At 43.1% G+C, this 142,971-nt stretch overlaps 5 protein-coding genes and 1 long non-coding RNA gene across 10 annotated transcripts; 4 read left to right on the top strand and 2 right to left on the bottom strand.

The window, feature by feature from the left end:
- Positions 1-13,764: 13,764 nt before the first annotated feature.
- SLC1A4 (solute carrier family 1 member 4) lies at positions 13,765-49,528 on the top strand. 2 transcript variants are annotated; one of them, XM_088667141.1, is made up of 10 exons: positions 13,765-14,300; positions 23,443-23,485; positions 28,838-28,900; positions 29,554-29,622; positions 34,711-34,877; positions 39,478-39,711; positions 40,828-41,022; positions 42,817-42,951; positions 46,042-46,207; positions 49,268-49,528. In XM_088667141.1, exons 1-10 carry the CDS (start codon positions 13,765-13,767, stop codon positions 49,277-49,279), a joined length of 1,620 nt encoding a protein of 539 aa, XP_088523267.1. In that variant the 3' UTR covers positions 49,280-49,528. The 2 variants fall into 2 exon arrangements, with proteins under 2 accessions (XP_088523267.1, XP_034966154.2); XM_035110263.3 differs by lacking the exon at positions 49,268-49,528 and having other exon boundaries at positions 46,042-46,436.
- An 8,634-nt stretch (positions 49,529-58,162) lies between these two features.
- On the top strand, positions 58,163-73,074 carry CEP68 (centrosomal protein 68). 3 transcript variants are annotated; one of them, XR_015949287.1, is made up of 7 exons: positions 58,163-58,678; positions 64,293-64,683; positions 66,021-67,442; positions 68,660-68,782; positions 70,016-70,112; positions 70,652-70,955; positions 72,637-73,074. XR_015949287.1 is itself a non-coding variant. In XM_035110266.3 (7 exons), the coding sequence occupies exons 2-7, from the start codon at positions 64,546-64,548 to the stop codon at positions 72,678-72,680; spliced, it is 1,962 nt and encodes a 653-aa protein (XP_034966157.3). In that variant the 5' UTR covers positions 58,163-58,678; positions 64,293-64,545; the 3' UTR covers positions 72,681-73,074. The 3 variants fall into 3 exon arrangements, 2 of the variants coding, with proteins under 2 accessions (XP_034966157.3, XP_034966158.3); XM_035110266.3 differs by having other exon boundaries at positions 70,793-70,955; positions 72,662-73,074; XM_035110267.3 differs by having other exon boundaries at positions 70,793-70,955.
- A 2,155-nt stretch (positions 73,075-75,229) lies between these two features.
- RAB1A (RAB1A, member RAS oncogene family) lies at positions 75,230-98,214 on the bottom strand. The gene is made up of 6 exons (XM_035110269.3): positions 97,920-98,214; positions 87,631-87,703; positions 85,758-85,853; positions 80,468-80,563; positions 78,747-78,878; positions 75,230-77,248 (listed from the first exon to the last, which is right to left on the bottom strand). The coding sequence occupies exons 1-6, from the start codon at positions 97,940-97,942 to the stop codon at positions 77,051-77,053; spliced, it is 618 nt and encodes a 205-aa protein (XP_034966160.1). The 5' UTR covers positions 97,943-98,214; the 3' UTR covers positions 75,230-77,050.
- Positions 98,215-98,388: 174 nt separating this feature from the next.
- On the top strand, positions 98,389-114,824 carry LOC118082572 (uncharacterized). 2 transcript variants are annotated; one of them, XR_009557287.2, is made up of 4 exons: positions 98,473-98,761; positions 110,189-110,303; positions 111,402-111,492; positions 114,132-114,824. It is a non-coding gene; the product is annotated as an uncharacterized LOC118082572 (long non-coding RNA). The 2 variants fall into 2 exon arrangements; XR_004692279.3 differs by lacking the exon at positions 111,402-111,492 and having other exon boundaries at positions 98,389-98,761.
- Positions 102,167-117,023, bottom strand: LOC118082571 (uncharacterized). Its single transcript, XM_035110271.3, has 10 exons — positions 116,881-117,023; positions 115,062-115,200; positions 114,079-114,235; positions 113,205-113,250; positions 110,026-110,064; positions 109,462-109,550; positions 107,381-107,396; positions 105,195-105,262; positions 104,191-104,295; positions 102,167-103,943 (listed from the first exon to the last, which is right to left on the bottom strand). The coding sequence occupies exons 1-10, from the start codon at positions 116,990-116,992 to the stop codon at positions 103,851-103,853; spliced, it is 864 nt and encodes a 287-aa protein (XP_034966162.3). The 5' UTR covers positions 116,993-117,023; the 3' UTR covers positions 102,167-103,850.
- Positions 117,024-117,144: 121 nt separating this feature from the next.
- Positions 117,145-141,291, top strand: ACTR2 (actin related protein 2). Its single transcript, XM_035110270.3, has 9 exons — positions 117,145-117,305; positions 122,934-123,044; positions 128,921-129,136; positions 130,124-130,196; positions 134,236-134,372; positions 135,913-136,062; positions 137,159-137,304; positions 137,651-137,783; positions 139,913-141,291. The coding sequence occupies exons 1-9, from the start codon at positions 117,258-117,260 to the stop codon at positions 140,081-140,083; spliced, it is 1,185 nt and encodes a 394-aa protein (XP_034966161.1). The 5' UTR covers positions 117,145-117,257; the 3' UTR covers positions 140,084-141,291.
- Positions 141,292-142,971: the final 1,680 nt, after the last annotated feature.

Here is a 142,971-nt window from a genome sequence, read left to right as displayed (position 1 = left end):
GAAACTCTGTGAGACAGGCTAAGGCAGAGCCAAGGAAAGCAGTGGAATGAAAGCAGAGAATTTGGACTGGATATGAAAAGAGACGAGAACTAGTGGGGGGGTGAGGGGGGGATTTGAGGACTGTTTCACACCAAGGAGTGGTGAGGCTTTCTTAGGGAATCTGGGACACTGGGTATATGGTATACCCTGCCTTAGGGTGGGATTAGGCAGGCAGGCAGGCAGGCAGGGGAGCCAACTTGAATAAAATATTGGGGTTGGGGGAGGTAAGTCCTGCCCCACCCCACATAATCAATCACATGACATGGTGCACACACACCATTTGAATGGCAATGCCCCCCTCAAATATTTTTGGGGGGTGGAGGGAGAAGGAACCTCACCCCTAGGAGATGGCTCCTATGCAGGGAGACATAGGTAGCCCATTTTGTCCTTTCCAACAGGAAAGGAAGAAGGACCTAAGTTCTGGCACTGTCAACTCCAGGCTGCCCATTTGTGTTTTGCCCCAAACCAAGGCCGACATTCTGTGTAGGAGAGATAACAGGATGCTGCTGCAAGGAAGAAACAGATTAAAGTGTGAAGGACTCATATAAGTATGATACAACATGTTTGGAAAGTACAGGAGGAGGGAGAGGGGAAAGGAGCACGACTCCTTTGTAAGTGTATTGTAGTAGAAATGTTTTTCCTAAGCATCCTTATGACTGAAAGGAAAGGATGCAATAATGCAGGGCTTCTGGGAGACAAAAGACAGTGTATTATGGAGAGGGGTGTAAACTGTACTTTTTAAACAAAGTTTGGTGACCAAATCAATCACACATTGGGTAGGAGAAAAAGTCCTCCTCAGCTTTTGATCTATAAAGCCTTCAGTGGCTCAGGACCGCAATACTTGAAGGACCACCTCTCTTCATATAAACTGTCCTGGACTCTGTGTTCATCATCTGAGGCCATTCTTCATGTGCCTCCTCCATGTGCAGCCCAAAGGGTGGCAACATGAGAATGGGGCCTTCTCTGCAGTGGCTCCCTGTTTGTGGAATGCTCTTGCCAGGGACGTTTGCCATTATATATTTTTAGGCACCAGGCAAAAACTTTCCTCTTCAACCAGGCCTTTGGCTGATTAATATTCTACAGTTTTAAATGTGTATGTGGGAAGGGGGGGTTTGTTTTGCTGTTTTGTTTTTATCCTGCATTTTATTCTATGAACCGCCCTGAGATCTTATGAAAAATAAATCTAATAAATAAATAAAACAAATAAAGTTACGGTATTTTTGTTTTAAAGGGGGACTCGAAACAGTTTTTAACTTTTCAATTGCAGGATAATTTTTCACTTTTTCAAAATGTGTCCTGTCTTTATTGGAGTCTGCCTCTCTGTCATATGACACAAAAAGATACTGAGGCTGGAAGCAAATGCTGGAATGGGAGGATAATTCAGTGGGCAAAGCATGAAACACTTATGGTAATCTCAAAGGTCGTGGGTTCAAGTCCCATGTTGGGCAAAAGATTCCTGCATTGTAGGGAAGTTGAACTAGATTTCTCTCATGGTACCTTCCAACTCTACAATTCTATGATTTAAGCATGACATTAAGGGGGGAAGCGACAGCCAGCTCTTTCATGGGGCTCCCAGTGGCAGGGCCAGCTCAAGACATATTGGTGCCTGAGGTGAACCACAAAATGGTGCCCCCTTTCCCATCAGGGAGGAAAAAGAGAGTGAAGACCTACTTCAGGAACAAGGGGTGAATAAAGGGCTACATTGGGATCTTCTGTCCCTGTGGATCCTGCTGCCTGAGGCAGCGGTCGTACCTTGCCTGAGGGGTGGGCCAGCCCTGCTCAGTGGTCTTCCTTCCAAGTCAGTAATTAGGTTCATACCTGCAACACTTCAGCCATTCTGCAATATCTGCTACTCCCAGGCATAGCTGCCAAGTACCCCGTATTCCCCGGGAAACCCCCGTTTTTCCTTACCATTTCCCAGCGGTCTCCCGTTTGAGCTCCTCTCCCGTAAATCTGCCTTAAATCCGCTCCTGCCAGCAGCCATTTTTCTGGTGCCAGTTTGCCCATCTATGGCGCTGGATATAGCTTCTAGGCATGCCCGACGGCCATCTTAGGGGTGGCCACATGGCGGTGGCCATCTTGGAGGTGGGCGCATGGCCACCCCTAAGATGGCCGCCACCATACGGCCACCCCCAAGATGGCCGCTGGACAACTTCCGGTGCAACTTCTGGTGTCACTGCTGCTGCTGTTCCCGTATTTTTCTGCAGGAGACTTGGCAGGTATGCTCCCAGGCAATGCTGTGGTTAGCAACCCACACTAGTGGTAGACCTTTCACCTGCCTCTTTTTAATCCTAGGAACCAGCCCACCATTCCCCCCCCAGTAGTCCTTCAGTCGTATCCTTCCCAGAATCTCAGATGCTATTGGGAGAGAAGTATCACCTGTCCGAGTATTTTCCTATCTAGGAATGAAGGAGTTGTAAATTTGTGGCCCTCCAAATCTTCCTCCACAGGTTGATTTGACCACAGTGTTTATGTCAGCAGAAAAACATTGGCTATGTTAAAATGTGTGTGGTCTTCTACATTGTTTTCTTGCCCTTTGGAATGGGTTTTTCCCCTTGATCAGCATTCTACCAAGCAATTCCATGAGCGTCAGCAGACTACACTTTCCAGAGTTCAGCTAAAGGGGAAAGTTTTTAAAATTCAACAGATGGATAATTAGTCTGCTGTTTTATCAATATTCTACATATATCATCACAATTCAGATCATGGTCTGCATCTCATCTACCTGTGGCTACATTGCAATCTTTGTGTCAAATCTATGTCTTCAAGTTCTGCTATCTGGGTCATTCCATATCAAGTGATCCAACTTTTTTTACCTCATGCCATCCAAATTTCAATTTTTCATCTCATCCCATTTTGAGTTTTGAGGGTATGAAATGTAAGAGAGAGAGAGAGAGAGAGAGAGAGAGAGAGAGAGAGAGAGAGAGAGAGAATTTTGGCCTACAGAAAAACCTTTAAAGGTCAGCCCAGGATTGAGATATGTCAAAACGAAAACCAGCAAAAATGAAACGTGTGCAACAAATGCTCTTGAAAAGTGTTTGGTGTAAAATATAAATAATGGAAGAATAAATGTTTCCAGACACATTTCATGTGTAAGTCGTCCACCCATAATTTTGTTTGATACGCATGTAATGTTCATGAGATGAAGTAAGAACAAGAATTCTTTCAAAGCATTAATATCTTTTTATAATGTGATTCCATTGAGATCCCAAGATTAAATTTTGCAGGAAGCTCTTAGAAATATTAAATAATCAACACAATTTTTTGGAAATTTTTAATCCTATTAATTTTTTAATGACTTTTTAAAGTTTTCCATTTTGTAACTTACATCAAGTGACGTATCATATGAACGCCCATGAAGTTCTGAAGAGATTGGTGTTTTCGTGTAGTCGGGAATCAGTGATACTCAGAGGAGACTGATAAATCACGAGGTAGCTTTCTGACAAAGTTGTTGATGAGCTGGACAGATATGGGTTAGACCCTAGCGTATGAAGAATTGGTGACTGACCCCAAGGTATTTTGGGTGAATGGGCTGAGTGGTGAGGATGCAGCACTCAAGTCTAGGTGTATTTTGGTACCTCTGCAGACCAGAGGTTGAAGAATAATGATCAATAATGAGAAGCAACTTACTATTGACTGTTCTCATTGCCAGTGTTTGTTACTGAGTGGGGGGCAAGCTGTGTGTGTTGAAAAGCTGGCAGTTGTTCAGTGTCCTAGCAAAGAGCTTGAGTTCCTCAATGATTGTGTCAAACACAGTAAGTGCCTCAATTTACAGGTGTAAAAATGCACACAAAAACTATCAGGCTTAAGTCAACGGGTTTTCACTTGTTTATTTAGCCCACTCTGGACAAAGTCCTAGCAACGGATCCTGGTTGGTATTATAATATTATTAATGGTCAACTGTTCAGATTTTATGGTAGAATGATTGTTTCAAATGACAAAGTGCAGCAATACATCAGCTGCTTGTCCATGGTTTTGATCTAGTTGGAGCCTTCCCAGGTGGTCTTTCACCCCCTTGGAATCTGCACTTGTTGAACATCTCACTGCTTTACAAAAACTGCATTGCTACCATATCCTACTGTAATTCTGATGTTTATATCCTATGCTGCTTCACAAACTCTCTTGTCTGCCACACTCCATTTTTAAAAATAGTATTTGGTTGTATACACACAATCATTCAGTCTGAAGCAACGGGAGGAATGTTGGTGTGAGAAGGAACTGTCAGTCAGCGGCGGAGCTTCATGCTCTGCCACTGGGGGCGGAGAGCAGGCGCGCTGCCCCCAAGGACGTGGCACACCTTCTGGGGGCGGGGCTCATGTTCTGGGGGCGGGGCAGGGGCAGCTGCAATGGCACCCCTGGGATTGCTCCGCTCGGGGTGGCCCACCCCCACTGCCCCTATCTTCCTACACCCCTGCTGTCAGTCAACTGTGTCCCCCACCCCCCCCAAAAAACACCCCTCACCAGATTTACCAAGCAGCATGAAACCCTGACATATGAACATGGCCTTAACTTTGATCCAGAATTGGCCATTAACATAGCTGCCAAGTTTTCCCTTTTCTCGCGAGGAAGCCTATTCAGCATAAGGGAAAATCCCTTTAAAAAAGGGATAACTTGGCAGCTATGGCCATTAAGCGTCTGGATTCCAACTCATTTCCTGTCTCAAGCTGGCTTTTCAGCAGGTGAAAAAGGGCTGCAGATTCACAAAATGGACTTTCTTTCATCACTCCTTTCCATGGTCAACAGCAACACACCCCTTCCTCTTACAACACACGAGTTTTCTTCTGTGTGTTCATTTTAACTAAATATTTTTCATGTTATTTTCTTCTTTTCACAGTGCTGCCCCTTCTTACTAATTCCAGGGCTGGGAGACTGTTTATTTTCTGTGGGTTTTTAGTTCAACACAGTTATCTGGTGCTCTTTCTTCTTTCCTGACAACCCAGTCCCCTTGGCTATTTTTCCAAGCCATTAAAGCTTTCTGCATATTTCCTGTCCTTTTCAGATTTGATTTCCCCACCCTTGATCTTTTAGTGCTTTGTAACATATAAAGGGATATCACATTATCTGATGGGCTTTAATGTGGGACAGTCCATATTTCCAGTAAGGTGTTTTTTAAAAAAAATCATTCATTTTTAAAAACCTATTTTTCCATTCATTAATTTATGTGTCAAGTTTTACCCTGGAGCCAAGGTCTTTTAAGTGCATGCATAATGTGACAGAGAGGCTGGAGTATGTCTCTGATGCGGGCAAGTCAGGAAAGAACCCAGAGCTGCTTTGGGGGAAGTCAAGGCTTTGAGGTTCTGTTCAATCATGTCATATACGGTTAATCTCACCTCCTGCTCTCTCCTATCCTACCCAATATCTATGACATAAATGCCTGACCACTGGTAGGCACATGATGAGCCATTTTCAGATGCTGTGTGGGGACCTGAACCCTGGTCCTCCATGTCCAACACTCTCACTAAGTACACTACACAGGATGCCCAGCTTTTTGTGCCATGCTAAGAGCCCAGCCAGACCAAGCTCTTGCTTCCTACACTCCATCCTGGTAAAGATAAAGGTAAAGGACCCCTGACCATTAAATCCAGTCGTGGATGACTCTGGGGTTGCACACTCATCTTGCGTTTGTCCGCAGACAGCTTCTGGGTCATGTGACCAGCATGACTAAGCCGCTTCTGGCGAACCAGAGCAGTGCACAGAAAGGCCGTTTACCTTCCCACTATTTATCTACTTGCACTTTGACTTTCTTTCGAACTGCTAGGTTGGCAGGAGCTGGGACCGAGCAACGGGAGCTCACCCCGTTGTGAGGATTCGAACTGCCGACCTTCTGATCAGCAAGCCCTAGGCTCAGTGGTTTAGACCACACCGCCACCCGTGTCCCTCCAACACATATAGAAACATAGTAAAACTTCAAACATTTAGAACTTCCTGATACAGGGCTGCCTTATAAAAGTGGGACTCTGAAGATGTCTGTGAACCAAATCACAGAGAAGTTGGGGTAGCAGAACATAATGTATCTCTAACATAGAAGATCATGCCACGGTCTTTGTTTATTATTTTAAAGCCCCTTTTCTGGGAAATCTCTTCCAAAACAGCTTGCAACATTTTTTAAAAAATCCGCAATGGGTGAACTATCAGTAAACAAGCCAACAGAAAACAATACAACAGAAGATTTGCAGGAGCATTTATGGCAGAACAACATTTGAGTTTTGGGTGGTAGTTGTGGGTGTCTCTGAACATGCTGAGTAAGATAATCCCACATAATTCATGATTTCCTTTTTCCTTGCGCCTCTAGAACTCCTTCCTGGGGTTACTTACTGGATGCTGAAAGAGCCCATTGGGCCATGAGAACTTTTTAATATTATTATTAAGGAAGTGATAGGTTGCTAATACTGGGAAAGTTTAAATGCTTCAGGATTTCTAAATGATTTAATTATCCAAAGAGTTCTTTTTTGCATTTCAGGAACCCCTTTTAAACTTCTGACAGGTTGTGAGGGTCCCCTGCAGAAAAAGGAGCAATGGAATGATAGGAGACTCCACCCGCCTCTGGGAAAGTCTCCTTTTGTGGTTGTGAAGTTTCACAATCATCTAAGATAACAGAATAGGCTGAGGTCAAACAAAAAGAGTGACACTGACCTCCATATCCACACCCGCCAACATTTCTCCGATGAAAATAAGGATGTCCCATTCCATAATGATAATTTTACTATTTATACCCCACACATCTTACTGGGTTGCCCCAGCCACTCTGGGAAGCTTCCAACATATATAAAAAACATAACAAAACATTAAACATTTAAAAACTTCCCTATACAGGATTGCTTTCAGACAGCTCGGGGTCGGATAACTCCATACCCTCCAACATTTCTCCATTGAAAATAGGGACATCCTAAGGAAAAGTGGGACATTCTGGGATCAAATCAGAAACTTCTCTAAATCAGGAATGTTCCTGGAAAATAGGGATACTTGGAGTGTCTGTATGTCACATTGTTTCTACCCATCCTCACATACCCCTAAACAGCAAAGTGGATTGTTTCCTCAAAATCTGTTTCCTTTCTTCACTTCACCTTCTGCCACTGAATGATGAAACAATTTGATAGCTCATTTCATGCTTTCTTGCGATCTCTGAAGTCTGGTTCTCATCCATAGGTCCCACAACTGGTCACTCCTGCAAAGTTTTCCATTTAAAATCCAGCATTGGGGGGTGGAGCTGTTGTGTGGCCAAAATGACTACTGCTTATAGCTTTATTGTAACTTGTGATTAAAAACAAGGGTTAAAAAATTGGAGCAGACTTTGAAAGAAGATCCCTCCCCCTTTAATCACTTTGCAAGTTTGTCGCTGGAGTGCAGTTGTTCAAGGGATCTGTTTCCCTCTTGCATCCAACCTACATTCATTTAAAGGTCTGCAGGGTGGGCCTGCAGATGTATGGGAAGCAAAGCATCGTCCTCGTAAGCTTCTCTTCTGGAAAGGCCTTTAAAAAATCCCATTAGCTTAATTGTGTGCGTCAGTGTTGTCACTGAACAGAGAGCTCAAACAGCATGGGAATGGGATTAGGGTTTAGCTGTCAACCACCCACCCATATCCTCCATTCCCTAGCATAAAAATAATAATACAGACACTCTTTTGCACTTATATAGCATGGATATTTTCACACCAAGGACCCTTGCCCCTGACTATTACATATTGCAAAAGATTCAACTCAACCCAAAGGCATACGTAAAAGCCATTTGTGGGTTTGTCCTTTTTTTTTTTTATCAAAGCCACGTTAGAAAATCCACAAATGTCCCACACCAGCAGTTCAAAGCGAACCTTGCCAGCTGCAGCCACCAAAAAGGGAGGTTTACATAATAGGGCATTTCTGCTTGGTGTGGTTTTTCTAAAGAAGGAGGCCACTTAAAAACAAGCTATTTATTAAATTCTGGGCTAAACGTAAGAGCTTACAATGTTTGGATTCCCAAGGGGCCTTGTTCTAGGCCAGCCCTTCTGAATGTCTGTGTTACATGCGATTTAAAGAAAAAGAAATTGTACCCAGCCACAACTCAGAGAGCCAGGTTACAGGTTATGTCAATTATGTACTTGCGCCCTAAGTGCAAGGTCTACCCCACTCCCCCCAAGTTGTCAAGACAGGGGCCTCAATCTGGATAATGATGATGATGATAATAATAATTATATGCCACCTATCTGACTGGGTTGCCCCAGTCACTCTGGGTGGCTTCTAAGGAGGATCAGGACCTTATCAAAGAGTAGGACCTTATCAAAGGGTAGGAGGCTTTAATCTTTTGTCCCCTGCACCCTGCACTCTTCGAAAGGAAAAGACTCCTGTTGTTAATTTTATACATATATTATGAATGCGGCAGTACTTTGTGAATCCTATAAAATGACTTTTGTTGTAAATGTGCTGATTAGCTTTGTTGCTGTTTTGTTTTGTGTTATGTAGATTGTATTCAGTTTACTGGTGATTTGTAATCATTATACTGATGATTTGTTAATTATTCTATGTGATTTATGTTGTATTTGTTATGTTCTATTCTGCTATTTTTATTTTTTTTGTTTCTAAGCCGCTTTGCGGTTCGTGTGAGTGAAAAGCGGCAAAGAAATAGAACAAATCAATTAAATCAAATCAGGCATCATAGGCAAGTTGGCGTCTTGATGAAAGAACCATGAAAGGCCACTTTGCTTATAACAAACCCAAAGAAAGACGTAGCATTGCGGGCAGGAACTGGAAAGTCAAGGAAGAACGGTGAGATTAGGAAGCAAATAGGCCGAGAGCTCAGGAAGGGTCATTGTAAAGGAAGATAGGCCTGAGAAATAGCAACGTAAATTAAGGATATGAGCAAGAGGAAAAGAGGGGACAGCGAAAAGTTTGTGAAGGATAGTTTTTGTTCATGGTCACCAATTCACCACCAGTATTCGGATGGCCTGCTTGCTGTTGCACAGGTTAGGCGACAAGGCTAGCAAGGTAACAACACTGGTTGACTGGATAGGCTGGTATAGGTCTTCAAAGCTCCCCAAGATGAAACTTCTTTATCTAGTTCTTCATTAGTTTTGGAAGCAATAATTGGAACACATGTGTTTTTTTTAATTGCTTGCTTGAGAAAGCATAGCCCACAAAAGGTTGATTGGTCAGAAGCTCATTACTGTCAGGGTATTTTTTGCAGATGCAAATCCAAAACCCAACTATCTTCATTCTCTGCAAACTCTTATTTGTGCAATACCCGGCCAACACACTGCAAGAGAACACTGTGACTTTGTGAAAATTAAATATTCACCTCAGATCAATCAATGTTTTCTGTTATGTTTATCCATGATGTTTGGGCAATGAAGTAATATCTGCTCAGCTGTCTGAAACTACTTGAAAGCAAGGCTGCATTTCTCAAAATATGTTTCCACAAGGTGTGGGAACCTAAACAGATTCAGACCATTGGCAGGGAGAAAGGAACAAGTGGGATTATGATAAAAATTATTAAAATGTAATATGGGGAAGTTAATAATTGCTAAGCTATGGCAGGATGCTCAAAGACCCTGATTTTAGTGAGGGTCATCATGGATTCGTGCAGCACAAATCTGTCCATGTCCATGTAGAAGTGAATTATCCAGAGTTCAAGGTGCTGACCTTTAAAACCCTAAATGGCCTCGGTCCAGTATACCTGAAGGAGCGTCTCCACCTCCATCATTCTGCCCGGACACTGAGGTCCAGAACCGAGGGCCTTCTGGCGGTTCCCTCGTTGCGAGAAGCCAAGTTGCAGGGAACTAGGCAGAGGGCCTTCTCGGTGGTGGCACCCGCCCTGTGGAACACCTTCCCAACATATGTCAAAAAGGAAAACAACTACCAGACTTTTAGAAGACATCTGAAGGCTTTTAATGTTTAATAGATTGTTGTGTTTTATTCTTCTGTTGGAAGCCGCCCAGAGTGGCTGGGAAGACCCGGCCAGATGGGCGGGGTATAAATAATAAATTATTATTATTATTATTATTATTATTATTATTATTAATTATTCAAGGGGGTTTACTCCCAAATTATGCCTGCATAGCATTGCAACCTTATGGATATAGATAGAAGATATCACTGAATCTGAAACTCATTTCTACCCTATGTGGAAAGTTGCACTTTTCAGAGGGGTATCTTGGCAATGAGGCAGCAAGTGCTGAGCACAGTGGGAAAGTGATTTACTGTCTACTATTCGGCAGAGTCAGGCAGGTGTTATGAAAGGGAAGCACTTGTTCATTATTTAAAATGCTATTAATGCATTTTAATAGCATTTTAAAGGGAGGGGGGAGAGGTGCTTGTGTGAATCTCTGCCAAAGGTGCCAAAAAATCCACTTGTGCACTTTGACTTTAGATGGGAGCACACAATGTCTCAGGCTGGTCCTGGCGACTTATTAGCAACCTGCTATGAAAAATGATGGGGGGGGGAAATGTAATTCAATATGATTTTATTTATTTTGCAGAAGAGCATTTGTGCCACAGCAATCCAAACATCTTAGCATGAGGTTATAATTTCACCAAAATAAAATTAGCTCCCCAGAGGCAAGTACACACAGTGTTCATTGGATGGTTAATTATAATAACCTATGTGCTAGAACGTCTATTTCTGCTTCATTGACTATGCAAAAGCCTTTGACTGTGTCGACCACAGCAAACTATGGCAAGTTCTTAAAGAAATGGGAGTACCTGATCACCACATCTGTCTCCTGAGAAATCTCTATGTGGGACAAGAAGCTACAGTTAGAACTGGATATGGAACAACTGATTGGTTCAAAATTGGGAAAGGAGTATGACAAGACTGTATATTGTCTCCTTGCTTATTTAACTTATATGCAGAATTCATCATGCGAAAGGCTGCAATGGATGAATCCCAAGCCAGAATTAAGATTGCTGGAAGAAATATCAACAACCTCAGATATGAAGACAACACAACCTTGATGGCAGAAAGTGAGGAGGAATTAAAGAACCTTTTAATGAGGGTGAAAGAGGAGAGCGCAAAATATGGTCTGAAGCTCAACATCAAAAAAACCAAGATCATGGCCACTGGTCCCATCACCTCCTGGCAAATAGAATTGGAAGAAATGGAGGCAGTGAGAGATTTTACTTTCTTGGGCTCCTTGATCACTGCAGATGGTGACAGCAGTCACGAAATTAAAAGACGCCTGCTTCTTGGGAGAAAAGCAATGACAAATCTAGACAGCATCTTAAAAAACAGAGACATCACCTTGCCGACAAAGGTCCGTATAGTTAAAGCTATGGTTTTCCCAGTAGTGATGTATGGAAGTGAGAGCTGGACCATAAAGAAGGCTGATCGCCGACGAATTGATGCTTTTGAATTACGGTGCTGGAGGAGACTCTTGAGAGTCCCATGGACTGCAAGAAGATCAAACCTATCCATTCTTAAGGAAATCAGCCCTGAGTGCTCACTGGAAGGACAGGTCCTGAAGCTGAGGCTCCAATACTTTGGCCACCTCATGAGAAGAGAAGACTCCCTGGAAAAGACCCTGATGTTGGGAAAGATTGAGGGCACTAGGAGAAGGGTATGACAGAGGACGAGATGGTTGGACAGTGTTCTCGAAGCTACGGTACGAACATGAGTTTGAGCAAACTGTGGGAGGCAGTGGAAGACTGGAGTGCCTGGCGTGCTCTGGTCCATGGGGTCACGAAGAGTCGGACACGACTAAACGACTAAATAACAAATGTGCTAGAAAGACTATAGATCACGACACAAAGTGCCATAGAATAGATCATTACTCAAATAAGCATCTGCTTCCAGGCAGATGCTTATTGTGGAATGGGGGGGGCGGGCGTTCTCATGCAAACAAGTTTTTCAGAGGGTCTACATTACATGATTGACATCAATATGCCAGCCTGTATTTGCCCTCACCCCATGTAATCTGGAAACACTTATTCTGGGGGAAATCCAGTAAATTACCAACAAAACCAACACACACACACCATTGCCAATGAACCATTTATTATATCCGAATAATAATAATAATAATATGTTAAATTTGTATTAAATCTGAAGATCACAGGGCAGTTCACAACATGAAATTAGAAAACGAGAACACAGGATACAGGATAAAACAAAAAACAGAAAGAAACCAATTATCTCCTTCTTCCCACAAACACATTTTAAAGGTAGGTAGCCGTGTTGGTCTGACATAGTCAAAACAAAATAAAAAAATTCCTTCCAGTAGCACCTTAGAGACCAACTAAGTTTGTCATAGGTATGAGCTTTCGTGTGCATGCACACTGCTACTGGAAGGATTTTTTAAATTTAGTTTTGACATTTAAAAGGACGCAGGATATTACTGTAATCAGTCAAAGGGCCGCCTGGGCGTTTCCCCCCTGTGCCTAAAGATGTACATATGAAGGTGCCAGATAAGCTTCCAGAAGCTCCACAAACCTCCCCGGGGCTTCTCTCGCCAAACAGTGGCAGTTGCTTCTCCCCCGTGGCGCTCGTTAGGGGGCAGCGCCCCCAGGGCGGCCATCCAAGAGTGGTGTCAACCTCGGAGGAGGCGGGTTCCGCTGGTCGCCGCAACTGACACACGAATGTGGCCCGCCTGCTGCTCTGGGCTCTACTCTCAGGGAATCCCTTCTCGGATTGGGTGGGATTCCACGGGATGAGCAGCGATTGGGCCTCGTCCACTGCCCACGCAGCCTAATGAAGTGGTCGAATGGCGAGGGCCTTGCAAAGGGCTGCACCATTTCAGACCACGATATTTGCACATTTCGCCTATGACCACAGGACCATCTTTTGACCTTTCTCCTGCTTTTTAAAACCACCCTGCAAATAGAAGACCGTCAGGCGACCAGATTTTCTCTGTTTATTATTATTATTATTATTATTATTATTATTATTATTATTATTATTATTATTATTATTGGGTGGGAGTCTCTTATTTTAAAAGCGTGCGCGGCCATTCAAATACGCCCACCCCCACCCCCGTCTCCAAAAGTGGTACGGCCTCATTATGCCACCCTGCGATTCTCTTCCAGCCGCTTCATTCCACTTCCACGCGCCTCGGATAGAGCGTGACGCGCTGCTACCTTCTGTCGTCTCGGCCACCATTTATGGGGAAAAGTAGGAGGAGAACGGAGGCGCCCAAAATAAAACTCTAACGGCATTGATAAGTCTCCGCCTCTCCGGTGGGAACCCCGTACGGGCGACCAGGCAAACGAGCCAAGGGGGGGAAAGTCTGCATTTCCAGCCCCTGCTGACTGACAGCAGGTTCAAAGCGCAGTCGCCGCTCCTGCTTCCCTGCACCCGCCCCCTACCAGCCTATTTGGCTCCACCCTCTCGTCACCCCCCCCCCCGTTTATTGCTTCTTTTTCGGAGTCCGGGGTTACAAACCCCTCCACTTACCGTGTAATGAGCCTGTACCAAAGACGAGGGGAGGGGGTGCATGTGATGGGAGGAGCCTTCCGAGTGGGAAGGGGCAGCGGGAGCTGAGCCCAGACAGCCTTCGCCTTGCATCATCCTGGTTGGGTGGGAGAGAGAGGCGAGGAGCGGAGCCGGTAGGCACTGACCCACCTTGGTCGCGCCTCACAGCCGCTTCAGCCGGCGAGCGCCTTGGCTTGCCTGCCTGCCGCGCGTAAAAGACCCTGTGAGGGCGCGTGCGGCGCTTCGGTCCGGCCGGGAAGGACGAACACCGCTTAGAAAGCTCCCACAGCGTTCCGGGCAGCGTCTCCCCGACTCCTCCTCGCCCGCCGACGTCTCCGCGCGCCGGGCAGCATGGAGAAGCCCAACGAGAGCCGGAATGGCTACCTGGAGGCGACGGTGGTGTCGGGCTTCGAGGCCGGGGATGAAGGGGCGCGTCGGCCCCGCCTGAAGCTCTTCCACCTGCGGGGCTTCGCGGGCTTCCTGAGGAGGAACAGCATGGTGATACTGACCGTGTCCGGGGTGCTCCTCGGCGTGCTCATGGGCACCCTAGTTCGGCGCATGCATCTCAGCCAGGCGCACATCTCCTACCTGGCCTTCCCGGGGGAGATGCTCCTCCGCATGCTCAAGATGATCATCCTGCCGCTGGTGGTGTGCAGCCTGGTCTCGGGCGCCGCCAGCCTCGACACCAGGTCGCTGGGCAAGCTGGGGGGCATCGCCGTCGCCTATTTCTTAATCACCACCCTGCTCGCCGCAGCCCTCGGCATTGCCCTGGCCTTCATCATCAAACCTGGCGTGGGCGCGGGGAACCTCAACAAAAATTCCCTGGGCTTGGATGACATCTCGCACACCGGCAAGGACACGGTGGACTCGTTTCTGGACTTAGCAAGGTAAGGAGCTGAGCTGGGCTTCCCTCTGTGAACCGGAGTCAGGAGGCACAGGAGCAAAGTCATGAATGCCACTGTATCTGAAGAAGTGCGCATGCACACGAAAGCTCATACCAATGACAAACTTAGTTGGTCTCTAAGGTGCTACTGGAAGGAATTTTTTTATTTTGTTTCGACTATGGCAGACCAACACGGCTACCTACCTGTAATTATGAATGCCACGTGTGTTGTCTTCCTGGCTCATATTCTCCCATTTTGGGAGAGTAGCATCTATGCAGTTTTTTTTTAAAGCCCTTTGCTAACCTAGTGTGCTTTCTGCCAGACTCTGTGGAACTCCAGACGTGACTGACATTTCGAGATTAGAACCCTGGACATTCCTGCCTGTAAAAAAAAAAAAAGTGACACACGCATACTAGGCTTCTGTTATCGAGCCGTCCTCTCTGCCCAGTTTGTTAATAGTTAGAAACCTTGGTCTTAGTAAAAGGTACGGTACTTGGAGCTAGTGAACTAGTGTGTTGCTATGAGTGCCAGTTATTGTGATTAAGAGAATTAAATAAGGATTTGACAGCTTGTTTCTAGAAAGGTGGCCAGTGCATTATTTCCAGCATAGGTGCTTGTACTTCAGCTGTTTAGTGCATGGTCAGCGCAATCTAAAGGCCAAAATGGGCAGGACTGAGCAGGATTAAGCCAGGCACCTCCAAACTCGGCCCTCCAGCTGTTTTGGAACTACAATTCCCATCATCCCTAGCTAACAGGACCAGTGGTCAGGGATGGTGGGAGTTGTAGTCCCAAAACATCTGGAGGGCAGAGTTTGGGGGTGCCTGATTAAGTTCTTTGTGCTTTCAAGCGTTTCATAGTCCAAGAAACACTGGCAAAAATTCATGTTGGTTTACAGAAGAGTATGGCTAAAGAAGCATTCATTTTAATGCTAACTCCAGAGGGGGGGGGAAGGCAGCATTTCTCTGTTGAAGCAAAAACAAGAAAGGCTTGTGACACATTAAAGTTTAAGTTGAACACTAACAGATATTTTTTTTTTGTGGCATGAACTATTAATGGATCAGAGTCTGCTTCCACTCATGAAGCATATCCTGGGTTGGAATAGGGTTGGAATAATAACCAGGGGATAGGATAAGGCTTGGTCAAGTTATTGTTTCTATTTCAATGGCCAACATTTGGTTTTTGGAAACACCATGTGCTTTTTTATCTGTATTCTTATCTGTATTATTTTAATGCTTCTGGCTTGTGATTCTCATTATGTGTCTCATAATTAATCTCCTTTGTTGTGGTCAGATTATATCTTGTGGAGGTTTAAGCTTTTGGCACCTGTTCCCTCTGGAAGGGTGGAGGATCTGTTAACATGGTCCACTGAAGGCTTTGGAGAGTTTTTCCAGGTCTAGTGGCAGATGCTGCTTTTGAAGCCCTAGTTCCTCTCTGGATTGGAGAGACCCTAGACATCCTCTTCCACTGAGCAGATCCAAGGCTTGGTTTGTACCTGAGCTGAGGGCTATGATGCTAGTCAAAGATGGCTGAAAAGCAAGTGGAGCAAAATGCATGATGAATTGGGTTGAACACAAGGGACAGCCTGTTATCAGGCCTACTCATGGTAGTGACAGAAGCAAATAAACTTTTTTCCTTCACCATAGTTCTCAGTGTCATCAAAAGGAGCTTTCTCTGGTGTTGTGGGACCCTTTACAATCGGGGCAGGGTGGGGGAATTCCATAGAAGTCTGGGTAGCAATGCTGTAATGTATTTGCAAGACTCTGTGAAGGTCTTGCGTATCAATCAGATATCCTGTCATTTATTGTGAAAAATTATATTTTGATGCAACCCACCCCCCAAAACCAGCTTGATGTGACCTGAGCAATAGAATCACATAGCTGTGTTTTAAGCTGGAAATGTGTACACAGCCGTGGATGAAACAGATTGTGTGGTAATGGAATGAATGAAGGTGAAGAATCAGAGTCTCACAACACAATCCTAAAAGCATCTCTACTCAGAAGTTTATTCACCTTTCTCTCTTTCTATTTCTCTTCTCTCTTTTTTCTTTCTTTTCCTCTGGTTCTATATTTTTATTTTATCTAGATTAATTTTTTAGTCTGGACAAAAAAAATTGTTGTTGTTGTTGTTGTTGTTTAGTCGTTTAGTCGTGTCCGACTCTTCGTGACCCCATGGGCCAGAGCACGCCAGGCACTCCTGTCTTCCACTGCCTCCCGCAGTTTGGTCAAACTCATGTTCGTAGCTTCGAGAACACTGTCCAACCATCTCGTCCTCTGTCGTCCCCTTCTCCTAGTGCCCTCATTCTTTCCCAACATCAGGATCTTTTCCAAGGATTCTTCTCTTCTCATGAGGTGGCCAAAGTATTGGAGCCTCAGCTTCACGATCTGTCCTTCCAGTGAGCACTCAGGGCTGATTTCCTTAAGAATGGATAGGTTTGATCTTCTTGCAGTCCATGGGACTCTCAAGAGTCTCCTCCAGCACCGTAATTCAAAAGCATCAATTCTTCGGCGATCAGCCTTCTTGGTGGTCCAGCTCTCACTTCCATACATCACTCCATAGTGATGTATGGACAAAAAAAATTTGTTAATAATTTTTGTATCTCTTTTTATGAAATCAACAACAACAACAATAAAATGTATTCAGACAAAAGAGAAGTTTATTCATCTCCATTCAATGCATTACCATATCCAAGCCCTGATTCTGACCATTCACAGACTTGCTTGCATCTGATGGAAAAGGGACACAGCTGGGTTTTGTTCATGTACTGGTTACATCTCGACTCAAATCTCTGGATGACTTCTCTCAGATATTAAACAACATAGGGCAAGTGTGCCAAGTTGCTCCCAACATTGGGGGGGGGGCGTTGTATGTGCATGACGTCACACAACTTGACCAGGCCAATATGGCCCCCGCCAGCTGTCTCACCTTTTGTTCGCCACTGCAGGGCCGAGGCCACCTCTGCAGGGTACCTTTTGTGAAAGGGACACACCAGCACAAAGACGTGCCAGCCAGCATGAAGACGCTTCATGCCGGTGTGTCCTTTTGAGGATCGCCCCAGAATTCGTGGTGGGGCCATCCTTGAAAATATGGGGGGATAGCACCCCTGGAAATAATTGATCTGTGCAGGAGCCTCTGCAGCTATCAAGGGCACCTGTCTTGTCCCAGGTAACAGGTTAGGATTTCAGTCTCAGTCCTGACAAGACAGATCTACTATTGGTGGGTGGTTGGCCTGCTGGGTGAGTGATACTCATACTGTTCTGGAAGTGGTTGCACTCTCCCCCTAAAAGATCAGGTCTGCAGTTTGGGGATCCCACATTGTCCTTAAGCACTCAAAGCAACTTTTATCAGCTTCAACTGGGCACCAGCTGCTGCGACCATATCTGGCTTAAGATAGTGTAGTCACAGTTAAGCTAACCTAACCTCCCACTTAGGTTGCTAACAGACTACTGCTATTTTATTTGGGATAGTGCTGGATTAAACCCTCTGGAGGCCCCTAGGCAATTGAAATCTCAGGGCCCCCTCCATGTGCGCTCTTTAGTGGGATAACATTGAACTAAGAAAGCTTGATTGTCATTTTCTTTCAAGATCAAATGAATACCGTTGTGATCCGCTGTCACAGGGCTACTAAAAGGTGTGGGGGTCCACAGGCCAGCGCCTACTCTGCTTATTTGGTAATCCAGCACTGATTTGGGGGATCCAGTTACAGACCAGCAAATTCAGGTTGCACAATTAGAGTTGGTTGGGAGGTATTGTGCAACAAACCTGCTTCCTCAAAATATCAGACTTTTTGAGATAAGGAAAGTTGGGGAAAGTGGGAGATAACACTTCCATTGATGTAACATGATCTAACCCTCCTCTCCAATAAACCAGAACAAATATCTATTAAATAACCAGTGTTTTCTTAAAAGGTAAAGGTAAAGGGACCCCTGACCATTAGGTCCAGTCGTGACCGACTCTGGGGTTGCGCGCTCATCTCGCATTATTGGCCGAGGGAGCCGGCGTATAGCTTCCAGGTCATGTGGCCAGCATGACAAAGCCGCTTCTGGCAAACCAGAGCAGCACATGGAAACGCTGTTTACCTTCCCGCTGTAGCGGTTCCTATTTATCTACTTGCATTTTGACGTGCTTTCGAACTGCTAGGTTGGCAGGAGCTGGGACCAAGCAACGGGAGCTCACCCCGTCACAGGGATTCGAACCGCCGACCTTCTGATCAGCAAGCCCTAGGCTCTGTGGTTTAACCACAGCGCCACCTGGGTCTTATGTCCCTGCAAATAAATTTGGATGAGAATGATCAACGAACAGGTCAGGTAGAAGTGCCCTTAGACTTTTGTGATGTGTTGTACTTGGGGCTGCCTTTGAAAATGGATCAGAAGCAGAAGTTGGCTCAACCTAGAGCAGCAAGGATTACTGATTGGGTGGTTTGACCATACTAAGCCTGAGCAGCTGCTTTGGCTCCCAGTCAGTTTCTGGGCCTGATTTTGACTGCCAGATTTAACCTATAAAGCCCTAGAGTGTTTACGACTACCTCTTGCTTCATATTTCTTAATTTAACATCCCCTATGCTTGATAGCCTGCATCAACAACCCTTTTCTCTCTGTCTCTTTGAAGCATCAAGGTATATTAGCCACATATCCCTATTTTACTCCACGTCACACTTGAGAACAGCATTTTGTATGTGTAGAATTCTGACCTTTACCCATTTCTCCAAATAATATGTGGTTACTTGTCCTCGCAATTTGTTCTGTGATAAAATTGAGGCATTAGTTGAATGCTATTGTGAGAGAGAAGAGTTGGTGATGTGCCGTTGTTTTCAGCAGCACTTATGCATCTCCTGTATTACCTAGTTCCTGCCCGGCAGCTTTTGATGCTTAACTGTTAACTGGGGCACATTGATTTATAGTGAGATAATCATATCAGACATTGATTTTGCACTTGCTAGGGAGTAAAAACCCTGCTGAATGCAGTAGCGCCTATGTCTGAATAAATGTGGAGCAGAGCTTTCCAAACTGTGTGTCGTGACATGTTAGTGTGTCGGCTGCAGTGTGCAGACATGTCGCACGAACGCTCCCTGTGATCCTCCTGGGGCTAGAAAGGGGTTAGTTTAACCTCCGGTTTGCTAGTAAAACTGCATTATGTACTGTGTTGCTAAATGACACATGCCTAAAAAGTGTGTCCCCAACATGGAAAGTTTGGAAAACTCTGATGTAGAAGGTTGCATTTCTGCCTGTGCAGTCAGGTAAAATCAACTCAAATGTACTTTTAGCAGTGTCTCTACTTTGTCATTTAGCACCCTACCCCCCAGCCAATGTTGTCCACTCAAACTGGAAGGTGTTTCCTTTTTTAAATTTTACTTAACATTTAATTTTCAGTACTGTGCTAAATTTTTGCAGATAAATGAACACTCATGGATTTCAGGACAACACCCCTCAATAAAAAAACCCTCATTAAAAAATACTATTATTTTTTTCTTTTGCAAGGGGGCAGTAGATCTTCAAGTACAAATGTTATCCACACATTCTTTATTTGGGGAGGACTTTGAAATTGTCACGTTCAGTGTTATTTTTCTGGAAAAAGAGGTGCTGGAACTCACCATGAACACCTCCCTTGTTCTCTCAGAATAGCAATCGTGCCCACCTGAGAGGTGCTGGAACTGAGTTCCTGTGAGTTCCAGCTGAAAAAGCTCTGGTCACATTCATAATAAATATATCCCTGACTGGCATTTTCTTGGTGCTGATTAGTTAACATATGGTATGTAGCTTGACTACAGTGTTTTTGACACAATCTGTCCATTGGTTGACTGAAATTCAACTTGCTAAATGCTAGAAACTCTCAGCTTTCCTGTGCTCGTAACTAGCACCACCTTCTGCATGCAGAAATAATGTGCTGAGGGACCTCTGTGTGGACCACTCTTCTGCTTCTAACGGCTCATCCACACTTTCTTTTGCCCCTCTGCTTCCCCCCAGGGAAACTCACAGATGAGCTCTGAATCAGAATAAAGGGCAAGTGGGTTTTCCACAGATTCCTGTTTGTTCTGATCCAGTGCTAATGAGTGTGTTTTCCAGGGGGAAAGGGTGGGAAAAAGGCAAAATTTGGACCCATGCATAGAAAGCACAGGACAAGTGGAAAATTGCTCAGATCCATGCTTTCTTTCTAGGCACCGGTGGATGAGCCCTTCGTGTATTATATTGCAGTGTAGCATCAGCTCAGGCTAGACCAAGTATCCACCCTTGCAGCCTAGAACAGAGTGGAATGTTTTGCGGTTCAAATATGTGGTGCCTGCATTGCATTTGTGTGCCGGACCTGCATTTGTATGAACTATATGATGGGGACAGATGTGCTGCTGCTGATGTAGTAGAAAACAGCTAGGATTGTTTTGACGCACACTGATTACGTTGTGCCACCCTCCCTTGTTAGAAAATAACTTTTATAATGTGAGCGATATTTTTAACCAATTGATTCCCTATATAAGCTGAGACATGGCAAAGAGCACTTTAACAGAACCCTTCTAATGCACCACTGCAATGAAGCGCTGGCAAGTTAAAATATAAGCAACTGGAGCGTTGTTGTTCATACAAAGTTGGAGAATATTAAAGAAGCCCTTGCCTGCTCCTTAGTTCATACTGATGCCAAGAGAAGAAAGAAGCGGAAGTGCATAATACAGAGCCTTCAGTTCTGCTGTGATTTTGGGGTGGCAATGGTCTTGATACCCTCGTATCTACGGGACCGCCTCTCCTGGTATGCCCCGCGGAGGACCTTAAGGTCCACAAACAACAATATTCTGGAGGTCCCGAGCCATAAGGTGGCTAGATTGGCCTCTACTAGGGCCAGGGCTTTTTCAGTGTTGGCTCCAACTTGGTGGAACGCTCTTTTCACAGGAGACCAGGGCCCTGCGGGATTAGTCATCTTTCCGCAGGGCAAGCAAGACAGAGCTGTTCCGCCTGGCCTTTGGGTTGGACTTAGTCTGACCCCTGCGTTTTTCCTCCCTCATGGCTTGAATTTGACTACTCAAAATGAGGCTGCATTTTAAATTTTAATACTGTATTTTAATCTGTATTTTAATTAATTGCTTTTTATGTTTTATTGTGGTTTTATTGGTGTGAGCCGCCCTGAGCCCGGTTCTGACTGGGGAGGGCGGGGTATAAATAAAATTTATTATTATTATTATTATTATTATTATTATTATTATTATTATTATACCGTGTGCCTCTAGTTGCCTTTCCTTAAGCTATACTGTCCCTGTTTTAAACAGGAAAACAAATCCCCGCTCAGCTTCCTCTTGCTTCCTTTTTGCCAAACACTGCAGAGTAGACCTGGCTGTAGGATTATATATATATATATATATATATATATATATATATATATATATATATCTATCTATCTATCTATCTATCTATCTATCTATCTATCTATCTATCTATCTATATCTGATGTAGCTTTATGCTTATTATTTATTTATTTATACCCTACTTTCCCCCCAGATGGGACTCAAGGCAGCTTACAGATAGAAAAATAACAACTGCTAAAAACATAGAAAAAGAAACTGTTGAAAAACGATTAAACGTTTGATAGAATTTAAAACTATATAATACATATATAAAATCTAGTAAAACCATACCAATAATTAGAATAAAAACAGCACAGCACCATTTCATTAAAAGCAGCCAGTTCCCCAAAGCAGTCTTCACCTGCTGGCAGAAAGACAACAGGAAGGGAGTCAGCCTAGCTTCTTCAGGGAGGGAGTTCCAAAGTGTGGGAGCAGCCGCTAGGAAGGCCCTCTCCTTTTCGCCACCAAGCATGCCTGGGAGGGTGGTGGGACCCTGGGAAGGGCCTCCTCCCCAAAGATCTCAAAGCCCAGGCAGGTTCATATGAAAGTATGTTGCTTTGAGCATAGAAAAGTAACAGATACATTTATTTTCTTTTCTTTCAAATCAACTATGAACAGCACAAATTAGCTCACTGTGTGTGTAACCACAGATTATCTAAACCACAGATAAGCTGCCTGATCTCAAATTCTTTACTCAACTCACACTGAATGAACTTTCCCACAGCCATGAGCAGCCATGCACACAACTGCCCAGAAAACTGCTTCTGACAGCGTCTGAGTTTTCCTGTTCTTGCTTTTCTACCCCTACTCAACCAGAAACGAAGGGAAATAATTCAGAGGGTTTGAAGTATTGTTCTATTTCAAACTTTACAAAATGTATCAGACTGTATTTTTCAGATGTATTCCAAACAAGTTTCTTTAAACTAATCCCAAACTTATTTGGCTGCATAAAACGTTGGAGCTTTGTGTACATTCACGCTGCCACCAATCTTTGCAGTCTAACTAGACACACGTTATCTTTGAATTACACAGCAAAGTTAAATGTAGCAGTAGTTGTAGTAACAATGACACAAAATGCCTAACCTTTTCTAAGACAGGCTTCCTCAACCTCAGCCCTCCAGATGTTTTTGGCCTATAATTCTCATGATCCCCAGCTAGCAGGACCAGTGGTCAGGGATGATGGGAATTGTAGTCTCTAAACATCTAGAGGGCCACGGTTGAAGCCTGATCTAATAGATAAGATACAGAGGGGAAAAGGAAGAGGGAAGGAAGTGGAAACAAGCATTGATGTGTCTGCTTCTTTGCTGGCCAACAGATAGAGTCTAGTCTTGTTGCCATGCTGAGTTGGAGCAGATTGTCCTTCCTTGCAGGGTGGGTGTGGCGGCGACAAGCAGATTGAGGCAGGACATTATTTGGGGAAGCATTAAGAAAAGTCTGGACTCAGTGGATCGGCCAAGGGACTAACCTAATGACATCTGTGGAATCCCAGGATGCCAGTTTAACGATGGCTCTTTTTAAAAAGTTAGATGTTCCCTATGGTGGGGAATTGTCACATGACAGTTTTGAGAAAATAGTTATTGATTCAACTAGTTCATTCCTATATTCTGCAACAGCATGCGTGTCTGCTGAGGCCTAATAAGATTGAGCCAAGAAGTGATTATATGGCATTGTACATTGTTAATGCTGAATTAATGCCCTAATCCTACTATATAGGCATAATGTTGTACTAATGGGAAAAGAAATAATTAAGTTGATAAGCTGTCATTAAATTCTAATCTTTGTTTTTCTTCTCTTTTTCCTTTTTTTTGGTTCCCACCTACCCAGAAACTTGTTTCCAGCAAATATTGTTGCTGCAGCCTTTCGATCGGTAAGTTTCATATGCATTTTCTTTGGATTGAGATTTCTGAAGCATGTGACCAAGAAACAGAAAACAAAAAACCAACTCAATTCCTAAGGGGATCATGTCTTTGATATGCTTTCACCATAGCTGCCAAGTTTTCCCTTTTCTCGCGAGGAAGCCTATTCAGCATAAGGGAAAATCCCTTTAAAAAAGGGATAACTTGGCAGCTATGGCTTTCACTGAGACATGATAGTACCTACAATTCTTTACCCTGGATGATTAAGAAAACAAATTATTATTATTATTATTATTATTATTATTATTATTATTATTATTAAGATTATTAAGGCAATTGATCATTTACTTGTTACTGTTTATGTACCAGTTTAAATAGTCACTGAATTTAGCATATAGTGTAGTTCAACTAAGTATAGTAGTTCACTAATTGAGATGAATGAGGGGTTGCGGAAATATATAGACTCAGATTTAGAAGAGGACTGTTTGCACAAATGTTGTGGAGGGCGCAATGAATTTGGATATCTAGCAATTTCAACATGCTGAAGACAGACTAATGGAAGAATTTCAGCACTGAATTCTTCCTTTTTATCTAGTGCATAACCTCTTGATGAGAAGCTACCCACTAGCAATACTACAATAGCTGGACATTCTGACATTACCATGATGTATTTCTGTGACGCTGGGAGAATCTGGCTATTTCAGAATTATTTTTCTCCCTTTTCTTGAACTGGAATATTATCCCACATATACCTGACAGGTCTCCCTCATGTAGCAGCTGCTGTCTGAGAACATTACCTCTGATTCCACAAATTATTCAATTTCCACCACTTATCAGAGAGTATTTCAAGTCACCAAAACTACAGTTCTTACACAGCCTCCTTAGTTCTGTAACATACTGATCAATAGTTTGCTTTTTGAATGCATATTTCTTTCAGAAACACCATTCTTTTTAGGCATACTGCATTCTTCAAATTTATCAGTTATTTCTTTTAGTTTCATATTCTCGCCCTTAAAGGTAAAAGTCCCCCTGACCATTAGGTCCAGTCATGGACGACTCGGGGGTTGCGGCGCTCATCTCGCTCTTTGGCTGAGGGAGCCGGCGTTTGTCCGCAGACAGCTTCCGGGTCATGTGACCAGCATGACTAAGCCGCTTCTGGCGAACCAGAGTACCGCACGGAAATGCCGTTTACCTTTCTGCCGGAGCGGTACCTATTTATCTACTTACACTTTGACGTGCTTTCGAACTGCTAGGTTGGCAGGAGCAGGGACCGTACAACAGGAGCTCACCCCGTTGTGAGGATTTGAACCACTGACCTTCTGATCGGCAAGCCCTAGGCTCTGTGGTTTAGACCACAGCGCCACCCGCATCCCTATATTCTCACCCTTAGCAAACACAAAGTTAGTATAAATGTTCAGTGTCTGCTCTCCCACTAGGGTTGCCATATTTTGAAGAGCAAAAAAGAGGACACATTCTCCGACTTCTACTTTTAACTACAGATCAGTTTGACAACTCTCATTTTAAATACTCCTGTGATATTTGGGGTGTAGCCAGGATCAAAACTAGGGGGGGGGAGCCATGGTCGTTCAGGGGCGGGGCCACGAAGTGGGAACGTGGGTGGGGCTACAGGGCCAGCTGGCCTGACGACATTGTGGCGGTGGCGGCAGCAGCCACCTTGTGCCTCTGGGGCTGACAGCGTCGGTGGCTATCCTGCTTGGCTGGAGAGGACGGGAGGGTCGGGCAGGCGAGAGGGGGTGGCAGGATGGGCGAGGCAAGGCACGGCCGCAGTCACGACGGCTCCAAGGCGTTGCTGCATATCAGCATAATATTTCAACCATGTTGTGGGTTCAAGCCCCACCTTGGGAAAAAATTCCTGCATTGCAGGGGGTTGGACTAGATGGCCCTTGTGGTCCCTTCCGACTACAATTCCATGATTCTATTGATATATTACCATAGCATATGCATCATTCTGCTTTCTTGAATTGTCCTACTCCTAGGCATAGCAGCCAACTCCTAGAGGCCTAGGTGCCCCCCCCCAATTACTGGTAAATACCGTATTTGAAAGAGTCATCCCCCCCATGTTGATGGGCTTTCTATGTGGGGCTTATCTGCCCCCCCCAGTATTTTATTAAGGATGGAAGAGGGAGGGAAGGAAGGAAGAAATAGAGAGAGGAATAAGTCATATTTGTGGGTGCCTCTGGGTGACGCTGTGATGCTGGAACTCTGCAGCAAGAGGACGGGAGGGTTGGGCAGGCGAGAGGGGGTGGCAGGGCGGGCGAGGGTGAGGCAAGGCATGGCCGCAGTAACGACGGCTCTGAGGCGTTGCTGCATATCAGCATAATATTTCAACCATGTCGTGGGTTCAAGCCCCACCTTGGGAAAAAATTCCTGCATTGCGGAGGTTGGACTAGATGGCCCTTGTGGTCCCTTCCGACTACAAATACTAGCTTGATAAACCACAGTCCTTTCTATTAGCTAATGAAACAGCGTGGCTTTCATTCATGGATAAATGTGGGGTAGGGAGGCAAGGGGTCTGCCTCCAGAATCATAAATCTATTTATTTATTTTAACGTAACAGACACATGCACGCCCAGATAGTCAACAAGAGATTTAGAGTGACCTCTGAGGCAACTCCTATCGAGAGTGGCTGGCATTCTCTGCACTTTTCTTGGCCAGCAGGCAACTCGCAGCTCAGATGACTGCTGCTTGTTGTGATCTAATGATAGTGCTTTGCAATGTAAACAAAGGAATCGTGGTGCCTTTTTGCAATTAGCTGAGGAGGTTGGGGGTGCTGTTGGACCTGATCCTGCTTTTTGTGGCAGATGTGGGCAGTGGCCAAGATTAGAAATCAAAAGTGCCAACAAGGTGCTCCAGAAATGACTAGCACCTTTTATTGGGAAACTAAAGTCACCTTTTATTGGGAAACAGAAGCTTTGATTGGTTGAAGGTTGAAAGAAAGGCATAAGGGCTTTCCTGTATGAGGTTGCCATGGAATGAAAGCAAAGGAGCAGAGCTGTTTTTATTTGTTTAACTATGGATATTATTTATTTCATAGCACACCACACATATACAGGTGAAACTCGAAAAAGTAGAATATTGTCGAAAAGTTCATTTATTTCAGTAATTCAACTTAAAAGGTGAAACCAATATAGGAGATAGATTCATTACATGCAAAGTGAGATATGTCAAGCCTTTATTTGTTGTAATTGTGATGATTATGGCATACAGCTGAAGAAAACCCCAAATTCACAATCTGAGAAAATTAGAATATTAAATGAAATCAATAAAACAAGAATTGCAAATAGAACAACATCGGACCTCTGAAAAGTAGAAGCATGCATATGTACTCAGTACTTTGTTTGGGCCCCTTTTGCAGCAATTACTGCCTCAATGCAGCGTGGCATGGATGCTATCAGCCTGTGGCACTGCTGAGGTGTTATGGGAGACCAGGATGCTTCAATAGTGGCCTTCAGCTCTTCTGCATTGCTCGGTCTCATGTCTCTTATCTTTCTCTTGGCAATGCCCCATAGATTCTCTATGGGGTTCAGGTCAGGCGAGTTCGCTGGCCAATCAAACACAGTAATCCCATGGGCAAAAGTACCAGGTTTTGGTACTTTTGTCAGTGTGGGCAGGTGCCAAGTCCTGCTGGAAAATGAAGTCAGCATCCCCATAGAGCTCATCTGCAGAAGGAAGCATGATGAAGTGCTCCAAAATCTCCTGGTAGACGGCTGCATTGACCCTGGACTTAATGAAGCACAGTGGACCAACAGCAGCAGATGACATGGCTCCTCAAATCAACACAGACTGTGGGAACTTCACACTGGCATTGTGTGCCTCTCCATTCTTCCTCCAGACTCTGGGTCCTTGGTTTCTAAATGAGATGCAAAAGTTGCTCTCATCAGAAGAGAGGACTTGGGACCACTGAGCAACAGACCAGTTCTGTTTTTTCTTTAGCCCGGGTAAGACGCTTCTGACATTGTTTCTTGTTCAGGAGCAGCTTGACAAGAGGAATACGACATTTGAAACCCATCTCCAGGATCCGTCTGTGTGGGGTGGCTCTGTCTTGATGCACTAACTCCAGCCTCAGTCCACTCCTTGTGAAAGTCCCCAACACGTTTGAATAGTCTTTTCCTGACAATCCTCTGCAGGCTGTGGTCATCCCTGCTCCTTGTGCACCTTTTTTCTTCCACACTTTCCCCTCCCACATAACTTTCCATTTATGTGCTTTGATACAGCACTTTGGGAACATTCAGCTTATTTTGCAATTACCTTTTGAGGCTTTCCCTCCTTATGGGGGGTCTCAATGATGGCTTTCTGCACAACTGTCAGGTCAGCAGCCTTTCCCATGATCGTGATTCCTACTGAAGCAGACTGAGAGACCATTTAAAGGCTCAGGAACCCTTTGCAGGTGTTATGGATTGAGTAGCTAAACACTATTCTGATTTTCTGAGATTGTGAATTTGGGGGTTTTCTTCAGCTGTACGCCATAATCATCACAATTACAACAAAGAAAGGCTTGACATCTCTCGCTTTGCATGTCATGGGACTGTCTTCTATATTGGTTTCACCTTTTAAGTTGAATTACTGAAATAAATGAACTTTTTGACGATATTCTAATTTTTTGAGTTTTACCTGTATACTGCTTGAGTGTAAAAAAAGAAAGAGAGAACCTCACAGTGCTTTACAAAGAAATATCCACAACTACTTCAAAAAGCAGAAGACATGCTGATTGTACTGCTTCCTCAGACAATAGACATTGTGCATGCAGCACCAGTGTGCCTCTGTCAAAAGAGAAAAATAATATCCAGGTACGGTCAAGGGCATGAGAACATCCCAACTGCAAATAGGGCACCTTATAGGATTGCCATATTTCAAAAAATGAAAATCCGGACACAAAAGTGGTTGAGTCCCCCCCTCCCCCCCTTCCCCCCCAAATCTCCCCAAAAATTAATTGAGGTTTTTGAGCTATTTTTAAGGAAATCCATCAAAGCCCGGAAATGTCTGGGAAATCCCGGGCATATGGCAGCCACAACCTACCATTGAACCACAGGAAAAGCTGGATATAGGGGACTACATATCGAAAGCAATGTTATTTATTTGTTGAATTTAAAAGATGTTTAACCTGCTCTTTAAGAAACATTTCCCACAAAGTGTCTTACAAAACACACATCAAAACACAACACAAAGATATTTAGAGAGCAAAACTGACCTCTTAATATCAGAAGAGCCTCATCAATGTGAGTAGCAGTTTCCAAAATTACATTTAAGAGATCTGAGATGTTTACAAGCTGCCTTTACAATGAGCCGGTATATCTGTCTACCAATGTATCAAATAGGACTGTTTATCCTTTTTGCATTTACAGTATGCCACCGATTATAAAGCAATAGTAAGAAACGCAACTTTTGGAAACATTACCATTGAAAAGGTAAGCAATGATTTTGTGTTAATTTCACCCTCTGCATACAAGATATAGATTAGAATTAAATCTTCTTAAAGTCTTTATAAGATACATAACATAAGAGTGGCTGGGGCAACCCAGCCAGATGGGTGGGGTATAATTTATTAATTTATTATTAATTTATAATTAATTATTAACTTATTATTATTAATTATATAAATCCCAGGCATGCTTACAAAAGTAAATAACACTGCATTCAATGGGATTTGTTGCTAGGTCAGTGTATGTATGATTGAAGGTCAGGAAATGTTCAGAAGTACCAGTGGGGGAAAAAGCAGCGAGGCTACCTCTAGGCTTTAAATGGTAAAAGAATGCTATTTTGACAAATGTGTTAATTTTATTTGTATCAGTGTGTGTGGTGGTTTCCCTCATTATATGTATGAAGCTCTGGATGTGAATTCACAAGCTGTGTAGCGGTCTTCCCCAAACAGCTGCCCTCCAGATGTTTTAGAGTTTAGTTCCCACTATCCCTGATTATTGACCATGCTGGTGGGAATTGTAGACCAAAGCATTGGAAAGGCACCAAAGCTGGGAAAGACTGCTGTATAACAATGAACATGCATACCTCTGTAATGATACATAGAATATTTAATCGAAATATTGTTTTTTTTTGTTAACAGTATATTACTGATTATCATGCAGTAGTGATAAATGGAACCTCAATGGTTGGAAATGCTTCGATTGAAAAGGTAAGCAATAGTTTTGTTTTCACCTCCCACCTTTTAAGGTTTCACATAGATCTTAACATGTGAATGTAAATGCTTCCTTTAGAGTTAGACTTTTGGCTTCAAAATGTGTGTGATTTTTTTAAAAATTAAAGTACTCTCAGAGAACATTGTCTTTTAATTCTTTGCCCTTCTCAAATCACAAGGGCAGCCTCTATGCAGTGATCTGAGGCCATTCTTGCAGCCCTAGAGAGGGATAGGCAAATCAGCCTGTTTCTTCGTTTGTGTCACTTAAAGGGGGGAAAAGGCACATTTTCTCCCATTACTAGGATTTGCTGATTGTGGAGGAGCAACCAGCCTGCTGGGGTCCCAGATCTTCCAGGAAATTGTAAAACGACATGATGCTTCATATTTAGAGTCTAAAACTACGTAAAACACATTTGTTAAAAGTTCAGTTGCTAAGGTTGTGCCATATTGGCCAGTTACATCAAAGCCATTGCCCTCTCTGTTTTGTGTCTCCTAATGTGGGAATGCCAGTCTACTGAGCCCCATTGGTCTGGTGGTGTTGCTGCTAAATGCCAGGTCTTTCGAGAACAAAACATCTATTATCCATTATTTGTTTGCAGATGAGAGCGCTGACTTGGCATGCAAAACTGAAACCTGGGTGAATTGACTGGGTGGCCCTATGCTCGGGTGCTTGATGCAGCACTAGCCCAGTTTAGGTCACTGTCATCCATAAACATTCCATATCCTTTCCCTGGAGACCAATCTGCAGGGGCGTAGGAAGGGAGGGGTGATGGGGGCACTCTGCCCCAGGCAGCGCGATCCCGAGGGCGGCAGGGTGGCTGCCCGCCCTGCCCCCATATTGTGCACCACGCCCCTCTGGGTGGCGTGCCCCGCCCCCAGAACATGCACCAGCATGAAGCTCCGCCAAGTGCCAATCTGCACTGTGCCTGGGTGTGGTGCTTTGTTTGTGTTGTTGGGCCAATGAGACAGAACAGGGATGTTGTTAGTGTACCATTCATCCCAATGCACAACAAACTCCCTAACTAAGCTGCTGGTGGAAGTCTTGGATGTGGTTTTGGAGAATCCTTTCATGGTAGTTTTGGGGGACTTCAGTATCCATGCTGAGGCTGCCTCAGATGGGCCAGCTTGGGACTTGATGGTCTCTGTGACAACCATGGGGCTGTCTCATCCACACTTCCGCTTGTCCCATGCCTAGAAAGCCTGGGTTTGAGCGGTTTTCCACTTTCCCAGTGAATGGTGGAAGGGCACCGGTGGCGGGAGGCCTTATTAGAGAAAGTGCGCCTCAGTTTAAGAACGGTTTTGGTTTAAGAACAGACTTCCAGAACAGATTAAGTTTGTATTCCAGTTCAGGTGGTATGTGTGAAAACTCTAAGCTACAAAGGGGAAGAGCCAATATATGTGCTGTACTGGGTTTATATTTGAAACACACAGACACACACACACACACTGAAACCATTTACCTCTTTTTGTTTTCTCTTGTAAGATTTTAATGTGGCTTTTGGACGCTTAACAACGTGGAATCCTTTTCTCATGTTTCCATCTCCTGGTGCTCTGGTATAATGGAGTCCTGTGTACATTGGAAACACAGCATGATACGCCTAAGGCTGTCACTGAAATCTGGCTAGCTGTTGCTGACTTTGAACAGTTTTCCTTTCTATTTCTTGAATGTTTCATTTTGTTTCTTATTTTAAATAGTTTGATTTTTTTTTTTGACAATCAGAGCATCTCTTAGATAAGGTTACCAGATTTTTTCCAATGAAACCGGGGACACTTATTGTTTGCTATGTACATGTGAATGCTTAGAAAGCTGTAAATCCAGGGGCTATCTCTGGGAAATGGGGACATCTGGTAACCTTACTCTAATGATGACGATGATAATAATAAAAAAATATGGCCAATGTCTATTCAAATATAAGCTCCTGAAGAGGTATGCTTAGGATTCCAATAGATGCAATCCAGCATTAGCCTGAAATTGTTTGTAATGGGGAAATATTCTATTTGATATTGAGTTACCACTTTAGCAGAGCTGGATTCTTGGAACACGTGGAAAATTGGAACATCTCAATTGAATATCATGTTTTACACACATACACACCCACACACCCTGCCCTGATGTACAATGAACAATATAACCTTTCACAAGCATGCCTGTGTTTTATTCTTGCTTTTGATTACCTCTCTTGATTATGTAAGTTTTGTTCAGACAACATATGCATCAATCAAACATATGGGGGCAATTTGGGGTTGTGCCTGCAGTACCCCCAATACATGCACAGTCACCCTAACCTCTGCTCAGAGTTTACATGTGTGCAATATGTACACTTGCAGACTCCATTCAGACATTATGTCTAATACATGTGCACACAATCAGAGTCGCTCAGTGTGCCTTTAGTCAAAGCACATATGACACAGTCTTTCCTTTCACAAAATTTAAGCAGATATAGCGTCCAGTGTTGGGCTTGGTCTGTAAGCAATGGAACGAATCTCATAGAACATATGACCTGCAGATCAATAGGTACTGTAATTCTTAACCTATTGATCTGCAGGTCTGTATAGTCAGTCTACAGAGAAGAATTTCAAGATGTCAACTACTATATGATAGCAATGGTAACTGCTGAATGGAGTAGGCCATGGGTGTCAAACACAAGGCCCGGGGGCCAAATCCGGCCCGCCAGACCTCGTCATGTGGCCCGCCGAGCGCCCCAGCCAGCGGGACCCAGCCGACAAAGCGCCGACAAACAGCTGGGGCCTGAGGGGGGGGGTAGAAAGGCGGCCGGAGCAGCGCTGCGTGGAGCGCCCCGAGCCACAGCAGGAGAAGGAGGAGGCAGCTTGCCAGGTCAGCGCCCAGCAGCGCCGCACGGAGAGTGCCGAGCCTCTGGGACGCAGCAGTGCTCTGTAGCACTTTGAATCCTCCTCCTCCTGCCACGGCTCGGCGCCTGGAAACAGCTGCTGCTGTTGCTGCTGCTGCTGAAGCACAGACAAAGCACCCAGCAGCGCCGCGTGGAGGAGGAGGATTCAAAGTGCTACAGAGCACTGCTGCGTCCCAGAGGCTCAGGACTCTCCGTACGGTGCTGCCGGGCACTGACCCGGCAAGCCGCCTCCTCCTCTTGCCTCACCTCCACCTCCTCCTCCTCCTGCCGCGGCTCAGCCCCATGAACGTGAGCTCAGCAGCGGCTCAGCCTCATGAACGTGCAACTCTGAGGCTTTACGCACGTCTCCTAAAACGGACACCCGCTGCCTCACGCTGCACGGGAAATGTTTTTTGCCCCTGGTTCCCTTCGCGCTCTTTTCTGGCGCTGAATGAAGGTGGAGACCCCCCCTTCCCTTTCTTCCTTCCTCTCTCTCGTTCTTATTCTTTCTTTCCCTCTCTACTTCCTTCCTTCTTTCTCCCTTTCCGTCTTCTCTCCCTCTTTCTTTTTCTTTCCTTCTTTATTCCCTTCCTTCTTTCCTACTCTTCTTTCTCTCCCCTCTTTCCTTCCTCTCTCCCTCCTGCTCCCTCTTTTCTTTCTTCCTTCCTTTCTTTCTTTCTTCCTTTCTTCTTTCCGTCCTTCCCATCTTTCTTCCTCTCCCTCATTCTTATTCTTTCTTTCCCTCTCTACTTCCTTCCTTCTTTCTCCCTTTCCATCTTCTCTCCCTCTTTCTTTTTCTTTCCTTCTTTATTCCCTTCCTTCTTTCCTACTCTTCTTTCTCTCCCCTCTTTCCTTCCTTCCTCTCTCCCTCTCACTCCCTCTTTTCTTCCTTCCTTCCTTCCTTCCTTCCTTCCTTCCTTCCTTCCTTCCTTCCTTCCGTCCTTCCCATCTTTCTTCCTCTCCCTCATTCTTATTCTTTCTTTCCCTCTCTACTTCCTTCCTTCTTTCTCCCTTTCCGTCTTCTCTCCCTCTTTCTTTTTCTTTCCTTCTTTATTCCCTTCCTTCTTTCCTACTCTTCTTTCTCTCCCCTCTTTCCTTCCTTCCTCTCTCCCTCCCACTCCCTCTTTTCTTTCTTCCTTCCTTCCTTCCTTCCTTCCTTCCTTCCTTCCTTCCTTCCTTCCTTCCGTCCTTCCCATCTTTCTTCCTCTCCCTCATTCTTATTCTTTCTTTCCCGCTCTACTTCCTTCCTTCTTTCTCCCTTTCCGTCTTCTCTCCCTCTTTCTTTTTCCTTCCTTCTTTATTCCCTTCCTTCTTTCCTACTCTTCTTTCTCTCCCCTCTTTCCTTCCTTCCTCTCTCCCTCCCACTCCCTCTTTTCTTCCTTCCTTCCTTCCTCCCTCCCCTCCCTCTCCCTCTCCTCAGAAGCATAGGATGCTGCTTTATACTTCTGGCCCTTAAACCCTGGAACCAGGAGAGCAGCTCCAGTGAGTCAACCTCAGCCAGTCCCTTTGGTGAAGGGTGGTGGCTCACTGGCAGAACATCTGTCCTGCATGCAGAAGGACCCCAGCATCTCCAGGTACCAGTAGCTCTGCAAAGCTCCTGCATGAAACCCTAGCGAGCCTCCACCACCCAGTGCAGTTACCAAAAATCATTTTTCAATAAATTGTACAATAATTGCACATTTGAATATCTACTTGCCATTATTCTGACTATGTTTCTGCTTTCAGAGCTAGTTATTACTTACATTATTACAAAAAAACAGTAATAATTGAATGCAGTGACAATAATTTATGATAATAAAGAGTGGACACATAGTCCTACAGATACAACCGGCCCTTTGAGGGTGACCAAACTGCTGATGCGGCCCCCGATGAATTTGAGTTTGACACCCCTGGAGTAGGCTGTGATCAGGTGGGCTGAGTGGGAAGGGGTTGATCCTGTGACAAAGCACAAATCCTTAAATTTCGAGATTAGGAACGATGGTGGCTCTACTGTCTTTATTCTGAGCTCTCTTGGAAATAATATTTTCTGTTCAAGGTTTTACATTTGTGTCTAGAGACAGGCTGTTCCTAGTTGTCCCCTGGTGTTTCTACAATATTTTGCATGTATCTTCTATCCATTCTGTGACCTGCCATAGTTCATATCAAAAGAGGGGGAAAGGGAAAACTGACCTAAGGATTTAATTTCATACAATTGGAGTTTAGCACTAATATATTACAACTATGTATTATTTCACAGTTCCCAGTTGGCACGGATGTTGAAGGAATGAATATCTTGGGGCTGGTCCTCTTTTCTCTGTTTTTGGGAGTTGCCTTAAGAAAGCTTGGCACTGAAGGAGAAGAACTCATCCGTTTCTTTAATTCTTTCAACGAAGCAACCATGGTCTTAGTATCTTGGATTATGTGGTGAGTATTCTTTGGGGCGATCCTCTCTGGCAATTTTGTGTGTCAGCATCAGCAAAAGCCGCACAAATCAGCTAAATATAGGCACAGACCAGCTTGGAGATTGGCCTGATCCAACAAGTTCTTCTTACATTCTTACGAGATGGGTCTGGATTCTTCTTTCTGTGCCCATGCTGATAAAGATTTTAGGGATTTCCTTTGGCGTTCCAGTACTGGGGAACTGGCAAACCCACATGTATACGTACCCTCATAGACATTTCTAGTTTACAGGTATGAAGTCTGAACCAACTTAAGAACCATCTGCTTGTCTACTTATATGGCAGTACAGATGCCATATGAAATGCAGGATCTTTGAAAGGTACAGGGGACCTGCTGCAACACTTGATCCTGTGATTTAAAAACTGCATCAGCCACTGTATTCTTCTAACTCTAAAACACCAGGAGGGGTTTTTCTGAAGGACAGAATGTTAAAGTAAGAGGAAAGGAAGGTCTTAGGGAAGGTGGGATGTTCAGAAGGTGCGAGTTGTTCAGGAAAAAATAGGGGTTTGGAATAGGGTGGAGAAGGGATGTTGATGAAGGTTTCTGTACAAAAGAAAAGAAAAGGTTTCTTCACTAATTACACCACATTGGCTCACAGTCCGGTTTGAAAACTATTTGTTTCTTTCACTGTCTTACAAATAAAATCTGTTAAGTAGTTATGCCTAGTCTCCCACATAAAACCCATGCTTTAAGGGATTGAGCATCCTCCTTGAAACAAGGTGTTCACAGTGAGACAGTACACTTGGATGTCATGCAAGCTCACCCCTTATTGAGCTACTGCAGTCATTTTCAGAATATTTGGCTGCAGGTGGCAACGTTCAGGTATTGGTTCATAAAATCTTCCTGGGTGAAAAGGGAAAGTGGAAGCCAGACTTCACACATAATCACTGCTTTTCTTGAAATTCATCATGAGGGTGTATGCCTGCATCTTCTTAAGAAGCTTTTCTCAGCAGTTAATAGCGTCCAGTGTTGGGCTTGGTCTGTAAGCAATGGAACGAATCTCATAGAACATATGACCTTAGAAACCAGACCTTTATGTTAGTACTTGCCATTAGGGATTTGTATTAGAGCAGCTTAAGGTTTTTACTTCCAAGGATAATTAGGGATGGATGAGCTCATTAAAGTTTGGCCCACCCAAGTTCTCAGCGTAAACACGGGGCAGCCATGTTTTCTTCCCATACAGTTCCCCCCTGAGAGTAACAGAACATTGTCAGATCCCATCACTCCCAAAAGGACTTGCTGTATACGAATTCAACAAACAATACACAGGCTAGTGATATAATAGCAAAATGCAAAGTCACACAAAAATATATCACCAAGGGCAACTGCTCCACAATAAGGAGCCTTCCTTAGGCTAACAAATAGAAGGCCAGAGAGTCTCTTTCTGTTTAATAATAATAATAATAATAATAATAATAATATTTTATTTATACCCCACCTATCTGGCTGGGTTTCCCCAGCCACTCTTGGTGCCTCCCAGCAGAATAATAATAATAATAATAATAATAATAATAATAAAGCAATAAAACATCAAACATTAAAAACTTCCCTAAACAGGGTTGCCTTCAGAAAAGTCAGATAGTTGTTTCTTTCCTTGACATATCTGATGGGAGGGTGTTCCACAGGGCGGGCGCCACTACCAAGAATACCTTGGGAGAGATGCATATAGGGACAGATTTGCCCAGTTTTCTAAACTATTGATTGTATACTATTCAGATGTCACTGCACAGCTTGATGGTTAAGCCCATTTGTGGGAAGAAACGCTGATTATACCAGAACAACACCCGGGTGTTGCCTCACAAGTTGATGTACACACAAGGGATTGTAAAGAAAAAAGATTACTTCTATAATTTATTTATTTGCTTGATTACACTCCTTTTAGTGGAGCAGTTGCCTTCAGTGATACCGTGTTTCTCATATTTTAAGTCATCCCTACAAAATAAGCCATGGCAGGATTTTCCTGAGTTGAAGAAATATAAGACATACCCCCAAAATAAGCCGTAGTGGTGGGAGCAGGTCTGGATGGCGCCATGGAAGAGGAAGATGCCTGTCAGCGCCCGGAACCGGCTGCTGCTGCCCCTCCAAAATGTCCAGCAGCATGCACCGCGCCAAGCGCTGACCCGGCGGCGGGACTGGCAAGAGCCGCAGTGCGTGCTGCTCCGAGCCCCGACCCGGCGGCGGGACCCGGCAAGAGCCGCAGCGCGCGCCGCGTGGAGCCCCGACCCGGCGGGACCCAGCAGCGTGCCCTGCTGAAGCGCCGACAACGTGCACAGCAGCAGCCAGTTCCGGGCGCCGAGCCGCGACAGGAAGAGGAGGGACGCAGCGGGACGCAGCAACAACAAAAAAAAACATCCGGCCGAGCCTTCATTGGCCGCCGCGGCTGCCACTCGCTGGTCCCTCCCGGAGCTCCTTTGCGAAGAGGCTGCCCCACTGGAGCTTTGAACTGCTGCGCACGTAGGCAGCAGCGGCGGTGAGTCTTGCTGGGAGCTCGGCGTCAAGCAGGAGCGAGTGAAAAACGCCCCGAGCTTGAGCGTGCTGCGGCTCTTGCGGCGTCCCGCCGCCGCGTCAGGCGCTGGCGCTGCTCCAAGCCCCAACCCGGCGGCGGGACGCAGCAAGAGCCGCAGCGCGCGCTGCTCCGAGCCGGGACCCGGCAAGAGCCGCAGCGCGCGCCGCGTGAAGCCCCGACCCAGCGGGACCCAGCAGCGTGCCCTGCTGAAGCGCCGACAACGCGCCCAGCAGCGCAGCAGCAGCCAGTTCCGGGCGCCGAGCCGCGACAGGGGAGGTACCATACTGTAATTTTTTAAAAAAATAATAAGACACCCCCCTTGAGTAAAAAAATTTATAAGACATGTCTTATAATATGAGAAACACGGTATATTTTTGTGTGACACTATATATGAATTCAAAGCATGCAGGGACAAGGAGCCTTGGGTGTTAGTCAGCCCAAGTTATGGATGCCTGCCTTTGGGGAGTTTAAACACAAAACAATTTTTTTGAGGAATGGAGGCAGTACACATCCCTTGGACCTTCTTGCAAAGCAATCCACTGGACTGTGGACTCTGAAGTGGAAGATTAATGTTTTCTGGGCCATTAACTGCCCAGATAAAATCAGGTGAGTTTGCTCTGGAATCTGAGTAGGGTGGATTCCCCGCCCCCCCCCAATTCCTAAATATAATCCCTTTGTAATATTATAGCAATTGATAGGTGGCACCGTCGTTTTGTCATTACTAAGCCAACACTCCAAGCTAATCAGTCATCAAATAACCCTCCACTTTGTAGTTTATAGGCATACATTTTAACTTGACCCTGGAATGAACAGAAATTCTCAGGGCTCCTTTTCTGGAATTTATTATCTCCCTCTTTGAAATCCTAATTAGCAAACTGAAGAAAAGCCACCCTGCTATAGATTAAGAGATCAAGCAGTTAAGTTTTTTGTTTTTTGTTTAAGTGGGATTCAAAACATCAACTTCATTAGGTTTCATGTTCAAATCATATTTAGAAACAAATCAAGTTGCTTTTATGCTTAATGAAACCATTGGTTTATCTTACTCAGAATTGTCTATATGTCTGACAACCACTCCCCAGGGATTCAGACAGGAATATTTCCTGGCCATACCAAGAAATGCAAGAGTGTGAACCTGGGACCTTTTGTAAGCTTGGATCAATTTGTTCTACTCCTATGCATTTAGCAGGCCCACACACTTATTTAAACAGCAGCATTACTATGTTGTCCCGTGCCCAATAGATGATAAAGGTAAAGGGACCCCTGACCATTAGGTCCAGTCGTGACCGACTCTGGAGTTGCGCGCTCATCTCGCATTATTGGCCAAGGGAGCCGGCGTATAGCTTCCAGGTCATGTGGCCAGCATGACAAAGCCGCTTCTGGCAAACCAGAGCAGCACACGGAAACACTGTTTACCTTCCCGCTGTATCGGTACCTATTTATCTACTTGCACTTTGACGTGCTTTCGAACTGCTAGGTTGGCAGGAGCTGGGACTGAGCAACGGGAGCTCACCCCGTCACAGGGATTCGAACCGCCAACCTTCTGATCAGCAAGCCCTAGGCTCAGTGGTTTAACCACAGCGCCACCAGGGTCCCTCCAATAGATGATAAGAAGGGACAATAACAGTTTTGCTGTGGGAGCACATATATTTTACCTGTAGCTCTCAGATCTTCCCCCACCATAGCTGTCAAGTTCTCCCTTTTTTTAAAGGGAAATTCCCTTATGCTGAATAGGCTTCCTCGCGAGAAAAGGGAAAACTTGACAGCTATGTCCCCCACCCCATTTGAGCTAGATCAGTGCTGCAGGGCTGACTTAGCATAGCATGGAAACTGACAGATAATGATAATAATGAGGGCGGGCCTTAAATACTGTATAAGGGTTTAGGAAAGGTAGGCAGTGCAGAAAGGGTAATATTGTTTGTGGGGGGGGGGAATATGCTCATCAAAGAACAAATCTTAGTCAAATGTTTTAATTAGAATGTTGCATTCTTCACATGCTTTGGTTTATGGCACTTTAAAGACCTTGTTCCTTACTAACGTTGAATGTTAACTTCCCTGCAGGTATGTACCTATTGGCATTACATTTCTTGTTGGAAGCAAGATAGTGGAAATGGACGACATCATGCTGCTGGTGACGAGCCTTGGGAAATATATATTTGCTTCGATTCTGGGCCACTTCATCCATGGACTGATCGTTTTACCTCTTATTTATTTTGCAATTACACGCAAAAACCCTTTCACTTTTCTGCTAGGACTTGTAACACCGTTTGCGACAGCTTTTGCCACTTGTTCCAGGTTGGTTGATGTAAGCTTTTATATGTGAAATGGGAATAACATTGTTCTAATTCAGAGTAATAATTCTAGGTTAATGAGCTCCTTAGTCATTTTCATAGCTTTTATTGCAACTCAAGAAGCCCTCTTATGGGTGTCTAATTTCTCAAAATGTCACACAGGCTTTTAGAGTAATATTTGGATGTCCCATGTCTATATACCCTAATATAGCTGTCAGAATTTGACCGAGTAATCCTGCCCTCCTGATCCACTGGCTGAAGAGATTTAAGATGGGGTGAAGTTTCTCCAGCAGGGCAGGGGTGCCCATCAAAGACCCCCCTCTCTCCATGCACATAGAAAGCTCTGCAGGTGTAGACCTGCTAACGGTAGTAGCCATTAGTTAGGCCCCAAAATAAGGCATTTCAGGAGCAGGCCAGAGGCAGCCTTGGTTCCACTGGATCCAAAGTTTTCCAAGATCCTCCAAGAAACTCCAAGATCAGGCTCATCAGCTATGCCAGTTTGAGGCTGACATAGCTATTTCCTCTTATTAGTTTCAAAGTGGGTACAGGGGGCATTTACAATTGGGCTAGGCTAGGGCTAAAGAGAGAGAGAGAGAGAGACATCCCTATTGCAACCCCATCCTGGGCAGCTCAAGCCAGGAGTTTTAAATGATCTGTTGCTTCACTCCCTTTCCCACTTAGGATGGCTCTGACTGGTTTCAAATGGCCAAAGAAAATAGCATCTCCCTAATAGTGTGAGATAGCTGAGGTGCCTGGCTGTTAGGCGTTGCAAATTGTCTGCTTTTGGCCACCAAGACAAATAATGAAATCCAGTCTAATCTAAATTCTTAGACAGTGTCTTGCTTAAACTGGTCATAACAGCTCTGAAACAGAAACAGCAATTTTGAAATGTATCCTAGACCGCCCTATATTTTTCCTCTTATTAGACTTGGTTGTATCTTTTGGAAATATAGAATGTGGAGCTCTTTTCAGTTCCCGGGTTACCTTGGAACGGCATGTACCCGGAATGCTGCACAATATGTTTAGGCTGGCAGAGAGATCCAGCTGTTAGAATGTTTATATTAATGGGTTATATACATTGCCAGACCTAATGATGATATCCTTTCTTGGCCACATCTAGCTCTGCAACTCTTCCATCAATGATGAAATACATCGAGGAGAAGAATGGAATAGACAAAACAATCAGCAGGTTTATTCTGCCAATTGGGGCCACGGTGAACATGGATGGAGCTGCCATTTTTCAGTGCATAGCTGCTATCTTTATTGCCCAGCTGAACAACCATGAGCTCAATAGCGGACAGATCTTCACCATTCTGTAAGTTGCAATGCAAAGCTGCCTTTTTCTGATGGCCAAATGCAGTGATAACTCCATTTATTGCATACCCACAGTGGAGCTATCTAGCTATAAAGGTGCAAGAGAGAAACAATAGCTTGCCTTCTTTCAGCTTTCTTGGATGCACTGCTAGTACTACCGGTATTTGGAATGTCTGCCCTTCACAGAGGTTGTGGGTTAAATCCAGGCATTCCCTTCTGTGAATGAAGGAGCTTTCGTTTGCGGAAGGGACTCAGATCCACGGGAGTAAGTCTTCCACCAATCCTGCCGGTTGTGTCCAGTGCCACTCAACATGCTGTTCTGGAGGGAGGATCCGCCAGATCTTCTTTGGGGGTGGAAGCACAGGAGTCTGCAGGGGGAATAGGCAGAAAATAGTGTCCTCTTAAGATGGCACCCATGGACAGTGTTCCACTTCATGGGTAGTCGGGATTGAATGTGCTGAAAACATCAGCAACTTTCTCCTCCCAGTGAGAAAACAGTATATTTTGCAATTGTGAATAAGCGCTCAGATTCCAGAAGGTCTGAGCATGAGACTCATGATCTCAGGGTTGTGGGTTTCAGCCCCATGTTGGGCGAAAGAGGCCTGCATTGTAGGCTGTTGGACTAGGTTCCTTCCAACTCTACAATTCTATTATGCTCTAATGGACCTGTAAAAAGGCCAAGCTGGGTCTTCTTGCAGAGGCAGTTTTAGGATAGCGTGACTGGTTTGGCCACACTGGGCACCAGCACTGCAGGGGGCACCCACAACAATGATGTAGAACAGAATGTGGCAGTTGGGTGCGCACTGAAGTTTAGTGTCACCCAGGGTGCCACTGAAATTTGAGAGCCCAAAGTCTGCCACTTGCTCCCTTCCAAGGCAGACCAAGCTAACCCCATTTCTGTGGCTTTCTGCATGGAGGCAAAAGCCTTTGTTCCTAAGCTGATGTATAAATACGTTGCCATTGGTTTTAACTGGATCATTCTATTGATGCCTCCTATTTTTGCATTCGTTTATTAATTTTTTAGTGTATTGTATTGCTGTTAGCTATTTTGAGCACCATCTGGTGAAAAGGCAGCCTACAAATTTAAGAAATAAGATAAATAGATACATAATTAAGCCAAGAGTGCGCAACAGTGATTTAGATCTGCAGAATACAGCTTGGAGAAATATATGCACTTTGAATTGTGAGCGTGATGCAAATGGAGACCGTGATGAACAAAATTAAATCTAGTGCTGGTAGTAAGTATACAGTTCCCAGTGGTGATATGAATCATCTGTGTTGCAAAAAAGCATTTCTGTTTTTACACCTAAGTACCTGGAACATAGGGACACAGGAATGCTGTGTTCTAAACCACTGAGCCTCTTGGGCTTGCCGATCAGAAGGTCAGCGGTTCGAATCCCCGCAATGGGGTGAGCTCCCGTTGATCGGTCCCAGCTCCTGCCAACCTAGCAGTTCGAAAGCACACCAAAAAGTGCAAGTAGATAAATAGGTACTGCTCTGGTGGGAAGGTAAATGGCATTTCCATGCACTGCTCTGGTTTCGGTGTTCCGTCGCTCCAGAAGCAGCTTAGTCATGCTGGCCACATGACCCCGGAAAAGCGAGATGTGCGCCGCAACCCCAGAGTCGTCTGCGACTGGACTTAACTGTCCTTTACCTTTACCTTTTTACCTGGAACATGTTGTGCCAGCATGTGGGAAGGAAGAAATATCCCTAGACATAAAAGGAAACCTTTGCCATTTTTGTGCATATGTGCCATTTCAGCACAACAGTAACCAATATTGATTCCCATTGACAGGGTTACGGCCACTGCATCCAGCGTGGGAGCTGCTGGAATCCCAGCGGGAGGAGTTCTCACCATAGCTATTATCTTGGAGGCAATTGGACTTCCCACCAATGATATCTCCCTCATATTGGCTGTTGACTGGATTGTGTAAGTACTTGGTGTGTGGTTAGGGCAGTGTTTCTCAACCTTTTTTGGGCCACAGCACACTTGTTCCGTGAAAAAAATCACGAGGCACACCACCATTAAAAAAGTTAAAAAATTTAACTCTGTGCCGCCCTATATTATAATTATGACTGTAAGAAACACTTGCCAAATATTGCTTTCCGGCAGGTCAGCGCTGTGTATTGGCGGCTGCCAGGCTCGTTTGCACTGAGCTTTGGGAAAGAGGAGGAGAAATATTGCTTTCCGGCGGGTCAGTGTTGTTTATTGGCGGCCGCCAGGCACATGACAATGCAAATCGCCCTTCTCGTCGCTGCACGTCGTGGCACACCAGCCAGCGTCTCGCGGCACACTAGTGTGCCGTGGAACAGCGGTTGAGAAACGCTGGGTTAGGGCACAAATTATTGTGGTGTCGTTGCAGGTGGTTGGTGGCATGAATTGGATATAATTTTTTTAGGGTAGCATACTGTTGCACACCACTCCAGTCTCCGAGTGGTGGGAGATTCCTGGGGTTCCAAGTGCTTCACCCAAGGTTGTGTTTCCTTTGCAATGAGGTACCGTGGAGACTGTAGTGTCCTTAAGATATATGGTTTATTTACACATATATACAAGCTGAGCCTATGGTGGAGGGGCTCACAGCATTAACATGCCAAGAATGCCCTGCTTCTCCCATAGCCACAGTCTTGGATCCCAGCAGAAATCAGCCATGGCCCTCCCTCCCTCCCTCCCTCCCTCCCTCCCTCCCTCCCTCCCTCCCTCCCTCCCTCCCTCTGCCTTTCCAATCTGCCGCTTTTGCATCCAGCTTCTAGCTCATATCACTCAACTCTCAACTCCAGCCTCTTGTCTTTCTACGGTAACTAACAGAGAGTTGAGAAAGGGAGGCCCACACATTTGTCCTCTAGCACAGAGCCACTCCCATATTTAGTGGGCCATAACCAGGCTGGCTTGGCTATTCCAGCAGTTGAATCTGTGCTGGATCCAGGAATTAGAAGGGGGACTCAAGCATGCAGCTTGCCTGCCTCCTCCCCACAAACTCATAACAATACATTTCAGAAGATTTTTTTTAAAGCTGACAGAGTGAATAAAGCACAGAATTCCTAAAAAGCAGGAACCTAAAAAAAGGAAAGGGAGATGCTGTATACTGTAGGTCAGTTATCAAGGGCCAATCTTGATGATGTTATGGCACAGCTCATCCTTAGAATCTCCAGTTAAAGTGATTAGGGACTCAGCCACATTAGTTAAAAAAACAACAACACAATGCTTTGAATGTGTAACACCAGATAGCAAACAAATTTTCTATGCAATTTTTACATAGGTTTTTTTTGTTATAACAATTTCATTTCTGACTTATTTATAGCGTGTGTTATTTCTGTGTGTAGATCCACCCTGGGTTGCAGTCTACTGGTCAGTAGACAATTTGGGTCCAGATTGACCAACAGTCTGATGAGCTATAAGACAGTTTATTGTGTTCCTGTGAGGGGAGCTGGGGTTTTTCTCCATAGCAACTTACTTTCCCACAATCCACCCCTCCAGGCACTTTTTATCTTAGCTGGCAGCACTGGGAATGACGGACTTTTGGCTTATCCACACTTCCCTTTCCCCCCACTCTTTCTAGGCATGGCCTGCGCTTTAAAATTCCATGCGAAAATCCGCTCTTTAAAGCTCAGTTGGAGCAAATAGCAATCCATGGAAAACCCAAATTGACACTTGCTCCGATTGAACGCTGAAAAGTGGGGAAACCTCAGACAAAAAAAAGAAAATGCTTGGGACACAAGAGCTTTTAAGCATGGGCCTGTGCTTGGAAAGAGTGGGACAAGAGATAAGTGTGGACAAGCCCTAAGAGAGAAGCATTGTGGAGGGTGGAGCTGTAGGGAGCCTCAGTGCTGAAGCATCCTCTCTGCCTGCAGAAAGTCATAGGCTCAATCCCCAGCATCTCCAGGTAGGATTGAAACCCTGAAGAGCAGGTGCCAGTTAGCACTGACAATACTGGGCTAGATGCACTGTTTGTTTGACTCCATTCTCCTATGAGATAAGCCAAAATTCAGCAGAGAGTAGCCTCCCCTACCCTTGGACAATATAAGTATTGATGCCTCCAGCCAGCTATAGTAACCACTGTTTTTGATTACCACTCTAAGCCTCTGTGGCTGGAGCACCACTTATAAGAGTCTCATGCTCTACTGACTGAGCTATCATCAAGGAGGAGAGCTGTTTGATTCCAGTCACTTGTTTATTCCTACTGGAGGGAATAAGGAGATCATTGCTCTGGCTACAGGTAGGTAGCCGTGTTGGTCTGAGTCGAAGCAAAATAAAAAAATTCCTTCAGTAGCACCTTAAAGACCAACTAAGTTTTTATTTTGGTGGATTCTGTTTCAGTGTATCTGACGAAGTGTGCATGCACACAAAAGCTCATACCAAAATAAAAACTTAATTGCTCTGGCTGTTCAGGTTTGTCCTTGCAGGGCCGTCTTAAGCATGTCGCTCCAGTACCCCCCCCCCCTTCCCACCGAGGCTGTCTGGCAGGCGCAGCGTGCTGCAGCGGGTGCAGCTGCGCGGCGCCACCCAGCCTTGCCTTAGAGCCGGCCCTGTGTCCTTGTTCATTCTCATGGTGGCGACATTTGCCTGCAGTTGCGACAGAGGAAAACAGCTCATGTGTGGATCCTTCTCATTCTGCTTCACTCAGTATTGTCCACACTGAATAGCAGCAGCTTTCTAGCATTTCAGACGAGGTCTCTCTCAGCCCTAACCTGGAGATACCAGGGATTGAATCAGGGACCTTCTGCATGCAAAGCAGATTCTTTGCCTCTGAGCTGTGGCCTTTCTTCAAGGTTTCAAGGCTGTGTGTAAGTAGAACTGGGGGAGCAGTATCCTGCGTGAGGTGGGCTTTGCTTCTCTGACCCTGAGCCTGCTCACGGAAATGGAGCACATTTTGAGAAGCTCTACTCAGTTTCTCATGACGTCTGAAATGTATACATCGGGGGGGGGGGGGGAATGGTACCCTGTAGGCTGACTGAGCAATCTCATCTCCTGTGATATTTTGTTAACACCGGGTACCCTTTGTGTTCTTTCCCAATTGACCAGGGACCGGACCACTACAGTTGTGAATGTAGAAGGGGATGCCTTTGGAGCAGGTATCCTTCATTATCTGAATGAAAAAGATGCTAAGGAGAAAGCAGAAGAAAAACTCAATGAAGTCTGCGTAGAAGCCATTCCAAACAGCAAGGCTGAGGGGGAAACGTCACCACTGGTAATGCACAGAAACCAAGCCATCACATTTGCTACTCCGCCACCTAGCACTAAAGATCTAGAATCTAAAGAGTCAGTCCTATGAATGAGAAGGAGCGGGGAGGCACTCTTTCAGGACACTGTATGCTGGAGACAACAGCATATTTAACTTGGAGCAGACCCATATGGATTGAACAGATGCGTCCCTTTTCCATTTTGGTGGATGGAACACTGTGGTAGCCAGCCACAGACTAAGTGTGTGTGCGCGCATTTCTGGTGTGTTTTCCCCTTTGAGTGCAGACACTTTTGTGATGAGGTAGTGATGTTTCATAGTTTTGCATGTGTGCAAAATATGCAACGCTCGTGCACTGATATGAGTGAAAGCTATTTCAGCAAGGTGTTTTCTTTTTGTTGGAACACTAAAGGCCCACTCTGAAAGGTAGATTTTGACAGCTGGATTGTACTAGGCAAGGTCACCTTGATAGCCTAGCTTATACAGGGAGACAAATTAAGTTCCCTCCGTTTATTACATCAAGCCTGCCCTGTTGTATTTTGAAAGGCCCCCTTTCTGTGAGGAGAACAGTCTTCTTGATTCTAAGGCTAGAGATTATGAGATTATGTTTCTGCTACCAGTTACTGGAGAAATCTGGATGATGCTGAGTAGACTTGAACCAATGTGTTATGTCGTGAGTGCGATTACAGCTCTTCGTGAAGTCAGCTCTGAGTAGCGAGTCAGCATACTAGCAAGGAACTGCTAGGAGTCAAGTATAACAAGAACAATCTTCTTTATTGCAGTAGGAATCTTGACTGACTGGAGGGAAAGGGTGAGCTCCTTTTATACTCTCAGGAGCAGGGGTTGGGGAAAGGATACATTTAGATTTTGGCAGGACCCTATCAGAGTGGGGATCCAAATTGTGCTAACAAGTTAACCAATAGCAACTGTCACCGCACCCATTTGAATCGCCCTGGAGCAGGAAAGGTAGTTGCAGGACTAGCAGAGGAACGCATGTACACAAATTAAACCAATACATAACACAATGTATGCCAGATATGCATGCCTAATGGAAACCAGTCCTAGCTATTCTAAAAAGTACGTTCTCCTTTATATTTCTCTTATGTCCCTCCTGCTAAACCACACTATCTGTGTATGTTGAACATTTGGATACAATGGTACCTCGCTAGACGAATTTAATTCGTTCCACGGGTCTTTTCTTATAACAAAAAATTCGTCTAGCGAATCCCATAGGAATGCATTGAATTTTTTTTGAATTTTTTTTTGCCCATAGGAACGCATTAATTGAATTTCAATGCATTCCTATGGGAAACCGTGATTCGCTAGATGAATTTTTCATAAAACGAATTCGTCTAGCGAGGCAACCTCCGCTCGAAAAATCCTTTCGTTAAGCGGAAATTTCGTTAAGCAGGGCATTCGTTAAGCGAGGCACCACTGTATTTGAAAAGAATCTTTAGATGCTCCGAAAAAGAAATGTCAAGAGCCTGTAACTACTGTATACAGAAATGGCCACAGCGAGATTGATGCGACAAGTTCAAAAACTGTTTTACACAAGGCACTTAATTTGCCTCTGAGCATCTCTTGGCTCCTTTGTTCTAACATCTGGCTATTGTTTAGACAGATGAAAGGCATCTGTAATGTAACCGAACATTCTGGATTATTGGTAAGTGTTAGCGTCCATATTACAAACCTGATTGAAGGAAGACTGATTTAAGCTTCCTGTGCAGATATTCTCATTCTGGTTTCCGTCTTATTACTGGTACCAGTTAACACACATTATTACTTAAGGCCTTAATCCTCATGCAGACCAAAGAAAAGACTTGAAGCAGTACAGTATAGTCATTATTTTCTCTATGACTGTTAAAGTGCTTGTTATTTGCTTTAGAAGAGCAGTTCTTGACCTCTAATGCACTACTACCAACCATTTCTGCAGCATTATCATTAAATGCCCCCTAAGCCATAGGTAAGGATTAGGACATAAAAACAGGACTCCAGACAAGGCAACTTATTCTGATATATAGGCATAGAGAGCTGTTGCAAATGCATCCCTGCTCAGAATACATTTAATACATTATATTGACTGTTTTGGAGGAAGGGAGAACAGAATGAGAGCCTGACTCCACCTTTCCCCCAAACAGGTACAGTGGTACCTTGGTTTTTGAACGTCTCCATTGACAAACATTTCAGTTTTTGAACGCCATAAATGCTTCCGTTTTCAAACGTGCCTCGGAAGTTGAACGGCTTCCACTGAGTGTATATGTTATTTTTCTCAATTTTCTCAATATAATAATTTGCAGACTGCCCTTTGTGCCTCGGTTTCTGAACATTGCAGAACTTGATCAATCTTCCGGAATGGATTACGTTAAAAAACCGAGGTAGCACTGTATTTTAACACCCAGCTGGGACTTCTGGATTGTGCTTTGAATCCAGGCACTCGCCCACAATCCCTGGTTTGTGTTTCTTTGTACAAGATGGGGGAGCCTTTTAGTGTAGGATAAAATGGGATAGGCTGAGATGAACTCCTCCTTGATACAAGGATAAGAAGCTTTTGATTATCTTACTAATAATAATAATGCTGATTTCTTATCTGCCTCTTAGGAGGAATGATCCAGTGTCTGCTGAAATGACTCTCTTTCAGTCAGCACAATTTGGTTTAGTGCAGGCCCTTGGAAAAAGGTTGCACATAAATACTGCCCCCCCCCAAATCTCCCTTCTCTGTGGGAACACAGCAGTATTTACCATGTGTACCTTTTCAAGTGTACTTTTTCTTACAATGTGTTATGCAAAGAATGCTGTCTTGTTTTGCTGGGCCCTATAGCTAAAGGTCTATGACATGCTAACTGACAAAAGGCCCTGCTGTAGTCTTAGTAGCCCAGCCAGTTAAGCCAGTCCTATTTGCACAAATTGCCAGGTTCTCTTTTGCAAGATAGATACAATCTGTAAATAATCCCATTGCCTTTCAGTTAGATAATCATTGTCATAAAATTGCATCTATCACTTGCTTAATTTGTTGAGCACACTTCAAAAAGGATGGGTGTATATTCTCACTCTCTGTGGTCTTGATTTCAGGGTTCCCGTTGAACAAATGACAGAGACTGAGATAACAGATGATACAGATAAACTTAGCTTAAATTGAAGAGAAAGGCAGTGTACATCTTTTCTTGTTTCTGGCACCAGCTTCCAACTTTGTTTGGGGTTCGTGAGTCAAGTATTTCTGCTTACACATTCAAAGTATATAGGAGAGCTTGCAGGAAAGAAGCAATCCATTTGGAGAATAAACGCCAGCAAACTGCTTTAATTGATCTAGCAAATAATAAAAGAAGTTCAAAAGTTGAAAGTAGCATCTTTCCTAATCTTTCCTAATCAGTAACAACATTTAAGTTCAGCTGTTCTTTTGGAAATACCCCATTTTCTCAACCTGTAATATACAGTACAGGAGTTACTTTTGCAAGAACAGCTCAAACAATTTACATTTTGCAGGTGATAAAGGCCAAACTACACAGGATATTCATGATTGAATCTCCCAACACATTTAATTTTAACTTGACAGGAACTCTAGGGTCTCGCCTCCCTCCTCTCCCTAAATTGGATCAAGTTGAGGAAGGGGTGGCTTAATTGTTTTCCTCTTTGCACTGTTCCCCCTGCTTTAACTTGCCCCCACTGCAAGTGTAAATAAGGGAGGCTGTCGTGCTTCTGTTACCTATAAGAGAAGCTAGAGGGTAGAATAAGGAAGGACTACGGTAACTACTTGATGTGTAAGAAACAAAGGCTTACCTAATCCAGCATCCTGTTTCTCACAGTGGCCAAGCAGATGCCCAGGGGAAGCCCACAAGTAGCGCAATAGCCCTCCCCTGATGGTGAACCCCAGCCAACTGGTATTCAGAGGAATACCCCCTCTGGTCCTGGAGGTAGTATACCGCAATCTTGACTAGCAGCAATTGACAGCCTTTACCCTCCATGTTGAAGTGGCTTATTTCAGATAGAGAGTGAGTACCACGTCCAGGGAGAACTAGGCCATAGACACACATTGATGAGCCCCAGTTCCATGTTGAGTCTGTAACAGAGGCAGGACTGCTGGGGTGTAAGAGCCAGTACACTTTTTGCCCCAGTGGGAGGCTTGAACAAAGAACCCTTCTGCCGAATCTCCAAAATGGTGAAACCAGCTGAATGTGTTCCCATCATCTTTTGCTGAGAAGATAAAAGCCTTTGGGGGTGTTCTTGCCCGTAATGAGGGTACCTTTTCATGCTAAGTACCTGAATTGCAGGCTGATTTGGGAAAAGCTAATTGAGAACAGAAGCTAAAGAGGAAAACGTTTGTTTCTCCTTAAATATTTTCTTCAGTTCAAATATTGAGTCAGTGCCAACATAATTACCAAATTGCAGTCTTCTCTTTCCTTCTCTTGTTAAACAACTCTGCTTTCCCCAGTATCTTTATTTTGGAGAAAACCAAGTGGGTACATAACCGAAAATTGCACAGGTCATGTGTTCTTTGGCAGGTACAAACTTCTTTTATACCAGGCAATCTTTGGACAAAATCCAAGGTGATCTTATCCTTTCCACTGCCAACACTGTGTACATTGCGTAACATGTCCTTTTGTACCTTTCCAGCTGCTTTTTTGAACATGGGTGGTACAGCCTGTCTTCATGTGCCCTATGGACCTTTAAATTAGCACATGCCCATTTAGCATGGTCAGGCTACCAGGTCAGACTGTGTTAACCTGCAGCACGATACTGTCTCCTTTGACTAGCAGCTGTTCTCCATCATCTCAGGCCTTTTGCATCTTTTCCAAGCTGGTTCTTTTTAATTACAGATGCCAGAGACTGCACCTAGGTCATTCTGCATGCAAAAGTTAAGTTACTGTAATCTAGGCATCCCCAAACTGTGGCCCTCCAGATGTTTTGGCCTACAACTCCCATGATCCCTAGCTAACAGGACCAGTGGTTGGGGAAGATGGGGATTGTAGTCCAAAACATCTGGAGGGGCGAAGTTTGAGGATGCCTCTGTAATCCATCCCCCCAATTGATTTAAATGGCACGAATTCAAAGCTAAGAAGCTTTGAATTTTGTGAGTAGTCTTGTGTATTTGTAACCTGAAACAGCAAACCTTTACCACCATCTGATAGTTTTAACAACATTCCAGTTTTCTACAGGCCACTGAGAAGACTTAATGTCATAATCTCTCCTCTCCTCTCTATTCTCTGAATATTTCCCATTCCTTCAAAAGAGAAGGGTTAAATTAAACCACTTGAGATAGACATTAGTCTTGTCTCCCTCTAGAGTAATTAGAGTGAAGAAGGGAATAGTCCCCCCCCATGCAATAAACTGCATCTGTGTGTGATTATTAGTGCTTCTTTATGTGCAAGCAAACGCTAGCTGTGTGCACACTCTGCCATTAAAGCACATTTGAAGCAGTGTCTCCCCCTCAAATAATTCTGGGCACTATAGTTTACCTCTCAGAAATACAATTTCCAGCAACTCTAAACTTCAGTGCCCAGAATTCTTTGAGGGGGGAAATGTGCTTTGAATATGCTTTAGAGCAGGCTTTCCCAAACTTGGGTCTCCAGCTGTTTTGGAACTACAACTCCCACCATCCCTAGCTATCGGGACAAGTGGTCAGGGATGATGGAAATTGTAGTCCAAAAACAGCACTTACACCACTTCAGTGGCTGAAAAAAGAAACCCTGGAATTTTTTAAAGGATTGTTTTGCCAGATCTCCTTATGCACTTGGACATGGCCAGTAGATTTTGTTGTTGTTCTTGTTGTAAGGATTTCTCATATACAGTATCATGAAACAGCCATATCCTGGGCTAAACTGATTTCCAAAGCCATGGAAGGAGAGTGCAGGGCAGTCTGGAGCAGGTCGGGCACCCTGGCGCTGAGGCACGGAGATCACTCCGGTGCCCCCGCAGCGTCCCGCCCGTTCGCCGCACAGCGCCCCGCCTCCCGGCCCTCCGCCCTGGCGCACCACGCCACCGGGACCTTACCTAGAGCCGGCCCTGAGGGAGTGAAGGATCGAGGTAAACACTAAAAATGAGGATTCAGGTTCATAGTTTAAACAATGAGCACAGCAGTTGATTTTTGCAGTGCAGTTGTGGACAGTGCTACTGAGAAGGAAGATAATTAGTTGGAGGGGAACTGTGGAAAGGCATCAAGGAGTGGGATTGGAGAAAACGTGAGTGGTATGTGGAGAAGCTGTCCTGTTTTCATTATGGAGGGGATGTGGTCTGAAGTGGGTGTGGTCTTCTGGTGATTTCAGGTGATCCAGGAGGGGAAAATGCAAATCCATAGCTGCCAAGTTATCCCTTTTTAAAAGGGATTTTCCCTTATGCTGAATAGGCTTCCTCGCGAGAAAAGGGAAAACTTGGCAGCTATGCAAATCTATGCATTGTGACTGGTGAGGCTTTGAAAATAACTGTGTCCAAACTGTAGATGACTGATTTGGTGCTACAGAACCTCAGCTGGATGGGAGAGGAAGGCACCTCAAGGGAAACGTATCAACAACAAACATGAGTGTTCCCACTATAGCTATTCTTTTAGGCAGTTGCCTCTCTGGTTCCTGCTACATTCCCATTTTCTTCTGGTTTAGCAGGATCAGTCCAAACCCTCATGTTAGCAAGATCACTTCAAAGTGATATCCATTTCAGTGACTAAACTTCTCATAAGGAAAAATACGGTTCTTCCATCCATTTCAGACTCCGGAGTGCTTTCCCATTCTGTGTGTCTGCATTTTTAAGCCATATCTTTACATATATGCTTTGTGACTCTTCTTAGCTAGGTTTTTAGGAGGAAATATAATGCCACGCCCTCTGTGTCTTTCTCTGCTGATGTCCACAGTAAATGGCAGGTGGAGCCTAAAGAACCTCCGATAAACTGAAAACGAACCGCTGGATGGATATTATGCTCAACATGGTGCCTACATAATAAGGAAGGTCCATGCTGGGAAGGCTGTGAGTCTAAAAAAGAACTATGACACCACCTGCCTTATTATACCTCAGGTGCTTTGACCTGCTCAGCTCTGCTGTTGGCCACTGTTTAGTGTCTTGCTGTTTTAATAACTATGCACCATGGGAGGCAAAGCCTCCTGTTGCTTGCAGTGATGTGGGCCAGTATCCAAGGAGAAGGAGTGATGTTATTCACACAGTTAGCAATGGTGTGATTGGTGCTTCTAAAGAGGGCCTAATCCATACCGTGAACAGAGTAAAGGATAGGGAGGTATTGAACCCTTTACAGCTGCTGCAGTCCCACTTGATCTCTCTCTCTCTCTCAACACACACACACACACACACACACACACACACACACACACACACACACCTACTTGCAGTGGAAGGAAAGTTCCCATTGGCATCAATTGAATTGTTGGATTTATTCCTTCATTAAACTCATTGCTTCACTGATACGTCTGCTTTTTTAAAACTATGAGTTTGTTTAACAGGGACAGATCAGAAAGGTTATTTTTTTGCATGATTAGTGCAGTATAACTCTGTACTATTCTAAAGTTTCAATGAATATTGTTATGTCGCATCACACCTATCTCGTTCTAGTATATTTCAAAGGGCATAGCCCTAAAAGAAAGGAATTCTCAGATGCCAAAAACCTATGTCGACTGTACAGATAACCACTCCATTTTCTAAAAGTTCCTCCCCTCGCTTTGTGAAATGTTCTTAATATATATATATTTTGTCCATATGGCTCCATACAGTCCTGATCACTACAAAGGACCAATTACATTTGTGTACATTAAAGACATTCTATGTAGATATGTGATTGCAGAGCTGATGTTATGGTACTGTTTGTGTGTTTTGCCTATACACATAAGAGGATCCTAAAGCCCTCACTAGTTCTTGCCTAGAGTGTGTTGCCTAATGAATCAAGTTACTTTCTAACTTGACCAAGAATAAACTCTCTAACTTCCAAACAATCATGTTTGTTCACTGTTTTTTCCCCCTGAATCTGAAATAAAATTCCTTTAGTCTGAATGCACCATGATTGGTCTTTTTGGAAAAAGAATAGAGATTCTATTGTACAGAGGTATTCTTAGACCATGATACCTTTTGGTATTGCCAGTCAGGAAGCTATTATCATGGCTCTTTGCATGGCCAGTTCTGAGTTTATATGTATGACAGCAGTAAGGAATGCATGAATCTGCCCATTTTTGTCTCTCTCATTTTATTCTATTCTCCACAATTCTGCAATATATTTTCCCACTAGTATATGCATTTGTGGGCACACTTGGATTTCTCCCTGTGCCAAGGCTTACATCTTGCCGCCACCATCTTTGCTAGAGATGGATGGGTGGCAAAGTGGCAAGGTAGTATTTGGTTCTTTGTTCCTTTGGTAGGGTCCAACCAAGCCACCTCTACACAGGTAAGTAGCAGAAGGGATACTTTAGTGTAGATCTTAAGATTAGAACACATAAGGAGTATCCACTGATTGTTGTCACTTACCAGCATTCCCTGTACTTTGCAAGTCAACCAATACTTCTTCTGGTGCCAGCAATGCAGAACATATTCTCCCATTCTGCGTTTGAGCCAAATAGTTTCCATCATTAACCTCTGACATGCTCTGAGGCAGAGATGCCCAACTTTCAAGAGATTTTCTCTCTCTCAGCCTATACTTATGTGGGGCCACAGGTAGTCTAATTCAGAGTTGTGGAGAGCAATCTGAACAAGCACAACATTGCATCAAAATGCACCCTTAAATATATAACTGTATACAGAATCCAAAAGTTGGCCTATTTAAGTGTGAAACGGCAACTTTTCCTTACAACTTGTAGAAAAAAAGGTCAAACTGAACAAAAGTTTAAACACTTGCTTTGAACACACATTTTACTTGTAAGTAAAAAGTAGGGGATAAAGTGGGCTTGTCTTTCCACTTGACCTTCCCCAGTTTATTTTACCGCTTTGCTCTTTGAGCAGCAGTTTTTGCCTTCAAGACAGAAAGATGCCCTTTAAGATTAGAACTTTGACTTTTCATTTTTTAAAGGGAATAGACCATTTGCTGTGATTTATCATAACACCCAAGAGGAAGCAGATCTGAGAGGCTGTATAAAATGAAGCAAGACTATGAATGCAACAAGATACGATAGATCCAGCTTAGTACTGTACCAAAAGTTCTCTTTGAGAAACATCATGGGTATCATCTCAAAGGACAGCTACAGTTCACACCTAGCTAAAATATGGTCTTTTACACCAGCTATAACTAGGGATGCAATGTTTGTTTAATAATGGGTTTGATATCTTGATTGGGGCTGCAGTCTTATATCCACTTACCTGGGATGGAGTAAGACTCATTGAAATGAAAACCAAGGAAAACCATGTGAAATGCCCAGCAGAACAAAGTGATGAGAGATGCCTGCCCTGTGCATTATAGGAGTATGCAAACCGCTGTAATCTGCAACAGAATGTAATCTGCTGAAAGTTTTAAAGGCCAGGCTACTTCTCTTTACACCACCTGCCTCTTAACTGCACTTCTAGAGGGGGAAAGAGAATGTGAGGTCCTATACCCGTCACAGAGAAAGCATAAGACTGGATTATTTTCCTCAGGTAACTTGGTCCTCCCTTTACATATGAAACACCAGCATAGGTCACTTCTAGGCAATCTGCTTATTCAGCATTCATCCTGATTTGCATGTCTGGAGGAGATACAACATTGCATCAAGCAATTTTTATTTTATCTTATTTATTTCTTGCATTTATATTCCACCTTTCCTTCAGGGAACTCAAGGTGTCTCACATGGTACATTATCCTCACAACAACCATGTGAGGTAGGCTAGGCTCAGAGACAGTGGCTGAACCAAGGTCAGTCACCCAGTGAATTTCATGGCTTGAGTGGGGATTTGAACCCTTGTCTCCCAGGTCCTAATCCAACACTGTAACCATGGGAAGTATATTCCTATCTTGCAAGAAGTCTGATATGTGGGGGTGGGGGGAGAGCAGATTTGTTGTGCAAGAGTGCCAAAGCAACTTTAATGGTGAAACCTACTGTACCATAAATGTGCTGGAATGTGATTGTATCCTACCCAAAAACAGAGCCTGGATTAATGCAGCTAAATAAACGAGTCTATTGCCATCTTGTGGCTAGATAAAGAAAGTGCAATTTTACTCTTTCCCTAAGAACATAACCGGAGCTTGGTAAACTTGTTTTTTCCTGTTGACGAAAGTGCAAGGGGTAGAGATATCTGAAGTTCTACATCAGTAGTTGGGATGCGGCGGCTTAAGGTGTTTCCCACCCTGCGTTAGCAACCTCCCTGCTTAGTGCTGAAACCTGTCCAAAAATTTATCCATTATCCTTCCTTGCAAAAGTGTCTTCTATTTTTATTGTGCCACAGAGCACAGAAAGCATTCAAGGGAAGTCCTTCCTTCCTACCTTTAAAAACATCTTTCTGCACTGTCTCTAGAAGTGTAAAAAGAGCTGCGATTAAAAAGACCAACAATGAACAGCTGCCAGGTGCTCATTGGGGCAATGTCCCCACCTTCCTGTGCTCACAGGAAGCACATGCAGTCGGAAAGGCCCCAGAGTGCAACTCGTGCAGAAAGATGGTTTGGAGAAAGGAAGGGCTGTCACAAACACGTTTTTGGCTACTTTTAAAGTAAGAGGAGCGCAACAAAAACTCCACACGCCACCTATCGGAATTTCGCCAAAGTATTTATTTTCTCATGGATTGATGGAGAATGGTTAAGGGGAAAAAATGATATTTTCACCATATCACTACCTCAAAGCTTCTCTCACCCCTCCACCATCCTTCCCTGGAGTTTTGATTTCGTCTTGGAGTCTTCAGCATGGGGGGGAAAATGGCTGGACAGGAACGATGGGTGTTACAACTGGGTGATATCTACTCAGGCTTCTGCTTCTCCCTAACTTCACATCCCCACCTTCACATTTAAAACATGTTTAAAGCACCCGTCTCCCTCTCCTCCACCCCAGAATCCTCTACAACTGGGGATTGTACTGAAAAGAGAAAATAAGGAGTGCCTCAACAGTACAATGCAAACATGACTGCTTGCTGAATGTCTTACACTCCTGTTTCGTCTCAAGCATTTATTTATCAGGATGCAACTCACCTCAAACACATTTCAAAAGACGCCTGCCAAGACACTATTTATTCAGGGTTCATCGTCTACCTCACTCCAATGCATTTCAGTGACCATTTGAACAGACAATACCTTCTTGTTTGGTTCTTTGTCATGGGTAGGCAACCTAAGGCCCGGGGGGCCAGATGCGGCCCAATCACCTTCTAAATCCAGCCCAAGGACGGTCCAGGAATCAGCGTGTTTTTACATGAGTAGAATGTGTCCTTTTATTTAAAACACATCTCTGAGTTATTTGTGGGGTATAGGAATTCGTTCATTCTTTTCCCCTTCAAAATATAGTCCGTCCCCCACAAGGTCCGAGGGACAGGGGACCGGCCCCCTGCTGAAAAAGTTTGCTGACCCCTGTCCTAAGAGGATATATTTTGCTGTAACACCCCTACAGTATAAAGTGAAAGCAGCTGTGGTTTTCTACTCCCCCCCCCAGGGCCGTCTTAAGCGGGTCGGGGGCCCTGACGCCGTGGTGCGCGGATCGCTCCGGCGCCCCCGCCCCGCCCCTTCCCGCGGCTGCTGGGTGGGCGCAGCGTGGTTTCCGCGCGGCTTCGCCGTGCAACAACCCCCTGCCGACCCGGCGCCCTGCGCCACCCAGCCTACCCCTAGAGCCGGCCCTGCCCCCCCTCTTTAGTTTGTAAAAGCTCAGAGTCGCTAAACCTCGAGTTCCTAGCTGCTGTTGGACTACAACTCCCATCATTCCTACCCGGCATGGCCAGTGGCAAGAGATGATGGGAGTTGTATCACAGAATTGTAGAGTTCCACCCTCTGCAAAGCTGGAATCTCACCACTGACAGAGATAGCCCATCCGACCTCTGCTTAAAAACCTCCAAGGAAGGAGAGGCGCCTCCCCTCCCCCGCCTCAGGTGCCCAAAAGTCTTGGGCCGGCCCCGGTGGTGACAGCTTCTCCGGCCACTTTTGGCGCGCAATGCGCCCTGCGCCCTGGCCAAAGCAGGAGAGTCCCCCCCCCCGCTTTCCCTTTCCAGGCCTCCCTTTGTCTTTGTCTCCGTCTCCCTCACCAAAGCTACAAGGCCGCGAGCTAGCGCGCGCCCGCCTCCTCTCGTCACTTCGGCGCGCAGCCCCCCCCCACCGCCCCAAAGCTGCGACGCGCCCCTTTCGGATAGGAGGCTCGCCAGGCCTGGACGCCGCAGGCTCCCCATCAAGGAAAGGGCGGCTGGCGGAAAAGAAGCGCGTTTCGGGCGCGCGCAGCAGCCTCCGCGCCTCTCCAAGGCGGCCATTGGCTGCGCTTTGTTTGCGCCCCAGCTGCTTCCAAGCGTCTCCATTTCCAGAGGCGGCCCCGGCGAGGCGCGCATGCTCCCGCGTTGCTGGCGGACGAGGGCCGGAGGCCGGAGAGGGCGCAGGGCGGCGTCCGGAGCTTGGCGGGGGTCCCTCTTCGGGTAAGGGCGCGCTGCTCGCTTGCTCGCTCGCCTGCATGCTTCTCCGCCTGTGCCTCGTAGGCTGCGCGCGGAAGCTCCGCTGAAACGCTGCCGCTGTTTTCTGGTGCCGCCGGGGTGGGAGGCAGAGGGCGGCCCCGGCGTTGCTTGGGGCCGAGACACTGGCCAACGCGACTCCGCTGGGTTGGCCTTCCCTGCTGCGGTTGTCTGGAGAGAAAGCCGAGCGCTCGCGGTCCGGCGCTAACCTTGTCATTTCTATCGACTACATTTCTGTTTCTATACCGCAGGGCGGTTTGCAAGACGAACACGAAAACGAGGTTTATGAACGGAGGGCTGAGATTCTTGCATTGCAAGGGGTTGGGCTAAATGACCCCCGGGGGTCCCTTCCAACTCGGCCCTTCTATGATCTTGTGGAGGTTCTTGCATTGCAGAGGGCTGGACTAGCTTGGCCTCGAGGGTCTCTTCCAGGTCTACAGTTCAGTGATTCTGATAACAAACAAGGCTGCCCCCCCCCCCTTTTAGAAGGCATGCCCTTGAATAAGTTATTTTTTATTAATTAATTAAAATTCTATACCGCCCTTCACCGAAGATCCTAGGGAGCTTCACAACAGAAAAAATGCAAATCTATATTATAAAACAGAAACAAACCAATAACCCCCTCTCCCACAAAAGCATTATTGACGACGCCTCTAACTTTCTTTTTTCTTTTTTTTACAAAAGCCCTCTGCAGGATTAAATGCCATGGTTCTTCTTAAATCTTTTATTTTCTCCTGCTTTGCATCCTTCTAAATTTGCAGTGGATAAGCCACAATAGTTGCATCTGTGTGAATGGTACTGTACAGGGATCTGCTCTCTTGGGTGATTCTTTCATTTGTTTAGGTTTTTGTAAGAAACAAATCGAAACTAGTGTTTTCTGGTGGGTTGAGAACCACATAGTTCACCATCTGTGTAGAGGAGATTTAATTTCTTGGCCAAGGCAGGATCTCTCCAGAGACTTCAGAGAACAATACTATTATTGTCTGGGGACTTCAGAGAATAATACTATTATTGTCTGGGGACTTGGTTGTTAGTATTTAAAAGTTTGGCAGTCGGTGGGTATTAACAAAAGGCAAAACTAGCTGTCTCCATCTCTACCCACAACAGAGTTGTGGCAGCCATTCATGTGCTAACAAAAAAATAATAATCCAATAATGCCAGAACAGTTGTAGGCTTTCCTATTACTATTCAACTTTTTTCCACTTAAAGTTAAGGGAAAAACTTACTGACAGCAGTGTCTGTTAGGATTGTAAAGTTTGGGTCTCGATTTTAGTGCTTGGGTTAAATTCTGTACTTTTGACTGTTGAAATAAAGCAGCCCTTTGGAAACACAAAATAGGAGATCATTGCATCAAAGCCTCTGAAGTCCAGGAGAATTAACTGGCATTTATTAAGAGCAGTCTTAATTTTTTACTAGGCAGTGTGTTAAATGCATGCCCATAAGAGCAATTGGAACTCAGCCATTGTGTGAAAGTGTAAGGAAGGCAAGCACAAACCGTTGGCAGGGGAAACATGACCTGCTTCCTGTTGTCTCCCTCAAGTAGTGTGTGCGTGTGGGTGCTTGCGGTTCTGGATATTCAGAGAGCTGTGCTGTTGATGTGCTGTCCTCAATTTTCATGGGTTTGATTCCCTGTGGTGTTCGGAATCCACAAAATTTTTGCTTGTCCCTTTTCTGCTGTATGTCTGCCTGTTGCTGACCTCAAAGATAGGAGTGAGTGTACCCAATTGAACTGGTCTTAAAACCACAAGAAGCTAAATAATAATAAAAAATCCTAAAAAGGCTCTTGAAGGACACTTGAATATATATTTTTTAATGTACAGTGTTGGGTGGTAAAAACACTGTAGACAAAAGTACTGTAGTAGAAAGAAATGCCAAAGACTTTTGCCATAACTAGAGCCGTAGCTATGGGGGGGCTAGTTGGGGTTTTTGCCTTGGGTGAAGCCTCCAGAGGGGTGCCATTGAGGCTTTCAGCCTGTGTGTACGTGTACGCAAATGTGTGTGGGCACAGTGTCAAACTGGGTTCTTGACCTGGGTGCAATAAAGCCTAGTTTCACCGCTGCCATAACAGATAAGTGACAAAAATTGAAACTCTAGGTCGTGCAGTAATATGATTTGCAGAAGGTTTGGGACAGTTATTTGAGGAATTTGCTGGCACAAGATGTGAACATGGGTAGCTTTAAATGGGGATTTGACAAATTCATGGAGTGGAAGGATCAATGGCTGCTACTTATGGTTCCTATACAAACCTCGGTTTACAAACACAATTGGTTCCGGAAGTCTGTACTTAACCTGAAGCGTACTTAACCTGAAGCGAACTTTCCCATTGAAAGTAATGGAAAGTGGATTAATCCATTCCAGACAGGTCCGCGGAGTACTTAAACTGAAAATACTCAAACTGAGGCGTACTTAAACCGAGGTTATCTGTGCAGGATTGAGCAGGAGCACAATGGGGGCATCCAGGCAGAGCAGAGTGTTGGTTGTTGCTCACGGCGTTTCCATGTGCTGCTCTGGTTTGCCAGAAGCGGCTTTGTCATGCTGGCCACATGCCCTGGAAGCTATACGCCGGCTCCCTCGGCCAATAATGCGAGATGAGCGCGCAACCCCAGAGTCGGTCACGACTGGACCTAATGGTCAGGGGTCCCTTTACCTTTACCTTTAGGATGGAGGTAAGCTTTGTTGCTTGGCACCCATTACAGTGACTAGTAGCTTTAAAAAAAAGTAAATAAGAACAGTAAGCATCACTGAGGGGATACTCTCAACTGTTTTGTTTGAGAGGGGAAATGTCTAATGTGAATTTTATTTATTTAATGACCTTTATATACCTCTTCATTGTATAAACAACAACCTGTGTACAGTTTACAGCAACATAAAATTAAACCTTAAAAGTGGTTAATAAAAAACAGCTAAAAACAAATTACTAAAAAGATGACTAAAATCAACAGTAACTAAAAAGAAACAAAAGCACATGCAACTTATACATTTGTGGATAGGCTTACCTACACAACGCAGGGATGTGGTTTTGGGGTGTACAGTGTTCATCTTGGCAGTAAAGGAGATGATCCACAGCCATCTGGGAACATCTCGAGACAACCGGGCTGTGTGCCTGAAACATCCTGGAGATTTCTTCTCCATTGAAACAGAATTTGTAGACCCAGGTTGACAGCTACGGGATAGTAGTGTGTGCAATAAAGTACAGTGGTACCTCTACTTACGAATTTAATGTGTTCCGAACGCACATTTGTAAGTCGAAAAAAATTGTAAGTCGAATCCCATAGGAATGCATTGGGAGAAAAAAATTCGTAAGTCGAAGCAACCCTATCTAAAAATTCATAAGTAGAAAAAATCCTATCTAAACCGCATCCAAGATGGCGGACGGAGCTCCGTTCGTAAGTAGAAACATTCGTAAGTAGAGTTATTCGTAAGTAGAGGTACCACTATAGTTGTAGTTGGAAATACAGGCTGGAAACGAAAGTTTCACTTACATGGGGTCTGTCATATTCACAGTGCTTCTGTTAGACCTGCACAGGTGAATGAATACTTAATACTGTATGAAGTTTGAACCAGAAAGTATGTTTGTGTGTTGGAAAATGGGGGTGGTGGTGGAGCTGCCCTTTTTGTTGTTACATTTTTTGTTTCCTCTCCCATTGTGTCTCCTGCTCTGGGTCCTTCCTTTTCCTTTGTGGGTGGGTATTTCTGCTTTTGGAAGCTGTTGCCTGGAAGAAAGTGTGTGTGTGTGTGTGCTTTGTGGGGGGAGGGACTTCCTTGTCTTGGGAGAATACAATGGACATTGGCAATAGGGAGGGAAAAGATGAGATTTTGCCAAGGATTTTCCAGATTACTGCTAGGAGGAAGTGGGGGGGGGGGAGATCTTCAGGCCAGATGATGTCATGGAGGCTTCCTCTGTGAACATTCAGTTGGACAAGGCAGGTTGGAATTGTGTAGGCATAAGTTTTCTGAGAGATTGCTGTTGGAGCCTGCCCATGGGTTTGTTTGCAGAAGGGTTATTATGCATTTTTATGCTTTCATTTTGTATTTTTATGATGTGAGCCACCCTGTGATCTTCGGATGAAGGGTGGTATACACATTTAAGAAGTAAATAAGTAAAAGGTAAAGGTAAAGGGACCCCTGACCATTAGGTCCAGTTGTGACCGACTCTGGGGTTGCGCGCTCATCTCGCATTATTGGCCGAGGGAGCCGGCGTATAGCTTCCAGGTCATGTGGCCAGCATGACAAAGCCGCTTCTGGCAAACCAGAGCAGCACATGGAAACACCATTTACCTTCCCGCTGCAGCGGTTCCTATTTATCTACTTGCATTTTGAGGTGCTTTCGAACTGCTAGGTTGACAGGAGCTGGGACCAAGCAACGGGAGCTCACCCCGTCACAGGGATTCGAACCGCTGACCTTCTGATCAGCAAGCCCTAGGCTAAAACATAGGGCCATTTCTGGCATCACCTTTATCCATGGTTGTGCTCACAGCACCACCAACAAAATCCTCATGTGAGAACCCTTACTTGTTACTTTTCAGCTGTTCCCTGTTCCAGGAGGTATTGCTTCCATTCTGGCTGCCCCTACCTTAAGGTGGGCCTATGTGGGTGTTTTGGACTTAGAAACCCTCCGGTCCTATGCAGCATGGCTGATGGAAGTTGTAGTACCAGATTAGCTGCCCTTGTCCAAAGGCACTGTGGTTTTTAAAGGAGGACCAAAGAAAATAGCCCAATGAGGCCCAAAAGTTCTGACTTCTGCAGCTTAAGGAAGCTGAATCCCAACAGTATACAGGATAGATGACAAATCTGGCTGGAAAGAATTGTGCTTGGGCCACCCAAAAGCTCATGTAGTTTGGGGGGCATAAAGTGGGAAAACAATATTGTCACTGGGTTCCTTGGGTGGTCCTGGTGATCTACACTGGTGCCTGCTCTGTGATAATTTGTTAGTTCCTGGATCGAGTAGGAAGCCCACAATAATAAATAGGATGCATATTGTATCATTTTTTGAAGCGTGACCTAAGAAATCAAATATTTTACCCATGGACCATGGCTCTTTATTAAAAGCTACTTTACTGTTAAATAGATGGTTGTGATTCACTTCCAGGAAACTTCCTAGGAAGGAGAGTGCACCACCTTCTGAGAGAGTCTGCTCTACTGTTGAACAACTTTTACTGTCAGAAAGTTCTTCCGGATATTTACCGGTAGTCGGAATCTCCTTCCTTGTAACTTGAAGCCATTGGTTTGGGTCCTAGAATCCGGAGCAATAGAAAACAAGCTTGCTCCATCTTCTGCTTGACAGCCCTTTGTTTATTTGACGATGGCTGTCATGTTTCCCCAGTCTCCTCTCATTCTTGGGTTTGTTTGTTTTTAAATATCATTTTTACTTGCTTCCTAGGAGTAGGTCCCATTGAAAACAGTATGACCAGCTTACAAATGATTATGCATGGGATTCTAGATACCCAGAACAATCCTAGGGATGTTTTCTTGGACGGCTAATTGGAGCTTACTTGCAAATAAGCATGCAGATGCTTGCAGCCTCTGTGTTAGATATGTGGGAGTTCTGAATTAATTCTGCTGGATCTCTTGTTTATTTCAGGTTAAAAGACTCACGTTTGAGGCACTGAAGGAAAAGAAACCTGCTTTATAGATGGCCTTGGAGGTAGAACTACCAAGAACTCGAGACGGACCACTCTGAACTACTTAGCAAGGTTTGCCAGCCTTCAGCTGTGGAAGAAGAAGAGCCTTTGCCCAAAGAAACGGGGATTGGAGAGCTCAAGGCCATAGAAAAAGCTGGCCATACATTTCCTGGCATTTTCCGGAGAACTGAAAAATGTGATAAGATATCTTCAATGGCTTCGAACAACTTTTGCAAGATGAAAGGAAAAGGAAAGTATGTGGAGAGACGGCCGCTCATCAGTAGGACCACTTTTGGTAGTGAAGTAGCTCCCAGTTTAAGCAGAGGTGGTCTGTTTCCGGAAGAACAACAGGTGAGCATATTTAGGTATCCATACTTGCACAATGCTTCCAAGAAAAATGCTAAGGAGACTGGATTCTCACAGTCGAAGAGTGAATGATCATAGTGCAGAAATCATTTTTTATTTCCTTTTATACATCTCTTTCCATTGGCACATGTGACATGGTGGATAAGCAGTTTGGAAGAAACTCAGCCTTTGACTGCCGTTCTGATTTAGTCACTCTTCTCCCTCTTCTGCCTTTTCCTTTAAAATTGTTTTCATTGAACTTTGGTCAGGCTGGGTAGAAATACAGGTGGGGAGTGATGATCAGTGAGAAGGATAACAGATTGCCACCCAGTGTTAAGCACACTTGATTGGAAGTAAGCCTCATTGAACACAGTGGGGCTTGCTTTAGAGAAAATGCACATCAGGTTGTGCTGTGAATTCGCGTATTATAGAGTTTCAGATTTATGGTATTTGCTACTATGGGAATATTGCAAGTGAGGGTGGGGAGGAAGAATGATGGACCAGCTTCCCTGAATGCATTCTTCAGGGCTGGGCAACATTATGGTCTTTTCTGAAAACCTATCCAAATGGTGCACAAGATAGATCTAGTTACTTTGTTGGCTTAAGTACTGAGCAACAGGAGCATAAATAGTCCATGGGAGTGACTGAATTTGCTTGGATGTAATTGTTCCGCATCTTCCTATTGGGTGTGTGTTTTGAGATTCCCAAATACATAAGCAATTAGTGCCATCCTTTGGGTTCCCTTCCAACTCTGCAGTTCTATGATTCTGTGTCATGGGTAGGCAAACTAAGGCCTGGGGGCCAGATCCGGCCCAATCAACTTCTAAATTCAGCTCGCGTACAGTCCGGGAATCAGCATGTTTTTACATGAGTAGAATGTGTCCTTTTACTTAAAATGCATCTCGGGTATTTGTGGGGCCTGCCTGGTGTCTCATGTGTGCTTTATTTAAAAGGCATCTCTGGGTTATTTGTGGGGCATAGGAATTTGTTCATCCCCCCCCCAACACACACACACACACACACACACACACACACACTCAGGCCCCCCTCTAGGTCTGAGGGACAGTGGTCCGGCCCCCTGCTGAAAAAGTTTGCTGACCCCTGTTCTGTGTCATTTGCATCAGAATGCTGGCTTTCATTCCTCCAGCCTTCAAATTAATCCAGGTTCACTTATTTCTGGGGGAAAGCCATTGAGCTTAAAAGAAAAGGGGAAAAAACAATTGGTAACAGCCAACAGCCTGCTTGCTAATTAAACCCCCACCTATATTGGAATATTCTTTCTTTGTAAATAAAACAAAGCCTGCCTTTCTTGCCTGACCTCTTTTTAAAAATGACTTGCACAGGTGACTTCAGCAGAAGACTCGGATTCCGCCGAGCCGCTTCATGGGTTGCTGGAAATCACAACCAAAGCTATGGACTCAACATTTTACAGCCCTACCACCAAACCCCTCTATAGCCTTGATGCCAATGGGAGGAGCCAGGTGACAGTTGCGCCTTATTCATCCACTCCCAAACACCTGCCAGGTAAAATAAACCATCATTTTGATGCCATGACACCTGCATTCCCTCGAACTAGCTTCACCTTACAGCCTTCAGAAGACTCCGGTTTTGATCAGCAAGGGATGGTGAGATCAAAGAGCTTTTTAGGGGCTGGGGCTCTTTCATTGTCACCCGAAACATCTACTCCTTGGCAGCTGCATAGTCTATCTGACCCTTCAGGAAACCACATGCTGGGCGCACACGGGCACGTAGCTTTGGATAGCTCCCCGACAGTGGGTCACATGAGAAAGATGTCCTCCTTCCAGGTGGACTACTGGGCTTGTGCCATACCCGATTGCCTGCCCCCATCGCCAGACCGTCAGTCGCCCCATTGGGACCCTAATAAAGAATATGAGGACTTGCTTGATTACACCTATCCTTTGAGGCCGAAACACAAGCTTACAAAGAACCCCAGAGAGCCTTCTGTCCACGATTCTGGGGTTGACCTCAATAGCCTTTCCATTTCTCCCGAGAGTACCTTGAAGTCCATGAACCTGCAGGGCCGGGAACCTCTGGCTGTGGAGATCCCACACTCAGAGAGCTTTCCAACCCCTTTATTGGAAAAGTCAGAATGCCCCGTTCCAGTTTCTCACTACAGACTCTCACCTGTTGGGAAAGTGTCCTTTTCTGGTGGTGTTCCCTCTCAGGGGAGAACTCGCATCTCTGGAGAGATGGCGCATGGCTTGTGCCCTCGACCAGCTCCATTTGATTCATGCAACTTGGATGAGAGAGTCTGGGACACAAGGGGATATGGCTGCCTTACAAAGAGAGATGCTGTCAGTAGCAACTTCATACGCTCCACAAGGGTGCTGCCTTTACAAAACGGGAGTTCTAGCGATGAAGAGTATCTCTCCTTACCACCCAGGCTCAAGGAGTTAGAGACATTGGCTCAGCAGCTGACTGATCTTTCACTGATCATAAGGAACCCTGAACATTTTCCATACGCCGATGTGAATGGAGAACAGCTTCCACTGGAGGTTCAGGGAGATGGTGGAGTCGGCAAGAGTCAGTGGGAAACAGATTGTGATTCTTGTCCTACGTGTAGCTTCCACGAACACATGGAAGAAGACCTTCTGAGCAACCAAAGCTGCCAGGACCAGGAGGGGCTGACAGGAGGGGCTGCTAGTAGCATTGACTTGCTCAAAAGAAGATTCCTCGAGAGCGGAGGTCATCATGTCGAACAAGAGACAAATCATTTCAGAGACTCCCTTGCACTGCATATAAGGGTAAATAAGATTTAAAAATCCAAACCTGAACAGCAAAATGACAATTGTGTCATATGATACTTAGATTTGAAAGTGGCCAAAGTGAGTGTGTGACTTGAAGGGCTGAAAGACCTGAAGGCCTGGCTGGTTTTTCCTGTGTAGACCTGTATTATGACTTATATAATAATAACAATTTATTATTTATACCCCGCCCATCTGTTTGGGTTTCCCCAGCCACTCATGGCAGCTTCCAACAAAATATTAAAATACAATAGTAAGTCAAACATTAAAAGCTTCCCTAAACAGGGCTGCCTTCAGATGTCTTCTAAAAGTCTGGTAGTTGTTTTTCTCTTTGACATCTGTTGGGAGGGCGTTCCACAGGGCGGGTGCCACTACCGAGAAGGCCCTCTGCCTGGTTCCCTGTAAGTTGGCTTCTTGCACTGAGGGAACCACCAGAAGGTCCTTGGCACTGGACCTCAGTGTCCGGGCAGAACGATGGGGGTGGAGACGCTCCTTCAGGTATACTGGACCGAGGCCGTTTAGGGTTTTAAAGGCCAGCACCATCACTTTGAATTGTGCTCAGAAACGTACTGGGAGTCAATGTAGGTCTTTCAAGACCAGTGTTATGTGGTCTCGGCCACTCCCAGTCACCAGTCTAGCTGCCGTATTCTGGATTGGTTTTAGTTTCTGGGTCACCTTCAAAGTAGCTCCACATAGAGTGAATTGCAGTTAGGTAATCTGGGGCAAGTTTATATTTAGCACACAACCTACAGAATGCCATAGGGCAGGGACCCGAAAACAGGCATTTTCTGCTCCTGCACTGTGCCTGTCTCTTTACCATTTGTGAAGCAGCAGCCACCAGTAATGTATTTAGTGTTAATTCTGGAAGTGTCCCTTCCAACACTATAATTCTATGGTTCTATGATATTTGGGGCAGGTATCATACTGGTGTATATTTTGCTCTAGGAGGCTAAGTTAGGTCAGAATGGAGAATGCAATTCCAGAATTAACGCTGAATACATTACTTGTGGTAAATGAGCCACTGTAGTCACTTGAGGGTTGTGAAAATTTGTGTCCCAGGCTTTTTGGACTTGCCTAGTTTTCAGCTCTCCCACCCCACTCCTGCTTCTAACCTGGGAACTGAAAACCCCCCCAGTTTTCCAGTTATGCCTATAAAACTGAATTTTACTATGTCTTATGCATATAATGGGTGCCTTTGTTCTGATTCATCTAAGTAGATATTTTGCTGTCAACTAGAAGAGCTCATTTGTTGGCTGCACAAAGTAGCAGAAGTTACAGACAACTGGATTCCTCCCAAGCCAGAGGTTGGAAGTGTCAAGGCAGCACTACAAAACTACCTGGTAATTCCCCCCCCTTTTCCTCCTTAATTGTGGATTTGAGAAGCTCTGAGGTCACTGGGCTTCATTATGTAGGAACAACTGACTGCTGAAAAGAGGCCTAATTCAATTCAAATAATCCCTTAAGCAAACCCCTGTGAGAAATAAGCAAAGGCTGCAGCCTATCAGTTTGGAAGAATGCCTATTGTAGAAAGCTCTTAGTCCACATCATGAAACACCATTCTCCCTTGGTCCCCCGCTCAAATGTATAAATCAGTGGAATATGCTATTTGGAAAATGTATATTCTTGCCATGTGCTCACCCTCCTAGGAGAGTTCTGCTGTTCTTGGTGTACAGTTGGTCATAACCGGAGTGCAGATAGGCTAAGACCGCTGTGATCCTTCTTCCATCAGGGCAGCTTACACAACTGATATTCCTGCGCCCAGCTTGCTGCCCACCCCTGACAGCCGTAAACCTTTCCAGAGATTCAGAGGGCCCTCTGCCTAGATCTGGCAGAGGGATCTTTCAGCAATGGGAGCTTCTGCTGGCAGAAGATCCCTTTCAATTTTAGCTGACTTTTCCCCTCCTATTTTGCACTGCAGAACTGTACACCACAGCCGCTGCTGTTTTGTGGGGCCCCATTAGCTCCATGGATAGGATTTTTTTTTTTAAGTACAGCAGCTGCAGGCAGAGGAGGGAAAGAAAAATGGGATGCACAGGCTGTCTTCTCAATCCGTTGGATCCAACCCATAACTTTAAAATACATTTTGCTGAACCTATGTGCCCACTTGTGGATAATGGTAATTTTTCTTTAGAAAGGTAAAGGACCCCCGACAGTTAAGTCCAGTCGTGGATGACTCTGGGGTTGCGGTGCTCATCTCGCTTTACTGGCCGAGGGAGCCGACGTTTGCCCGCAGTTTTTTGGGGTCATGTGGCCAGCATGACTAAGCCGCTTCTGGTGAACCAGAGCAGCGCACGAAAACGCCATTTACCTTCCTGCCGGAGTGGTACCTATTTATCTACTTGCACTTTGACGTGCTTTTGAACTGCTAGGTTGGCAGGAGCTGGGACCGAGCAACGGGAGCTCACCCTGTCATGGGGATTCGAACCACCAACCTTCTGATCGGCAAGCCCTAGGCTCAGTGGTTTACACCACAGTGCCACCCGCATCCCTAATTTTTCTTTACTCATTAATTAATTTTTAATGCTTTGGCTTTGAATATTGTTGCTCATGACATCAATCACATTTCTATGCAGGAATTCAAAAAGGATTTAGCTGACCACCAGACACTGACTGAAAATGTCTTGCAAGATGGAGATAGGCTTCTCAAATGCATGGTATCAGATTCACCAGGTGAGGGGGAAGACAACTATAAGGGGGGGGGGAACAGAACCAGAATACGGTGTGGGGGAGGACAGGGGGATTGCAGGCCACTTGATCAGACCTTGTAATATTTTTCAAAATTCCTCCACCACCTCCTACAGTGTTTTCAACTTTCTAGCTCTCATGGTTTTCAAGATACTTGGCATGAATCCTGCCAAACATAGTTTTCAAGTTTCATCTGTTTAAATAGAGCAAACTTAAGCACATTTTGATGTTCTCATAGAAAGCTGTAGGATTTCAGAATGCTTTATTTTTGCTGAAATATGCCCAGTGTTACCTTCTTTTTACTATATAAAGGCTGAAAAACTAGAAAGCACTGTGGCTGAGCAGTGACCTTAGCACATGTGTGTTTGCTAATAGAAAATGGAGCTTTGGAGTAGTGCTTTTTGGTGAATCCTCCTTGTTAGTTTCATCCACTTGAGAAAGCTGCTATAACTTGTACAGCATCATCTCTCTATTCCTAGCATGCACCATAATCTACTCTTCTTTCTCTTTCTCTTATCCTCTAGTTACTTATTGCAAGCGAAGCAGAACACTTAATGCCTCTTCTTGTGGTCTAACAAGTTTCTAACAGTGTTAGTTACCCAAAATTGTTAAGGAGAAACATCACAGAATCTGGATCTTAAATTCGTATTAATCCTTGCTTCTAGTTTTACAGAACACTCTTGGCTTGATTGCCAAACAATCTGACAGGCTTGAAAGCCATGCTGAACGCTTGTATGAGACTCTTCTAGCAGCCATGGACACTCTTGGCGATGGCTTGATAAAGAATTGTGATGCTCAGCAAACGGCTGCCCAGGCAGAGTCGTCAAGGTGGGTAAGCGGAAGAGAAGATGTGAGGGTGGACGTTAATGAATGTGTTCTTGTGTGCTGGCAAGTGAGGAAGCAGGCAGAGCTTTCACCAAGCTTGCCTGGCTCAAAGGGCTTTGGAAGTTCCTTAAATAGTAAACTTGCACCCCCTCATGAATTGACGCTCATCTTGAGCTTTTCATAAACCCCTCGAAATTCCGGCAACTTAGGCAGATGCACCCAGCTTTCCTGGGGTGGATATAAGGGTATAAACGCTTTAAGAAAATGTCCTCAAGGTTATAATGAATTAAGGTGGAAGGGTCTGCAGGAGGAGCCCGGGATATTTCGCCGCTGTAGGAAAAAGTTCCTCCCCCCCCAACTAGGCCCCCTATCTGCCCCCACTGTCACGCCTGCAGGTTGTCCTTCGGTTCTTATGACCAGGAAAGGCTCCTTCCTGCCGGCTGGTCTCAACTGGGCTGGATGAGCCCAATGATCTGATTCTGTGCAAAGCAGTTTCCTCTGCTCCTAATGGGAAATTTGGAATCAAGGTCTAGCCCTTTTATTCTTTTTGTCCCTGCTCTTTGTGGTTAGAGTGGCTTCATTAAATAAGGGACAGGGCTTCTGCGCTGTTAATAGCTGCCAAGAAGAGTGAATTTGCGTGACAAGCTGCATCTCTTGAAACTACCTCTTCTACACAACTATTAAAAGTTCAGGAGCCTTTGTTCTTTTTCAACCTGCCATCTTCAGGTGAATCATTAAGGCTGCAATCCTATACCCAGTTTCCTTGGAGTAAGCACCAATGAATTTAGTGGGACGTACTTTGATCAGACATGATACAGAATGGCACTGTAAAAGAGTTCAGCTGCCTCTGTGCTAAAGGGTGTGAGGATCCTAGCCTTCAAACCAGGGTAAGCTTCCAGAGCAGGGGTCCCCAAACTAAGGGTCCCCAAACTAAGGCCCGGGGGCCGGATGTGGCCCAATCGCCTTCTAAATCCGGCCCTCAGACGGTCCAGGAATCAACATGTTTTTCATGAGTAGAGTGTTTTTTTTAATTTAAAATGCATCTCTGGGTTATTTGTGGGGCCTGCCTGGTGTTTTTACATGAGTAGAATGTGTCCTTTTATTTAAAATGCATCTCTGGGTTATTTGTGGGGCCTGCCTGGTGTTTTTACATGAGTAGAATGTGTCCTTTTATTTAAAATGCATCTCTGGGTTATTTGTGGGGCATAGGAATTCGTTCATATTTTTTTTCAAAATATAGTCCGGCCCCCCCACAAGGTCTGAGGGACAGTGGACCGGCCCCCTGCTGAAAAAGTTTGCTGACCCCTGCGAGAAGACAATTGGGAAATCAAGCCTGCATTGTCTGAATAGCACCTTCCTGGCCATTGGCTTTTAAAAAGATTTATTACAGGTTGAAAGTGGCAGTATTAACAGTGGCCTTCTAGAAATGTAGAGCTTAGGTTGAAGTTTATCTGTACCTGTACACTTAAAGTGAACCGCCATGTAACTTAAGAGAGCTACTTTGCAGTGGGATACAGAACTGAGGCATCTTCATCTTCTTCATCATCATTTAGTCTAAAGGCATTTGATGTAGCAACCTTGCTGAAATGAAGCTGGTCTGCTCATCCTAAGGGTATTTAGTTTGAATTCCACAATGAAAAAAAGACAGGACGCATTTGTAAACTTGCAGATTATTTTATTTCAGATAATGCCTCTGTGGAATTTCACAGGCCTTCTTTCCCTGAATGAAAGAGCTGCTTCAATACGGAGTTCGAGGAAATATTAAAGTGCTCTCGACAGTGTGCTTGAAGCCTAGAAGCTATATGACCTCTTGCAGCATCACCAAGCTTTGTTTCAAAGTTCAGGTATTACAGCAACTGGCTCCATCTCTGGTGCCAGTTGGGAGTATGGAGGATACGGCGTCCACAGATGTTGGTGTGGTCATTGACTTAATGATGAACCGCCTCTAATGTTGGATGCCCTTTTTATTTTATCGTCGTTCAAGCGAACAGTTAGAAGTCTTCAGTGCCTGGTCCTCTAATGTACTTTGGTTTTCCTTTGAAATATGGTTCGTTTGTTTACATGTAATTTCTATGGAAGACGACATTTCAAATAAAACAATTTTATCGCCATATATATTAAAGCACTGGCAATGTGTGATTTCAGTACACCTGCCATCTCAGTCACAGCGCTAAAGGAACAGTGCCAGGGCTGGTGTGTTCTTTGGTTAATCATTGGTAGAGGTTTTCTAGCAACTGCTGTTTAAGAGCTGCTGTTTTTCTTTGGCGTACAGAGAACTTATCCTTATAGCTCTTTTGAAGAATTGCTGTGCGGTTTGCTAATGGCCCCTTTACAAGAGGAATGGGACTGTGCAGGCCTCCGCTGCCTCCCAGTAGGGACGTAACGAACGGGACATATTTGCTTCTATTTTCAGCTAAAGTATAAGTTAAGCCTAAGCAGGGAGGTGCAGTTTTGCCAAACTCTGGATTATGCTTTGCAGCTTTAAAATGTGCTTTTTATAGGCTTCACATTCAACTCCTGCTATAATGCTCTTCGGCAAGACAGGTAGTTTTAGTTGTCTGATGCCACTGTTCTGAAGGTGACATGATAGAAGGCACCCACATTTAGCAATTTGAACCTTTAAACTGAATGATCCCCCTTTGTTGAACGGTGGCTGTTGTGAGCTCATCTTTACTAGAGCCCAGTGCAAGAGAGATTTGCTTACAAAGAACCGTTCCAGTACCAGTCCTTCCATACAAAAACCCATTCCTGCTTACCTTCTCCCCCCCACCAGCTTTCTTCATTTCAGCAGTATAATTTGTAAGTGGGAAATCCTTTTGTCATTGCCATTCTTCAACTGGGAGACAAAACAGGAAGCAGCAGTGACCTGTGGGTATGTACATTCAAGCTAACCTGCTGTTGTTGCTTTATGAGCATGCTTCAGGAATAACAAGTCATCCCACTTATAGTTCAGTTGTATGTCTTGCAACCCAAACTGTCCTGTAGATTTGAGGCAGTGATTGAACTCCCTGAAGCTGTAGTCATAGCACTTTTTGAAACTTCCAAGTTCCTGCTGGGGGCAAGAACTTAAAATATAAACATGTAACTGAGATGAGAACCTATCATCTCATTACATTTCTGCTGCTTCTGAGAAAAATACTCACAGGACTGACACATGGGCGTTTCGTAGCATGAGTTTAACTCTTGGTATTTTGTCACACGTTTGAGTGCCCAAACCACAGTGCTGTTTTGCCTTCATCCTAGTAATGCAAATAAAAATACTGCTTCGCAGAGAGCAGTGCATCAGAGGAGACAGTGGTGGCCAACAGCTTGGATGGCTTTTAAAGATTAGATTAGCCTTTTCCTCTTCTCGCAGTGACTATGTTCTACTTCCACTGTCGGAGGCAGTTGGTGGGCATCTCAGGTGTGCAGAGGGCTGTTACACTAATTTCCTGCTTACATGCTTTCCACAGGTTTGGTTGGCCACTATGAGAACAGGAGGCTGCACTAGGTGGGCCATTGGTTTGATCCAGCAGACTCTTCACAACTCAAATACTAAGGAGGACCTGCCCTACAACTAATAGGACGTAATTTAAACAGCTCTTTGTGTTTTCAGGATAATGGTTAGAAATTGCCAAGATTAAAAGGCAGCCCTGTTTAGGGAAGCTTTTAATGTTTAATAGATTATTGTATTTTACTGTTTTGTTGGAAGCCGCCCAGAATGGCTGGGGAAACCCAGCCAGATGGGCAGGGTATAAATAATAATAGTAATAATAAGCAAATGGGCACAGAAGGGTTCTCTGTTATACTAATAAAGTATGGTGCCTACATAAACCATTTGAAACTGGCTAAGCACCCAGTTGTCAAAATGTGTTCATCCACAAGATCTGTTCTCCCCATTGCCAGGGTCTTCACTTCAATAGCCTGGTTCTCAGTGTTAAACCTGCTAGAACCTGAATTAACTCTGCACATAAGGAGGAATCAAGTAGGCAATCAGATTACAAGTTTGTTAACCAGAGGTTATTTGAGTACAATGGGTATATAGATTTCGTACACTTTTATTCCAGAACCTATTTGCATCCTAGATGTTTCTGCACTTCAGAAATTAATTTAATTGATTGTGCTCAATGAATTCACTTTATAAACTGCATGAAAGGTTTCAGAAGTAGCTTCAGAATAACCAAAATTCCTTGAACACAAAGTATCCTAGCTGAATATATTCTGCGTAAGAACCATTTTGATCAAAACAGTACACTATTACCTCAAAGCATGTTAGGAATTGATCCACTAAGCACGTCTCATTATGAAGTACACTTTATTGTGAAGTTCAAGAGCATATTCAAAGTTTCAATAATTTCAATCTTCTGACAACAGTATGAAGACTTAAGGTACTATGTATTCCAGTTGTGGATGCCAATCACATGTTTATCCCAATATTGGGATGAGTAATCATTTTAGTGATTTGCTAATACACTTGCCTCTCTAACTGGCATATTTTGCAGTCACATCTGGTTGTTTTCTTGCAAAAAAAGCCTTAATGGCAGTTTTAATCTCTTTTAAGAGAGAGATTATTTAATCAAGTTGGTAACTTTTAAACCCAGATAACAGGCACTAATGGATTAGTTTCTCCGTACAAGACGTGGTCGCTGTAGCAATAAATCAAGTTTTGAGTTTTTGCCCAAACTTACATTTTAGAGTCTTCTTGCTGCACAAAGTTACATTAGTCATCTGGTTATTTCCTTGATAACCACTTCCCACCACTCCCAGCTTCCTTGTGCACAACCAAGCCAACCAATAAATTGCACTAAGTTTTATTAAAGTCAACAGTATTTGATTGTGAGAGAATGGAAGTAACATTATTTAGAAAAGACATAACATCAGATTTTTAACATCACCTTGTTAGTTTGAAGTCATTCATATATTAGGAAAATACTGCTTTCCTCTTCTATGACAGAGCAAGAGACACAAGGTATTTCTAAATGAAATCATTTAGAAAGATCCAGACACTTAGGAGAGCAGGGAGGGGGAGAATATGGTACATTTAGAGTGATTATGATTCTATAAACAATGCTATAAGATTTTGTGTTCCAAGTATAGCATACATGCCAGAAACACCATGGCAACTTTTAGTCATTTAAGCCATACTTGCTAGTTATTTGTTCGGCTGGGAAGGTATGGTCCAGGAAAAGGTTCTAAAGTGCCACCACTGCACATAAAAAGGTACATTTAGGGCACAGTGCAAGCCTTTCCGCTTTGCCATAAGAATTAAGACAATACTTAATCACCATACAGTTTGATATTACTTCCAATAAGTACAATATTTATTAAACATTTCTTCAGTTTGTTACATATTGTGCAACAAATTACAATGTTCTGCAGCCACAAATTATATGCAGAGTATTAAGAAAAAATCAGCATCTCGGATCCAAAGAGCTACTTTAGGGTTGCCCAAGGTCTAAGGCATTGCCAATGGAAATCTGCAACTTTCCTTTCAGGGGCAGCCACCCCAATGAAACATGCCTCAGTTTCAAAAAAGAAAAGAAAAGAAGGTCTGCCTGGGAGAGGTACAAGTAGAGTCCAAACTTGCCTTGGGCACACAGAACTAATTAGTGCCGTTCTTTGGATCCAAGACAGATTGTAATCTCTCCATTTACAACTCTACAAGGAACTAGCAAATCAGATCTTACATAGAACATGTGTCTTACTGAACTTTATGCATGGGAAAAGTGACAGACACAGTTGTGCTGTTGAATACAAAAAAAGGCTATACTTCATCTTCAGAAGACTAAACCTGACATCTAAACATGCCAATATGATCAGAACAAAATAATATATTCCAAGTTTAGCCAACCACAGGAAACGATCTGGTATAAGAAAAAAGCAACAAGGATTACACGCATTTATAAACCAGCACACAAAAGGTTTAACATATTTCTGAAAATGAAGTTAGCTTTATTGAATCAGGGGGGGAATAAAAAAGTCAGTATTGACCATTTACAATCTCTGACCTTTGTGGAGACGATAAGAATCTGTTGTAGTGCAGCTACATACAGTACAAGTCAGGCATTTTTTTCAGTTGGGTTCAGGTTTCAAATTCATTGCAAATGGGGAAGAGAGTTTTAGCAGCAACCTCCACTAGACTGCTTGACTGGAGTGCTCTGAATTTTAACATTGGACTTCTCTGCACCACCTGCTGTAGCTCCAGGACCCATCCGTTTCTTGATCTCAGCAGCCATGGTCATGAAAGACTGTTCTACATTTGTTGCATTCTTTGCACTGGTTTCCAAAAAAGGAATCCCAAGGGAATCTGCAAATTCCTGTAGGTAAAGCATATCAGTGTTATTTATGTTATCCAAAGCTTGGGAGAAAAATAAAGCAGCTCTACATTTTGCCACTGTACATGAGCAAGTCAGGTGTAAATTTATGCCTTACTACCGAAGTCAACACCATCCTTTTATTAGGTACATTTTACATATCCTGAATCATTGGTACTAGGACTTTGTGATTTATCTGAAAACCAGCTTGAAGTCCAGATCGTGATAAAGGTTTGATAATTTTTTGACCATGCAATACATCCTCACTCTGCTCACGAGGGGGAGAAGCAGTTGCTTAAGTCCTTGCTGCTGATTGCCTCTGTGCTTCCAAGGACTGTGCTATCAGCTGGTTATGCAGTCCTTTATTGCAAAGTAAAGCATTTTACTGCCATGTAAAGGGCTGCTAGCCAGCTCTAAAGCAGCTCTGCGCCCTGTTGTCCAGGGAAGAGGGAAAATTGAGTGGAATTAAGCAGAGTCAATGTAATCTGCTCTCTCTATAGGCTGGGCTGCAGAGGAAGGGAGGTTGTCCTTATCGTTGCTCTGTCAGGCAATGGATCTCTTGCAATGGAAATCGATCCTAGAGGGAACTGGAGAGGAGGGATGTCCTCACAGGGACAGCGGAAGAAATCATGACCATGGATCTGGTTCATGAGACCTTGCAGAGGGAGGTGGGGCTGCACTTGCCAAAGCCTCTATGTTGTGATTCTTCTGCAAGAAACTTTTTCTCCCTCTGTTTTTTAAAAAGATAATTCCCTCCCCCTCTCTCCACCACTTGCTGATCTCCTATTCTTTAGTTGCAATTGCAAACCTGCTTCTAGGCAAAACTAGGTTTAGGAGGAGTCAGGCTCTGAAAAGATTCTCTCCCCCGCCCCCCACTTTCCTAGCTTACAACATATCCTAGTAGCTCCAGTGGACTTATTTAAAACACTTTTTTCACTGCTATTTCTGGTTGAAACTGGCCAACTTGGAAATAACTTGACTCCAGGCCCTTAAGTGCCTTTTAAATTTCACCCCCACCCAAGAAATGGATGAGTTTTCAGGTGGGCGGGCAATGATTGATTTCCCCCCTCTATTCAATGAGTGACTGGACAACTGGGCATATATCTCTCCCCGGTGTGTGAAGTTCTCCTTTCACTTGTTCATGGTTATGTTTTTGGTACATTCCTGGGGAGTTTTAAAAAGTGCAAAGAAAAATTCTTTCTCCCCAAGAAAATGCAAGGAAGGTGCTGCAGGAGAAGAGTGCTCTTGGCTAGGGCTGGGCAATGCATTGCCCAAAATCGGTGTGAAGTTCACATCCAGGAATCAACGGCTTTCCCCTCCCCACCTTATTTTTTCCTTCATCCTTATTTCAGACATCATCATATATACTGTTATATCCACAACATTTAGCTGGTGATATAGCACAATGTTGAAAACCAGATATTGCCCAGCCCTACACCACCTTAGCCCATATCCAAAGTCAGAACTGTTGCAAAAAAACTTGTAAAATCAGTTGACGTACCTTTGCTGTTGTATAGTCTACTACTTTCTTTGTGGTCAGATCACACTTGTTCCCTACCAACAACTTGTTAACATTTTCACTGGCATAACGATCTATTTCTTGAAGCCACTGTTTTACATTATTGAAAGACTCCTGGAACGTAAGGAGGTATGTGTTAAATATTGCCTTTACCTTGTACAAGTGTACAAGACAACTTGAAAAGTAGCTTCAAGCTCACCCAAGCTAACTTTTTTTTAAAAAAAAAAACTGGACAGATTTTTGGACTAACGTGCTTAAAATACCGTATATTCTGGCGTATAAGATGACTTTTGAACCCAGGAAAATCTTTTCAAAAGTTGGGGGTCGTCTTAAACACCGGGTATAAGATTCTGCGGTCACCACATACGGTGGGGGGAGCTCAAAAACGGCCGCATCCGCATCCCCGCCATATGCAGCGACCGTGTAAGCGAGAGGGGACGCGGTGCGGGGCTTTCATTCCTCCTCCCTGCAGGGAAAGCAGCAGCAGCTTACTCGCATGCAAGCAGGCACCGTTTTCTTTCGCTGGGCTTTACTCCCTCCAGGAAAAAAGGCAGGAGCAGCTTACTCGCATGTAAGCGGCTGCCGCTTGCTTTCCGTGCAGGAAGAGGGGACACGCGGGGCTTTCCTCCCTGCAGGGAAAGAACGCAGCAGCCGCTTACTCGCATGTAAGCAGCTACGGCTTTCTTTCAGTCCAGGGAGAGGGGATGCACGGGGCTTTCCTCCCTCACGGAGCTCTCCTCCCTCCTGGGAAAGAAAGCGGCACCCGTTTACGCGCGTGTAAGCAACTGCCGCTTTATTTCCCTGCAGGAAGAGGGGAAAGAAAAGCACGGAAAGCAGCTTCTTTCTTTCTTTCTCTCTCCCCCTCCCTCCTCCGTGCAGAGAAAGAAAGCGGCACCCATTTACGCACGTGTAAGCAACTGCCGCTTTATTTCCCTGCAGGAAGAGGGGAAAGAAAGCGTGCACGGAAAGCAGCTTCTTTCTTTCTCCCCCCCCCCACTCGCCTCCGTGCCTGGAACCGGCTCTGGGCTGCGCTTCCTCCCCTTCTCCCTCTCTCCACCTCTCCTCCCCTCCCTCCGAATGAAATCTACAGTAGTTCAAAATGCTACCTGTAGTTACCTGCAAGTAAGTGCATTTAAACATCTGTGCATTTAAGCACTGATGTCTCTCTTTTGGCTTCATTTACTGGTATTTAAAAAGCGGAGAGAGGAAGAGATACAGACAAATTTCATTTGGTGTGTGTTGGAAGTTTGGGATAAACTCTGTATTTTGACTGGAAAAGTAGGGAGTCGTCTTATACGCCCAGTCGCCTTATACGCCGGAATATACGGTACACTCTTCTTAGCTCCATCACTTCTTCCTGTGGTTGCAGCCAAGGAAAAAGACCTTGTCAAGTGCAAGATCCTTCCTTCAGAGATCCACAATAGCAATGTAAATAAGCTGCATTTAAAGCAATTTGGTGTGTGTCTAAACTCTAAAACAGACACCTTTCTGGTCACCTAGGAAGGAATAATTGAAAGTGAGCCAGGAAAAGTGGAGCAGGAGGCTCAGAGCGTAGAACTACTACTTTATATGAGCCTCCTCTCTGCACACAAGCTTTTGACACCTATGTACAAAGTTTACATTTCCCCAGGGTTTGCTCAGAAACCATAAACAAGCTTTCGGACACTATTTCCTCAAAGGCAAAACAAAGGCCAAGTGCTTACCTGATCTGTAACATCATACACAACTATGATGCCATGAGCTCCTCTGTAGTAACTAGAAGTGATAGTTCGAAATCTCTCTTGGCCTGCCGTATCCCACTACAAAAAAGCAAAAGAGAACTTAGAAGATGGCATCTGTTCATTCTATCCCAATAACTCAGGGAAAGTTAAAATGAGTTCTCTAAATTCTTTCAGTGATCCTTTATGGACTGCTCTGAAGTACTTGCCACGAAAAAAACCTACACCTTTACACTACTGAAGTGAAATTGAAAGATACTGCCATATGTTAAGCCAAGGGGTGTCAATTGTAAAACATGTCACTATTCAAGGACCCTCAGTACACCCCCCACCCGCATCCCCTTCTCTAAATAGCACCTGGCTTTAAAGAGTGATAGATCAAACCCTCAACAGTGAGGGTTAGCAGCAGCATCTTGCGCCTTCAATTAGCAGCCAACAAGCTCAGAAATAAACAACACGGTGATGTGGAGCAGCAACATGGTAATTTCCCTGGTCTGGCAGCCGTTACCGTTGTACTACTAACTTCAGTGAATTACAATTCAGAAGCCTTTTACATATTTGTTTAAGGTCCTCAGTTTTTGGGGAGCTGCACTGGTCTTAAAAGTGCAAAGGATTTTGGATGGTCACTGCTGTGCCATGGAGCACAAAAGACGATTGAAATGTGAAATCTCATGGGAGCCTTTGCTTTTGAAGTGTTCTGTAGAACTCCGATTTCCCACACGCATCAAACGCAGACCACAAATTTGGAGGGTCACATAAGTCAGGCTTACCTTTGCAGAAGCTGCATGTTTATTATTTAAGATCTTAAAAAGCAGGGAAAGTCCTGGGGCCTGCCATCTCCCCAAAAAGGATGCAAGGCAAAAGTGACAGATCCCAGGAGGCAGCCAGTGACATGACCTTTGCTGCTGTCTGCTTTCACAGTTTAAAGGGAAAATGCTACCACCAGAAAGGTAAGCTCTCTCCTCACCTCCTCAATTCTTATTTCCACCCCTCAAATTACTGGAATGGCACCTGGTCCGTGTTCAAAATTAGCCAGGCGCCAGTCACATTTCACGGCTGGCAGCTGTGCCTTTGCAAAGGCGTGCAGATGTCCGGGCGCCATATTTTGCACCCAACGGCAATGACAAAAGCAGGGTGCCTGTGGTCATGGCAAGAAGCGTGCACAGTTTTTCTAACACTGCACCTGGTTCGCCCCTTCCCCATTTATAGCCAAAGGTTCTCAGAATTTTTAAGTTCCATTCTCAGTCACCAAACATCACGCAGAACCTAACTTGGGAAAGTCCTTTTAAATTCTGCGTCAGCTACGGACAGACCATGAATACAAAGAACAGGACAAAACTGCACTACTATCATGCGTTTCAGTACATATGTAGACTGTGGTTTGTTGTTGCTCTGCCCACCTGTGGAGCAATGCAGGTCTGCTTATGCCATGGCCAGTCCTATGTCTGGAAGTGCCACTAAAACACTCCAGCCTGTGTCATATGTGGAATTTGTGTCAAATGCTGATCACACATTCTCTAATAGGTTTCTGCTTCCCACACAAATGGATTCAAGTTACAAGAAAGGATATTTCAATGAAACACCAGGAAGAAATTTCTGACAGTAAGAGCCGCTCAATAGTGAAACGGACTTCCTCGGAAGGTGGTGGATGTTTCTCATTGGAGATTTTAAAGCAGAAATTAGATGGCCATCTATCATGGATGCTTGAGGTTCCTGCATTGAAGGGTTGGACTAGATGACCCTCAGAGTCCCTTCCAACTTTACAATTCCAAGTGTTCAGGAGATTTACAGCTTCTATAAGCAACCTAAATTTCTTCCTAAACCTGCTTGCCTATACCTTTTCAGCTATTTATCCACTACCTTAGGGACACTCAGGGTGGATAAAAATCAAAGATTTTTTAAAATCAAATCAAATCAGATTTTTTAAAATTTAAATTGGATTTTTTTTATAAAAAAATGCTTTTGAAGGAAAAATCTTTCTAAAGATAGTTTTCTATTTAAGTTACATTATAGTCCAAAGGCTATTCATCAGGAAATAAATATTTGTTTTTAATTATGTAGCATGAGGCTTTATATGCAATGTTTAATTTTTTTGGTAAATGAATTCCATTAATCCATTCACAATGTCATGCTCTTCCAGAGGTTTCTGTAAGATTATTTGGGGCAGTTTATCTAATGAGAAGGTATTATCACAGATGCTTGTTTTTGCAGTTCCCAAAAGTGTGAATTTGTGTCTGCAGAGATAACATGCCTTTTCTTCACAGGAAAAATGTTATAAAATAAACATACACAGTTGAGGGGAAAACCTTAATCCCATTGTTCCTTTGCAAATTTATATGCAGTGGTACATCTGGTTAAGAACTTAATTCGTTCCGGAAGTCCGTTCTTAACCTGAAACACCACTTTAGCTAATGGGGCCTCCTGCTGCCGCCGGAGCACGATTTCTGTTCTCACTCTGAAGCAAAGTTCTTAACCCGAGGTACTATTTCTGGGTTAGCGGAGTTTGTAACCTGAAGCGTTTATAACCTGAGGTACCACTGTACACAGAATCAACCCTTTACCTCTTAAATGCTAAGTTCCAAGAGGATCAATAAATAGATTGTTGGGAGTGGAATAGATCTGCACAAGTAGCTAATGTTGTTGTTTAGTCGTGTCCGACTCTTCGTGACCCCATGGACCAGAGCACGCCAGGCACTCCTGTCTTTCACTGCCTCCCGCAGTTTGGTCAGACTCATGTTCGTAGCTTTGAGAACACTGTCCAACCATCTCGTCCTCTGTCGTCCTCTTCTCCTAGTGCCCTCAATCTTTCCCAACATCAAGGTCTTTTCCAAGGATTCTTCTCTTCTGATGAGGTGGCCAAAGTATTGGAGCCTCAGCTTCAGGATCTGTCCTTCCAGTGAGCACTCAGGGCTAATTTCCTTCAGAATGGATAGGTTTGATCTTCTTGCAGTCCATGGGACTCTCAAGAGTCTCCTCCAGCACCATAATTCAAATAATTCAAGTAGCTAATAGTGAAGCAGTAAAAATGAAAGTGCAACCTTGTGAGCAGAATACTCCACAAGTCTGGGGATCTTTGTGTAATAATTGTGTAAGTCAGCTGCATGTCTGTGCAACTCTAGACTTGAGGCAAGTGCGGAAGGCACTTCAGGGCTGGCAACATCTTCTCAAACCCACTGGGTTCCAGCAACTGCACTAACGCTTAACTGTACAGAATAGGCACCCGAATGTAGAAGCAAATCTAAGGGGGTGGTTGGTGGTGGAAATACAGAAGTTTAAAGTTTTTCATGTGTGCTAAAACTCAGTCTAAGTTTTTTTTGGGTTGTTTTTTTTTTAATGTTTAACCACATCAGTTAACAAACATGGATACATTTGCTATAATGTTATTGTTTTAGTTAAATAAATTAAGTTGTTGTTAAGGATTGTTTTTCTCCTCCTAATAAAATACAGCAGAAAAGTTGTCCAAATATAAACTTATTAAACCTCACAATAATTTCATAATTATCTGTCTATGTATTTCTAATAGTATAAGCAAATCAGTAATTTTTTATATAACTGTAAAAGCTACTCTGAACATTTATTATTCCAAAAATGAAACCTTCATCTGGTTGTAAATATTAAGATTATACCAACAAGAATGAGTCTTTCTGTAAAAAGTGATTTAAACCGAGTCTTAATGACTAGTGATTTAAATCAATTTGATTTACGGTAAATCAAATCCACCCTGGGGACACTAGAGCCCTATTACTGTTTCTGCATAGGCCTTTGACAGCTAACCCCAGCCTTAACCCTTAACCATTTCAGATACATCTCATCTCACTGTATCAAATATTTTGACAGACTTTGATTCTACATAAGAGGATTGCAGAACCTTGAGTTTAGTCCACTGTGCACCTGGCATTTTCCCTACCCCAATTAGCAAGTGTAGCTGACAAAAGGGGTGGCATACCACAAGAAACACAAATTTGCAAACAATACAAACCACTGATAAGATAGTTGGCTTAACATGAACAGGCTCTTAATGGGCTATAGCAGGGAAATGCATTAGATGACATATGAAAATTAGCTTCAGTAAAGAAATAAGAGTAAAACCTTATGCAAATAACACAGCCCATAACCACGTGCAATCTCACTACCAAATTATTCTGCCCTGTTAAGTCATCTCTGATATTGCCTAAGGATATAAGCTCTCTAAGAGTCCTGCCAAATTAACTCCCAACTACCATCAGCCTTAGCTAGCACGGCCACAGGTTCAGGGGTCCAGCAATATCTGGAGGGTCCAGGTTCCCCACCCCTGCTCTGAATCTTACTGTGTTTTCCTTAGTTTGCTGCTCCCTAGCATATCCCAAAGTGTCACGATTGCACTTGGTTTTCACTGTGTTCAGGGTTAATGGAGCTTGTTAACTGTATCATTGCAGAAGTCTCTTTGCATTTAGCATATTAAGATACACCAGATTGCCCAGACTTGTAGTTTGCCAATTGTTTAATTTAGAAATATTGCCTTGCTTAGCAGAGAATACAAACAGCAGTCAAGTTGATTGAAATGAAAAGTCTTCCTTGGAAAAGAGCCAATAAGGGTTCATTGTTGGCTTCTGCGCAAGGTTCCCTACCCCTCCCCAGCACAGACAAAAGCAGGTTATTTTGCTTCAGGGAATCAGCAGGAAACCAAACAAGTTTCCAGTTTTAAAACTGGAACAGGAACCATATCAACAGGAACGAATTGTTAGGCCAAGTGTTGCAATAATAACAACACTTGGCCTGAAATCACCAGACTGCATTTTAATTGAACATGGGTAAAAAGTCACAATTCCCCAAACTATCTGATTAGCAGCAGTAAAGCACTTGGACCATTTATTCAGCTCCTACTTCTAATATTTAACCATTTTATAGCACTACATAAATTATCAAATGGGGGTGGAATCAACTAAACAGTTGCACAATAAATCCTAATAGTGGTACAGGGCTAACCCCTTCTCTTCACTCGCCCCCTGTCCCAAATCAGCACCATGGGGTTCCCCCCCCCCAAGAACAGCACATAGGAGAGATTGCATTGATGGAACAATCATACTTGCACATTGTTGAATTCCTCCCATGAACTAGATTTAGATTCACCAAGCACAGGCATCCCCAAACTGCGGCCCTCCAGATGTTTTGGCCTACAACTCCCATGATCCCTAGCTAACAGGACCAGTGGCCAGGGATGATGGGAATTGTAGTCGAAAACATCTGGAGGGCTGACATCTGGGGATGCCTACCAAGCAGAACAGGAGATACTTACTATCTGAAGTTTGATTGTTTTCCCATCTAACTCTATAGTTCTGATTTTAAAGTCCACGCCAATTGTGCTGATGTAGCTTTCTGTGTACGTATCATCCTAAACGGGAGAAGAGAAAAGAATATCACCATTTACAAATCAGCAACACTATGTCCCACAAAGGTGAAAGCAGAATCGAGACAAGTTAAGGTTCTGGAAAGGGTGGAGCTGAAGCCATTATACCTTGTGTAAAAAGTGATGAAACTATATAGCACCAGCAAAGGTAAGGTGTCATGGCTCACTAAAGACACAACTTGCAGTCAAAGTTTGGCCACAGTCACAACTCTTGCAATATATATTTCAATGATGCAATGGGTGAGGAAACCTTAAACTACTATCTGCCTGGTGCCACACAATAAGGGCTGATTCACATAATTCTGTCAGGGACAGAAAAGGAGCTAGATCTTAGGTACCAAGAGCAAGTTTGTTTACTTTTAACACTTTAATCATGTTCGATGCTCAAACAGAAAAGCATGAATTATCAATATGGTGTGTGGTTTTCCACTGAACCATACATTCCCCAATACCAACCCCAAATTATTGGGTGGGGTTCAACTAAATTATTGCACAAGTGGAAGTGTGTAATGAAACTCCTTCCTCCCATCTGTTCTGGGCTTTTCATCATACCTCTGCAAATTAAGGGATGGCATAGGGCACATGCAGGGGGAAGAGAGGGAGAAGCCCTGTTGTGCAAGCAGAGATTGTTCTGCTCACACAATTATTAAGATAAATACTGTCCACAGTTTATATTAATAAGTTTATTGTTCAATTATAAATTATAACTTACTCATATGCTATACAGAGCTATTTGCTCTACATGAAAAGTTTGGGCTCAGCCTTTATAAGATGTTGTTTTTCCTGGGAATTCCCAATTACACAAAAAAAACATAATGCACTGCATGAGTCCGCTGGACCGTAGGAGTAGTTTCACCCAGAGAGGTTCTTTCTGCTCCAGGTTGGTTTTATCTCAGAAAAAACCCTGTTAAACTGTTGGGATTATTGAGATACATTGGACACCCTTTTCATTTTATTGCTATGAAGCAAATATATTCTCTAGACATTTTTTGTTTCTGTTTTGTTCTCCTCCTGGGTTATAAATCCAGGATTTTGCTCACACATATTTTCTGTTTTTGCCTCCAGGACTTCTCAATAACTTAAATTCCTCATTAGGCTAACACTGTGGAGTCAACTGTAAAACTCACAGCTGCAAACCTTAGCATACTTATTCCAAGTAGACTTGGAACTCCATGCAACTGTCCTATTGAACCCCATGCAATTTACTTTCAATTTAATTGTGCATTAGATTAAGCTAAGAGTTCAACCTGCTTGTGTTTCGTATTCAACAAATATTACAAATCACAGGATTAGTTCTCAATATGGCCTATAGTTATCATGTGGTAATTGCAAAGATCATATAGCAGCATGTTCAAAGAACATGTGTTTTGATAGCTCTCCATTCAAGCTACCAAAGGAAGGAAGCTTACCAAGCAGGAAATTTTTTCACCCATCAGCTAGCATCTCAACCAATCATGCAAATGAGCTCAGCATAATTGCACAGCAAGGAGAATTCAACAATATGCAAGTTTTCAGGTGTATATGCAACTAAAAAACTAAACTTCAGTTCTTCCTGCGAGAAGAAGCCATTTGAATTTGAAGGGTAACTGTACCCATAGAAGGAGAACTCCTTTTCATGTGACTGTAAATTGGTATTTTCTTTTGATTATGACTAGCCAGTAGGAAAGAAAAACCAGGAAACCTGGAACACATTCATTTTTGCACTACAATCAGTTTTTAAGGTTAATCGTTAACAAAAAGTTGAAGATGCATGACAACTTACTGCAAACCTAAGCAGAAGACAAGATTTTCCAACACCAGAGTCTCCAATCAGAAGCAGCTTGAATAAATAGTCACTGAAAAGAGAAAACCGTAATTAAATCTACTATAGTATGGCACATAGCAATTGAAACTGTTGGTTTGTAATACACTGTGTTCTATTTCTATCACAAACTAGGGAAATTTCACACCCTGATTATATATAGGAACAATAGAAGTAATGCTTGTACCTAAAGTACAAATTGAAAACAAAATTCCATGGCTACCTAGAACTACAGTTTTGTGAAGGTACTGAAAAAGGTTAAAATTCCTTAAGTGTCAACAATATATAGATTACAATTAGCTTCACATCTTTTCATCCAATCCAGGTGAAGCAGTGGGCATTCTGAACCAGGAACCTGGCTTGCTAATGGATTGGATGAGGGCCAATAAACAGACAAGATAAAAGCACTGTTGGGGGTTCTCCTAGCCGTTTCTTGAGGCTCTTGGAACGCCTTGCATAAGCTACAGTCATCTATACTCTGGTACCCTCCCAGGGTACAACTGCAATGCATTATACATGCCCCCCCCCCAGGCTCACCTAGCACCTATTGTCTTTTAAGTGCCAGGTGAATAATGTCCTATTCTCCAAAGCCAGGCGTCAGCAACCTTTTCTGCCTGTGGGCCAGAGGATTCCCACAGACTATCATCCGTGGGCCAGACATGGGCCGCACAGGCACAGAAGCGATTTCTGGCACTGCGGACATTTTGGAAATGGGCAGCACAGCACCAGAAATCGTTTCTGTGCATGTCCGTGGCTGCACAGCACAGAAGCGGTTTCTGGTGCTGGCTGCCCATTTCCAAAATGTCCGCAGCGCCAGAAATAGCTTCTGCAGCCGCGTAGACGCGATTTCTGGTGCTGCTTGGCGAGTCCCCACGCTGCGCCGGTTTACCACAGCGTGCAAGGGACTTGCTGAGCAGGCAGCTCAGTTCACGGGCAGCCTGTGAGCCGGATAAATCGCCTCCATGGGCCGTATCCGGCCCATGGGCCAGAGGTTGCTGATGCCTGTCCAAAGCCTTTTAGTTTCATTTTTGGATATTGTACCAAAGCTGCCCTACAGGCTGTGTGCTGTTGCTAATATTTTAGCTGCTTTTCATACTACATGTGTCGTTGGGGTTTTAAATTGCTTTCTTGGTAACCTTCATTTTAAAAAAAGGTTTACCATGTTGCAAACTGTCTAGAGCAGGGGTTGGCAAAGCTTTTGTGGCTTGCGCCAGTTCACGGTCCCGCAGATGCCACAGTGGGCCAGAGTGCACATGCATGCATGCATGCATGCACAAACTCTATTTCCGGTGCTCCTTCTGGCACGGAGGTGCGTGCAGCTTCCCATTGGCTGCAGGAGCTGGGAAGCCAGCCAGCGTCGCAAAAGGCAGCCCCTACTCTGCTCTGTGACGGTTTAGTGTGGCACACGGGAGCCGACCGAATGGGCGGCAGGGGTCCATGGGCCGATTTAACGACCCCCCATGGGCCGCTTGTGGTCCATGGGCCTTATGTTGCCAACCCCTGATCTAGAGGACCCAGTAGGATGAACAATATTCAAGTGTGACAAATAAATAAAGCCTTGGGAGAAACTTTCTAGTCCTTAAGAAGAGGTATGCACCATTGTAGAGATGGTTCAAGCTCCTGCTGTTCAGTAGCTAATAGGATGCTGAAGACATTTGTGATAGCATGGTTGATACTTTTCCTAACTTGCCCTTCCAAAGTTTTGTGGAAGCCAGAAAAGAAAACATTGCTACTCTCAGGAGACTTCTCAATACATTTCCTTATAAAACACCAAGCTAATGAATAATCACAACATGAAATATGTTTTCAATAGAAGAGGGGTCGTGTGAAGACCACAGAGTTTGTGTAGATAGGAGAGAACTCTCACAAACCTGAAGATCAGTCCCAATGCCACATAACTTATAACCCTCTTTAAAACATTGGAAATCCCATTTTTATTAAGATTGCTATGAAAAGCCTTTGAACACCTAGGCTTTACTACCTGCCATACAAGGAAGCCAGTATGCATCAATAGCAATTCTAGTTTCAGGTGATCATAAATCCCCTGGGGTAGTTGAAAGTAAATAAAGAACAACAATTATAGAAAGGCTTTGTATATGCAACACCACAATCCTAAACTCATTACTTGGACAAACTAAAACTCAAATAAGATTTACTTCCAATTAGTTTAGGATTAAAATTCAAGAGTAAGAAGAGGTAGAATAATGAAAGCTAAAGGGTTCAACTACGGTAGTATGTGTGCCCCATGTGTGCCCCATGATGTGTGCCACGTTTAGAAGGAAGAGATGATGCACAAACCACTTAAGTCCAGTATGTCATTTTTATTTATATAGATTACAAGCAATTATGTATATACAGAGTTGCCACTGACCTATCTCAGTATTAGCAGCTGCTAACATGATATACTTTCAGGAAATGTTTGTCTTAAAACTTGGAGCCTCTTAAGACCATTCAGAGAATAACACTCACTACAGTGCAAGACTTCCTTAGAGGCGATTTCTTGTTTAGCACTTCATGTTGTTAGCTTTACCTAACCAAAATAATGTGACTGTCTGTATGGCATTAACTACTATGGCAGCTGTAATTAGGTCCAGTTAAGAATATAGGAGACATAAGGGAACCTCATCAGAAGCACCTATTCTATTTTAAGTGCCCTAGAGTAGTTGCAAAAATTCAAATGCATTTTGCAGATTTGTATGCAGATTTGGAATGAGGACCTCTCTCTTTAACAGTATCAAGCAAGTTAACACTGATTAAACCATCACATTAAAAGCACTGTTATTGTTCAACGAAGTCTATGTCCTGAAAGTAATATTGAACCACTCATTCAAAAGTATTTTCACCTTAAAAACAACAACAATCTTATTATTATATTTATATCCCACTTTTTCCTCCAATGAACTTAGGGTTTCAGTTTTCTGGTATAGATTTCTGAATATTAAAGCAGATTTGACATTGCAGATAAGTTTTTGGCAGTGGGAAGGATCCGATTATCTCGTGCCATTCCACATGGTACCGTGTTTCTCATATTATAAGACATGTCTTATATTTATTTTTTCGTCAAAAAAACACACTATGGCTTATTTTCAAGGGATGTCTTATTTTTTTCCTCCTCCTCCTGCCGTGGCTGGCATTGCTGCTGCGCCTATCACTATGTCTTATTTTCGGGGTATGGCTTATATTCCTTGAATGCTTAAAAATACTGCTATGGCTTATTTTATGGGTATGTCTTAAAATATGAGAAACAGGGTATTTGATATTAAAAACCCAGAGGTAACGGTAGGCTTTCAGAACTTTCAGACATGAGCAGCCTACAGATCAGTATGCAACTGCTGGAAGAGATCTAAATAACAAGATTTAGAAACAAAGCTTAATGATGCAGTCCTATGCAAACTTTCCTGGGTGTAAGTGCCAATGAAACAGTGACTCTTTATTTCCGAGAATATCTACCTACCTACCTACCTATCTCGCCCTTCATTCAAGGATCACAGGGCAGTTTGCAATATATAAACATAAAAACATAGTAACAAACAAAAACAATACCCCACCAACAGTTTTAAAGTCCATAGATTGTTTAATTAGCCAAAGGCCTTATGTAACCAAGGTGCCAGGTGAGCCTGCCTGGGGAGAGCATTCCTCAAGTGGAGAGCCACCACAGAAAAGGCCCGTTCTCATGTTACCACCCTCCACACCTCTCAGATGATGGGCCTCAGATAATGATCACAGAGTCCAGGTCAGTTCATATGGTCCTTGAGGTATTGCAATTCTGAGCCCCTTAAGGCTTTATGGGTCAAAACCAGAACTTTGAATTGGGCCCGGAAACTAATTGGCAGTCAGTGCAGCCAGGCCAGGATTGGCATTATATGCCCAAACTGTTTTGCCCCAGTGAGCAACCTGGCCACTGAATTCTACACCAGCTGAAGTTTCCAAACTGTCTTCAGAGGCAGCCCCATGTTTAACACATTGCAGTAATCTGACCGAGAGGTTACCAGAGCACAGACAAAAGAAGCTAAGCTATCCATGTCTAGACAGGGGCATAGCTGGGCCACCAGCCAAAGCAGATGGAAGGCACTTCACATCACTGAGGCCACCTGAGCCTCAAGCGACAACAATGGATCAAAGTACCCCCAATTTGCATACCCACTCCTTCAGAGGAAGTCTAACCCCATCAAGACCAGACAACTTCCCATCCATCTGGTCTAGGGAACCACCCACTAACGCTGCTTCAGTCTTATATGGATTGAATTTCAGTTTATTGCTGGATGAGAGACATGGGTCCAGAGAACATCCATTGCCACACCCACAGAGGCAAAGAAGTGGAGCTGAGTGTCGTCAACAAATTGGTGACAATGCACTCCAAAATTCTGGACAACCCTCCCCCACACTAAAGACTTCACAGGACCAAAGAGCACTCCCCAAGCATCATCCTCTGAAAATGGCCATCCAAGCAGGACCAGAATCACTGAAAGCGATGCCACCCACTCCTAACTCGGACAGCTGCTCCAGAAGTATACCATGGCCGATGGTATGGAAAGCAGCTGAGGGGCTGAGGTGAATTAACAAGGACACATGACCCTGTCTCTCTCCTGACAGAGGCCATCAAAGAGTGTAACCAAAACAGGACTATATGATCAATTTATTTCCTAGGCTTCCCATGTTCATTTGCATGTTTCTCCTCATTCTCTATTGTTTTGTTTTGTTGCATCCACTTTCAGATTGAAAGGTCCCTGGGCCACTAAAAATACATAAAATACAATCCATTCTTCAGAATATCTGAACTGGGAAATCAGCAATACCAGAGAGCATTTGATTTTAATGTGCTACAATGTGCTATTATTAAAACATACTAAGTACAGTCGTACTTTGGATCCCAAACGCCTTGCAAGTTGAAGTGAGTGTGAACGTTCTTTGGAACCCGAATGTCCGATGCAGCTTCTGATTGGTTGCAGGAGCTTCCTGCAGCCAATCACAAGTCGCGCCTTGGTTTCCGAACGTTTTGGAAGTTTAATGGATTTCTGGAATGGATTCCATTTGACTTTTGAGGTACCACTGTACTGTTAATTCACAGCCATTATTTTATTCACATTAAGCACTCACTCCTTACTGATTTCAAGGGCTGGGAGCAAAAGAACTGTGCAACTAGTTTTACATGTCCAATGGCATTAAACGGGATTGCTTCACTTGCACATTAGCCTCTCCTACTATTGTGCAAACCAGTTCTGAAACCAAGGATTCTTCCATAAGGATCTGACACACCAGACTGCATTCTTCACAAAGGCTAAAAGAGCCACTTACCCGCACAAGTCCTTGGATGCGACTAAAGTAGCTCACTAAATCCCTGCCATTAAATCTATATGGACTATAGTAATGACATTCTTCATTAATCCATACACAAGATGAGGCCCTTTTTGGAAATACTGGATTAAAACAAACATTTGCAGCAAATAATTTAAGCAACTGAAGATGATGCCTGGTAATTTATTCACTGCTGATCTCCTATTTTAGACACACCAGAAACTGAAATGAACTTTTGTCATCAGAATCATCCATTTTATTTCCATATTGCCCTTCCTCACATGAGAGCTTAAGGAGGTGATGATTAAAAAATCCAAAAATAATTGAAAACACCTAAAAATTGCACCTCAAAAATAAAAAAGCATTGGTAGGTATGGGGGGAGGCAGTCCATTACATTTTTGAGCCCCACACCATTTTGGGCTTTACAACAGTATCAGCACCTTGAATTGGTCCTGGTAGCACACACAGTCCCAGCTTGCTGCCCTGCTGAGCAGGCAGTTGGGCCACCTGGGCCTCCAGGGAAAGTATGGAATTAAGGAAGAAACCCAAGCTACTCACCTGCAACCTCAAAGGGAGCACAACCCTAACCAGAACAAGTTGTCTCCCCAATTTCTGGAGATGAGAACTACCAATCTATAACACCTCCAGATTATCAGCATTCAGCCTCAGTTTATTGGCCCCCATCTAGCCCATCATTCATCCCCACACTGGTCCAGCACAGCCTCTCTGATGCAGGTGGAATGGAGAGAGAAGTTTCACTCCAAATTTTAAGATGATAGTTCCCAGCAGCTTCATTTAAGTATGAAACAACATGGTGGACAGAATATACCCCCACAGAGCAGCACACCACGAGTGCCACGAGGTCCAGCAGCAGTTCCCCAGCACTACCCTCTGGTAACAATCCTGCAGGTAGGAGCAGGAATGCTGTTAACATGGTCAAACACTGCTAAGAGATCAAAAGCCAACCAAGTCAAAATCTCCCTGCCCCTCTTTCCAAAGATCAGCAATAATCAAGATGACCAAGACCAGGCACCCCCAAACTTTGGCCCTCCAGATGTTTTGGACTACAATTCCCATCATCCCTGACCACTGGTCCTGTTAGCTAGGGATCATGGGAGTTGTAGGCCAAAACATCTGGAGGGCCAAAGTTTGGGGATGCCTGACCAAGACTGTTTCAGTGTCAAATCCAGATCTGAAGATAGACTGCCTCAGCTTTGACAGAAAAGGGAGGGCAGGGGGAAGCTTCACTGAGGAACAGTAGCTGAGAGAGGTGAGGCTTCGCTTCCCTGCCTGGCCATGCAGAGGGGGCTGGGAGAAGGGGAAGAAATTAGGAAAGCTCCACCTGACAGAGGGAGGGAGACAGTGATAGAAACTGGGATAGGAATGCTAGGAGTCATGTGCCTTCTGGGACCTAGGTTGCGGGTGCCAAAACAAAATGTCTAAGCATCATTAAAAAAATTTTTTGCTGCCCCACTACCAAACCATGCAGCCTCGCAGGAAAAAAAGCTGCTGGGCAAATCAGCAGAGCTGCATGGTAGTGTGGCACCAAAGGACATGCATTTTGCTACCACTCTACCCTGTCAAACACCTGCTTCACCCGTCAGCACAGAACAAAAAAAAGGTTGTTTTTTTGCTGCTGTGCTACTGGGGGCAAATAAGGTGTTTGGTGGGAGTAGCGCTGCTGCAAAAGGCGTGTGTCATTTGCTACCGCTGTGGCTGGCAGGTCAGCTGACTGGATTGGGGGAGGTGAGAAGAACCATGGTCTAGTACAAAAGACCCAGGGTCTGTCCCCAACATCACCCCTGCCTAGTGTCCCCATACAAAGTTTTGAGAGTCATAATAAATTTAGGTTTATTGCCCTAAAGTGTCACTGCTTTTGCCAGAAACCAAACATGATCTCCTGATAGCAGCCTACACTGTTCTCAAGAGAGAGGAAGAACTTTAAAAAGTGCAAGGGTCAAAGAAGTTCAACAGTTAAAGCAACCATTTTAAACAGCTAAATAACTTCTTTTCTTAGAAGCTATCACTGTGATGCAGCAACATTGCAAAATTAACGTTAAGCCCACAAAGCATTTTGTAAGCATCATGTGGTGAGCACATGACCAGCAGCTAAGTGATGGGTAGACATCCATGTCAGGCAGTCAATAAGCAATTGGTTGAAAAGTGTGTTAGATGAACTGTCAGAATGAGAAAAGACTTCACTTTATTCCTTACAGCTTAAATTTAGGGATCTCAACTAAGCTTTACTGCATTTTAATACAAAACAGCAGGGTTCATTGGAAAATAAGCTTGTATGTTCAGCATTGGCAGCCTTAAGGGCGTAAGTAAAGTAGGCCTGCTATGTGCACAATTGCTTCTCAGTGTAGAGGAGAAAATATCATTAACTTTTCATGACGTGTCATAAAATCTTCTCACTCCCCATCTGTGACCACTGCTGTTTGTAACCCAAACTCCCATGGGACAACATTACAGGCTTCCTTCATTTCCCTTTCATTCGCCTTCATGTTTGTTAAGTTTCTTATACATTTTGAAGACAGCTGAAGCTCTAAAGTGTTTCAGTACTGTAAATAGAGTCAATTGCTAAGAGTGCAATTTTCAGCCAACAATTTATTGCCTCCATTGTTAAATCCACTAGATGGCTACTCCCAGCTTCATTCCACTTCCTGCACTATGGAAATAATACTGACTTCTCTTTTAGGGTAGCTGCCTGTTAAAGCAGGGCTGAAACCATAATGCCTCTGGGTTGACTGTGCTCCTATATGGCAGGAGTAGAGGATCTGATCCAACCCCCCTCTATCTGACCCTTGAGATTCTCCCCAGTCACACCCTCAAGTATTTGTGCTCTCCTGGAATGCGTTCTTAACTATGAAAGTGCCTCTTGCTTGTCTGGGTGACAGAAGGACGCGTATGAGTACTAAAGTACTGTACAAAGGTAAAACTTACATTCATTGCTCCACCCACTTTTGCCTCTGGACCTGCTCACCACTGGCAACCTCCATAAAGTTGCTCAGAAAAGAATGCAGCCCTTACATTCCACATCCCTGCTAAAATTTATTTATTTTTAAAAAATACTGACCACACTTTCAAATAAAATATTGCAAGGCAGTAAACAACCTAAAAACATCAATACGGGAACCTCAGGCGCTCGGAATTTGTGGTCTATCTTCACTTTTGTGTAAGAACAATCCAAGTCCATCATAACTGAGAGCAAGGACAGGAGATAGTCTGCACCACTACTTCTGTACTGTCCCTCCTATATTCTGAAGCACATAGTGACACTGATACCAGTTTTTCCAGTCTTTTGCAGCTGGCCAATTAAGCTGCATGTTCACCTGAATCTCAGATCCCTTCACTAAGATACTGATGCTACTAAACTAAACTGAAAAAAGAGAGTTTGGATAAGACAGCAGGCCTTCAGGGGGAGAGAAGCAAACAACAAAAATTGGGACAGGGGAGGCTGGGAAGAGAAACTGGTAGGTGGAAAAGACAAATATGGGTGAGTTGACAGAGACAGCAACAAAGATGCAGTTGTAGAGACTTGTAAGGAAAACAGTGAAGGGTGTCGCTGAGATACCTGGGTGCAGATAGAGACTGCACCTGCAAAGAGGGAAAGAGTGCCGTGGGGTATAAAGAGAACAGAAGAAATGTTGAGAGAGAGAAGTTCAGGGAGGCCTGTAGCCATGGGGTGGGAGAGGAATAAATACACTTACGGGTCACAGAGAAAAAGAGGAGGCAAAGAGATTACAATTAAAAGGAAGTTAAAGCAGAGGGCACAAATCAGGGGTCAGAGCACAGCACTTAAACCTGGAAGACCATTCAGCCACAACTCAAGCAAGAGATGTAGATGAGTTGGTAGCATGAGACTCTTAATCTCAGGGTCGTGGGTTCGAGTCCCATGTTGGGCAAAATTTTCCTGCATTGCAGAGGGCTGGACTAAATGAGCCTCATGGTCCCTTCTAAAACTACAATTCTATGATTCTATCCTGGGTATCTTTGGGCTAGTTGTTACCTATACTATATCAAAGGAATGTTGTGAGGATTATACTGCCCTGTGCTCACTGGAGAAAAAGTGGGGTTTTTTTTTAAATAAAAAAACCCCCACTGACTTTCAGTGATTAAAATACTAACACAGCTCTAGTGTGTTAGTAAAAGCATTCTACATAGTGTGATTTGAGTTGAGAACCTTTACTATAAGGTTTGCCAGCAAGTATGCATACTACTACTTAGCATCTGGGCTCCACAATTTAAAGTCTGAGTTGCATACAACATAGGTGTGCACAACACAAAGGCACAAGAACAAATTGGGCAAAACTATATCTCACAAGCACTTTTTAAAAGAGAGATGGTTTTACCCGAATCTGTTCTTGTGCCTTTGTGTTCTACACACCTATGTTGAATGCAGCACAAACATTAAAGAGCAGAGCCCAGACGCTAAGTAGTAGTATGCATACTAGTATACTATAGTAGTAGTAGAGGTGCACATCTCACACCAAGCTATATATATATATATATATATATATATATATATATATATATATATATATATATATATATATATCCACAGCAGGAACTGTTAGCGAGAATGCCATCAAGAAGCTAGGACTTGGGAGGAAACCCCTCAGGCACATTCAATTCCCCCAGTTCGTCTCCACAGGACCCCCCGCCCCAATATTCCATTAATACCACTTTTTCGCAGTCCCTTCAGCCCCATACTTTGTGCGGGTGGGATGCCGGTGGGAACAACTCACCGCCCCCCACCCCGCCCAACCCCGGGTCCAGCCCCCTTCACCCCAGAGATATTTGACCCCCTGCACCTACTCCTGCTCTTCCACTTCCGCGTCGCCCCCCCCAATCCCGAATTAGGGTTTCCTCCTCCTCCCTCCAACCTAATCCCCCCTTTTTTCGGCCCACACGCAGGCGCAGAGCGACCCTCCCGTGGCGCCGCGCTACTCACTATTCTGGATTCATGCTTGACATGTCAGCGGGGCCCCGCGGCCTGTGAAGAACGAGCTCGCTCCGCGGAGCAGGCGGCGGTCAGACCCACCGGCGGCGGCGGCTCCTCCCGGCGGTCAGGCTCCCTTTATCCGACCGAACAGCGGAGGGGAGAGCGGAGGGCAGCACCAGCAAACGGACACGGCGTCTCCCTTCTTGGCCGGGCTCCACTCCTCCCCTCACAGGTGGTGGCGGCGGCGGCAGGCAGCGTCCGCTCCGGCACCCAGATCCCAAAATGGCTGCCGGCCCCGCGAACCAGGAAACAGAGAGGCATCCGAGAGGAGGGGCCGGGCTTACATTGCAGCGGCAGAGCGGGGGAGGCCTTCTCGGGGCACGCCGGGAAATGGAGTCTCCGCTGGAGGAGGCGGCCCTCGGCCCGCCGCGGAGGCCTGAGCAGGAAGAGAACTCAGTTTCCCGGCGGCGCCCTCGGCACAGCCGGCGCGTGCGCGGTTCGGGTCGCCTGTCTCCCCCGCGGCTTCCCGGTTGACTCAACTCCGATGTTCTGGTAGCGGATTGGCTGGCGGGCTCGGCCGGCCGGGTTAACGTCAGCAAGGAAACGTGGCAGCTCGGGCGAGCCGTTGACCTCGCCGGACGGGAGGGTTGGAGGGGGGCGGGGACTGGCAGCCTATGTGGGCGGAGCCACGCTGGCAGGCGGAGGGCGGAATTGGAGCTGAGGAAACTCTTGGGGCAAAGTTACCTCTGGACCCTGATCCGAGTCCCAGAACAGCAGGGCCGGCCCACCCATGAGGCAAGGTGAGGAGGCCGCCTCAGGTGGCAGGGTCTACAGGAGCGGCAGATCCTGATGTAGGTCTTCATTCTCTTCCCTCCCCCCTGGCTCCTGTAGATCTTTCCTCAGCCTTTCTTCCCTGACTGGGGGAATGGGCACAATTTTGTGGTTTGTCTCCAGCACCAAACTGTCTAGGGCCGGCCTTGCTGGAACATAGACAGGGAGCTGTCCTATAGAACCCACCCTGTGGAACGCCCTCCCACCAGATGTCAAAAAAATAAACAACTATCTGACTTTTACAAGACATCTGAAGGCAGTCCTGTTTAGGGAAGCTTTTGATATTAGATGAATTATTGTATTTTAGTATTTTGCTGGAAGCCAGCCAGAGTGGCAGGGGAAACCCAGCCAGATGGACAGGGTATAAATAATTTATTATTATTATTATTGTTGTTGTTGTTATACCGAGTCAAGCCCATTGATCCATGTACCTCAGTATTGTCTACACTGACTGGCAGCAATAGCTCTCCAAGCTTCCAGGCAGGGAGCCTCTCTGGGGATTGAACCAAAGACCTTCTACTCTATAGAAGTAAAACTATATACGTAAACAAAATCTATTAAAACAACACAAAGAATTAAAATTAAAATTGTATGGCCCCAGCCCTTTCATTTAAAAAAGTTAGTTTCTGAAAGTCTGTTGGAAGAAAAAAAGTCTTCACCTGCTGGTGGAAGCCAGTCTAGCTTCTCTAGAGAGGAACTTCCAAAGTTGTTTGAGTTGTTGGAAGTCACTGTTTTGTATGCTCTGCAATGTTTAATTTTTTTAATGTAAAGGTTTTCTGTTCAAAATACAGTACGATGACATTGGTGTAGAATTGTAGTGAATGCTGCATATTGCTCAATATTTGCAGTGTGTGTCATAAGTAAAACCATGGGAGGTGCTCAGCCTGATCTCACATTCATAGGATGGGGTAAAAGCAAATGGACAACTGAAATGAGTTAACTACTAATTTGAGTACTGTATTGCATAATTCACTTTACAGAACATTTGTTTGCACCTGCAAAACAAGTTGAAAAGTATCATACAGTAGACTGGCTAGACCTGACCTAGACAAATAGGACAGATGCAAAAATTAATGTAAATAACACAAAAGCATATTAATGAGCTTGGTCTTGTTCAGAGAACCAGCATCCCCGAGAAGTTGCCTGGTTTAACACCAATGTTTTGACACTTCTGCAGAGCCCCCAGTGCAGTAAAAATGTCAGTTATTTAACATTGATATGAGTGTACATAAAACCTGTTAGCTATCAAGAGAATGCACTTCCCTTTCTAAACTGAGCATAACAATAATTAGCAGATTCTGGTACAAATACCAAATACTTCAAACCCTGTCCATACTGACACAATGATAAGTGATCAGAGCACCAAACAGCAGGAGGCCAGAATTAGCTATTAAGAGGAACAAAGAAGTAGGGGTGGGAAGGGAGAGGATAAATATTTGGCTTACAGTTGTTTTCTGTCTCGAGTATCTGTTGCAAAATAAGAGATAATCTTCTCATGTCCCCTTGAGGTACACATACAACTTTGAGCATGCACGTGTATGCGCAGAGCAAAAGAACCCTCTTACACCTGGAACTTGTGTGCGCAGGAAGATGGATCCAGCAAGTCTCTCTATCAGAAAACAGATGTTTCCTAAACAAGTTTATTTCTAAATTTTGAATTTTATTCATTGCCAGCGTATGGTACAATGAAAAGCTAAACTTAAAAAGCAGTTATCTGAATTGGAAGATAACTCATTGCTCCGTGAATAAGTCAGCAAAAGGATTTGGGTGGTTGTGAATGTAATTATAACGTTCAGACATCTCATATTAGACTAGTGCTCTCATGTTATATCTCCAAAGATGTTTTAAAACTGGTTAAAGAAATGGTTGTGGACCAAAAGGTAACAGCAATCCTGTTTCCTTGTAAAGAACAAAAGCAGTGTCCAAATGATAAAGGCAGCCCATAATTATCAGCAGCCCATATTTCCACTGAGATGGCAAGCTGTGATTATATCCTAAAATGTCAATGTATTCTTATCTTCACCCTTTTTTGCAGGCAGAATGTTTTTGTTTTCTGTAGATAGTCTCTCCAGGCTGGTCACAGATCAGGAAGAGAATCTGGAAGAGATTAAACTAACCCATGGGTCACATCCAGTTTCCATGGACTTTTTTCCAAATGCAATCGTTGTCTGCATCATGTGAGAAGGGGATTTTTTAGCATAATGGCAGAAGCTTCTAAGACAGGGACCCCAAACGAAGGCCCGGGGGCCGGATGCGGCCCGCACGAGCCAATTGTGCGGCCTCTGATGACCTCCGCAGCCCACTCTTATCAGCGCGCCACGGTGCAGTTGCCCATCTTCAGGTCGGCGCGGCACCAGAAATAGCCTGTGCGCACGTGCAGGCTGGAGGGTGGGGGAACGCAGTCCCATATGCACGCGCACAAGCTATTTCTGGTGCTGCACCGCCCCGGAAGTGCGCTGGAAATGACGTCTGCGCATGCGCAGAAGCCATTTTCGGCACCACGCCAGAAAAAGTGAGTGTGCACGCGTATGGGAGTGCGTTCCCCTGCCCTCCAGCCCGCCGCGCGATCGGTGCCGGAGGAACCGGCCCGAAGCCGGGTACGTTTGGGGACCCCTGTTCTAAGATGTCCACTCATTTTATGCTGGGAGCAGCAACACAAATATTGCTTTAGGCCTGCCAAGTGTGCTTCCCAGGGCCAAAAGTTCATTTTGTGCAAGAACAAGTGCCTCCCCGATTAGAAGCCACACAGAACCTTGCATACTGCTTTTTAACTTAGTAGTGCCACCTTTATCTTCCAGCATGGCAGGAACCCCTACTGGAACAAAATAAGAGGGGAGGGGACATTTAGCAACCAGCCTGGGGTTGGGATAACCGGTTTACTGCAGCTGATGTTCTATTGTTACTCTACCATATCACTTCAGAACTAGGTCTAGAACTCATTTAAAGTTGTGCCACTGAGGATATGTCAGGATATGTGCTCTAGAGTAGTGCAAGGTGTGTCACCGACATGTTCTTCCCCTGTGCTGTGTATTATGACTAAATGACCCCTGGGGTCCCTTCCAACTCTACATTTCTTTGAGTCTATGAAGAGGTGTCACAGGTACCTTCACAATATGTATGCTTCTCCAACAGCTATTACTTTACTTATTACTTTAATAAGGCATGGTTATTGCAAATTTGCTACAAAACGTTAGACGTTTTGCCTACCACGGCAGTTGACTGCCTCCAGTGTGGCAGGACTATCAGTGCCAGTACCAAAGGTCGAAAATCTGCACTGATTTGTGCAACTTCTGTGAAATCAACAGCACACAGAACTTTGTCACTGTGATGTACAGAAGTAACAGTTATCAGTAATAAAATATGACATGTTTCTGCTCTATGCATCCTGGAGCGACTTTTTTTTTAAAGCCTGGACAAAGCATGTATAACTTAAAGCATGTATAGTTTTATTGAAAAGGCTTTCCCTTAATAAATACAGCACTAGCTTTTATTTACTCCCGAGAGTGAACCTGTGATGTCTGTATGTAATGTGAAAATATGGCATTTTTTGCAGGGTTTTTTCTTTGCATTTTTAATTAATATTAGACACAAGGGAGCATTATACATTTACAAAAATACTCTCTGGGAAACACAGTGTAAGCATATTATGAAAGTTGTTTGTTTGTTTTTTAAAGCAGAACTCCACCCCCCTTAATATATCTATGGTCTTACCATCTTCTTCCATGAGTGGAGCTATTGTGGCTAATTTCCAAATGCCACCTCATAACTGAAGCTGCTATTTGTCCTAGGAGAGAAGCTGTCATTGGTGTTAATGGCAGTTTTCTTCCTGGAATGAACAGCAGCAGGTGGGTGTGATTTCGTAATGATCACAGCAGAGGGGAGAAAAGAGTTAAAATCCTCCTCTCAGTTCAAAGTCTTTCTTCTCTCTCATGCCACACAGTGTCATGGAGTGGCTGGACCCAGATGAATGGTGGGAGGCAGCAGCAGCTGGGGAATTGCCAGGGGAATACAGCTCAGAGCCTGGGGATTAGCCGTGGGACAACAATGAGTGATCAGAGGGAGAAGAGGGGCAAACCTGGGAGGAGGTGTCAGAAGCTGAAGAGGTAACAGGGTTTAGTGAGGAAGAAGAGGCTGTGGCAGAGAGCAGTCTAGAAGCAGGAGAGGTGTGTGTCAAGAGGCAGAGTGGAGGCAGATTGCTGAAGAAGCCAGGAAGTCTATCCCTCCTGTTGCGACCAGCTCCCCTCCGACCTGGTCTCCTAGAACACCCTGAGCAAGCCTAGTTTTCTCTAATAAAGAGTTCTAATAGAGAGTTAATTTCATGTACTTTGTGTGAGTTATTGCTGGCTGGCTCCCTGACATACATGGTATAAAGATGAACAGTAACTGCACATTTTAATGTATTGTCCAGCTTGGCCCTAACAAATCAGAGTTTCTTGATTACCGTATATTCCGGCGTATAAGACTACTGGGCGTGTAAGACAACCCCCAACTTTTCCAGGTAAAATATAGTGGTACCTCGGTTTATGAACACAATTGGTTCCGGAAGTCTGTTCATAAACTGAAGCGTTCATAAACTGAAGCGAACTTTCCCATTGAAAGTAATGGAAAGTGGATTAATCCGTTCCAGACGGGTCCGCGGAGTGCTCAACCTGAAGTGTACTTAACCCGAAGCATGGGTGTAATTGGTTCTGGAAGTCTGTTCATAAACTGAAGCGAACTTTCCCATTGAAAGTAATGGAAAGTGAATTAATCCGTTCCAGATGGGTCCGCGGTGTTCGTAAACCGAAAATTTGTAAACCGAGGTGTTCATAAACCGAGGTTCCACTGTATAGAGTTTGGGAAATACGACCCGGCGTATAAGACAACCCCCTGGTTGAGAAGATTTTCCTGGGTTAAAAAGTAGTCTTATACACAGGAATATGCAGTAGGTATAGGCTGAAGCTCTCATATACCCATAGTTCAGACCTTCTGAAGAAAAATCTCAATTTAGATTCCCCTCCCCAATACTTTACACAAGAAAAGGAAACTTCACAAGATAAAGGTGGATGTGACTCTGAACCTGGGCGCAAGTGGTACAGAATAATTTTTTCCTTGATCCTTTCACAGTTGTTAGCATTGTTGCATCAATTCTTCTACAGAGTCCTTTCCCTGTGACCAGACGCAGTATGGGAATGGCATTGACGAAGCAGCTCCAACTTCTCCCTAAACATTAGAAATCCACAAGGAAAAAAAAAGATGAATAAATTAGGATTCATTAATATCCCATTCGATTTGCCTCATTTATTATTGCAGCAACTCCCATCTTACCATTTTGTCCATTTTGTCATAATAAAGGCTAGCTTACTACATTATCCCATATGTAGGATATACGATGAAAGGTAAATAGGAACATAGTTATCATAGCCATGATCAACCAAGAAAACATGGGAAACAATGTGCCTTTGCATACCTTCATATTCATTGCAATTAATCCAAGTTCAAACATATTTTCCTTTCCTGTTCGTTGGAGGATATCCTGGACAACAGTCTGGCATGCATCCATAGGAGACAAGCCCTGAAAGATAAACAAAACCTAAAACAAGTTTCTTTAGCCACTCATTTCTATTCTGTGTATCTGAGCAAGTTTTAATTCCTGCCCTCTCAATGCTGCTTACATTGACCAACAGACCGAGATGTAAAAGCAGATGCACACTGCTCTTCATTTTATCTGTTTATACATTAAATCACACAGTACACTGCAGGGCATAATTTGGACTGTTCAACAGAGGACAACGTAACGATTACAACTCTGCAGAAAATGCCACAAGGACATCCTGTGGTAGTTTCATTTATCAGGAGCATGTGCCAGGATTTATTTGTGCAAGAAGAATTCTTATATTAGAACTGAAATCCTTATCGCAGAATTGTGCTGCTGATCAATGGATTGCCACCACGTCTAACAAATTGGTGAAACGTGTCTAGTCCCTCTATGATTGGTTTGCAGGACTGGTCTTGTATTAAGAGGGCTGGGTAAAAGTTTTAACAGGGCTGTTATAGTTTAACAGGGCAAGCTTCCATGAACAGACAAGGGACAGAATGTTTTACATATAACGTGCTAGAATCTAGATTGCATCCTCCTCTTCAGCACTCTGTATTCAACTTTAACTGGCTAACTTTGACTACTGATGTTTTCAGCTCCTGCCTACCATTTGGCCTTTCTTTCTGCTCTTTTCAATCACCTATGTCAGAGGTATGTTCCTTGAAAGGGACTGTTGCCCCAAACAATTTCTTTAGAGAGTCTACACCACCCTCTTCTCTAGCAGGAGGCTTCAATCATTTCTAGTCAACACATTATAGTTGAAAACCACTTCTCTTTCCCTTACTAGCTAGTCTCTCTTCCTCTCCTCTCTCCCAGTGATGTTCTTAATGATAGTGCTTCGAAATACGCATACTTGAGACCCACTGATGACATACCTGTTTCATTAACAGGGCTGCATGAAAACAAGGACAGAAACACATAATCTTGTCTCCATCACCAGTAGCTGATGGGTTAAAAAAAGATGTACTTGTGGATAATTGTTAACTTCTGGAAATAAAACAGAATTGCAATGCATCTATATACAAATCACTCCTCTTCTATCATACATTGTTGGAGTAGGACACGGACAGTGTTGTCTGGTTTCAGTGAATAATACAAACAGAGAAACACTTTGACTAGACTGTTCCCAAAGTATATTTTCTTGTATTGTCTTGGATGTAGTATCTTGTATCACAATGGCAAAAATCACCTCCAGTTAGAGAAATTTTACAAATGCTTTTAGGAAATAGTGGCTGAGGTTGCAATCCAAGGCAAACTTAGGTAGAAGCAACATTAACTAAAATGAGGCTTACTTCTGAGTAAACAAGAATAGGATTGCAGTTTAAGGCTGCAAACCTACACACACTATGGTAAATCCTGCTGAACTCAATGGTGCTTACAGCAGAGACATACAGGATTGCAATGTAAAAGATTTATGTGACTGTGTGGTTGATGAGTAATGTTGGGGGCATAGCAACACTCAGCCATGAAACTCACAGGCCAGTTACTCACTCTCAGACTATCTTACCTCACAACCTTATTGTGAGGATAAAATAGGGAGGAGGACTCCTATGTAAACCACCTTGAAGTCCTTGAGGAAAAGGGGGATATAAATGTAATAAATAACAAACAGATCACATTTGCAATTATGGCTGGGATACATTTTTTTTAGCAATAAACATTTGTACATGATCCTCATTCATCCCTCAAAACGCTTTAGGTGAATGTTTATTTCTAAGGACTAAAAAAGCCAAACAGTTCTTAACAGTTATCCAAGCAGCTTGGAAACAGGTGTGGCAGTTTTGCTAAGCCCTTGCTAGAGCAACAGAAAATACTAGCATTAGCATAACAAGGTTAGTGCATGAGACTGGCAGTGGAATTTGCTGCCAAGGAGTGTGGTGGAGTCTCCTTCGCTGGAGGTCTTTAAGCAGAGGCTTGACAGCAATATGTCAGGAATGCTTTGATGGTGTTTCCTGCTTGGCAGGGGGTTGGACTGGATGGCCCTTGTGGTCTCTTTCAACTGTATGATTCTATGATTAGGATAGGTGGTTTTTTAAAAAAAGTTAAAGGAAAGAGGCTACAGGGTACTCCTATTTTAATTAGTCAAGGTATGGAATGGTAACCAGCTATGTGCAGGGAAACCAATAAGCCTACATATTTCAGGTCTCTCCCTTTTTTGGAGGGGAGGACTAATGTTTCCTGCGATTATCAACAGATATTGCTGCAATAATGATTTCTTCAACATTCCAGTTTCCCTTTGCCTGACTTCAAGGGCATGGCAAAGCTATAGGAAACTGCCTTGCGCAGACTTCAAATGGGCAGATCTGTCCATTTTTCTAATCTGAAATTCGGTTCTCAACATTTCCAAATGAGTTTGCAATTTTTTTTCTTAAAAAAGTCCTCATGAAAATTAATCCTAATACAGTGGTACCTCGACTTACGAAGGCGATCCGTTCCGCGACGCTCTTCGTAAGTCAAAACCTTTGGATGTCGAAGTGTCCATTTTGCGCATGTGCGAAGCGCGATTTTGCGCTTCTGCGCATACTGCGCGTGCCGCTTCTGTGCAGGCGCAGACCGCGCACGCGGTGAAAATACTTCTGGGTTTGCCGACTTCGTAAGTCGAAACCTTTGGAAGTCGAGGCATTTGGAAGTCAAGGTACCACTGTACACACATACTTGCAAACTAGTTTTCCCTAATATAATGCAATACATACATACATACATACATACATACACTTCATATGCACACTTTAGATGTATTTTATATGTGGGTGGCACTGTGGTTTAAACCACTGAGCCTAGGGCTTGCCGATTGGAAGGTCGGCGATTCGACTCCCTACGACGGGGTGAGCTCCCGTTGCTCGGTCCCAGATCCTGCCAACCTAGCAGTTCGAAAGCACGTCAAAGTGCAAGTAGATAAACAGGTACTGCTCCGGCAGGATAAACTCTAAAAGAACCTGGAGTAAAAATTAACATCAAGGACGTTAACTGGTTCATGGGAGATTTCAACTCTAGATATGCATCAATGTATTTAAACATAAACAGGTACGCAAATCTTTAAATTATTACTACTAATACATACCTACTGCAGCTCCTACCTAGAAAGAAATAAAGATATAACTTTAGAAGTAGCATGATCTGGATTAATTATTCTCAGAGGCATAAAGAAATTGACAGCACAATTCTAACTCCCTGATCAGCATGGCTGGGAAAGGTAAGAATTAGGTGGAGGTGTCCCTCCGCTGGCAGGCGAGCTCCACTGCAACAGATGCCCCTGTTGCGCCCACTGAAAGTGTAGATGGTTGAGAAGCTACTGCCAGCAGTAGCCAGTGTAAGGCACAGTAACGGGAGAGGGGAAAGCAGGGGAAAGCTACCTCTTTATCCTGTCCAGGCAAGGGCCCACTCGAAGCCCCTTGGTTACTCCAGTCTGGAGCTGGTGTAGCAAAATAATAAGAACAAAAAATGTTCCCCTTCTACCCTTGCATAGCTGCCAAGTTTTCGCTTTTCTCGTGAGTAAGCCTATTCAGCATAAGGGAAAATCCCTGTAAAAAAGGGATAACTTGGCAGCTATGCCCTTGTTGCTGTGAGTAACAGGGCTTGGGATGCAATGGTGGCTCCACTGCTTCCCAACCACATTTAGGGTTGCTATTATTATTACTATTATTATTATTAATCACTCAGCTTGCAGACAGACCTCCACATTTCAAAAAGGACAATAGGTTTTCATGTTGCAAAATGTTGCCTTTTCCGCCATCTTAAAGAGAAGGATCTTCATATAAATAAGACGGGGGAAAACACTTAATAGGTTGCAATTAACCAGCATATTCCTTCTGAGCACAATCACAGAATCACAGAATTGTAGAGTTGTGCCATCTAGTCAATTCCCCTACAATGCGGGAATCCCTGCTCAAGCATCCATGCCAGGTGGTCATCCAACCTCTGCATAAAAAAATCCAAGGAAGGAGAGTCCACAACCTCTACAGAGAGACCAGGTGTGTGATCTAAAAAAAGAGGAATTATCACTTCTCTCACAGGGAAAATTTTTCATCCTTTTTTGTTTATTCACAGTACTCTATTTACATTTATGCAACTTGTGTCCATGGTTTAATGAAACTGAGCAAAAGACAACAACACGCAAAATGTTCAGAGTGGTTTTGAAACTAACCAGGTGTCACATATTTGTTTTGTTGGCAAGTAAATGCAACTGGCTTCCACTTCTACAAAGTCATCCTAAAAAATGGCAATGGATGGAAACCATTTTGGTTGTTAAGGCCTCTGACCAGAGAGTAAGCCCCAGTGACCACAGTAAGACTTACGTTTCAGTAAAGATTCAAAGGATTGTGTGGCAAGGCTCTTTCCCACCTTGAACTGTTTTCTATACTTGTGTGTTTTTTAGTAACTATATTTCTTTAATGAAATATGTATACCGCCCGTCATCCAAAGGTCACAGGGAAGTTCACAACACAAAAATACGAAACATATAATAAAATAAAAGCAAAAGAAGCCAATAACCCTTCCTTCCACAGACACATTTAAATGAATAGTAATATTAATCAGCCAAATGCCTGGTTGAAGAGAAACTTCTGAATATTTGTGTTTCAATACACTTCTTAATTAGAGGGACCCAGGTGCGCTGTGGGTTAAACCACAGAGCCTAGGGCTTGCTGATCAGAAGGTTGGCGGTTCGAATCCCTGTGACGGAGTGAGCTCCCGTTGCTCGGTCCCTGCTCCTGCCAACCTAGCAGTTCGAAAGCATGTCAAGTGCAAGTAGATAAATAGGTACCGCTCCAAGCAGAAAGGTAAACAGCATTTCCATACACTGCTCTGGTTCGCCAGAAGCGGCTTAGTCATGCTAGCCACATGACCTGGAAGCTGTATGCCAGCTACCTCGGCCAATAGAGCGAGATGAGCACCCCAACCCCAGAGTCGGTCACGACTGGACCTAATGGTCAGGGGTCCCTTTACCTTTCTTAATTATAACAAAATGAGTATTACTAACTGTTCCAGAAATACCTGTGTGATCACATAACTATTGCTGACAGTGGAGTGGGAAGTAGTGTTACTACTCAAGTTACTTTTTAAGAGTATTGTGGTTGACTGCTTGTTTGTAAATGCTGTATCCTACTGCCATTCCTTTGCTCCATACAATTTATCTTGGCATACCTCTTTATCAGCATACAGCCCACATCCTGGCATCGGAGAATCTCCCACTCTTCCTGGATATTTAAAAGGTGCTCCAGAAGTAGAAACCCCTAAACATTTTTTTTTTCAAAACAGCAAAATATTGGTAGTTATTCTGATAGCAATAGAATGGTTACATGAGATAGCTGAAATGATGGAGCTAACTGAATCATTATCTTTTATTCACTACAAACACACCTCACCATCTTTCATGCATTTGGTTTATATCCTCAGTGAAAAACTGTCAAATGACACAGATTCTCCGCTAACGAATTCTGCTGTAGTCACTGACTGTGAATGTTACACAGTGCTAACAACTGTAATCAAGCTCTATTTTTTAAGGGTTCATAAGTCCCCTGTAAATACTAACACAGATGGATATCTCTCATGACAGGTTCTGCTTCCTTCTCCCCTCCAATAAAGAAAGTGTATTATTTCCCTTCCTGTAAATGATGAGAAGACCTACACAGCTAACTAGCAGCAGTTGTATAACATAAGGCAGGGATGAAACTCATTATTTATTTGGTTTATGCTGCCCCGTCTTACCAACTGTTATATTTCCAAAGGTATCCAAGGCAATCAAACCTAATGAAAAGACAAAAATAGAAGAACAGAATTAACTTACCAAGCAACACTAGGAATATTGCTTCAAATAACAGTCTCTGTTAGCTACTGAAATTTTATAATTTCCCCATTTAAAAAAATACAGGAATATTTATCTGAAATTTCCAAGACAACACAGTGAAACCCAGATGGCATCCTCATTTCATCCCAAGTCTTCTACACTGTCACCTTATAACTTAGAAAGGACTCTAATAATATGGGTGAGTGCACTTTAGAATTCAATATTGTTAAAAAAAACCAAGCATGTGGTTGTGATATCTGGAATAAAGAGAGATCCAGGTAAAAGTAGTATATATTGCATAAATTCTGTACTAGTACACTTGTTAACCAACCCTTCCACTTTTAGAGGGTAGCCGTGGGGAAAGTAGGAGCAGAGAAGTCTGCTTTTGATGCCCCTGATACATGCATTAACCCAGAATCATGTTTAACTAGTATCACTGTGATATATGATCTTAAAATTATCTGAATATTTTGATTATTTTGAGATTGTTTGTATATACAGTACAGTACTCAGGCATATTGTACAGGTACTGAGTACCTGCCAGTGTAAACAATTAATTGTCATAATTTCTACTGAAACATCTTTTCAGACATCACTTTACATCTAGATGTCAAGTAACTGGATTAAGATTATCTTTCATTTTTGTATGCTGCCTAGCACACAATAACTGTTTGAGAGGCTAAACTCGGTGCTGTTTTAGAACCAGCAGAAATATCAAACCAAACACCAAATTTCCATGAGTCCTTGATGATTTTGGGAACATAACAATAGTTTGTGTTATAGAGCCATCATTATTTGCAGTATACCTGCTCTTTATTGTGCACTACTTCCTCTGGCCAAACTGGCCTTGCAGGTGTTTATAAGGCTTTAAGTTGCATTCTAGAAACAGCCAAAACAAGTCTCAAGAAATGTGGCACTGCTGAAAAAGAGAGCGCGGTAGTTTTGATGTGACTTTCACAGATGCCTATTGGACTGTCTTCATCCCAATAAAAATGTTGCATTTCTTCCATCCTAAATATGCAGTAGAACACTTTTGGAACAAAGTCATTGTTTTTAAATCTAAAGTATTTATCAATATACAGCTTTTGAGGTCTTTAAAAAGAAAAGTTCCAACGTTTCCCAGAGAGAAATTTAATAGAATCTTCTGTTTCTATGGAAGGCAGCAGCGACAAATGAATTGAGAAAGGGTTCCCTGAAAGTTCAAAGCGGCTGCAATAGGAAAACACAGCCTAAGATACTTCTCTTCTCCCACCTCTCCTATTCATTACATTAATAGTAATGACTCTTTCAATCCTAGATCAGGACTTGTGCCACATCTTAACAATAAAGGGGAAATGGTAGCTGTTCCATAGAAATGTTTGTGTGCTGCTAGCTTCACCACTTCTGTTGTGAGTATCTAACATTGGAATATGTAGGTAAACAGCGAATTTTTTTAAGAAGGTGGAAGATTTACCCTTAAATTAATTTTAAAAACCCTGTGATTCTACCTACTGTACTTGGGAGTGACACTGGACTCATTTTCAAACAAACTTGCATAGGATTGCAAGGCAACTGCGTACAGTTGTTCTGTCAACTGGATATTTACAATGTCACTTTGAGGCTGAAATCATTTACTCACTTACCTAGGAGTAAGACTCACTGAAATCAATGTGGCTTATTCTGAGTAGACATGTATAGGATTGCACTATAAGGCTTAGATCCTATCCTAAGCACCCTTAGAGTCAATGCATATATGTTGTCTCTTGTAATGGAGATGGTAGGCACAATTGCTAGCACTGGAACAATTGCCAGGTGAATTTCAATTATTTCAAGGCAGAAATTAAATACCTTTACCTAGCCACCATTTCCTTTAAATCCAACCATAACAATGTTCTTATAGCTTTTATTAAGACATAGCACCCTCTTGAGGCTGAAAAAGAACAGGATGTACAAACTTTTGCAGGATACTGAATAGGGCAACATTTTCTGGAATGGAATGCCCAGTACATACTGCACTAGGCAGAAGAATTCCGAACCTAGATTTCTGTAGGCCCTCAAGTAAAAAGATCTAGCAATAAGTTCTATTTACTTCCTATTGGTCCCCTGGCCACTGAAGGTGAAATTATTAGGATGAATTAGAGAGCATGCTATACTCCATGATCTCATGGCAGCTCCCTGAATTTTCTAGGCACGATGTCACTTATATTGAAGCTTTCTTGATATTCTATGGATGCTAAAAAGGGGGCTACATTTAAACTAGAGATGTATGTCAGGCAGAAAAGAACCATGCCCATGCACACTGTCATCTGAGAAAGACAACATCTATTTGCTGCAGCCTTCTGTACATGTTCACGTGTTCATTGAGATAGATGTGGATGCTGCTGTCATGCATGACACACTACATGAAGACCCGCATGCTTGGATATATGGAAATGGCATATGTAGGAAATTACCATGCTGGAATCAGCCCAGATTGTTTCCAAAACTTAGATTAATTCCTGTATTATTTCAGAAAGTCTGTAAAAGCTGCCAGATAATACATAAGAATTAATTAGCCACAGCATCTTATGTACAGTGGTACCTCGACTAAGAACAACTCGACAACCAAATTTTTCGACTTACAAATGGGGCAAATGGCTGCACGCTAACGACTTTCTCGACATCCGAATGGAAATCGCAGCGGTTTTAGATCGGGTTTTTTCGACTTACGAATTTTTCGATGGGGGTTGCTTCGACTTACAAATTTTTCCGTTTCCAATGCATTCCTATAGGAAATCGCGTTTACGATGGCGCTTTTCAACTTACGAATTTTTTGACCTACGAAGGTGCCTTCGGAACGGATTAAATTCGTAAGTCGAGGCACCACTGTACCTGTAAATTATCGGTAGCATAAACATACAACTAGAAAACGACCATGACCCAGAAGCTATATGCCGGCTCCCTCGGCCAGTAAAGCGAGATAAGCGTGGCAACCCCAGAGTCGTCCACAACTGGACCTAATGGTCAGGGGTCCCTTTACTTTTACCTTTAGAAAATGGCACGTTAATGCCTCCACAATTACAAAAAGAAGAAGACCCAGCTTGTCGCATAAAAGTGTTATTTTAATAAAAATATTACTTACCCAATGTATCATGTTTCTTCAAGCTCTTTCCCTTTTCTAAATATTCCTACAGAAAAGATAAGACTAGAATGAATTATGCTATCAAATGCCACCCATTTGTAATGATAGTTTTTTCTCCAAGTAAAAATCTGTTAAGTAAGCAGACCATATCTTCTTATGTATAAGTAATATCCAAAAGTTGTATCTGAAGCATAGTTTCTTTCAAAGGATTAATCCTAGATTGTATGTGGGTTCAGTGGAAGAAATTGTTGGGCTCTTCTGATCATTCTGGCAGCTGTTCCACAGGTTTTCCAAATACCCCAGAGCCGATTTTGGGGATGGGGGCACACAGGGGGAAAATGCTGATGGGATTCATTAGTTGAATTCTACTCTCAGTCTTGGGACTATTCTAAGGGCTGGCAACTCACAGCCCATGGCCACTGGCAGGGGTTTTCCAATACATTAAGAAGCTGCATAACTTCCCAGCTAGTTTCATGCCAGGTGAGATGAGGAAACGTTAACTTTAGAAAGAAGAAATAAGCAGAATTTCAATCTATTTTGCTCTCCTTTCCAAGCCACCCATAGCTGATCCTTCCTCAGCACAGTCAGCATGAACATATGCCATTGTCCATGCAGTTGTGAAGCACTTTGGCCAACAGAACATTAGTAGTCAGTTAATTTGAATTCTATTTCTGACTATCTGGTGCATGACATTTTGAAAATGTCACATCGGGTGCCCCCTTTGTTGTGTGAAATGACTTCAATGAGACTTCTCGATGATACATGAAAGTCAGGGGTGCTCAGAACATCCGCAAGGATATTTATTCCTAATGTGAATTATGCTACTACTGCATAAATGAATTCATATCACTAATGTTACAAAGTAGAGCATTACCTGATAAGCTTCTGTACTCTGCTTACTCATCATACTTTGGTTATCTTCCACAGTGAAGCCTTGGTCTTTTGCAAAAGCCACAGCACCATCCCCAACCAGAAAACTGTGTGGAGTTTCTTCCATGACCTTACGTGCTACAGCGAGAGGAGTTCCAATTCTTTATCAGCAGAAAGAATATAATTTGAAAAGGGGTTTGTTCCATATATACTTTTAAAGAACTGAGTTCTATGGTTAAATGTAATGATAAAAATATGAAGAGCTAAACCATTAGGCTCTAAGAATTTAAAAAAATTATGTGAAAAGCATACAGTGGTACCTCGTGTTACGTACTGTGTCCCCCTTACGAATACTGCGGATTACGTGCTCTGCTAACCCGGAAGTAGATGCCCCTTGTTGCGACCTTTGCCCCGGGATGCAAGCGGAAGTTGCGCTCTGGCGGTGCAGCAGAAGCAGCGGGAGGCACCATTAGAGAAAGCATGCCTCATGTTACGAGCGGTTTCCTGTTATGAACGGACCTCCGGAATGGATTAAGTACGTAACTGTTGGGAATTCCATTCCACCCTTGCTGTAGATGTGTGGGATTGTTACATGTCACATGTCTGTTTACATGTGCAGATTGTTGGAGCTTTGTGACTGTATTGCTTTTGTGTTCTCTCTCTCCCCGAAAAGAATGACAAGGAAAGAAGCCATGTGTTCTTTGTCCTGATTTATGTACAATAAACATAGCCAGATCTGTTGTGTGTTTACTCTGCTGAGTAATTGTGCTCATTCATGCACAGCAGCGTGAGTTGTAGACACACATCGGAGGTGGATGACTGATGGATCTCTGCAGCGGCAAGGCTGAGAAGGGAGATGCTCCAGCTGGGGTCCGTCCAGCTGGCTTTCCATCCCACGGTTCCGACAGTAACATGAGGTACCACTGTAATTAAAGTTTTTGGTGCCGGGCTGGTGACCTCTGACACATACCAAGGTATAATACATACCCATGCAAGGCTGCCACAGCTCCAAAACGCCCAGGTTGTCCTTCCATTATTGCTGCATCACATTGGATTATGCCCTGTTTATTTGGGTAGCCTCCCCGTCCTATTACAAAATGTCCTGTTTTCTCATCGTTCTCAATATCTGAAAACGTTTTTTTAAAGAAAAAAGGTGTTTTAAAACCTTTTATTTCTATAGCTATATCCTTGAGTACATTCAAAGCAGATTTTCTCCCTCAAAGAATTCTGGGTACAGTACTATTGTTATGGGTTGCTGGGAATTGTAACCTTGTGAGGGGAAAACTACAGCATCCAGAATTCTTTAACAGGAAAACGTCCCTAAGATTTCATATTAGCATTTGAACATTAGCATTCAAAGGTATCCAGTTTGCAACAATTAACCATTAATGTATGATTAACTGTGTGTGCTTCAATAAGCTATGTGTTTGTATTATTATTTTTGACTTGGTTGGAAAACAGTATTTTCCATGATGGACTGATATTAATGATAATACAGAACTATTGGTTAAAGGGCAATTAGTCCTGAATTCATCTCAGTTACATACAGTGCTTTTTTCTGGGTGTGTACCATTCATACACACAAAAGGAAGCAATTGTCACAAATACTGCATCCTTTCTATGTGGCAGTCATATTTGTGGTGCATCACCTTTACATATCTGCCATCTTTCTTTTGATCAGTTAGGTGGACAATATTGACATCTTATGACATTCATATGCCACCAGATATAGCATGAAACAGTAACCTTTTAAAGTAAGGTAAAGGTAAAGAAACCCTGGATGGTTAAGTCCTGTCAAACTCTACTATGGGCTGCGGCGCTCATCTCCATTTTCAGGTCGAGGGAGCAGGTGTTTGTCCGCAGACAGTTTTCTGGGTCATGTGGCCAGCAGGACTAAACCACTTCTGGCGCAATGGAATATCATGACGAAAGCCAGAGCACATGGAAATGCTGTTTACCTTTACCTAAGTTATATGTTAGCTACAGTCACAGTACTTTCACTGTTGGTATGCTGGCATATACATTTGGCTGGTTTTTTGTTGCAGAAACTGAGGGGGAGAGGTACCATAGCCAGTGTTGTTGTTTTTCTAGAAAAATAGGTGCTGGTACCCACCATGAAATTGTTGCAGTAAGTGCAACACTTTTTAACAACAACAAAAGAGCTGCTGGTACTACTTGGGAAAAAGCACTGCCCATATGCATCTCTCCCATTGCATTGTTTTTTAGATCGTGGAAAAAAGTATTAAACCCTTTCAGATTGAAGCCTCAAGTCCCAAGCCTTGAGTCTCAAACGAAAGAAATGGACTACATATCCAAATTTCTCTCTGCCCATGCTTTACACTTAAGTCTTTGACATGTGAGATATCTATATTATCTATATAGCTCTATTTGGGCCCACCCTGCTATTCCGATAGTAAATTTTTAAAAGCTGGTTTTGATATTGTTGTAACCCGCACTGCGTTGCAAGGGGGTGGGCAAGAAATCCAATAAATCATATGATTGTAGTGAACCCCAGCATCTACAGCAGGCATCGCCAACCTGAGGCCCTCCTGATGTTTTGGCCTACAACTCCCATGATTCCTAGCTAACAGGACCTGTGGTCAGGGATGATGGGAATTGTAGTCCAAAACATCTGGAGGGCCGAAGGTTGGGGGTGCCTTATCTACAGCTGCCTCACTCTGCCTCATCGGAGGGCTGGCCCTGGAACGTCGCCCGTTGCTAGGCAGCGGAAGGGTTTTTTTGGTCGTTGGTTTTTTTACTCAGCCTTCCCTCCTTCACATTAATTATCCTTCTCCTCCGTCACTACCTGCCATGGCCTCCTGGAGGCAGCCGGTCGCTAAGCCCCCCTCGAGCAGCAGCTGCCTCATCCTCTCCACGGCAGGTCGCGAAAAGGCCCAGGTTCCCGCGGCAGCTGCCATGGCGACGCCCGAACGCGGGGCGGGGGCTTCGAGGTCTTTGGGAGGCTCTGATTGGGCGGCCGGCAGCCTGTCAGTCATGGCGGGGTCGAACGAGGAGAGGGCGCGGCGAGGTCACGGTCGTCGTCGTCTTCCGCTTTCCCGCCTTCCCTTCCGGGGCTGCCTGTGAGGGAGGAGAGAGAGGCCTGGTTGGAGTCGCGGGGAGGAGGCGAAGCTACCCTTCACTTCAGCCGCTCGCTCTGGGACCCCTTCCCCCACGGAAGGAGACATGGACACGCTGGGCAGGAAAGTGGTCGTCTGCGACAACGGCACCGGGGTAAGGAGGAGCCGCCGCCTTGCTTCCTGTAGCGGCGGCCGCGACTGAGGACCCCCCCCCCCCATACGAGGGCGGGAAGGGCTGGCGGCTCTAACGTCAACCGCCTTTCCCCACCTCACCTCAGTAGCCTGGAGGGGAAACCCTAGTGGGTGTCTGGCCCGCCACAGGTGTGTGTTGGGGGGCCTAAGTCGCAGAGGCGCGTGCGGGGCGGGGTCTGGGAGGCAAGGCGTTAGCCAACCCTGCCAAATAATTCTATAGTTCTATACCCTGCGGCTTTTCCCTGTCAAGGACTCAAGGCGGCTTACAGATTTTTTTAAAAATAAGAACATCTCTAAAGTATACGGCGGGCTGTGGGGAGAGAAACACCGACCATTAAGAAACGGTTAAACATCAATGAGATGCAAGCCTTTGAGTCCTTTTGAGGTGCTGGTAGAAGAAGCTAGAATAATCCTTCCTCTTTCTCCTCCCCGGCATAAGTAGCTTTTAACTTGCCGAAGGTGCGCGCGTGCCTAAGTTAAGAATTTCCTCTCATACTGCCAAGCTTTCTTTAAACGAGTTCTTCTGCCTTTTCTCTGAATTGTTGCATCCCTATCCCACACTTTCATCCAAGGAGCTAAAAGTGGCGTCGTCACATTCTCCCATCTTATCCTCACAACAACCCTGTGAGGCGGGTTAGACTGAGAGTGAGTGAGTGAGTGATTGGCCCAAGGTGGGCTTCTTGGCGAGGTTGGGATTTCAATCTGCAACTCCCAAACCCTAGTCCAGCACTCTAAGCACTATGCAGTGCTGCCCTGGCACAGAATCAATCCCATTACGCCATTCTGTTGAGTGTCTCTCAATCGCACACACACTCCTACCACTTTTCTAACATTTTGCCATCTACTGGCACCTGAGTTTCTTTCTTTGTATTTGCCTGTCCCCTCAAGCAATTTGTCACAGCTGCACCCCACTTCTCCACTCCCTGCCTGTCCACCCTATATCTGTTCTCTAGATGTGTCACTATTGTGACTCTTTCCCCATTTTTTTATGTTTGATGTTTTACTGTGCTTTTACATATGCTATGTAAGTCGCCCAGAGTGGCTGGGAAAACCTAGCCAGATGGGTGGGGTATACATAATAAAATTATTATTATATTAAGGTGGACCATGTTCTCACATGGGCATAGCCAAGGGGCCCCCCTAGATCAAGTAAAAAAATAGAAATACTGTATTGCTTGCTTCAGTGTCCCACCCCTCATGTTTCACAGTCAGTTGCTCAAACAAGACACCAGTGTTGGTTTCAATTTCCCACCCTTGAAGGGCCTAGAATCAGCAGTGCTAATAATAGTACCTAGACTCCTCCCATCTCTAAGAATATATTCTCTAAAGAAAGGTCTTTCAGTTTGAGAATACCAAAAGTAGAATATTGAAGTCAGAAAACTTAAGCGCCTTTTTCAGCCTGAGGCTAGAATAATTTTTTGTACTCTTCTTTAACAAGCCATTAAAACATACCCCCCCATATAGATTTATTGCTGATAGTACTGTGGTTTAAGAACAGCCTAGTTTATGAACAATGTGGATTAAGAACGTTGCAAACCCGGAAGTAGTTTTGGTTTGTGAACTTTGCCTTGGAATAAGAACATGTTTCAGTTCCTGTTGAGTGTGTTCCATTTGTAAATTGAGTCCCCCCATTGCTATGGGAAAGCACGCCTTGGTTTAAGAACGTTTTGGTTTAAGAATGGACTTCCGGAATGGATTAAGTTCGTAAGCCAAGGTACCACTGTAACAGCATTTCTCACTACAGAGCGATGAGTGGCTTGAGCTTTGGGGTGGAATTATTATTAGCCTATCACTCACCCTTAGCTCCCATGGAGGGTTACAAGAATTTAAAATACAACTTTAAAGATATGCTGAAGTGTAATGACTTTCTTTGCGAATGAGTAATGGCCCCTTATAAAATGGATGCTTACTGTAACTATTCTTTGTGTGTGTTTGAAACAGATTATCTGGCTTCTCTGTATCACAGTGAATAGTATATACAGAGGGCTCATTCATTTTTTGGAATGTAAGGCCAAGCTTCACTTTGGTTATTGCTTGTGGTTTTCGTTGATGAAAAATTGTATGCTTTCTATCTACAGCTTGAGCCTGTAAATCCTATGCACATTTATTGGCAGTAAGTCCTATTGAACACATATGACTGCTATGTAAATCCTCATTAAGAACATAAGAAGAGGCTTCTGGATCAGGCCAGTGACCCTTCTAGTCCAACACTGTGTTCTCACAGTGGCCACCCAGATACTTGTGGGAAATCCACTAGCAGGAGTACTCTCTCCTATGGTTTCTAGCATCTGGAGTTCAGAAGGATACAGCCTTCAACTGCGGAGGCAGAGCGTTTTTAACTTTTGACACATTCACAATTTATTTTTTCAAATAAGCATTTTAAAAAAGCTCACAGTTTCCTTAGGGTGAAGTTAGATGTGATGTTAAATGCATGTTTACATTTTAACATGTATGTTTTTAAAAATTCACATAGGGGGGGGGGGAGCTGATAATTGTCAGGATCTCAGCAGGCATGGAGAAGGAAAAGGAAGTCCTGCTGAAATCCCTTCTCTGAAGCTGCTGTTTGCATTTAGAGGAAACACCCTGTTGACACCAATGGGATTTCAGCCTAATTAAAATGCTAGCTTCAGAAGATGAATTTTCTTCCAAAGTAGTCATTCACCAACAATTGGAACATGTTTATATTTCCAGTATTGCAGTGTTAGCAACATCAGCAGGGATGCTTTAAAACTGAGTGTTCAGTTTTGTGTCTTTGGGTAAATGGCAGAATGCTTCAGGTTTAGGTATTCTCATTAAAACCTTATTCTTCCATCAGGAAAAACTAAAATGTATGAAGTCTACCTTATCTGGAAATTATGATAGGAATAACAAGAAGACCTATTTTTCAAACATTTGTGCTTTTCATTTGAAGCAGTATTTATAGTCCGCAATTTATTACCACTTGATGACTTAACAGGAAGTGAGAGAGCCAGTCATAACCACAGTGTGTAGAAGAAACTATATATGGTAAAGCATACACTAGATAAACCCTAAGAGTTTTTTTAAAAGGTTATGTTAATGTCTATATTTACAATTGTGAAGTTAGTTTAGTGCTGTATTTCTTTTTGAAGAGGCAAATAGTTAGCAAATGTGTTCAGCACTGTGGTAAGCTGAAATAGCCAATTTTATTCATTTACTTAATTAAAATTAAAATTATTTATACTTAGACTTTAAACTAAAACATCAAGGCAACTTAATATTAGAGAGACCTAAATGATAGGTTAAAAGCTTTCGCTGGTTACTTTATTTTGTTATATTTAATTTTACTCTGGTTACAGGTAGGTAGCCGTGTTGGTCTGGGTCGAAGTAAAATAAAAAAATTCCTTCAGTAGCACCTTAAAGACCAACTAAGTTTTTATTTTGGTATAAGCTTTCGTGTGCATGCACGAAATTTTTTATTTAATTTTACTCTGGTTTTCTATAGACATCTGAGCACTTTATGCCACATGTCAAAACAGCATATCGCTTAAATGCTTTTTGACATCATACACATATGTATAAAAGCTAGTACAGTCATACCTCGGGTTAAGTATGCTTCAGGTTGAGTACTTTCAAGTTAAGTACTCTGCGGACCCGTCTGGAACAGATTAATCCACTTTCCATTACTCTCAATGGGAAAGTTTGCTGCAGGTTAAGTATGCTTCAGGTTAAGTACGGACTTCCAGAACCAATTAAGTGCTTAACCTGAGGTACCACTGTATCTAAAATGCTTTTACTGAAGATGGGCTTGTGTAGCTAGAGAGAGGCGGAGGAAGAGCAACAACAAATGAGGTGTATGCATTTAAAACACTTATAGGCTGTTTTTACACAAATCCAAAACTATTTATGGTGTAAGATAAACACTTTGCAGCACAATGGAGAGAAACAGATTCCCAAATGATCTCCTACACTGAAAAGATCTTTCACAATCAATTGAAGAGCAATCTTTGTGTGTGTTTTTCTAAAGTCTAAAGATTTTCATAACCATTTAAAAACCAGTTTGAAATAATCATAAATAGACTGCTTTGGTGTGTTGATGCATTTTTGAAAATATCCTTTGACACTCTACAGGGTGTGACTCAGCACACCCTGTTATGAAGGATATAATAAGCCATGGCTGGAAAACATAATTCACAAGATTCGTTCAACATCCACTGAGAGAAAGTCAAGTCAAGTTGCCTTCAGCACCACATGAACTTCCTGCCCATTGATATCAATTAGGCAGGCACCTTTGCTGAACTGTTTTCAGCACCTGTTAAAAACATTCTTGTTTAGGGAAGTCTCCAAATACGCAAACTTGACAAGTATTTTAATATGTAATTGTATTTTATTATGTGTTTTAAAAAAACTACTTTTAAAATTTATATTTCGATTTATTTTTTTAGAACAAATTGTGTTTGATTACCAGTATATCTGGATATTTTATGTAAACTGCTTAAACTGCTTAAAGGCTTTGATTAAGCAGCATATAAATCTGGTCCATGGGGTCACGAAGAGTCGGACACGACTAAACAACAAAATCTGGTAAAATAAAATGAAAACCAAGTTCCAACTGAATGGGAAGCTCTGTGCACCAGCATGCAGCCCCCATTGCTTTCACTTCACATGAGCAGGGAAACAAACCAGTGAGCCCATAGCTGACCATAGCTTCCTGTTAAGTGCAAACTGGAAACGATGGTCATTTCCAAGTACAGTGGTACCTCTGGTTGCGAACGGGATCCATTCCGGATTGCCTACACAACTTTCAAACATCTTTTTACATATAAAATACTCGGAACCTTTTAAAAAAAATGACGGCTGGGATTTTCAGGAAGCTGAGTTTAGTGCACCATGCTTATGCACTTCACATCAAGTAACAGAATTCTAGCAGCTCTATGCCTATGGAAAGCTTAGATTGGTTCTTTTGAAGTGTATCCAGCAACCAGCAAGGCAAGAATTTACCGCCCTTTTTATAACTGACATTTCATGCATTCAGAGGTTGTCTATCAGCATAAATGGAGAATCCATGGATAAATCTAAATATCTAAAGAGACTTTAATATACATAAACAGATGAAACTGGACTGTGTGTATTTTTCCCTTACCGTATTGGCCTGAATATAAGCCTCACTTTCCTCCCAAAATCCGACCGTGAAAAGTGTGGTTATATTTGCGACCTTACGGTATGCAAACAGCACGGGGCAAACAGTGCCAGGAGTGTGGCAAAGTGGTGCCCGCCCCGTGCGTAGTCCCCTGTCCTCTCCCCCAAGGCCGGGCGAGGAAGGGGAAAGGCCGCCGGCAACACAGCGCAGCTCCCTCCCCCCCAAGTATGCTGCCAGGAGCAGCAAAGAATGGAGTGGCTTATATTCGGGTATATTTCCCCCCCCTCCAATTTTAAAGGTGTGGCTTATATTTGGGCCAATAAGGTAATTGTCTTTTTACGATTTCCTTCATGAGAACATTTTTAACTTAAAATGATAAGTGCTTATCTTGTTGTAATTTTATGTTAAAGTAACAGAACAGCACCAACAAGCTATTATAATGTATGTGAGTGCCAACAAACTAACTTGAAGGATTTTTATTTTATTTTTCAGTTTGTGAAATGCGGATATGCAGGATCCAATTTTCCAGAACACATCTTCCCAGCTTTGGTTGGAAGACCAATTATTCGTTCAACTACCAAAGTGGGAAACATTGAAATCAAGGTACTATTAAAGAACTTAAGTCCTTTGCATGGTACTTTGGGGTGCTCCCTCTTCCTTCTGGATAACTTCTTCTAATACATTATGTGATAATGTAGATGTTAAATCAGTGCAAATGGAAATTGAGATGTGGCTTCTTTACGGACAAAAATACGCTGATGGAGCTATTTGTTAAGTCGATTTTAAAACTATTGTGAGTAAGTGAACCAGCTGATAGCAATATTTTGTAGTGGTTATTGTGTCAGACTAAGACCGGGGAATCCATGCTGAAACCCATTCAGCCATGAAAGATCACCTTGGACCAGTCATTTTTCTTCAGCTTAATCTGTTCACAGGAAGGGAATTTTCAGGACATTCTTGCTCCCCATTCTTGACCCTGACAGCGCAACAGATAAGCTGGGTATAATATTTATTCTGTGACATTCCAGAAGACCTTTATTCCTATTGACTCATTCTGTTGGAGTTTAAGAATATCCTTTTCTTTGAGTCACGATTGTTTGGGGATTCTGGCATTGCCCCATTTATTATGTTGAGGTATAGCAGGAGAATCAGACTAAATCAAGTATATGGAGGGTAGCAGGCAGAGAGCCTGCTAAAGTGAGATTCGCTTAAGCTATAACATGGATTGATATCAGTAGTTAGTTGTGTATTGCTTTGTTCACTTAGGTTATGTTAGTTGTGTATTGCTTTGTTCACTTAGGTTATGGCCCAAATTGCCCTCCTCAATCAACTGCATAACCACAAGGAAACATGGTGGAATTGGAGAGATCAGACAAGCAGGCCTCAATGTTTTAGTAAAACCAAATCATGGGGGCGGAGCAGAGCTTTCTAAAAGCAAAGGGAGTGATTATAAACAGGCAGTACCAACTTGTATCCATGTAATTCTCACAAATTTCTGTCCAACCTTGTTCATGCAATATAACGGGAGTACTGTCAGTCACCTGCATTTTAGTGGAGTAGTTATAACTTGCGTTATATGACAGCAGTTCCATTTCCTTGCCTTTCACTGTCTAGGATCGTGTAGTTTTCCCGTCTGCTACTCCATTCTGTGTCTAGGCTCATGTTCATTCTTCTTTTCTGGCCAACTTACAACATCTCAGATAGTGTAACAAATAGTAACAAATAGTTACACTTTTCTCCTCCTCACGATGCCCAAACAGATGAAGAGCTTAGAAGAAGAGAACACCCCAAGCATGGGCAGACGGGGGCAAGGATGTTCAAAGTCTGCACCTACTTTCAAACTATAACAGTGATTGGCTAGCACAACTTTAGAGAAACCTTTGCTTTTACTACGAGTATTAATACTATCAAGAGTTTATATTAGCACTGCCAAGTTTAGAGGTCCCACTAGAATTTTCTGTAGCCAAATAGCACAAATACTTAACAGGCATTAGGAAGAGAAGAACGATGGTCATCCTACTTGACTAGATTCTGCTTTGTTACTGCTTTGGATTAAGACCTAATTCTACTCAATAGGCAATTCAGTTATTCATGTCCAATCTTGAAGGCAAGGGGAAGATTATTCACCTTTGGGAAAGGGCGGTAGTTGAGTGGTAGATTGTCTGGTTTGCCGGCAGAAGGAGCCATGTTCAGTCTCCAGCATCTCCAGGTAGAGCTATGACTGTCCCCTGCATAAAACCATGAAAAGTTGCTGCCTGTCAGTGTAGACAATGCAGAGCTAGATGGGCCAATGTTCTAGCTATATATAAGGCAAATTCATGTATTCCTGTAATCTGAAAAACACATCCATGCAAGGCTGAGGAAACTCGAAGGGTGAGAGAGCTCTTCTCACCTGGTTTAACCCAGCTCTGGCCATCAAAATCCATCTTTAATAAGATGCCCAGGCTTGCATGTTAATGGGAGCAGCCTCCACATCTGTGTGTTTTTCACTTGGTTAATGAGTGGTATTACAAAGAGAGTGTGCTTTGGGAGAGGATTGTTTTAGGCACGCTGGGCCCAAGCCCACATTTTTAGCTGCCCTACACAATTATGAAATGCACTGGCATTACATATTGGGCACGGGCTGAAACTTTAAAGCTGAGGTGGAGAGCCTTGGGCTCGGGTCAAAAGGGCCCCTCCAGTCCTTTCTATCTGATCCTTGGGATTCTCCCAAGATCCTACTCTTCTCCACCTACATTCCTCCTTCCTTGGCAACACCATTTCCTGGCCATACTTTGCATCCTCCTTTGGTGTTTTTTGCCTGATGGGAACGAGTCTGTGAACTCTTATAATGGTTCTTGCTTGTTTGGATGGAGAATACAAAGGTGTGCGGGTGTGCAGAAACTAGACTTCTGTATGAAGGCAACATTTATATTCATTGCTCTGCTCTGGCCCCTGCCCACCACTGGCATGTTGACCATGAAAGATTGACCTGAGCAGAATGTGTGATTTGGGCTGAAAGTTTCCCCATCTAAAGGCAGCATTGGTTATTTGGATCCTTCTGAGATCTTTATCCTTAGCAAATTGTGCTTAAGCAGGTTCTAAGAATGAGGGCTCCTGAGTCATGCACCACTCATTTTATTCGTTTGAAAGCAAAAGTAGGGTGTCACATAGAGATATTCCACACCGTTTCAGTTTTTCCTGGCCTATAAATAGGAAAAACAGTAACGAGCATGATCAGATTTCTAAACTGTCTTTTCAACATACACAATGAAATAGAAGTTTCCAGAATATACTTACTAACCTAGATGCTAATTGCAACAACATAGCAAAGAAGAAATTGGGGGCTGCATAATTTGGTATCTGTTTTATATGCAAAATACATAATTTTCATTTAAGTGATATTCAGGAAATGGCCCAGTTCACACATAATGGTAATCTACAGTGAGGGGAAAATGTATTTGATCTCCTGCTAAATTTGCCCGTTTGACCTCTGACGAAGGGTAGGGGAGGGGGTGGGAAGGGAAAGGAAAGGAAAAATGGTAAGGGAAATTAAAAATTGGAAGGAGAGAATATAATGTATGTAAAAATTCTCGTACTTCAATTAAAAAAAGAAAAAGAAGCTAATGGTTTTCCTTAGTGACATGAGATATCATGGGCTCCTTGTCTTAGTGACAAATAGCCATTGTATAGATATTATACTAGTACAGTACTTAAATTTTGCTTGTCTACAGAAATGCAGATTACTGCACTATAGAACAGTGAAAAATTCTATTCTTTGCTTTTGAATTAGCAATGTGCTTACATACTTAAAGAATGCAGTGTTTAACATTTATCTGGTTGTATGTATATCATCCTATTCCTTCACATTTTGAGTCAAAATGAATAACACCTTAATTATTCAATATACTTTTAGTGGTTAAAGGATAATAGTCATTTCTTGGGGGATGACAAATGCCGTCCTGCGTAGCAAAATTGCAGGCACACCAGGATACCTGGAGTGCATTATCGATGAAAATCAGAACATCAGCCATTGCATGCATGGAAATAAGCTGCTCTTCTTTCTATTTCTGTTTCGGTTCTTGTTTTTTTGTTCTGTTTTTAAAACTTAGTAGACTTATTCTCACTTGCCCTGAAGTATTCAGAATTTGGAGCATTTCCACCTGTCCGTGCATCTGTTTTTTCTGCTTTAGTTCTGTTGTTTATACTTGAAATAATTTGGAAAAAAAAAGATTTCACTTAGGCCTCTTCTGATTCTCTTGCTTCTGCCTTTTCTTCATCTTTCTTGACCTGTTGAAGTAGAATAACAAAAAGATGGTAAGTGAGGCGTCCCTGTACTATCATCCACTCTTTTGCTTGGTGGGACCTTGTAGCCTCTTTTTTTGGGGTGCTTTATAATTTTCATGTCCTGTCCACTTATGTTCTGAATACATAACCATTTTAATCTTGCTTCATTGCTCTCATTCAGTAGCTAGTACTTCCTTAAAACTATTGTACACATCTTGCAGATGTGACATACCCCAATAATTGCAGCTGCCTGTAGAGGCAAGGAATCTGAAGGTCAGTATCAGTGCTAGCAAACCACTGGCTGAGACATAACAAAAATGAGTCATAGAAAACTACTGGCATCTTGTCTGCTATGTAGGCAAGACATATGGAGAGTGTTAAAACCAATACTGTAATGTCAGTTCACACATGCAAACTCGCCATTTCTTTTTTTCTTATGATTCCTCTTGCAATCCACGTGTACAGATCACATGGGGAAATGCAGTGTGTGAAATGGTGGCGAACTGTTCGCACATTCTCATTACAATCTCATTAATAGAGCGGTTCCCAAAAGTGCAGATGCAGAAATCATGTCTATGAAGTGAACCTTCCTATGATTCCCCATGCAGTCCTGCATTCTAGGGATACTCGAGGGAAAAATTAAGTGGCTTGTATGTGTGAATCTACCCTTAATATGTTCTGTGTCATCGTGTTGCCATATATTTAATATTTGTTCTTCTAAATTGAACACAGGATTCTCAACATGCTTCTTCAAGAACATGTCTGAAGCATGTGCTAAAAGCTGTGTGATTAGTGCTGCTCTTGTTTGATGTAGATCAAGGGTTGTCAACCTAGTCCCTACTGCCCACTAGTGGGCATTTCAGGATTCTAAGTGGGCGGTAGGGGGTTCTACGGCACAAGCTGAATTCTCCTTCCATCGAGCACTGGGGGCAATTTTACCATCAAGAAAGATGCATTAGTGGCCAGTAGGTATAAAAAGGTTGACTACCCCGATGTAGATTAAAAAAATAGTATTTCAAAAGTAGCATTAATAGGACCAAGGCAGCAGTGGGGTAAAATAATACATTGAATATACTCTTTTTTACCTTTCAGGCAGTTTTGCTTCTAAATTTCTTAAATGAATGATTTCAGTAGATTATTTTAACCACAACTAGTATGAATTTAAGAGCTATAGTAGAGATGCTGAATTACAATTAAAAAAAAACCCCTAAAAAGCACAATATTAAAATCCTGTTTAGAGGAGGATTTCAATTTGGTTTTAAATTATGCCTTTTCCACCTGCATGTAAGTTCCCCATATGACACATATATTTAGGCGCAAATATTCCATAGTTGCTGGAGATCTGTTACTTTATTTGAAAAATAAGGGACTTTACTGTTTAAATCTCCCCCTGTTTTGAAGCATGAGAACAAATTTAACTTTGTTCCTTTTTAATATCGTGTTAGTTAGGATATTGATGGGATAGGACACAAAATAATCTATTAAAACTTTTTTATGTCTGTATTCATTGCAAGACTGATGCCATATCACTGACTTGCAGTGCAAAGTATTTTTGGTAACTTCAAAATAGATCACAGAGTTGCTTAATCATTTCACAAATGTCTTTATAAATCAAAATTAAGTTAGGGATGAAGTTCATATGCTTGTGGAGGATAGTTTACAGACTTTGAATAAGTGGTGCGCATTGCAGAAATCTTCTGACTAATATAAAACTTCTGTTTCCCCCCCTCAATCAGTGTGGAATTTGCGGTCTCTTATTTGCTTTTGCTACTTGTTCTCTATGCTTGTGCAGCACTTGTTATTCCCATTTAGTAATGTGCACAAAAACATGAAACATGCATGGAAATTTTATTCTGCTAAGCCCACCTATTATTGTGTGCAATTCCACATCACGTGACTTGTTCATATATAAATGTGTAATAAAAAGTTGAATGTATTGGTCTAGAAATCTACATGTAAACTAGGCCCTTTGTCCCAAATTCCATGTTATTTATATATACATAGCTGTTTGTAGACTTGTGCCTACTGTGTTTCTTTCATTTTAAATACCTTGCTATATTTTTAACTTGAACATGTAAGTATTATCTCTCTCCATTGTATTGTAAGACTGAATAATAAAAGCAGCTTCTTTTTATAGTTTTTTTTTAAAGAGTTGGATTCAAAAAATGGTTTTGGAAAATGTTAATTTGCCAGTTTTCATTTGTAACTTGTAGGATCTTATGGTTGGTGATGAAGCAAGTGAGCTGAGGTCAATGTTAGAAGTTAACTACCCCATGGAGAATGGCATTGTCCGGAACTGGGATGATATGAAACACCTTTGGGACTACACCTTTGGACCAGAAAAACTTAACATTGACACAAAAAACTGTAAAATACTTCTAACAGAGCCTCCTATGAATCCAACAAAGAACAGGGAGAAGATTGTGGAGGTAGGTACCTTGAAGCAGACCCTATTTTTTGTCTGAGGAAGCCAAGGTGGCAGTATTCTTCAGGAGGAGTTATATTCTGTTTAGGGGCAGGGAAAACATATTTTATCCAGGTGTTTTTACATGAGTAGAATGTGTCCTTTTATTTAAAATGCATCTCTGGGTTATTTGTGGGGCATAGGAATTCGTTCACTTCTTTTCCAAAATATAGTTCAGCCCCCCCACAAGGTCTGAGGGACAGTGGACCGGCCGCCTGCTGAAAATGGTTGCTGATCCCTGCTCTAAATGTCCAGAAGATAAAATCAATTTATTCTACATTGAATTTTTAAAAGTACAGACTGCTTCTATGTTTGAGGGGGTGGAGAGACTTGCAGCGATCTTTTTGTGACCTGTAAACCACACATTTTTTGCAAATACAGATAAAGCCTAAATGTTTTTCCGTCCTCTGTGTTATCCAGAAGACTCAAAGGCATCCCCTACTGGAATAGATTATGCCCTTGTGGCCAGAAAGAGGTAGACTCTATGGCTCACATGATTCTGGACTGTCCCCTTTCTAATTTTTTTGATTTTGGCCCCCTCTTATCCTTTATGAGACCTGGAACCCTCCCCAACAAGGAAACAGTGGTCCAGCTCTTGCTGAGGGATGACTTCCCCGAAATTACCAGAATTATGGCCCACTACTTGTCCAGAATTTATGTAATTAAAATCAATACATCTAGCCTTCAACAATGATAGCTGAGGATCCCTTGTGTGCCTTTTCCTCCTCCTGCTCTCCATTATTTCTGTATGATGTAGAGTTACTATTTATACTAATGACCTATATGTTTTGTATGTTTTGTTCTTGTTTTTATATTTTATATATATGCCAATAAAGGTGTTGAATTGAATTGAAATTGAATGAAGTTGGCAAATAGTGCTTTGTCAAACACAGACTTAACCTATGAAATTTACTGTGCTTTCTTCAACTAAGAGATAACTTTAATTTTCCAGGTCATGTTTGAAACCTACCAGTTTTCTGGTGTCTACGTAGCGATTCAAGCCGTTCTTACTCTGTATGCACAAGGTAAGTGTAAATACTCAATAGCAGTCAGTTGGGTGAGGCTGCACCACTCAAACTCCAGCCATTTTCTTTTCGGTGTTTACTGGAAGGAGGGGCAAGGCATTGGTGCAAATGCATCCTTGGAAGTGCTGGATTCTCCCCTCTGGTGCATTTGAATCTAAAGCTGCTGCTTCACCCATCTCTCTCTACCTACTAGAAAGCAACAAAGATACAGGTGGTAGGTTGGGTGAGAACTGCCACCCCACCTTGGCCGACTGCTACTGTAAATGCTACTTTGTACTTAAGATTTTTTTATCTACAGTACTAGCAAAATAAACCATCCCAGCACTTGCTAATGGTATCTTTCTCAAATGATGTCTTTTGGAGGGTTTTTTTCAAGCTTAATTGCTGTGCAAGGAGATCTCCACGGTATGCCACAAGTAATAATAATAATACTAATACTACTAATAATAAAATTTTATTTATATCCCGTCCTCCCTGGCCGAGGCCAGGCTCAGAGCAGCTAACATCATAAAAACAACACAATATGCATAAAAACAGACATCAATTAATTAAAATACATCTTAAAATTAATTCAAACAAATTAAAATCTGGGCAGGTGGCAATTATCAGGTTGGAACTGAGAGTGGTTAATACTTGCAAGGGCCAACTGTTTCCACTGATTATACAAGGACCTGTGAGCAGGTTGGGGGCCTCCTTCGGGCTTGTTTTATACAAAGGCAAGTAAAGTCAAACTGCATTCTGGCCAAAGGCCTGGCGGAACAGCTCCGTCTTGCAGGCCCTGCAGAAAGATGTCAGTGACTATGAGGCAGTCCTGCCCACTGTGGCTTGGGCCATATCTCCTTTTAGCCCTGCCCACTGCTGGCAAAAGGAAAGCAGCCTTTGGGCTGAAATCAGTTCCCCACCCCTGCTTTAAGGAGTAGCTAAAAAGCATAGCTAGTACCGGTAGTACTTCTGTTCTCTAAAATTACTCCTTTCTATTGGTAATTGAGAGACTACTGCTAGCTGATAATTAGGGCAGAGAGAACACTATGACAGATGTATTAGACTGAAACTGCATGTTGCTTTACTCTTGGGTCAAGTTCATAATTTTTTATGGAAGCAAGCTACTTCAAGTATTGATTGAAAAGGCTCGAAAGCCTATTCAACTGGCTGCTTCATTTACTGAGACTAGAGGAAGACAGCTTGACTTTGGGAGCCTGAAGAGAATAAAACTTGTATCCAAATACAAATGGAACCATGATGCATCATTGATGAAAGTTGTTAAAGCCAGATTATTATGATAATGAGCTTGCACTGTAAAGAATATGAAAAAATGACTATTATCAGCAACATGCTCAGCTACTAAAAATATATTGCCATTCTCCATGTATGCAGGGCCATCCTGCATACATGGAGAATGACAGTACCGTATTTTCCGGCGTTTAAGAAGACTTTTTAACCCCGGAAAATCTTCTCCAAAGTCAGGGGTCGTCGTATACGCCGGGTGCTGAAATCTGCGGTCGCCGCATATGGTGGGGGGAGCTCAAAAACTGCCACGGCCGCATCTCTGCCGTATGCAGCGACCATATGATTCAGCAGAGGCCGAGCTGGACACCGTTGGCCACATGGTACAGCTCCTGCACGTTCAGGTAGTGCAGGAGGCCGCAGCCCATCCCCATGCCACGAACTGGCTGCCTTGGCCGGGGAAGAGCAGCACTGAAGCCTCCTTTAGGCACGCTGGGCCCAACCACGGCACCTCATCCGCCGCTGCATCCTGCAACAGGCCCGCCGCGCTCGCCGCTCCGAGAGCCGCAGGGCCGGGAAGGGGAGAGTGTGGCCTGCGGAGACGGCGCTTCCTTTCCTCCCCGCCGTGGGGGGGGGGCAAATATAACCCAGATCACAGCAACAGATTTAAGGGCACTGTATCCTGGTGTACTAGATTCATGGGAAGGCATAATATGGTACTGAGGCAAAAGACGAAAATTGCCCAAAAATTACCTGCAGATCTTGATAGCAAAGTAGTAGTTTCCATCGATATGTAATACAACAGCACACTAAACATGGCTATGCATTAAGTAGTATTGGAAATATGGATGAAACTCCAATGAATTTTGATATGATTGGAATAAAACTGTCCATCAAAAAGGTGAAAAAACCATTTTAATTAAAACAAAAGGACATGAGAAGTCCAGTTTTACAGTGGTACTAGTATGCACAACTGGTGGCGCCAAACTGAGACCAATGATTATTTTTAAAAGAAAAACAATGCCAAAACTCAAGTTCCCTGTTGGTTGTTTTGTACATGTGAATGAAAAAGGCTGGATGGATGAAGAAGGGGTAAAGCTATGGCTTAATATTGTATGGAGCAGGCGACCAGGTGGACTTATTAAAAAATGTAGTCTACTGGTGTGGGATATGTTCAGGGCTCATTTAACTCCCAGCACCAAGCAAAGGCTTGCAAGACTAAACACAGATGTGGCAGTTATTCCTGCAGGATTGACATCGTTGGTACAGCCACTGAATGTGTGCCTAAACAAGCCATTTAAAGATTGCATTCGAGAACAGTGGAATGAATGGATGGTTAGCGGCGATAAGTCATTCACAAAAGGAGGAAACATGCGTCCTGCACAGTTGGATGTTTTGTGCAAGTTTGTCATAAAATCCTGGAATGATATTGATGCAAAAACAGTAATCAAGTCTTTCAAGAAGTGTGGCATATCAAATTCATTAGGTGGTATGGAGGACGACTACTTGTGGCAAGATGAAGAGGAAGCCGAAGCTGAGACCACACCATCTGATACGGAATTCGATCCATACGATGACTGCCTTACAAATGTACCACAAGATGTCATTGATGTACTTATGATATCAGATGACGAACAGGAGGATTTTGAAGGCTTTTAAAGGGGAACTGTCACGCCAGCAAACGTGTAAAAATACCGTAGCTTGCAATTATGATGGGCGTTGCTAACTCGCCAGGGACTTGCCCGGCACTTGTTCTCTCTCTCTTGTTTGTTATCTTCCTCCTATCATCAGTTCCAGTTTGGTTGACAGCTTAGAAAATAAACAGCATAGCAGCTCCCATGGGTTTATTGTCTTATCCTTCCTTTCAGCTTTAGAGTGAATTAAGAAAAGTTTAATCCACTTGGACTGTTTTATGTTTACATGTTTGATTACAAACAGCCTTATGTTTATAAGTGACAGTTTTCCTGCTAAGTACCTGCATGTCATAAGCATTTGAATAAAAATTACCATATTGAAATCAAATCTGATGTTTTTTAAAAAATTATTTGGTGTGCGTTGGAAGAGGGGTAGTCTTATACGGCGAGTATATCCCAAACTCTATATTTTAACTGGAAAAGTTGGGGGTCGTCTTACACGGCCATTTGTCTTGTACGCCGGAAAATATGGTACCGTATATATTTTTCATGGCTCAGTATGTTAGGTTACACATTTGAAATGCTAGCTGGTATTTTCACTAGGATGCCTTTGTTTCCTTGAAGGAAAGAAGCAAAAGCAATCTGCATCAGGGATTGCATCCTAGAAAAGAAAGGAAGACTGTGTAAAAGATGGCACTAGGAATGTGCCCATATGTCTTCTTCAATAATTTGAATAATAATTATTTCTAGGCTGTAATGTGAAAGCCCTAAGATATTATAGTAGCATGCTTTCCATCTTGAGGCAGAATGACACTAGCCATTCTTGATATCTTCATATGGTGGGATATAAATATAACAACACAACTGAATTTAGTTTAACTATCTTCTTACTTTTTTGCTCAATGTGGACACTGTACTATGGTGTTAGTTTCACAGGCTTCTGGAATAAGCCATTCAAGAAGTGGCAGTCCACAGTTCCCAATCTAGATAACTCTTCCAGAATTATACTTTCATTGTCTGTGTTACAAGCCACAGAGAGATTTAGGGGAATCTGCAAGGTCATGCTTTCTTCTGCCCTTCTCCCAGCATATTATAGACCAAGTCTAGTTTTGTTTCCTAAACTTAAAACCAGGATCCATATTGACATGTTCTCATGTGCTTTTGCCATTATTCTTGTTCAGGTTTACTGACTGGTGTTGTTGTGGATTCTGGAGATGGTGTTACTCATATTTGTCCAGTCTATGAAGGCTTCTCTCTTCCTCATCTCACCAGAAGACTAGATATTGCTGGTAGAGATATTACCAGATACCTCATCAAGGTAAGCTAATGGTGTTGAATCTGAGCAGAATGCATTTTGTAAAATAATAATAATTATTATTTCAAGAAAAAAGACAACTTTCCACATATACACTCCAGTACATAATCTTCTTTTTTGTTTCGTCAACATCCCATCCCATTTTCCATTGTGATTTTGTTTTCTCCCCTTTGCTGCACCGTCTATCTCTTATGTCATAACAATATTACAGTAAGTCCTAATTCTTTATGTTGCTCTTACTTCAAATCCTACTTGCGAATTCATCAAACTATAAAATTTGTTTAAATGGTCCAAAAAAGGCTTCCATTATTCCACAAAACTGTCATCAATTAATTTTAGCTGTTTACTTAGGCATTTCTGCATAGTCCATCACTTTACCCATCCATACTACTTTTGTGGGAATTTCTTCTTCCTTCCATTTTTGATCATATAAAATCCCTGCTTCTGTCGTAACGTACATAATTTAATCGTTTTTTGGGAACTTCTGTCCCTATAATCCCTAAAAGGAAAGCTTCAAGGTGTTTTTTAAATTGTATAATCACTTTAAACATATTTTTATCTCATAATATATCATCCTCTAAAATAGGCATCCTCAAACTGCGGCCCTCCAGATATTTTGGCCTACAACTCCCATGATCCCTAGCTAAGAGAACCAGTGGTCAGGGATTATGGGAATTGTAGTCCAAAACATCTGGAGGGCCAAAGTTTGGGGGTGCCTGCTCTAAAACATCCTTGCTTTCCTACAATTCCACTCCATGTGAAAAAGGATCCTCCTGCCTGTTTACATTTCCAGCAGTTCTTAAGAACCTTCTTATACATTTTAGCCAATTTACTAGGTGTTATATACCATCTATACATCATTTTCATATCATTTTCTTTCATAACATAACAAACAGTAAATTTCAATTTTGTTTTCCACAACTTTTCCCACACATTTATTTCTATATTATGTCCTAGATCCTGGGAACATTACTGATTTAACTATTTCATCGTTCATCTTCCATTTCAATAATAGATTATACATTTTTGACACCTGGGGATTTCAGTCTGGGTTATCCCCAACAAAAATGACTGTTGTTTTTGCGAAAGTTATACTTAAACATGTTTTTCTGTTAATTATAAATCATTTCCCTTTTACCTTTTACCTTTTTACGTGTCCATAGCAGGCTAAATTGCTGGACTTAAACTCAGTCCCCTTAACCTACGTAATTTGATTATTTTCTTAAAAGTCATGCTTTTATCAGTTTGTCTTTCAGAAGCCTGCTTGTTTTAAAAAGCTATACAATAAGCCTGCAATTTACACGCATTTAACTTGTGTGCATTCAGCTTTACATGTGTGGCAATTTTAAAAAGGGGGGGGGTTTCCAGGGAAAATGACTTTGGCAGTCCCAACCATCATTGAACCCAATGGGTTTTGATTATATGCACTTTTGACTTTAGGCACAATTCTCAGAACATAACCCCCATGCAAGTTGTGGGCTTCCTTATGTAGAAGGGAGAGCGGTTTTCAGATTTGCCACTAATTAACTTACTTTCATATCAGCTTCTTTTACTACGAGGATATGCCTTCAACCATTCCGCTGATTTTGAGACTGTTCGTATGATTAAAGAAAAGTTGTGCTATGTGGGCTACAACATTGAACAGGAGCAGAAACTGGCCTTGGAAACTACTGTGCTAGTTGAGTCCTACACGGTGAGTATGTCACAGGATTAAGCTACCAAACTTAGGCACTACTTCAAATGCTGAATTGAGTGAAGCCTCTTCTAAGTCAGGCATCCCCAAACTTCGGCCCTCCAGTTGTTTTGGACTACAATTCCCATCATCCCCGACCACTGGTCCTGTTAGCTAGGGATCATGGGAGTTGTAGGCCAAAACATCTGGAGGGCCGCAGTTTGGGGATGCCTGTTCTAAGTGTTCATTGTTCAAATGGGTCGCCTTGTTCCAAATTCTATTGAAAACCTGTTCCTTAAGGCTTAATAAAAGCTGATGAGTCATCTAAAGACATTACCACTTGGTGCGCCATTTGCCTACCACTGTCTGTCTAACTCATGTCTTTTATGCTCGTAACTACATACAACCACTTTCTTGGAAAGAGCAGGAAGTAAATGCGTCCAGTTAATGGTCATCTGCCTCTGCTTTTTCCTCGTTTTGTCACTGCTACCATGTTGTGTGTTTTGTTGTTTTTTAAACTGTTGTAAGGCATTGTTGTAAGGCATTGTCGACAGGCATGATAAATACATTTAAGAGCTGGAAGAGAGGGAGACGTTTGGAGTGTTATTTTGCCAGGAGACACAGTACTGGGTCATGATAACAGCCTGTCTTGCATCAGCTGTGCTTTCTGATCATAAGTCAGAGAAAAAGCACTACACCAAGCACTGTGTGAGGCTTTAAAGAGCAGTCAGACTCCTGGGATAAAGCCACCTTTTACATGTGTTTGTGGGAGGGGGACTAACTGTTCTGTTTTGTTTTTGTTCTATTTATTAGTGCTTTTATATTGTCTTTTTCTCTTGTAAACCTCCCTGAGATCTTCAGAGAAGGGTGGTATATACATTTAAGAATTAGTATTAGTATTAGAATTCAAGTGGAGAGAGAGCCCAAACTGCAAGTTGCATCAAAATGAGGTTTGGTAACTTTCCTCCCATCACACATTTGGACAAACTTGGGACTGCTAGAGGCGTTTCCAGTGATTTATCTGAACACTGTCAGTATTTTTTTTATTTTTTTTAAAACTTATTAGTAGTAATTTAACAGTAATTTTATCAGTAACACCAGACGTTCTGTTCCATAGCTCCCAGATGGCAGAATTATTAAGGTTGGTGGTGAACGGTTTGAGGCACCCGAAGCTCTGTTCCAGCCTCACTTGATCAATGTGGAGGGAGTTGGTGTCGCTGAACTGCTGTTCAATACCATCCAAGCTGCTGATATTGACACCAGGTAGGACCAGGAACAACTAGCGCACTCAAATCTGTGTGAAGGTCGAAGATGGGATGGGCAATTTCCCAATGTTGCATAGATGTGTTTAAAGAGATGAGTACTGTATATGAAAATACAATTAAGATTCACAGACTACGGGGGAAAGGCTACCAATCACCTGTACAGCATTTACTACTCCTGTCTTGCTGCAGAAAGACAATCCTGAATGGGAATGTTTAAGGGACTACAGTATTACTGCATCTTTAATGTTGGTTTCTGTTCCCCTTTTTGGAAGTGAAAACATGTCTTTCACACTGGTGTTGCTGCAGTCATGCTCATTTTTTACAGAAGTGTGTTTCATCTTTAGGTCTGAGTTCTATAAGCACATTGTGTTATCCGGAGGTTCCACGATGTACCCAGGGCTGCCTTCACGACTGGAACGTGAACTTAAACAGCTTTACTTGGAACGGGTCCTGAAAGGTGATGTGGAGAAACTTTCAGTAAGTAGCCTTCAAATAAATCCTAAGTTATATACAAGACTGTCACTAGAGGGAGCAAGGTGGTCAAAAATAGCGTGGGACAGTCAGGATTGAGTTTGTAAACTTTGAATAAACAACTTCACATTGAGATTACAGTTGTTTGTGAAATTGCTTTAAGCTGTTCAGCATCTTGAATTGTACTTAAGTACACTTGTGAAGAACTTTCTCAAGTTCTCTTTAGAATGCCATCTCAGTAAAGGAACTACTAAGTTGGAACAATGAGGAGGAACTGGTTTTGTTTTGTGTTGTTGTCCATTCCATAACATACAGTAGAAGTTTAGTTTCCTGAAGCTCTTAGGTGCTCTTCATCCTTCATAAAACAATTATTTAACCCAGGATGGCCAGGGTGCATGTTGTATACAGTCCCCTGAAGGGATTTCTGGCAGTTCCTGAAACCTCCCAACAATGATCTTAAAACAAGAGAAAATTTAAAAATCCCCCAGCAGGCGGCATAGACCCAGTATTGTGGTGGTCATACTGGACAAGTTTCAGCCTCTTCACTGGTCTCCTAAGCTGCCTCTTTTTCCATTGCAGAGGGGCCCCTTCTCCCTTGGGTGTAGTGTCCTTGTTAGAAGTTCTTAGAGAGGCTTCGCAAATGGGAAGAAGCGCTGCTTCCTTGTTCCTCTTTAAGAACATCTGACAATGGCACCATCTGAGAGCATGTATGTGTATGTGTTTATATGAGTGTGCACACATACTGGAATGTGGCCCTTGGAGGGTGGACATACTTTTAATGTGGTCCTTGAGCAGAAAAAGATTAGCTACCTCTGCTTTGACCTATCCACATCAGTGGTGTAGATTAGAAAATGTTCCAGTTTCCGCAGGAAAACATCTGTTTCATAAGTTTTTAGTACCAATGAATGGCTACTGATTGTCCAATTTATTTTGCAATCTTGGCAGTTTCAAAGTTTTTAGCTTGGTTTACTGAAAATAAGTAAAATAAACCTGCTAAATTAGATTACTCTCTAATGTGAAATCTTTGACCCTCTGGAAATTACTGGGCTTTTGTACAGGTTTCCAGAAATACCAAACACCACTGTGTTCTCAAAATTACATGTGAGCTGACCTCACGTTTGTGGGATCAAACTTGATTTCTTTCTTACTAGCATCAGTTAATTTTCTATATTATAAAGCTACCTGCTTTATGGGATAACTTTGTAACACGTTAGATTTAAATGTTAATAGATTAATCACGTAAGAGTACCGGCATTGGTTGGGCAGCATATTTTTACAGCACAATTTTTAATACAAGTGTTTATACAAAATGTAGGTGACATAGGAGGAATGCCTCCTAAATTGTGTGCATCTAAATGTATCAAACTGATTTTACTGGTTTAAAATTGTGCAAACTGGGATGCAACTCTACAGTATGTCATATATAGAGCTTCCAAAATACAGTGGCTTACCAATTACAGAATTTTAAAAAGTCTATATATTAAAATATTTGTATTCTAATACTTACATAATACTTCAGTTCATTGTGTGGCTTAATATATATAATTAGACATCTCCATTATACTCCACTTGCATATTGGATAAGGTCATTGATTATAAACTAGTCTCTTCGTATCTCTGTCCACAACTACTTTTGTGGATCAGAACATAAGGAAAAACTTTCTCAGCAGAGAATACAAGGCATGCTATATTTTGCTGGGGCTCTTGAGTCCAGTTCTACAGGGAGCCAAACCCAAAGCTGGTCTAATCTGTGCTAGAACACTTCAGGGAAATGAGGCAAAATGTAGAATGCTCCCCTCTGTTGCCAAATGCATCCACAGATTCTCCTGCTATCTAAACCTGCTTTTTTGTAATATATGTATATATCAGGGTGTGGTTTTTTTAATGTAATAGGCTACAAGTTCAGATAAATCCATTAGAAAAAGGCAAAATTGAACTACAGTTCAGTTTCTAATGTGCAATGTTTCCCATAATCTCCCAAGCTATAGCTCTTTTATACATGGTGTCTACTAATATTCCAGTACTGTAGTCATTGACCACCCAGAGAGAAAGAGCCACTTCTGCCATTCTTACAGGTTTTACAGCTTTGCTCCATAACCTCTAGTAATGGTGCTTTATCATCTTTTCCCATTAAGAAATTTAAGATTCGTATTGAAGATCCACCTCGCCGAAAGCACATGGTATTCCTTGGTGGTGCAGTTCTAGCAGACATCATGAAAGACAAAGACAACTTCTGGATGACCAGACAAGAATACCAGGAGAAGGGAGTTCGTGTGCTTGAGAAACTTGGTGTGACGGTTAGATAAACTCTGGAGCTTGCTCCCATCGCAGCTCCAATGCTCGCATTCCTTTATTGCCAATCTTTGAACTCATTCAGCTATGTGACACGGAAAGGCCTGTCTCTGCCCTTTGACCCAAGGGCTAGGTTTTGCTCTGGTTCCTTTTGTTAGATATTTTAAATGTGGCTATATTTGACTACTTAATTGGACCACTTCTCAGCAAACAAAACAAGGGCACGAATAGCCTGTCCTTCCCGGTAGGCAGTTGGGTAATTCCAGTAGCTTTTTCTTGGGTTATTGCTATAATGCTGTTGGCATTTGTCTATAGCTCATCATGGATGGAACCTTTTTTTAGCACGAGAGAACCTTTGGACAAACAACTCTTTACTATCATGTGGTTGTAGTGATTTATCTTTGCATCCTTTTGCCTTTATCCCATGCTGTTCAGTGTCTTTATATCGTAAGAACTCTGAAATCAGTGTCTTTATGTCTTGCTTATGATCTTGCTTAAATTGGATCAAACGGCAAACATATTTTTCAAACCTTCCCCCGGAATATTTTGGGGTCTGAAATTGTTTCACATGAAAATTGATTATGTATCCTTAAATCAGATGGCAGAGTTATGAGGAAACTAAAATAGAAATTTGCCTGTCTGTTGTTGCAAATTAATTATCTTAACTGCCTGCACTTCTGTCTCTCAAATGTATATTTCTAGCTTAATGATTTGGCATAGGTAGTTGTTTTCTCCTATGGAATGCATACAGAGCTTCTTGCAATGTTTTTTCTTTCTTTTTTTGGTACTGTGATACCATCTTTCATTACCATTGGGCTTAAAGACTTTTTTTTTTAATGGGTAACATTAGAATGTCATCTGGGACTGGATTCCTGGATATAATCTATTGAAAGTAGTATGTTTAAAAAAAAATCTGAACTTTATTTACTGGTACAAAATTAGAGAAAAACAGAATTGTATTAAATTTGAACACACAGTAGCACAGTGCCAAGTAATTATTGCTTTTTTAAATAAAAAAAATTATAATTGTTAAATGTTATTTAAAATCACCCAGATATTTATATATGGAACTGTGAGGTAGGTTGTGAAGAATGACCTATATTTGTAGCGGTTAAAAAAGACCACATTGGAATATTGGCATTGTAGTAAACTGGTAAATACTCAAAATTTACCTGTCGAATCTTGACTCTGGGATAAAAGGAAATAAAATAAGTATTTGAAATACTGTTTAAAGTCAAATGTACCACTGAAGAAAGGTATAGTGAATTATTGACACCCTTCAAAGTAACATCCACCAGGAATGCCAGAAGACGAAACCTGCTTTCTCACCAGAGCATTCTTGGTAATTTGAGGTGTTCCATACATGTGCATAAAAAGGAAAGCCTGTCAAAAAGATGGGTGAAACAGCTTCAGACAGAAAAAAGTACAACATACTTTCTGCTTATCTTTTCCTCCCATTTGACATGGTACGAAAAAGCATACCTGTTGAAAGCAAGTGCTAATGTGTGCAGTGCCTCACACAGCTAGTAGTAGCATGTACTGTACATTGTAAGTGCCTTCTGCTGGTCCCAACTCTTTCTGCTTTTCATTCCTCCTTGGGGTTGTGAGCTTTTACTCTACCTTTTCCCCCTTTTCCTCCTAGGTGAAAATCCCAAACAGGAACACAAACTACTGGGTTGACCCATGTTTTCTACTATGAGAAGCACTAAAATATGGTAAAATTAACTAGATAACCTGTATCTAAGTACATAAGATCTACAAATGCCAACTTTAACAAGTGGCTGGCAATAAATACTGACTCAGAATTGTCAGCCGTTTACTGTGTGGGAGAATATGGTGTGGGTGTTCTTACAATAGTGTGTGCTATTGAACCTCAGCATAATTTTTAGAGTTTGAGGGTAAGATCATTCCAACATAACAGCCCCCCCCCCCAAAAAAAATTCAGAAGAGAGAGAAAGAAGTTAAAGGCATTTTGAATATATATAAAACAATGAAAAAGTACAACAGTATCACAGGGATAAGCTGAGGGTGGGGAGAAGACCGTGAAAATCACAGGGATAAGCCGGTATGAAGAACTGAGTTTTTGCAGTGAGCAACTAATCCCCTTGCCCCTGAAAGTTAAAATCCCCTTGCCCCTGAATGTAAAAATGAAGTTTTAAGTTTTAACCTAAAAATGAAGTTTTAAGTTTTAACCTGCCCCCCCAAAAAACAGGTCATTTCCCCTCTAAAAAAGCCCACTGAACCCCACTAAAACGAGGGTAGATCACCACCAGTTTATAACACCCTTCCCACTTCTGATCCACAAACAAAAACACCCTACAAAACTAAACAAAATACCACCTTAAAAAATAAACCTCTTAAAAAAAATCACATAATAAAAATCCATTAATCCCCATCTATCTATCTATCTATCTATCTATCTATCTATATCTATCTATCTATCTATCTATCTAAATAAATGTAAAAAGGGCATGTGGGAGAGGGGGAATCGCAGGGATAACCCAAGGGTGGGGAGAAAGGGTGGGGAGAAAGGGAACAAGCCAAGGGTGGGGAGAAAGGGATGGGAAACGTCATGGGTCAGAACAGGGTGGAGGAAATCACACTTCAAAAAACTAAAAATACAAATAAAACTACCAAAACAAACAAACAAAAATACGCAATCATAAGACAACAAAAACAAAACCATTAATACAAGGACAAAGTTGGAACATCCGGACAAACAATACATCCTACAATTCAAAAAACAACGGTATTAAACCATTAACTTTCAAAATAAAAATGATTTCAATACTCCTAAAAAAACACAAAAAACACAGCAATGTGTGGCCAGGTCAGCTAGTACTATATATAGCAGCACTACTAAAGGTGGGAAGGACCAAATGACTATTTCATTCATAAAGCC

The sequence above is a fragment of the Zootoca vivipara genome, chromosome 3 (genome assembly GCF_965207765.1).
Source record: "Zootoca vivipara chromosome 3, rZooViv2.hap1.1, whole genome shotgun sequence".
Classification (NCBI taxonomy): Eukaryota; Metazoa; Chordata; class Lepidosauria; order Squamata; family Lacertidae; genus Zootoca; species Zootoca vivipara.
The sequence above is the reverse complement of the archived record's forward strand: the minus strand, read 5'-3'. Positions and strand labels throughout refer to the sequence as shown.

What these genes read in the sequence shown, in the direction of transcription:
- SLC1A4 (XM_035110263.3), top strand. Translation starts at nt 13,765, where the DNA reads ATGGAGAAGCCCAACGAGAGCCGGAATGGCTACCTGGAGGCGACGGTG. An exon ending in TTGCTGCAGCCTTTCGATCG is followed by an intron (nt 23,486 to 28,837) that starts GTAAGTTTCATA and finishes TTGCATTTACAG; the next exon opens with TATGCCACCGATTATAAAGC. An exon ending in GAAATGCTTCGATTGAAAAG is followed by an intron (nt 29,623 to 34,710) that starts GTAAGCAATAGT and finishes ATTATTTCACAG; the next exon opens with TTCCCAGTTGGCACGGATGT.
- CEP68 (XM_035110266.3), top strand. Translation starts at nt 64,546, where the DNA reads ATGGCTTCGAACAACTTTTGCAAGATGAAAGGAAAAGGAAAGTATGTG. An exon ending in CAGCACTACAAAACTACCTG is followed by an intron (nt 68,783 to 70,015) that starts GTAATTCCCCCC and finishes ATTTCTATGCAG; the next exon opens with GAATTCAAAAAGGATTTAGC. An exon ending in CATGGTATCAGATTCACCAG is followed by an intron (nt 70,113 to 70,792) that starts GTGAGGGGGAAG and finishes CCTTGCTTCTAG; the next exon opens with TTTTACAGAACACTCTTGGC.
- RAB1A (XM_035110269.3), bottom strand. Translation starts at nt 97,942, where the DNA reads ATGTCAAGCATGAATCCAGAATA. An exon ending in TCAAGCATGAATCCAGAATA is followed by an intron (nt 87,704 to 97,919) that starts GTGAGTAGCGCG and finishes TTCTCTTTTCAG; the next exon opens with TGACTATTTATTCAAGCTGC. An exon ending in TGTATGATGTTACAGATCAG is followed by an intron (nt 78,879 to 80,467) that starts GTAAGCACTTGG and finishes CTTACGTTCCAG; the next exon opens with GAGTCTTTCAATAATGTAAA.
- LOC118082571 (XM_035110271.3), bottom strand. Translation starts at nt 116,992, where the DNA reads ATGGCAGCTGCCGCGGGAACCTGGGCCTTTTCGCGACCTGCCGTGGAG. An exon ending in CTTTGGAAATATAACAGTTG is followed by an intron (nt 109,551 to 110,025) that starts GTAAGACGGGGC and finishes AAAAATGTTTAG; the next exon opens with GGGTTTCTACTTCTGGAGCA. An exon ending in CAGCCCTGTTAATGAAACAG is followed by an intron (nt 104,296 to 105,194) that starts GTATGTCATCAG and finishes TTTATCTTTCAG; the next exon opens with GGCTTGTCTCCTATGGATGC.
- ACTR2 (XM_035110270.3), top strand. Translation starts at nt 117,258, where the DNA reads ATGGACACGCTGGGCAGGAAAGTGGTCGTCTGCGACAACGGCACCGGG. An exon ending in ACAGGGAGAAGATTGTGGAG is followed by an intron (nt 129,137 to 130,123) that starts GTAGGTACCTTG and finishes TTAATTTTCCAG; the next exon opens with GTCATGTTTGAAACCTACCA. An exon ending in GCTGCTGATATTGACACCAG is followed by an intron (nt 137,305 to 137,650) that starts GTAGGACCAGGA and finishes TTTCATCTTTAG; the next exon opens with GTCTGAGTTCTATAAGCACA.